Source organism: Cyprinus carpio, chromosome B21 (genome assembly GCF_018340385.1).
Source record: "Cyprinus carpio isolate SPL01 chromosome B21, ASM1834038v1, whole genome shotgun sequence".
In the NCBI taxonomy this organism is placed as follows: domain Eukaryota; kingdom Metazoa; phylum Chordata; class Actinopteri; order Cypriniformes; family Cyprinidae; genus Cyprinus; species Cyprinus carpio.
Window position 1 is genome coordinate 5317061 of NC_056617.1, and position 126864 is coordinate 5443924.

Here is a 126864-nt window from a genome sequence, read left to right on the forward strand (position 1 = left end):
TGGTAAGGAACAATAAAATTAAAACTATTAAAATAATTTTCAATACTGAAATAAAGCTGAAATAGTATATGAGTATTAGATAAAAATGTAAACATAAAAACTAACAACTAACTGAAATTTAAGTTGAAGAACTACAATGACTAAACTGAAATGAAAAATAAATTATAGCAATATTAAAGACTAAAACCCATGAAAATCAAAAAGTGCATAACAATCAGTGTTGGGTGTAAGCGTAACTAGTTACTAAGTAATTAGATACTGTAATTTAATTACATTTCCATTGAAAAAGTAAAGTAAGGGATTACTCTTATGTCTTATTTCTGTAATTAATTTACAGTTACTTCTTATGTAATTGAACTTAATACTGTATATAGACTGTAGAACATTAATATACCATAGAACACAATAGAGGATTTACATCAAAATATCTAACCTTAAAATGCATGCTTTTTATGTACAGTTCACACTTTAAATACTTTAGTGAGTTAATAAGAATATTAGGAAGACTTTAGTGTCCAATTCTCACTATTAATCCTACCCAATTTCTACCCAATACTTAAACTTAGCAACTACTTTACTAAGTATTAATAAGCAGTAATTAGGAGTATATTGAGGCAAAAGTATAGTTAGTTCATAGTTAATAGTTAGTTAATAGTGAGAACTGGACCCTAATCTAAAGTGTGACCAGAAGAATTTATGTAGTTATCTATCATTTATTTGAAAGAATTAAAAGAACCATTTCATGTATATCCTTGTATCTTTTTATATACATAATACTTTTTATGTATAGCTTTTTTAATCTTTATGATGGCAGTGGGTGGGTGTTTTTTGTTCAACATTCCAAAAGATGTCCAATAAAGTGCATCCATCCATAATAAAACGTGCCTCTCACAGCTCCAGGGGGTGAATAAATGCACTCCTGTAGCCTGTTTTGTTTTGCTGTCTCTCCTCCTCGCTTCCGCGTTCGGCACTTCTCACCAGCGCTTGCACTACACATACATCCTACGTCATCCACCTGGAACGGCTTGTACGTACAATAGTTAGCAGAAGTTACAGAAAAGTGTTTATAACGTTTTAAAAATGGATATTTTTCTTACAAAAACATTGTTTCACTACAGGAGGCTTTTATTCACCACCCCCCGAGCCATGTGTGGCACTGGTTATTATGGATGGATGTGCTTTATTGCACTTCTTTTGGACTGTTGAACAAACACACCCACCCATGTCATTACAAAACTTGAAAGAGCCAGGACTTTTTTTTATATAACTTGTACATTAAGTCACTGCACCCTGAATATTACCAGCCTTAAGTATTTTATGATGAGTGTGGTTTTGTATGCATTTGTACAAAATAAATCATACAAAAACATACCCCCTAAAAATATAGCCTAACTGTCAGTGGTTATAGTTATGAATTGCCATGAGATTGTGTTGCATATTACTGTTATGTGTTGACGAAGACTTTATGTTGATGAACAGATTATTGTTGTTTCTGTAGAAAGATGGAGGAGGCGGAACACAGCCAAAATCTGAAATCTGTAATTAACTCAAAAGACCATTAGTGAAAGCTCTCATGATACAATTAGACAAAAATTAAGAGGACACATTTGCAAAAAGGGTTTGATGGGGATTATGTAATATGAAAGGAATTCAGATTCAAGCTTTGAGATATTTATAATGCATAAATACACTTTATGATGCTTGTGAGGGATGATAGATGAAATATTGTACAGCAGTTGGCAATGTTATATGAAACTGACCCCATTAATAGAAACCAACTAACAATATCTACAGTGCTTTATTGTGAAATATACATCACTACAAACAAAATCCATCAATGAAAAACAGATGTAATACACTAACAACCCATAAAAAACAGTCACTCTCACAATATGAATAAAATAAATTTAATAAATAATCAGATTTCTATCTCCCACCAGTGTTATACACTGCAAAAATCAAAATTGAGCACTAAGGCTCACAGTGTGAAGCCTCTCTTTGGTCCGGGGGTAATTGAGAATGAATGGGGGAAAGTCACATGAAAGGAGGCATGCTTCCATTGCAATATGATTGGATATGACTTGTCGTAGTCGGCTGTGATTGATTCATGCAAAAAATCCTGTCTCTTATATTTGTGCACGTGCTGTGTTTGCGAACCAGTCTGAATGAAAAATATAATGGTTTTTAATGGGAAGACCAATAAAGAAATAAACAATTCACACATATATATTAATAGACATATGAATAAACACTGCCATGTATAGAGGATTTATGTATCACAGTTCCTGTGTAAAAGTGTAAAATGGAAATTATGTCTGCATTTTCTCACCCTCTTTTAATTCATCTTTATCTTTCAATGAATCCTGAGAGTTTTCTGTCCCTCCATTAAAAGTCCATGCAACCAAAACTTCGAAGGTCCAAAAAGCTCAAAAAGACATAATAAAACTAATCTGCATGAATTGAGCTGTTTAGTTTGAGTCTTGTAAAGAGGTACATTCGACAACGACTCAATATTTGTGTTCGTAATTCAGGTATGGACTTCAATCGGAGGGACAGAAACATTTCAGGTTACATTATACATTTTTTAATTTGTGTTTCACAAGGAGATTAACCTTTTTTTATCGAAGACTTTTGGGTTTGGAACAAAATGACCACCTCTACCTCTTGACCTTGGAACGAGTTTAACAGGCATCAGCAATGAAGACTTGTCAGCAACTGGCTCATCAATCTGTTCAAAGCTGCTTACAGAGCTCTCTTCAATCAAACAGACCAAAACACCATCAGTGAAAACACGCAAACTACTAAAGGGAATTGGGTCCCATTTGCAAAGAGGCCTTGATTACAATGACAAGCTAAATCATTTTTTGTGAGCACTATTATCAGCCCATCTCTAAGCCATGGCCGTTTTCTCTGAGGCAAAGAGTTCAATGCAAAAAATATTGGATGAGAAACAAATTCATAATACTAAAAATAAAACAACGCAAATATTACAAAATATGACAAAGCGTATAAATCGCTTGTTTTTCTAAAGAAAAAAATTGTCCAACAGCGACACCAGCAGGTAAATTACAGCTGCAGTCCGCGTCTCTCAGGCCTCCGCTGAGTCCACTGTTCACACTGTTCACACTGGAAATCTGATATCGGTCATATTTAAACCAACAATCATTACGTTTATTAAGAATCTACCATGTAAAAAGACATTTTTGATTACCTTAATCCGGCTAAAGTCCTATACTCGAAGTAAACACGAATCGAATTAAGACGTGGAGTATTCCTATTTCTCATTATCAAAGTGCAGTGTAGACATGAACTTTAAACACATTATTACCGTCGTGTAGGACTTTACACTGCATTTTGCGACAGGATACAAACACGGCAGTGGTAAATTATTTGACAGCAAACAGAAGAGCATGGCTCTTACAAATGCTCTCAGGGATATGCGAAGGTTTTCTTTCCATTCAGTATCATCAAATTCTATTAAAACTCCACCAGTCCTTAGGCTACTTCATCCAGTACCTCCGAGTTTGTTGTGGGGGCATGAATGAAATGTTGCCAAATGAAAGGGCAGAGGAGGCCTGTTGCTGGAGAATTCGTATTTACAGTTTTTCAGTTTGCACAGCATGACAAATAAGTAACTGCACTTGAATCTTTCATAAAATTACAAATGAAATACCCAAAATTGTATATACCATAATTAAGATGAACTGTATGTTGATAGCCTACATAAAATTACAGCTATGCAAAAAAATAGGATCTGAGCAAAAATTGGAATTTAGTACTAAGGCTTGCAGTTTGAAGCCTGACTTAACAGACGACATGTACTTTTCCCCACTTTTCTCAGAAACCATTGTTCCTAAAGACATCGATCAAAGTGTAGGGCGAAAAGTATACAGAACATGGTCAGTCTATGTTACAATGCTCTGATAACTGATGAGTTTATTATTAAAAAGAACAGCTGAACATCAGTTCATATAAAATATTGTGTAAATTGTAACTGCCTTTAGTTATGAAAGTGAAAGTGAAAGTGACGTGACATTCAGCCAAGTATGGTGACCCATACTCAGAATTCGTGCTCTGCATTTAACCCATCCGAAGTGCAAACACACAGAGCAGTGAACACACACACACACTGTGAACACACACCCGGAGCAGTGGGCAGCCATTTTTATTCTGCGGCGCCCAGGGAGCAGTTGGGGGTTCGATGCCTTGCTCAAGGGCACCTCAGTCATGGTATTGAAGGTGGAGAGAGAACTGTACATGCACTCCCCCCACCCACAATTCCTGCCGGCCCGAGACTCGAACTCACAACCCTTCGATTGGGAGTCCGACTCTCTAACCATTAGGCCACGACTTATTATTTTGGAATAAATGTAAATGTTTTAAAAACACTAATTGATGAGATTATTACTTGGTTTTTAATAAATAGAATACACTATTAATTACATTTACACTTAGTCATTTATCAGAGGCTTTTATCCAAATCAACTTTTTTTTTTAAATTTATAAATTAATCTTTTTTACAAAATAATCATCATAATTCACACCTGAACACAAGCCTGGCTGTACTCGTAGCTCAGGTTAGAGGATTTTGTTTGACTGTTTGTGTCTGTTGGTGTAGTTGTGCTTTTTGTCTTCCTCCAGCAAATCAGAGTGCTGATCTGCTGTCTGCACTGAGATGAGCCACAGTAGTATAACAGAGGGTCCAGAAAAACACAAACATACAGTCATCAGGTAGTATTTCCCCTCCTCACTGCTGCCTCTGGTGGCTAAATGAACACAGTGGTACAACAAGATGCCATTTGTTGGTGCAAAGCACATTAAAAACTCCATCAGCACAGCTATAACCATAATCACAGCTCTCCTTCGCTTGTCTGAGTATGATGTTGTCAAGTGATCATTCTTGGTAGTGAGCACATATATGATGGTAGAGTAACTCACTAAGGTGATGACCAGAGGCAAGAAGTAGTAGAGGCATGAGAGGATGGAGAACAGGTATGCATACACCTGTGTGTGATACAGCACATCATGGCAGGTGATGCCCACATCCTTTATCTTGAATGTTTGTTTTATAGAGAGAAGTGGCACTGTAACAGCAAGCGCCAGCAGCCAGACCAGCACACACACGTGGCTTTTTCTTGTGCTCCTCCAGGTCAGAGAGGCGATGGGAAACACCACAGCCAGCAGCCTGTCCACACTCATGCACATCATCAGCGGTATGGAGCAGTACATGTAGCAGTAGTAAGCTGCACCGAACACCCAATCTGAAGCGTTCATCTGGTAGTGGATCTTCAGAGGCAGCAGCAGGGTGAAGAGCAAGTCCACACACGCCAGGTGAGACATGTAGATCACAGCTGGTTTCTTCTCTCGAATCATACAGGTGAACGCTATGAAGGCCAAAGTGTTAAGGGGCAAACTAATGAGGATGATGATGATGTAGAAGGAGGGCATGAGCCGTGTGACCAGCAGGCCTCTGAGGAAGAGAACAGCATCTGCTGTGATATATGCATCCTGTGTAGTCTTGTTGCATTCAGTGCTGTTACATGGCTGTCTAAACAGAATAATTTCTTCAATGACTTTGAAAATTATTGAATCTGTAAACAAACATGCAAACATGAATGAATAAATAAAAACAACAACAACAACAACAGTGAAACTTCTCAACACAACCAGACATATATACGTAGGTGGATAGAGGGGTTTTCACACTTGAAATGATTAACTTTTAATCATTCTAAACCCCGGGTAAACGGAATACTGGGTACCTTGCTTCGAGTTTCACACTGCAGTGTACATTCCTAAATCCTGGGTAAAGGTTATTTGCATATTCGTTGGATGAACGAACCTCGCTATCGGTTTACATAATGGCTCTAGCAGTGCGCATTATACTCTAAAGTTTTCCAGAACAGATGTTTTGAACATTAAAAGGTAAGAATGAAGCGCTCTTTACTTGATTTGATGCGTTTTCCACCACTATTTACCATTTTCCCCTCAAATGCTGACACTTCTGTTTATAAAACGCGTGTTTCTGTGACTGCCAGTTATCTAGAAATAAAATTTTAACACAGCATCGTTTCACAACGTACTATTTTGACACCATAGAATCCCTGTTACGTCCTGCTCTGGGCCAAAGTTTCATAACTCTAAGTAAAAACGCTTCAAGGTTACGTATGTAACCCTAGTCTCCCAAGGAAATAAGATGCTACATTGAACGCTTTGGGAGCACCTTCAGCATGACCATGCTCTGAATCACGTGTGTAATCAGTCCAATAGATGGGCAAGATGTCAAGGATGGGGTGACGTTGTGACCAGGAAGCTATAAAAGCATGTACGGTGGAAAGAGTGGCAGCTTCTGGTAGAATGAGGAAAGTGCTAGTAGGGATGCTGGAAGTATTGCAGGAGATGCAACATCTCGTTCCCTCTGGGAACTAGGGTTTCATACATAACCTTGAGGCGTTCACCTTCAGGAACTCGAGCTGTATTGAATGTTTTTTGGGAACAAGAATGCCCACACTGCCAGACTTTTAAGTCCCTGCGCAGTGTGTATGTACAGGGGGTACGGAAAGTATTCAGACCCCGCTTAAATTTTTCACTCTGTTATATTGCAGCCATTTGCTAAAATCATTTAAGTTCATTTTTTTTTCCCTCAATGTTCACACAGCACCCCATGTTGACAGAAAAACACAGAATTGTTGACATTTTTGCAGATTTCTTAAAGAAAAACTGAAATATCACATGGTCCTAAATACCTGGTGGTATTAAACATGATAGCTCCTTTGTTAATCCAAAATGAAAAACGTTCTTAAGAGCATCATTGAAGTCCACCAGATAACAGTTCACAAAAATCACTCACGTAATCCTCTATAGGCCTGTCACCTTGACGAAGACAGAGGAGCCATTCATGGTAGGGTCGTGTATTCTGTAATGAGTCCACTGAAGGCGAGCATAGTGAGAACCCAAGTGCAGCTTTATTTACAGTGATCCAAACATCCAAACAATAAACAACGACTTGACGAGGGATGAACCGACTTGACTAGACATTAACAGATTTGACCAGAACCGGCTTGACATGGCATGAACAGACTAGACTCACCAACAGCAGGTTACAACATCAATACACGACAAGAGACATTGTTGTTGTTATTCATTGGATTTTTACGGCAGTTGGCATCCATAGTGTTGCATTACTGCCATCTGTTGTCTCACTCAAGCTTACTCAATTTTTATTTTTTATTTTTTTTTATTTTATTTAAACTCTTCTTTCCAGTCCAGTTCTCCTTAGAAAATTAAACATATATCTCCGTCCTTGGTCATTATTTCCATATGTTACTATATTTTTAACATTATATTCTAATATACCTATTTCCCGTAGCTGATTCTTGAACTCTAGCCTTTCTAGAAATATTTCTTACATGATATAAAGATGTGATTAACTGTTTCCTCCTCCTGACATTCATCACATAATCCTGTTGGGGTGTTTTCCTATAATATGAAGAGTTTTGTTTTAACTTGCAATGTCCAATCCTCAGTCTGTTTATTATGACTTGTTCCTTCCTATTCCCCCCTTTCTTACTTTCCATACCTATCCTATTTTTGTATCATGTACAGATGTCTCCCCTTTGATTTCATTATCCCACTGCTGCTGCCATTTTTCCATTATCTTTTTCCACACTAAACTCTTCCCTTCTGTTTTTTGATAATTTAATTTTGACATCGATATTTCCTTTTTTTGTTGCCTCTTTTGCCAGTCTGTCTACTCTCTCATTTCCCTGTATGCCCACATGACAAGAGACAATGGCAATGACATGGCTACTTATAACAGACAATAAGGGTCACATGACATGAACAAACCAATGGGAAATAAAACACATGACCAAGACAACCAATCAGAACATGACACAATGAACAAGAGGAACCAATAGCATGAGGACAAGAGGGCAAGGGAAGCATGACACTAACAGCATGAAACAAACTACAAAATAAAAGAGATGAAAACAATGAACAAGAAACAAAACCCAAAACAGACCTTACAGTCCGCTGTGTTCTCAAAACTCTGGCAATTCGATAATACCTAGAATATCAAAATCAACTGCGGGCTGCAGATCCTTTTCCTATTTAGTGCCCAAACTCTGTAATAACCTACCTAACATTGTTCGGGAGGAAGACACAATCTGTCAGTTTAAATCTAGATTAAAGACCCATCTCTTTAACCTGGCTTACACATTACACGCTAACACATTTCCATAATTCAGATCCGTTAAAGGATTGTTAGGCTGCATTAATTAAGACAAATGGAACCGGGAACACTTCCCATAACACCCGATGTACTTGCTAGATCGTTAGAAGAATGACATCTATGCTAATATTAGTCTGTTTCTTCTTTCTTATTCCGAGGTCACCATAGCCACCAGATCCGGTCTCTATCCAGATCAGATGGTCAGACTAAAGAGGCGGGCGGAGTATGGTCTCGACCACGATCTCGACGCCTCGGTGTGGAGATTGGGGAAAAATGGCCAGCCCCGGCATGGATGGAGCAGCTTATCTAATTTGCTCTTTGTTGGTTCAGCCTGCTTCTCGGCTAGCCACTCAAGATTTAATTTGGTTAAGAGTTATCACCTCTACAAGCTCCTCATACTGGGTGGATTGAGGGGACTCATAGACGCCCTCAACATGCTTCCGATCCCTGCGAGGGGGCACTGGATCTGAGAGTCAAAGAGCCCTTCGGGAATGAAGCATCAAAGCAAAGAAAACAATGCAAAGGCTGTGTGTATTCCCACCCAGCCACAAACTGATGTTTACTTTAAGTTCCTGAAAGGAAACCTGGGTTTAAGCGCAGTACATTTGAAGGTCTTTCTAAACTAAGCAATTCATACTACAACAAATATTTAGTTTACAGTAAAAATACTGGTAGCATTCTGTCAGAACCTGTTTTCTGTGTGACTTCTAGAAGTGTTTGCTTCACCTATGATTCGTTATAATGTTTAAAACAGAGACCCAAAATCCTCTAAACACCCAAACACTGGCCAGTCACTTATGTACAATCTGCATATGAGCTCTTCCATTTTGGAATATTTGATTATGAACTGTAGTAATGATCTCACAACACATGATGTTATAAGCTTTTTCTGGAGGTCTGGAAACTTTACCTGGAGGCTTTGGTATGGAATAGTTTATGGATAAGGTTTCAGAATAGTTCCTGAAATATGCTCCAGAATAATCTCCATACAACACCCTATCCAAAAATGAATCATTTTCTGTTGTGTCATAGGTCTCTGTCATAACAGTGAAATTGGGTTCAGAGCAATCTGTAACCAAACAAACAAAACATTTAGTTTTGATGGCTTTAACAGAAAAATAAAGGTATCGGTGATACATTTGCTAAGAAGACTTGAAGAACATGTTTAACACAGGGCCATCTACTGTAAATAGTACTGTTAGCAACATGTCTATTTTAAGTGTATAAATGCAGCATTTTTTATCTGTTTGCATAAATGTAAAAACTTAAGTTTATTGGTGCTGTATTGAGTTAAACATTTAAAAAGTTATATATAATATGAATTCAAGCAAATTAAAAAGCCATGAAAGTCATAGCAATTTGAATTAATTATGCATTTTTTTAATTTGTAGGCATGTTTTTTATTAAGCAAGAGAGTTTTGACTTCCATTAACATCGATCAAATCTAACTCTAAACTTTAAAGTTGTCAAACGTCAGAATCTCTAGATGGACTAACACCCGTGCTGCATCAGTCACCGAGTGCCCAGTCTCTTCTGTGTGGTTATGCCAGGATATGATACAGACAATTTTCAACTCTTTAGTGGAAGTACTGTAGGTGTGTTAGAGATGGCCCAGTGGTCAGAGGAAGTAATTACAATCAAGCTGGTCAGAGGTTCAGTGAATCCCAAAAAGGTGGGTTATTACCATGAGGTGGGGACAAATTCCATGGACACATACTGGACTACAAACAAAAACTGTACATAACAAACTGCAACAATGTGCAAAGGAAGGCTACACCAAATAAATACATTGTTCCAGTTTGCAACAGGGTCTCTCCTTTAATTTTCAACAAACAAGACTGCCTGATAAACTTTATAGCTCCTTATTTATAAGGGCTAGCTCCCCTATCAGACTGTACCATATGAACAAAACAGGGTACATACATACAACACATTATACACAGGAGAAAATAAAATAATAAAACATTACAAATACACAGAAATAACAATCTGCATAAACCCTTGAATACTTAAACACTAGATAAAAAAAATGAAAAAGAAAAAGAAAAGTAAAGAATTGTTCAGCTGTTATTCCCCCTCTCCCCAGACAAAACTATCAATGGTTCAGTCCAATAAGGGCATGCTAATGCTATAAAAACCAGTTTAATCCACGTGGTCTGTTTGATGGTACAGCATGAGACTGGAAGGCCTACAGCCAAACAAAATGTTTGGGGGAGATTCCCACCTAAAATAAAAGGTAAATCTGACTGAAATTAAGCTATATTGTGACATTATTTAAAAAGAACAACTGATTGAACAAAATGTTGGCCAACAAAAAAAAACAACAAATTCTCATACTCATTTGGTACAGGCACAACAATTACACAACACCATGATGATTTAAAAGATGGTAAATGCAGGCATAATCAAATAATGATGTGTGCATGTGTATGAAGTCCAAGTAATCTCTTGTCTGTCCCCAATCTTGCCTTGTGACAAGGTCTTTCAGAAAAAGTTGAGTACCACCCTCAGGAGGTCTAGAATATTCACCATTCCTGTTTAAATGCAGTTTCAAATATGAATCTGTGTGATTTTGATGAATACAAGCAATAAACATTAAATTAACATCAAAATTAAATAGATCATAAGTTACAACTAGCTAGAACTACCTAGCTAGGTTTACTTTTGTGTTAGTTAACAGTTTATCAAAGTTATCTAATAGTTCTTTAAAAAGAAGTAGAACAGTCAGAATTGATCCATAGTGAGCAAAGTATACCAACAGGATTAATTTATTACAGCTTCTGTGCATCATGTTATTCTGTGCATCAGGAAATCTTTACATTGACTCTATTTCAAACAATAATCTGAAAAAATCAAGACTCATTTCTTTGAAAATCATCTGGCCTTCCCTCATTTTACATATAATTGATATGCTATCTTTTCCAGTATTCAGCAAAATTACAAAAAAATGTGAATTACGTTGTGAACTGTTATCAAAGACTCCAGACATTAACAAAACAACCTGCTGAATTCTATGAGTCAAAGAGAGAGTGAAAAATATGTGATGTGACTTTAACAAATGGAGAAATAAAACATCTAAATATTGCAAAAGACGTCTATGACTTGACAACTGTTACATGTCCTTTCTGCTTTTGATCTGATAAACTACAAGGGGTTGGTGCAGCTTTGTGATTATATGCCGCTGCATCTGGAGTTCTGCTATTATTCAATGTTTGAGATGTCTGATTACAGCCTAAAAACCCACCTGGAGGAGGTGAAAGGCAGTCAGGAACTGTAAACAACATAAAACACCATGAGTAAAGTTCTCATACTACTACCAGACAATAACAAAATCAGCTTTAACTCATAAACAGCTACATATGTTGAATGACTTAAGGAATGGTGAAGTTTGGTGTAGCCAAGTCACTGCGGCCTGAATATTACCAACCTGAAAATGTAACTATTTATGAAAGGCGATTTTGAATGAATTTATTCAATATATGAATCAAAATACAAAAACATACAATTATTACAAAAAAGTAAGTATGTACCCCTAAACATAACTGTCAGTGTTATTGCCAATTTGCCATGAGATTGTGTTGCATATTACTCTTATGTGTTGATGAAAATTTCAGATTAATGCTGCTTCTGTAGTAAGATGGAGGAGGCAGAACACAGCCAGAATCTGTAATCAATACACAAGATCATTAGTGTAAGCTATCCTGATTCCATCAGACAATAATTAAGAGAAGGACACATTTGCAAAAAGGCTTTAATGGAGATAATGTAATGTTGAAGGAATTCAATTCAGCTTCAGGACGTTTATGTTACATAAATACACTTTACATGTGCAGAAAAACATGCACACAACCTTCACACACACACACGGATATTCAATCATGCCCATTTTATTTCAAGTTTCATTAGATAAAAATGGTAATCATAAGGGATGCTATGTAAAATATGATCTACAACAAATGGAAATGTTCAAATGAAACCACTGATAGGAACCAACTAACAATACAGTGCTTTATTGTGAAATATACTTTCTTCACTGCAAACAATGATAAACAGATTTCATATACTAACGACCCACCCATAGCTGTGACTCTCTTAATATGAATTAAAATGAATAAACTATCTATTAAATGATTTCTATCACCCATCTATATTATATACAGAATAGTGTTGTGATTGTTAACTAAAACTAACATTAAAACTATTCAAAATCATTTTGATACTGAAATGAAGCAAGAATAAAACAAATCAGAATCAAGTGATAAAATCAAATTAAATAAAAATATAAGATAAATAATGTAAGCTGAACTGGAAAAAAATAAGTAAAACTGAAATAAAAAAAATAAAGATAAATATAAAAATACTATCAATTTCAAACTAATAATAAATGCTATAATAATATATAAATAATACTAAAATAAACATCAGCAAGACATATCCGACACAAGTTTTGGCATTCAAAATTATTAGAATATTTTTACGGCATTGAATGAGGCATGTATGCTCAACTGTAATTAAAAAAACAAGACAGTTTTTAACTGATTACCAATCAGCTGTCAGTTTCTCTGAATTTCACTAAAATGTACTTTAGAACAACCTAAAATGGTAAAATTTCAATAAGCCTGACAGACAGGCAGAGACGCTCAGTGTAGTTCTTGATTTTTAGATTGTGAAAATGTTGAATCACTTGAGCATTCAGCCTTAATCAAATTAAATAATTAAGAGATAAATTATGAATGATGATGGTTGTGTCTTCTGAAAATCATGCACTGTTAAGAACAAGACACACCAGATATCAGAAATCAGATTAATTTACATATCAGAAAAATAAAATAAGATGAAGGTGATCAGTTTGTGGCACTGCTGAGGTGGTATGGAAGCCCAGGTTTCTTTTACAGTGGCCTTCAGCTTATCTGCATTTTTTGGTCTCTGTTTGTCATTTTCCTCTTGAAAGGTCTGGTCTCAGGTCTGGTGAGTTTGCTGGCCAGTCAAGCACACCAACACCATGGTCATTTAACCAACTTTTGTGCTTTTGGCAGTGTGGGCAGGTGCCAAATCCTGCTGGAAAATTTAATCAGCATCTTCAAAAAGCTGGTCAGCAGAAGGAAGCATGAAGTGCTCCAAAATGTCTTAGTAAACGCCACCCAAAATGGCAGCCGCGCCACAGAAGCGTCACCTAGTGGCTGTTACCCAAAAAATCATCAGAGTTTCGCCTCTTGGTCTTCTATACTCTTTGCTCTGGAGAGTGGAGGCGACAGTTTCCGAAGCTTGTTACATTAACTAATAGATGTATTACAATCCACATTACAGTCACTGTTTGATCTGCTGAATTAGTAATTTGGTAGTTTGTATTTGTATTTATATCAGTAATGATTTGCCCCCATTTTGCAAATATATATGTTCAGTTCAGTTATTAAAATATAATAATCTAAGAAAATTTGCACAAATTATTTACATATATTATCCATGTGCACATATCATATCATATTTCATATACAGAGATATTTACACATTTAAGCTGTTGGTTAAAACTGGCAATTTAATATAGTGGAGTGAACCTGTAAAGCAAAAGAGGTTTTATCTTGAATACAGAGATGGAAAAAGACTGATTATATATACAGATAATGTGTCTATATAATGAATTACAGTATCTGCAGCTTAACTTTTTGCCTTCAGAATTACAAAATAGTCAATATCATGATTTTGTTACACACACACACTTAGATTGACTGCTTTTTATATTTGTTGTATTTTAACTGCTGGCTCTTTTCACAAATATATTTAGGTCACAAAATAGAGCCTGAAATGTTTCTTTTTTTTTTATCTTTCTAAAGAAATATTTACTGGTGCTTAATTTTTTGAAAATGCTGATTATAATTAATATTTAAGAAAATATAAAGATAACACCATGGTCTGTTTTATTATCTGTTTTGTACAAATATTTGTGTAATTTTGTAATTGTCTTGCAATCAAAATTGAATGAAAGTGTATCGAGTAAATGTTTCAAAAATAACATTTTTCAAATTTCTTCTATACAATATTCTGTCCTGTTTTAGAAAGATTTACTGCCACGTAACCCTCAATTTTTCAGCCTGGAATCTCACTGCATTCCTTAAAAGTGTGATCTGAACATGGCGATTTAAAATGCTTTCAGTAACATTGTGTTTCTTACACATGCTCAGTCACAAACAGGAAATGGAGTCTCTTGAGCAGTGAAAAGGTCGGGTCAGTCTGACATAGTAGCATGCTGGATTTTTAAAAGTAATAGTCTGGAAGGGATATTCATTCTTTTTTAGCATGAATCAGAATTTGTGGCCAGAAAGAGATAACTTTGAATTAAATCTTCTGTCAGTGGAACAATATAAGTGTACATCAGCGAATTTCATCAGCTCTTTTTCGAAAAAATTCATATCTTAATGTGTGCCTGACGACTCACATAAGAGGATTTTGTCTGACTGTTTGAATTTGATAAGGTGCTTTTTCCCCATCTCCACCAAAATAAAGAGCTGATCTTCTGTCTGCATTGAGACGAGCCGTAATAGTCCAGAAAAGGGTCCAGAAAAACACCTTCGCTCCCCAAACACACAGGTAAGCTGCTTATGATGACTCTCCCTCACCGCTGTTGTATCCAGAAGCTAAAAGAAAACAGTGGTACAACAGTATGGAATTGGTTGGTGCGAAGCACACCACAAACACCCATCAGCACAACGTTAGCCATAATCACAGCTCTCCATCGCTACAAAGTAGACACAGGATGGATGGAGAACTGGTACATGTTCTGCTGATCTGTAGGGTCACTGTAGATCAATGCATCATGGCAAGTGATGCCCACATCCTTAATCTTGAATGTTTGTCTCATTGAGAGAAGTGGCACCATCCAAGCGAGCTCCAGCGGCCAGGCTAATGTTCATATATGTGGCTTTCCTTGAGCTCCTCCAGGTCAAAGAGGCGACAGGAAACACCACAGCCAGCAGCAGGATTGTAGTCTAGCTGCATCTTGCTGCATTAAGATCAGTGATGTTACTGTACATGGATGTGCTCCTTTATTAGATTGGGATGCTTGTTGGCATAACTCTACACAACAGCATCAGTGACACCTCTCATAACAACTCTACACATAAGACTGAGAGGCCTTGATGAAGATGCTTAAGACATTCACACCAAAAATGATAACTATCATTCACACTAACAGACTGTTTATTATAAATGCATGCATCATTTTTGTCTGCTACTTTATCATTTTTGTCATTAAAGGGGTGCTATTATGCTTTTTCACTTTTTCAACTTCAGTTAGTCTGTAATGTTGCTGTTTGAGCATAAAGAAGATCTGCAAAGTTACAAAGCTCAAAGTCCAATTCAAAAGGAGATATTTTATTTAACAGAAATCACTTTTCAAAAACTACAATGAACGACTCGTTTGGACTACAACACATATTTTCCGGGATTTGTGATATCACAAAGATCGACGAATGGGACGAGACCTGGTTGAGCTGCACTAGAGAAGGCAACGAGTGTTATCACTATATCAGAGGCATGCTAGCTTTCCCAAGACAGACGAGCTTAGAGTGGTTACAATCATTTGGGTTTAAATCATGCTCACATTGATTTGATTTTGACTCAATATTTACACTGAAGCTTACATCAGGCAGCTATGGTAAGGAGCATGACATTTCCCGACCAGGTGCCGAGTGCTATCAATCACAACACACACTGGCCCAGCTAACCAGTCACAGCACAGACTGGCCCAGCTAACCAATCACAGCGCATTTCATATTTCAGAAGGTGGGTGTCACAATAAGGGGTTTTGTCTTTGTTCTCTCCGGACTCCATTTCCCATAAACCCCTGCCTAGGAACTCATTAGTGCACCACACATGTTTCCTATCAGGGACACTATAAAGGTTGCACACATCCGCACACACTTTGCTGATTATTGTTTAGCCTCTACCCTGTTCCTCGTCTCAGTGTTTACTTGCCTTGCCTTGCCTTGCCTTGCCTTGCCTTGCCTTGCCTTGTTTTTTGACCTTGGACTGTTTATTGGATTACTCTTTTGTCTTGCCCTGGATTGTACATGTTTGCTGGTGTTTGACTGCCTGTTTTGACCACTCTTGTCATTAAAAGCTGCATTTGAATCCTCAGCTCTGTTGTCACGATGCCTCCCACGTTACAGAGGGACTTCATTTGATACAGGAACTATTCCAGCGGCTCCTGCCAGACTGGGGAGAGAGGTGATGTAATAATGTAAAATATGTGAAAAATAATGTGTATGAGAGCCTGTTCTAGTACACCCCCAAAACAAAATCAAGATCTTGTAAAAGAGCATAATAGGACCCCTTTAAAGCAGGACTCTAACTGGCTGTCAATATTCAATATATCAGCTGGAAGAAATCATTCTGAATGTATTGATATCCTTCCTCTGTGCAGTTATTGGTATAGTGAGAATTTTATTCTCATAGAATTAGAAGTTTTAACTCTTATCGTTATTGTTCTTGGTGTGAACGCGCCTAACTAAAGCCTCAAACACAAGGCCATGAAGTGAGGCAGCCTGCAAGAGAACTGAAGCGAGTAGCCTCGTTGTATTGTGTTGAGAACCCAACTCGACACGTCCGGTATTGCTGTCCACACCGATAGCCGGAATGCGAGAGTATCTATTTTTTTTTAATAAAGGCTAGCTGCGGGAGGGTGGGAAGCCTGAATTCGTGAGTGAGAGAATGTGAAGAGGAAATTTGCTCTTTTGAGTATGTACAGTAGGTCCACTGTCTCAGCGGTAAAACATTCGGGTACATGCTGCACCTGCAGGACATGACTCGCGGAAAGCAAAACTCCATTGGAGTTCAGGCATGGAGTGTGAAAGTGAGCTGTCTTCAGGGGAGTTCTGGCCTAGGCGAGAACTGAACCCCTCCTCTTCCTCTCTGCTGAATCAGGATGGCTTACGAGGCTCAGAGTCCAGCATTACTTGAGGGCAGGGACCTTGACCCTTTGGGAAGGGAAAGTGTTTCGCCATCCGGGGGCACTGCTGAAGCCCGGGCTCGGACTTCTGCTGAGGCTGCACTGGAGCAGTCACGGAAGCGGAGTGCTTGCGATATCTTCTGTGAAACGCTCCGTGAACCCGTCCACAGCGGTGCTGAACAAGTCCTTCGGCGAGACTGTCGAGTAGAGGAAGGCCATTTTCTCAGCGTCCTTGATCTCAGTCAAATTCAGCCAGAGTTGGTGCTCCAACCAGAGCATGTGAGCAGAGCGGTAATTTTTCCTTAAGAGTGCAGAGTACCTTTCTGAAGATTCCGCTCGCTCGATACACTCCGCGCCGCTCGCTCAACCCAGAATGCCCTTTGGTGATTTGCTTGTTCAATATGTAGAATCTGTAGAGATCGAGAATAGTAGAGTGGTTATGGAGTTCAGAATTTATTTATTTTTTTTACAGCCTTATACATAAATGTAAAGTAAAAATCAAAGTTAAGAATGAGCAGCGAGTAGAAAATGAGAGGGAGTGCGGGGAGACTGTTAAAGTTAGTAAAGATTCATAGGCTATTGGAATCTGAAGTAGCACATTGCCAGAAAGCACGAGGATATGCTACGCAAACATGGTGCAGCATAAGGTGAGCTAGTTACATAGCATAATAAATGAATAAACAGGTAGGCTAAGGTTATTTTCGGTTCTACAGAGAGCCTCGATCATGACATGCAGACAAAATCATGGCCACAAATTTAGAATAGGCTAGTTATCTTTTATGCTAGGTCTACCTTATGGCCACAAATTAAGAATATTTTTTTTTCGTTTAGTCTAAATTATGGCCACGAATTAAGTATTCGTTCTCTTGTTTAGGCTTAGCTGCCACAAATTCATTTGTTTGTTAATTCATTTGTTCCCTAGTTTTAGCAGGCCTAAATCATGAAACAAATTATTATATTTCGTAATTACGGTTTTCCCCAATGCGTGTTATGCAACGGGAAGAGACCGTTCGAAAGAGAACTAATATTTTATGTCTTTTAAGAGTTAATTTTCTGTCATTCCAGAATTTGCATGATAATGACAGTGATACAAGATTCAACATGTTAGAGCAACAGGCAGTGACACATCTCAAACATAATGTTTGGAATAATTTATTTATGCAAAGCAATAAAGATCTCTTTGAGTGAAAGTTCAAGTTGAGCTTTATTGTCATTCCGCTACATGTGTGGACATACAGTGAAACAAAATGTCGTGTCTCGCAGGACCATGGTGCTACATAAATAAAGAATATAAACATACAACACTAGACGTAAGAACAATTTTTTAGACCTACATAGCTAACTATCTGAAGCAGTAATCAAACTATACATATACTATAAATAATTCACTATACATACACATAACCTAAGACAGACTATACAAGTACTTTACATAATGACTGTGCATGATATTGCGCAAAAGAGGTATTTAAGGTTAAGAAGCAAGTCCAGTTTTTTCTAGTGAGCGTACGTTTGACAGCAAGATTGTTGGAAGAGCTGGTCTTGTGGGGTTAGCCATTAGCCTAGCTCGTATGCCTCCGCGCTTGCCACCTTTTCATCTTCTCTCACACTGTTTGCGGCAACTCCTTGTGCGGGTAGCAGCAGTAAGCGTGTCCGCAGTCTCAGGGTCAGGCTTCTGCAGGAAAACAAAGGCCTCTTAGCTTTTTAGTAGTCACTGGTGATGGGTGATAGTTACAAGCACTACTGATTTCCAGAAGACGCTACCGATCATTGACATGTTGCAGTGCAGTTTTCCATTGTTTCTGTTGTTTTTCCTCTGGTTTTGAGGACGAGGAGACAAGACTAACTGACATTAAAACACATTTTTTAGGACCTGGAGCAGCCACTGCGTCTGACCGCACTGCCATCTTGGATCAATAAAAGGCCGGAGATCAATTAAATATTATTGCTTTGTTTAACCTATGGAAAAATAACTAATTGTGATTAAACAGTGATCTTCAGCTCCTTTAAAGTGTCATGAAACCCCCTGCTGCAGCAGTGTTTTTTTTTACACCTCCGTTTTGAAAAGGGTTCCAAAAAGATTAAACAGTGATCTTCACTAAAAACTACAGCTGCAGAAAGCTGGATATTTCTTGCAGGTATGTTTGTGATATATGGCTGACTTGTCCAAAGTGTTCTGATGCTCACAGTGTGTGCAAGCCTGGTCCATGCACAGAAGCGTTCCCACAGTCCTAGCATGTACAACACAGCTCCTTGTGCAGACAGGGCACATCCTGAAGAGCTCAATGAGGTTTTCTTCATAAGCAACAAACTCCCTAATTGTATAATGTGGGGTATCAATCACTGTGCTAAAATACAGCAAACACAAAAACATGAAAATGAATTGATGTCTGTGCCAGATGTTTATCGCTAATGATATTAGCAGCAGGCAAATAAAAAAGTACACATACTCAATAACTCGCCTCTCATCATAGATGCTGTGGTTAGTCACTTCTGGATGAAAAGTTGTAAGAATCCACCCGCCAGCCCAAAAAGCGGAATCCAGCAGCCTGGTTGAAGGTTTAATGCATATTCGGTCTTTTACTTGCACTTCTGAATTTATCAGGATTTAGTTTCCATTTTAGTCTAGCTCCATGTTTAATCTGACTCCAATTTCACATGATCATTAAATTTAGGCAATGTTTCTAATTAAAAACGGATCACAAAGATCGATTATGTATCAATTGACTCACTATACTTTCAATTATCCATTCACTGGGGACCTAGTGTCTCTTTTAAGTCTCACGCTAGCTTCACCTGGATCTTACGATCACAAACTTGCCAGTCTGATGTTAGCCAGAGGGTGTAGGTAGACTAATACCTGTATTGCCTGCCGGCTACTGCTTGCTTATGACAAAAAGTGTAGTTCACTTAGTCCTTTCCCATACAACTTGCTAATACCAGTGATAGACAGAAATCAGAAGGTCTCCGATGACATGCCTACTGCTCCTATCATTCTTGAGCCTTGTTTGACCTATCCTGGCCGTAATTCTGCGGTAACAAAAGCCTCCTCACAGTTTACTAGTAATAATGATTTCAGGAGAGTTCAGAATAAATCAAATATAAATTTGTATTACCAGTCATGTAAAATTGTATCATGCCAATTACATAATGAAACAATTAGAAGCCAATTTAGAAAGGATAGTGCAATTGTGAATCACATTGTAACCGCGTGGCAACCCTGCTCCTGCACATAGACACTGTAGCCATATGGGGAACGGCCGAGTGATCTACGCAGGAGACAAACAAATTTAACATAGTCACACATGTAACAGTTATCCTAATTTAAGACACATGGTATAAAATGCATAGCAAAGCACTTAGGTGTTTTAGAGAATAAACTTAACTAGCCAATGTGCACATGTAGTAACACAAACAATTATACAGTGTGCTCTATGGGCACAATGTGTACAACACAATTACATTTTTGAATCTTACCTGACAGCAGAGAGACACACAGCAGCAAGAGTTCTGGTGCAGAGCTCCAGAGGCTCTCACACACTGCATGGGTTTTTTTTGACTACAGATTCCCCCTGTAATGTTTTTGTCACTTCTCTTATATACTCAGACCAGAAACAAAGAAATCTTCAAATCAGTTGTAAAAACAAAAAGACCTTTTGGCTTGTTAAGTTCTCATGGCCCCAGGGTCACACCAGGCTTGGAAGCATTCCCTAAAATGAAACACACACCTTCCTCAGCAGAACACAATTCTACAAAAGCTTTTGATATTTCTCATAATCCAAGTGACTACAGTGAAACTGAGACCCTTTTAGCAATCGCACAGAGACCTTTAAAATGATACCACACATGAAGGGGAAGAAACAACATATTCACAAGATATAACATAACGTGTTCAACATGACGGTACTGCAGCTAACATGGTTTCTATGCTGTTTCATTTGAGTGCATTTTTTATTTATTTATTTTTTTCAATTGTATTTAAATTCAAACCGTTTAAAAAAAATGATAAGACACATATATTTTTACAATACGATAACCATAGACCTGAGCACTGAAAACTACTTAGTAACTTGTTAACATAGACTATGTCTGCTCCAATAAAATCTAACATAACCATCTGAATAGCCTACGCAAAAATAAAGAATATTTAAGCAAACACTTACCAAATCTGTGGATACAGGAATTGGTACAGCTTCTTTCTTTAAAACAGGATGATCTGCAAAACCAGATTCCACTAGTCCCCAATTCACAAAGTTGCAGTTGCAGTCCTGCGTCGCAGGAAAACGCAAACAACACTTTTGTGTTGGCGCACCAAAGAAACAAGCACATTTGACACCAAACCATGTCTCTGAATGACAACAATTAGGGAAGACAGAAGCGATATTTTCTCATGAATAATATTCATGTTATATTGTAACTGTTATAATTTATATGTACTACAGTGCAGTGATTGAATTGAACAACCTCTTTCTCATGAAAAAATGCACAGATTTAAATTGCTCGGAAAAATGCAAAAATAACCAATTTCCACTTATTGATAACATTTATAAGTGCTTTTAGTCTTTTCAGTGATGTGCAGCCAGTACATATCTGTTACCATCTCAAAAAATGTGTTCTGGGGTTTTATGACCCTTTAAAAAAATTATTTGTACAAGAATATACATTTGTATGAAGACATTCATAAAAGAATACATGCTTGGTTGTATGTGTTTTTCACCCAACTTTTAAATATAGTGAAATATATATATATATATATATATATATATATATATATATATATATATATATATATATATATATATATATATATATATATATATATATATATATATATATTGCATTGAAAAAGGGGTACAAAACTGCTTCATTGTTTTGACAGACACTGCAAATCATACAGCAAAGAGTGCTTAGGAACTCATTGCCTTGTGTGGTTTGTCGAATAGCCTATTGCCTTACATGGGTACATGCAACATCTTTTATCTTCTTGAATATTCGCCTAGTTCTTTGGAATTAATACACCATTTCGGAATTAATAAGATAAAACTTCCTGACATTCAAGCATTGTGAAATGTAAAAACAAATAAAACTTCCTGACATTCAAGCACTGTAAAAACAAATAGAACTTCCTGACATTCAAGCATTGTGAACTGTAAAAACAAATAAAACTTCCTGAAATTCAAATTATAGGTACAGTTAAGTTTTAATCTCGCAGTTACACATCAAGAACTAAAATCAAGATTGTTTTAAATCCCATGATGATCAGCTTCTAACTCCAGATTTTTCTTACTGCCAAATCTATAATCAGATAGAAGCAGCTGCACTGTGGAGTGTGATGAGGTACTGTTTAAGATGAGTCAATGGGGCTGATGTCTGAACCAAATACAGTTCCCCTTCAGGAACTCAAGCTGTGTCGAGAAATGCTTTGGGAATGCCCCTGCATGACCGCATTCTGAAACACGTGTAAAATCAGTCCAATGGAGCAGAGACGTCACGAGCGGGGTGACATGAGCAACCAGGAAGTATAAAAGCAGATCGCAAATTAGCTTCTGCTCTTCAGTAGCACTCTGTGTATGTGTCAGTCCTATTTACTGTTGTCTGTCATCCCACAAGCATATTATGTCAAAAGCAAAGTCTAAGTCTATGGCGCGCGAACGGCATTACAGACGGTGTGTTCCTCCCTGCCCACGATATCTGGCAGCGGGGGATACACACTGTGTGTTGTTGTTTAGGAGCGGAGCATGCATGGTCAGCTCTCGAGGGACCTGACTGTCATGACTCCGAGGTGCTCTTGCTGTGTGTGCGTCACTCTCGCCTGGCCAATGGTGGAGCAGTCGTTTGCAAGCTCTCTCCCCATCCTCAGCATTGTCCCTGAAGGCCCCGAAGCTTCCCACCAGGCCCGTTACTGTGCGTTCACACCGCCGGCGTCGAGAGCGTCAAAAATCGCTCTGGCCGCCCTCCTCTCAATGCTGCAGAAAGATTTGTGAGCGCTCTGACGTAGATCGAATGCTTATCGTGTATTTAAAGCGGCCGCAAAGCAAACAAGCTTGTTGATCTTGTGCAGACTAACCACAATGAGAGTAACGTTATAAGTTAGCCTCATTAAATATTGTTGTGGATGAAGTATTAAGATCCTTTACCTAATAATGTATAAAGCACTCTAAAATACTCTGATGCAAGTAAAAGTCCTGCATTGAAAATGTTACTTAAGTACCTAGCTCAAGACCCGATGTTAGGGGTTCCCTGTCGTTGTGTAACGCTAACGACAGATGCCTCTTTCATGGGCTGGGGGGCGGTCATTAGTGGCCGCTCTGCCCAGGGTGTGTTGGAAGGCCATCATCTCACATGGCACATAAACTGCCTGGAGATGCTGGCCGTGTTTCGAGCTCTGAGACTCTTCCTTCCAGACCTGTGGGGACATCATGTGCTTGTCCACACAGACAACACATCGGTGGTCTCCTACATCAGTCGTCAAGGGGGTCTGCATTCGCACCCCTTGTACAAGCTGGCACGCCAGATCCTTCTGTGGGCCCAGGGGAAGCTCCTCTCACTAAGAGCAGTATACATCCCTGGGTATCTCAATCTGGGGGCAAACATCCTGTCGAGGCAGGGGCTGAGCCCCGGGGGATGGAGACTCCACCCCGAGGTGATGGAGCTCCTTTGGAAGGAGTTTGGCCAGGCGGAAATGGATCTATTTGCATCACAGGAAATGACACAGTGTCCGCTCTTGTTCTTCCTCATGCTTCCAGCTACACTTAAGCTGGATGCCATGGTGCAGACATGGCTGAGGCTTCATCTGTATGCTTTTCCCCTGATCGTTCTGCTCCCGGGAGATCTGGAGAGAGTACGCCGGGACGGGGTCTGTCTGCTGCTAGTAGCCCTGTTATGGCCGGCCTGAGTATGGTTCTCAGACCTGGTGTACCTCCTCAATGGCTCTCTGCTGGAGATTCCAATCAGGAGGGACCACCTCTCTCAGGTGGGGGGCACCATTCTTCACCCCGGCCCGGAGTTGTGGGCATGGTCCCTGAGAGGGCATATCTCCTAGCATCTGGTCTCTCAACTGAGGTTGTTGAGACTATACTCCAGTCCAGAGCTCACGCCACTAGGAAAAAGTACGCCTTGAAGTGGAAGCTTTTCATGTCATGGTGTGGACAGCAACTGCAAGACCCAGTCAACTGCCCAAATGGTACAGTTCTGGAGTTTCTGCAGTAGCAATTCTCCACCCTGAAGGTATACGTGGAAACCTTAGCTGCTTACCACACCCTTCTGGGTGGTCAGTCATTGGGAAGACACCCACTTGTCACTCGTTTTCTCCGTGGCACCCTGAGGCTGAGGCCAGTACAGCGCACTAAGGTGCCCTCATGGGACCTGGCTGTGGTTCTGGAGGGCTAATGCAATGCTCCCTTTGAACCCATAGAAAAAGTTCCAGTCAAGTTTCTCACGCTCAAGGCTATCTTTCTCCTCTCTATTTCCTCACTTAAAGGATCGGGAATCTTCAGGCATTTTCTCCAGGCATGGTTAGGGCATTCTTTTACCAGAGGGTCAGGTATGTCCCTAAGGTGTCCACTTCTTTGCCAGTGCCCATAATACTTCAGGCATTCTGTCCTCCTCAGTTCCAGGAAGTAGGCCACGAAAGGTTTAATCTGCTCTGTCCAGTTTGAGCACTGGACACTTACGCACACAGAGCTGCCCAGTGGCGTAAGGCAGATCAGCTGCTTGTTTTCTTTGGGCCGCCAAAGAAAGGATCTCCGGCGACCAAGCAGACTATGATTAGGTGGGTGGTTGAGGCCATCTCACTAGCCTATGAGTCCTCTGGCCTCCCGTCACTTATGGGGGTCAGAGTGCACTCGACCAGGAGTATGCACCTGCATGTGTAGTCTACGAGTTGGTTTAAATAAGCAGCATTTTATTCAAAAATGTTCAAAATGTTCAAATTATAGATACAATTAAGTTTCTCACAGTTAGGCTACACATCAAGAAGACATCAAATTTACCCTCATCCGCCCCTCCCGAACCTATAACAAAAGTGTCCCTCATGGGTCAAAATGACCCGAAGGCTAAAAAAGACAGTATTTTTTTTTTTTTTTTTTTTTTTGGACCAGAAATCTTATTTTGATCCATTTTTATATATTTTTTCTAAATACTTATGTAGGTTTTTCTATTATTTTTTTGGTGATTTTTATTCTGTTTAGCTTTTATTCTTTTCCTCCTCCATTTCTCTCAAATAAGCAAGGAGTAAGCACCTTTGGCGATAGAAATGATTGTAAATGAGCATAAGCCCTGTATGGTCCACCATGCTGGTTTGTTTATATCTAACTACCACAATTCCTTGCACTCAGGCAGTTTGGTGTGACTTGCCTGGAATGCTACTAAGTCGTGAGTCGTGGTTTGAAGTTGTAACTTATGGGCTCAAAAACTTACCTGGAAGGCAGCATTAGTTCACAGCAGTTAATGCACAATTACCATTTTAGATTGACAAACTGTACTGTATAAGATTTCTATTCAAACTGAAAGTATAAATCTTTATTAGCTAAATGACTAAATGTAAATTTAGGCTACCCGCTAATGTTTTCAAAGTACAATGCAAAACTGTGACATTTCATTCACTGAAGCTCTACAATCTGCAGCGCTAAACCCGTAAGAATGCGCGTTTACTTACTTGCTGGCAACACGCCAAAAAAAAAGCTTACTGATTTTAAGTTTGAAAATAATTAAGGTTCAAATTACAGTAAAATAATAATAATAATAAAAATATTAGCATTTAATTTTTAAATTTACTATAAAGTAATTGTATTTGTATTTAACACTCCCTTTTATTTTAAAATAAAACAGTATTATCACACTTTATTATTTAGTTTATATAAAATATAATATAATATAATAAACCAAAGAACCAGGCTGAAAAACTTATGTGCACCCCTGATTATAACCTAAACATATGTATATTCATACAATTTCATAAATATGAAATAAATGTATAATATATTTTAAAAAATTATATAAACTCATTGGTCTCCACAACATCACTCAAATTTAACTGAGTTGTCAAAAAAAACAAAAAAAAACAAAGGAAAAATGACAGTCATATCCCAGCAGAAACATGAAACATATTATAATGGTGTTCTATGGGAGTGTGTGTATCATGCGTGTGTTTGTGCATGTGTGTGTATGTGAGTTTTTTATCCATTAGGAATACTCTGTAGTCTCAGCCCTTCGTTTGGGTATAAATCTGTACTGGATTGTCTCAGATTTTGTATATATATATATATATATATATATATATATATATATATATATATATATATATATATATAAATCAAATGTAATAAAAAACAAGAAATACACATCCTTCACACATGCTTCAGATAATAATTGTTTTTAATCACAAATTGTAACTGCGTGACATATGATATAAGCCAACATTTTCTACTGTCTTGGCAAATAATTTTAGCATAATTGATTTAAGAAGGAATGTATTCATGGATGAACAAAATGAAGAAACATTTCAAATTTGAAGCTTTGGTCTGGTCAGCAAATGCAGCAAATATAAAAGGGTCTCATACAACAGCACATTATTTTGGTATATATTTCTTCTAGTCAATCATACATGGAACTTAACTAAATATGTTTGAAATGAGTGGCTTATACGTGATGTTCAGATCTGAGAATAGTTATTTGTGGAATGAGGAAGTTATGCTTATCTGTATATCAGATAAATATAGTGCAACAGAAAAACATGACTAGGCAAACTTATCTCTGCTGTAAGACAAGATTTTAGCATTTCAGTTTTGTCACTGGGACCTGAGAAAAGTAAGATATACAGTAGGTACTTCAGTGATACAATATGATATAGCGAAGACCATGGCGAGTTGTTACACTTTTTACTCCCATCAAAACTGCATTACAGTTTTGAGACCAGAACTTAAAAGTTTGAGAGAATAGGCTTGTTTGACAACAAGCAAATATACAAGTTCAGTTCAGTTATTAAAATATATTAATCTAAGAAAATGTGCACAAATTATTTACATACAGTATGTCATCCATGTGCACATGTACAGTGTATGTATCACATCATTTTATATGTAGAGATATTTACACATTCAAGCTACACATTCAAGCATTCAATTTAATATAGTGGCGTGAACCTGTAAAGCAAAAGACAGAGATGGAAAAAGTCTGATTATATATACAGATAATGTGTCTATATAATGAATTATAGTGATCACAGTTTAACTTTTTGCCTTCAGAATTACAAAAAAGTCAATATCATGTTTTTGCCTCACCCAGACAGGATTGACTGCTTTTTATATTTGTTGTATTTTAACTGCTGGCTCTTTTCACAAATAGGTCACAAAATACAGCCTGAATTGTTTTTTGAAATATTTCTAAACAAATACTAACTGAAAGTTGGTGCTTAATTTTTTGAAAATGCTGATTGTGCTAATTAATATATCAAAATATAAAGATAACAACATGATCTGTTTTATCATCTGTTTTGTACAAATATTTGTGTAATTTTGTAATTGTCTTGCAATCAAAATCGAATGAAATTTTATCAAGTAAATGTTTCAAAAATAGCAAGTTTCTTCTATACAATATTCTGTACTGTTTTAGAAAGATTTACTGGCACTTAACTGAATTTTTCAACCTGAAATCTCATGACATTCTCTAGAAATGTGATCTGAACACAAACAGGAAATGGAGTCTCTTGAGCAGTGAATAGGTTCAGGGCTCACAAAATCGCTAGCCCGACGTCCCGGGGCTATCAGGGCTACCAAAATGTCCCTTACGAAAAAGAAGTTTATTCAAGTGTGCTATTAGTATACTTCTTTTAAACAAAAAATAGGAAAGTATGCTTTTAGTTTACTTTTTATGAACTTCTCAGAAATGGGCTTTATGTACTTCTCAGAAATATACTTAAAATGACATTTAAGTATACTTGACTTATACTTACAAAAAGTCTAAATATACTTGAACTATACTTAAGTATACTTAATAAAATAAACTTGAAGTATACTACTTTTTGGTAAGGGGTATCACCACTCGGCCGGACGGGCTATCTTAAATACAGATCTCCCGCGGGTCCTTCAAAAAACTCGTAAAGTGAGTAGTATCAAAATTAAGGCCATACAAAGTTTTAAATACGTTAAATGGTATAAGAAATGTCTTAATTTATAATTCTTACAGTTAAGGGACGGAAAGACAAGAGTCGCGATACGGCTGGATTAAACTTTAAAAGGCAATGATGTCATTGAATAAATATGAGCTGCACCCAAGTCAAAACGCTGCACGGATGTCTTTATTTGAATGTAGCCTAACTGAAGGGAACCGACTGTCCTCAGAAACGTGTCGTTGGCATTTTTATTTCATTTCACCTATAATTCCTGATAAAGCAGCATTTATGAGCGCGGAGCTGCTTAGTGTACAGACACTACCGGGGAAACCGCAATATTTCAGCGCTCCTAAAGCGCCACCTCGTAGCAGAGAATACATTTTCATTTCCGACAAGCCTTTCTTGTTGTTTATGGTCAGATCAATGCAAATATCAACTCATTTTTTCACGCAGCAAACACAAAGTAGTTGTAAATGAGAAAGAAGTTAATGTGCCTTCTAAAAATCTAAACAATTAAGACAATAATATTTATACGTTTTAAATTGACAATAATTTATATGCTTGATTTACCCCTTTTCATAAAAATGGTCTAAAGGCTGAAATGCTGTTGTATAAGATTTTTGTTTTTGTGAAAACCTGTATCTGAACTGTAAATCATGAGATTTTATGGCTGAATACTGTATGTTGCCATAGAAATTGTCCAACCCCACTCATAAGGTGTTCATTTTACTTGTGTGGCTCTTAAAATGGGTTATAAATTCCCTTAAATTTATTTTTAAAAATTCTGCAGATACCCTGTAAATAGTGAAATAAAATTTCTTCCTTCATATTTGTTAATTTTTGTGTATTAAAAATATTTTTGATTGACATTTAAACTCCTATCTGATTTTCTATTTTTTTTTTTTTTTTTTTGGGCTAGTTAAATAAATTTTCGGGCTATCAAAATCTCAAGAGTACCTGCCCGAAGGGCTACCAGGGGTTTTGAAAATTTGTGAGCCCTGTGGTTGGGTCAATTTAACCTAGTAGCATGCTGTATTTTTAAAAGTAATAGTCTGGAAGGGATATTCATCCTTCTTTAGCATGAATCAGAATTTGTGGCCAGAAAGAGATAACTTTGAATTAAATCTTCTGTCAGTGGAACAATATAAGAGTACATCAGCAAATTTCATCAGCTCTTTTTCGAAACAATTCAGATCTTAATGTGTGCCTGTCTGTACTCACGACTCACATAAGAGGATTTTGTCTGACTGTTTGAATTTGATAAGGTAGTTTTTCCCTGTCTCCACCAAAATACAGAGCTGATCTTCTGTCTGCATTGAGACGAGCCGTAATAGTACAGAAGAGGGTCCAGAAAAACACTTGCACTCCCCAAACACACAGCCAACAGGTAAGCTGCATATGATGAATCTCCCTCACCGCTGTTGTATCCAGAAACTAAAAGGAAACAGTGGTACAACAGGATGCCATTGGTTGGTGCGAAGCACACAACAAACACCATCAGCACAACGACAGCCATAATCACAGCTCTCCTACGGTTGTCTGAGTGTGATGATGATTTCGCAAATTGAGTAGACTTGGTACGGAGCACATATATGATGGTGGAGTAGCTCACTAAGGTGACAATAAGTGGCACAAAGTAGTAGACACAGGAGAGGATGAAGAACTGGTACATGTACTGCTGATCTGTAGGGTCATTGTGGATCAATGCATCATGGCAAGTGATACCCACATCCTTAATCTTGAATGTTTGTCTCATTGAGAGAAGTGGCACCGTACCAGCGAGCGCCAGCAGCCAGGCTAATGTGCATACACATGTGGCTTTCCTTGAGCTCCTCCAGGTCAAAGAGGCGACGGGAAACACCACGGCCAGCAGCCTGTCCACACTCATGTACATCATCAGCAGTATGGAGCAGTACATGTAGCAGTAGTAAGCTGCACTGACCACACGACACGCCGCCTCACCGAACACCCAATCTGAAGCGTTCAGCTGGTAGTGGATCTTCAGAGGCAGCAGCAGGGTGAAGAGCAGGTCCACACACGCCAGGTGAGACATGTAGATCACAGCTGGTTTCTTCGCTCGAATCCTACAGGTGAACGCTACCAAGGCCAAAGTGTTCAGGGGCAAACTAATGAGGATGATGAAGATGTAGAATGAGGGCATCATGCGTGTGACCAGTGGGCTTTTAAGGAAGTCAACAGCCTCGTCTGAGGTCTTGAGTATTGGGCTAGTCCAGTTGCATCTTGCTGCATTCCGATCAGTGATGTTACATGGACGTGCTCCTTTATTAGATCGGGACACTTGTTGGCGTAACTCTGTAACCCAACATACAAAACACAACAGCATCAATGACACCTCTCATAACAACTCTAGACATATGACTGAGAGGCCTTGATAAAGATGCTTAAGACATTCACACCAAGAATGATAACTATCATTTACACCAACAGACTTTTTTTTTATAAATTCAAGCATCATTTTAATGCTCAAGCTCATTAAAACAGGACTCTTAACTGGCTATCAATATTCGATACAGTCATGGCCAATCGGCACCCTTGGTAAATATGATCAAAGAAGGCTGTGAAAATTAATCTGCATTGTTAATCCTTTTGATCTTTTATTTAAAAAATTCTCAAAAATCGAACCTTTCATTGAATAATAAGAATTTAAAATGGGGGGAAATATCATTATGAAATAAATGTTTTTCTCTAATGAACATTGGCCACAATTAACGGCACCCTTTTATTCAATACTTTTTGAAACCTTTATTGCCAGTTTAACAGCTCTAATTCTTCTCCTATAATGCCTGATGGGGTTAGAGAACACCTGGCAAGAGATCAGAGACCATTCCTTCATCCAGAATCTCTCCAGACCCTTCCAGATTCTCCAGATTCCCAGCTCCATGTTGGTGCTTCTTCTCTTCAGTTCACCACACTCATTTTCAATAGGGTTCAGGTCAGAGGACTGGAATGGCCATAGCAGAAGCTTTTGTGCTCAGTAACCCATTTTTGTGTTGTTTTTGAGGTTTGTGTTTGGATTATTATCCAGTTGGAAGATCCAAACGTGGCCCATTGTCACTTATTGATTTTTTTATCTGTTGGTATTTGCTAGAATCCATGATGCCATGTATCTAAACAAGATGTCCAGGACCTCCAGCAGAAATATAGGCCCACAACATCAAAAATACAGCAGTATATTTCATTGTACACATGGGGTACTTTTTATCTCTGTGTTCACCAAACCCATCTTAAGTGTTTGCTGCTAAAAAGCTAATTTTTTAGATTCATCTGACAATAGAAGCCAGTCCCATTTGAAGTTCCAGTCGTGTCTGATAACTATGCTGTAAAATAAATATGCTGGAGTTTGTTTTTGGATGAGCGAGGAGAATTTTTCTTGAAACCCTCCCAAACAACATGTGGTGATGTAGGTGCTGTTTGACAATTTTTTTTGTTTGTTTATTAGGTTTTCTGACCCCGAGACTATTTTCTGCAATTCTCCAGCTGTGGTCCTTGTAGAGTCTTTAGCCACTCAAACTCCCTTTTCACTGTGCATTAGGACGATATAGACACACATCCTCTTCCAGGCAGTTTCGTAACATTTTCTGTTGATTGGAAATTCTTAATCATAGCCCTGATGGTGGAAATGGGAATTTTCACTGATTTAGCTCTTTTCTTAAAGACACTTCACTAATTTGTGAAGCTTAATAATTTTATTATATGCAGATATGCTTTTGCTGCACATCAGAAATATATTCTTTGGTTTTTCTCATTGTGATGGATGATTAAGGGGATTTGGGCTTTGTTTTCCTTCCTATTTATATTTCTGTGAAACAGGAAGCCATGGCTGGATAATTTCATATTCATAATCACCCTGGAGTGCTTAAAATTGTGAATATGAATGGGAATATATACTTCAGAGATATTTTATTCATAAGAATTTCTAGGGATGCCAATAATTGTGTCCAACTTGTATTTGAGAAAAACATTTATTTCATAATGATATTTATCCCCATTTTAAATTCTTATTATCCAATGAAAGGTTAGATTTTTGTGATTTTGTTAAAAGATCAAAAGGATTAACAATGCAGATTTATTTTCACAGCCTTCTTTGATCATATTTACCAAGGGTGCCAATATTTTTGGCCATGACTGAATACCAGCTGGAAGAAATCATTCTGAAAGTATTGATATCCTTCCTCTGTGCAGTTATTGGGATAGTGTGAATTTTATTCTCATAGAATTAGAATGAGTTTTAACTCTTATTATTATTGTTCTTGGTGTGAACGGGCCTACCTAAAGCCTCAAACACAAGGCCATTTCATTTGTTGTATAATTACTGTTAGCAGTATGTTCGCTGGATATTGTACGTACCTTTACGAGTTTTATTTGGCACTGAAGAGTTGGACAATGTCTCATCCGTACTGTAGTCAATTGGTTCTTCTGTCTGGGCTTCATAGTCATACAGAACAGCAAAACTGCGTCCACTGGGGGCTGTAACCAAACACTAATCCATCAGGGATATTTCTCATAACACTGCCAGATAAGGAAAGGCGAATGCGACACATTTGCCTTGATAAGTCCTTAAGTTACTCTTAGCCAAAGACAAAACATTGGACCATTTTCTTTACAGTAGGAGCTTTAGAAGCAGCATATTGGTGCCTGTGTATTTTACAACTTAAAACTGGATATTTCATTAAGTGCTATCCTGTTATTATGTACCAAAACCTGATTTTTAACCATAAAATGTACTGATAAACACCATACAGAAGGTAAAACCATCAAAGACCACACCATCAGGGTCACAACATACATGACACAAAAATAATGCAATAAACATTAACTAAATAATAGAAAATGTAATACAAAATGCCCTAATGTACATAGTAATATAACCAATTTATATATTTTTTTTGTATATTTTTGGGTCTATGTAGTGGTGATGGTGATATTCATAAATGTAATGTTTAAATATAAATTTATAAATTATTTGTCGGGGTGGGAGGGCATTTCTTCATACTCTGGTCATTACTTCACATCCAGTGTAAGACAGTATTTAGATGATCTCTGTAAACTATACCTTTTCTGGCTTCCTCGTGATGATCTTCTGGATTAATCAGCTGAACAGTTGGCGAATTTTCAGCTAAACTGTCTTCAGCACTAACTGTAATCAAACATACGAAAGAAATACCAGTAAATTCTAACACTGCTAGACAAACAGAAAAACAATCATATCTGACAGCTAAATCGAAGTACTAATACTACTTCGAGCCAAAACAAACACAGGGACATTTCCTCTCTATCAGAGCCTTCGGCAATATATTGTTTTCCCTGCGAATGCTTGTTGGTACCTGTAGCTGTTTCTAGCTAACTTTGCTGGTTATTTTTCATGTTATTTTTTTTTTCTTAATAATTTTCTTAGTTTTATTAATATTCTGAAGTATAGCAGGGACTTTATATATTTATATAGGCTATGTATGTATGAATGTATCTGTCTATCTATCTATCTATCTAAAATTAGACTTGTGATAGAGTGGTAATCTGTCTGAGTGGTTTCCATATCTAGGAAAACACAGGATCGATAATCGATGGATAAAAATTAAAAACATTTATTTCAAACAGAAATAATACTTTTACAGTAGCCTAGGCTATTGCTATTTTTATCACACGTTTAATAATTAAATGCTGCATTGTTGAAGAGAATGACTCTTTTCTTTATATATTATTTGTATTTATTTAGAGAAAGAGAGAGAGCGTAATAATCATGTAGCCTAACAATAATAAAAAGATAAATAGTTTTTTCTTCAGCTCCTTCCTTCAGTCATTCTGAGTTAAGCGCATCATGGAAAAATACCAGTAGCCACATCGCTTTTGAAAATCAATCTTAGTTTCTTCACGAATGAATGAACTTACCGTTAAAGATGGCAGTGCACGTGTGGGCATTCAGAATTAAAAACAGGATCGTTTTGATTTCCATAACAAGGTCTGTTTCTGTTCCTTGTTTCTAAAACAAAACGTTCGAAGTTGAATTTTAGGTCGAAAGAAAAACAAACTCTTCTAACTGAAGAAAGAAGCGGTTGTTTTGAGGATCAAACTGGTGCGTCAAGTATTGAGTCGCTGTGTGAACTGTAACTGCTCTTTCTGCACTGCTCGTGGGTCGTGAGGTGTGGCGCGAGCGAGGATGTGCGTTACAATGTGATGACATCAGAGTCCTTAAAACCCAGACGTTGTGTCTGACTGTCCCACAGCTAGCCTACGTCTGTGTGGTTAATATGCGAAGCAGATAGATAGATAGATAGATAGATAGATAGAGTGGGAGAAATACTTATTTGATCCCCTGCTGATTTTGTAAGTTTGCCCACTTACAAAGAAATTAAGTGTCTGTAATTTTTATTTTAGGTTTATTTTAGCATAAAGAGACAGAATACCAAAAAAAAAAAAAAAAAAAAACCTTATATAAAGGTTAGAAATTGATTTGGATTTCAGTGAGTGAAATAAGTATTTGATCCCCAAGCAAAACATGACATAGTACTTGGTGCAGAAACCCTAGTTGCCAATCACAGAGGTAAGACATTTTTTGTAGTTGGTCACCAGGTTTGCACACATCTCAGGAGGGATTTTGGTCCACTTCTCTTTACAGATCCTCTCTAAATCCTTAAGGTTTCTTGGCTGTCGTTTGGCAACTCAAAGTTTCAGCTCCCTCCACAGATTTTCTATAGGATTGAGGTCTGAAGACTGGCTCGGCCACTCCATGACCTTAACGTGCTTCTTCTTGAGCCACTCCTTTGTTGCCTTGTCTGTATATTTCGGGTCATTGTCATGCTGGAAGACCCATCCATGACCCATTTTCAGTGTTTTGGCTGAGGGAAGGAGGTTCTTTTAGATTTTACAGTACATGGCCCCATTCATTTGCCCCTCATTGCAGTGAAGTTGTCCTATACCCTTAGCAAAAAAGCAGCCCCTAAGCATAATGTTTCCACCTCCGTGCTTGACTGTAGGGATGGTGTTCCTGGGGTTATTTTCAGTATTTCTCTCCCTCCAAACATGGTGAGTTGAGTTAATGCCTAAGAACTCAATTTTTGTCTTATCTGACAACTTTTTCCCAAGCCTTCTCTGAATCATCATATGTTTTTTGGCAAACTTTAAACAGGCCTGTACATATGCCTTCTTGGGCAGGGGGACCTTGCAGGCACTGCAGGATTTGTCCATTGCAGTGTAGTGAGTTACCAATGTTTTGCTTGGTGACTGTGGTCCCAACTGCCTTAAGATCATTAAAGGGGTTATGTGATGCGATTTCAAGTTTTCCTTTCTCTTTGGAGTGTAACAAGCTCTTGGTGCATAAAGAAGATCTGTAAAGTTGCAAAGACTAAAGTCTCAAACCCAAAGAGATATTCTTTATAAAAATTAAGAGTCAACCACACCCCCCTAAAACAGCTTGTTCTACCACACGCCCGCACATGTCTACGTCACTATGTGGGAAGATTTGCATAACGCCGCCCAAATATTCATGCAAAGAAAGAATGTGTAACTTTGATTCTCGCTGTTGCCGCCAGCGCCATGTTGTGGAGACGCTGTTTCGTTGTGAAAGTGAAACTGCTTTGTTTGGCCTTCCAAAAGAGGACGCAACTAGAAATCAGTGGTTAAGTTGTATTTACAACACTGTTCCAGAACAGTTCAACCCAAATATTTAGTGTGGACCACATTTTATGGAGGACTGTTTCCTGATCCTGGGTGAGAAGTCTACAGTGCCAACTGTTCTGACTCACAGTCTGTAAGTACGTTTACATATGCACATTTTGTATGTCTCTCTTATCGCTTCAGACGTTTGTTCTATTCAAACTTAAATGCCCTGCGAAGTGGACATCACAGGATATTCTGCCATGATTCCAGTTCGAAGCAAACATATATTTTCCATTAAAAGAGCAATAAAGTGTGCGAGACATGAATTTATATTGTATTTATTTACAGAGGTTTGTACGTCTCTCTTTGTCCGTGTGTGAAGACGTTGCGCAGCGCAAATCCGTGAATGAATGTTCCAAAGTGAGGTAAACTCCAACAGATTTCCCCTGTTCAGGGAGTAGGGAGCAATGAACACTGTGTAGGGACCATGTCAATGGGAATACAGTTCATGCACGGAGCTCACTTCTAACAAGCTGGTTATCTGAATCAGGTGTGTTAATAGAGAGGTGCAAAATATGCACAGCTGGGGGGCGCAAGGACTGGAATTGAGAACCACTGGTGTAGAGTAGAGCTTGCTGTTTGTCGTTTCTCTGATCACAAATGCAGATATGGTTTTATGTTTACGCGGTGCAATGCAACACAACACGTAAAAACACAGTATAAATCATTATAATCCGTAATTATGTCCCCACTGGGTGCACCAGTGTTCTGACCAGGACACGCATCAAAGTATGACAAGGGGTGTAACATTTCTGTCAGACGCTTGAGGCATTCAGCCAATCACAAAGCACTGGATAGTTGGCCAATCAGAGCACACCTCTCTTTTCAGAATGATAAGCTTTGTAAAAAATGACACGTTTCAGAAAGGCGGGGCATAGAGAAACAATAATGTACAGTATGTGGAAAATAGTGTTTTTTGAACCTTAAACCACATAAACACATTTAATTACACCAAATACACAAAATAATGTTCTTTTTAGCAACATCATATGATCCTTTTAACAAGCTCCTCCCGTGTAGTTCGGGGCTGATCCCTTACCCTACCCTATGAGACAAGATCTTGCACAGAGTTCCAGACCGAGGCTGATTGATGGTTGTTTTGTATTTCTTCCATTTCTGAATAATCGCACCAACAGTTGTGTCCTTCTCACCAAGCTTCTTGCTGATGGCCTTGTAGCCCATTCAAGCCTTGTGCAGACCTACAATTTTGTCTCTGACATCCTTTGACAGATCTTTGGTCTTGCCCATGGTTGTGGGAGAGGTTAGAATGGAAGATACAGATTGTGTGGACAGGTGTCTTATACACCTAATGAGCTGACATTAGGAGTGACTTCTTAAAGTGGCAGGACTAATCTGTGTTCCACATGGGCACATAACCAATCTGTGGAAGACAGAATTATTGCTGGTTGGTAGGGGAACAAATACTTATTTCACTCACTGAAATGCAAATCAATTTCTAACCTTTTTATAATGTGTTTTTTTGTTTGTTTGTTTGTTTGATATTCTGTCTCTATCCATTAAAATAAACCTACCATAAAAATTACAGACCCTTCATTTCTTTGTAAGTGGGCAAACTTACAAAAGCAGCAGGGATCAAATATTTACCCCACTGTAGATGGAATGTTGTTTCTTAATTCATTACATAATTTCCTGACCTGTTCTGCCATTCTGTTTTTAGTTAAGTGGCTACGTTTACATGCACACTTTTTGGTTCAATAGGACTGAATTCATTACGATTGATGAATCTGATTGTAGTTTACATGAAGGCTAAATAAAGTGATCGGGTTGATGTGCGCATTTATATGTCACAAGCTTCAAATCGGAATAGGTTTTTTTTTTTTTTTTTTTTTGACATGCGCACACTTCTCAAATAGTGAAAGTGAAAGTGACATATAGATAATATCAAGTTTCTCACTGTTTGCACATAATAACCACTCTCCTACACGGTTTCTTTATTTGTTTTTAACAGAAGAATTAATATCTACTCATTTATGGATAAATATACATATAAACCGCTGTGTTGTGCTGCTCATATTTATCACGCAAAAAAAAAAAAAAAAACCCACCCAGCGCCAAAAAAGGGTTGCCTGTGGATGAATATTCAAAACAAGGTTGTCCTGCTCCACTTCACAGTTGCCGAGTGAAAGGAGAGTTTTATAATGACAGGACACGCATTTATACAACACTTTATTCAAAAGCAAGAGCCGCTTGTTCTGTGCGTCATACGTTATTACGTTATTTCTGTGTCATTGCACATGCGCAGTTCTTTCAGTTTCGTGGTTCAATCCGATCGAGTGTTTACATGCACGCTCAATCGTATTAGAAGAGGAATAAACCACCCCCTTCAATCCAATCGAAATTGCATTCCGGATCGATTAAGGTGTTCATATGAATGTTTTTCAATCCGACTGAGCCGTCAATCCGATTACAAACTGATTATTTGGGCGCATGTAAATGTGTTGTGTTTAAATCTGATCAAAAATGTATTTTAATGAATTTATGTTTTTGTTTGTGCTGCTCCATGAATACAGAATACCAGAATGTCCTAGAAAAACAGGAGTGCATATTTGCTTATTCTTTTGAGACCAGACCTCCAGACCTCAGACCTCAGACTTCAGACCTCCTATCTGATTAAGATAACAGACACGCACACACATAGCCTACACTCAGTGGCCATTTCCGGTTTATGTATGGAAAAATCAGTACTGGGCAGGAAAAGACATTGTGAATAGGGGAAATAGGGTAGATCAGAATCTAACTTCTGTGCTATTCCAGTCACCTAGCTTTTTTTTTTAAATATTGCTTAATTTCTGACTGTAACCATGTGTACAGACTGAATATTTACAAAATTCATGACTTTGAACAGGTTGCTGAAATGCTGAGAGGTTGGGGTTTTGCATCTGGTGGGTGAACTCAGGTCATTTGGGCTGCTTTTAGACATTGAGATGACTGTCAAATGTGGCTCAATTTACCGAGATTCACCCTTTGTCTCAGCAAATATAATTTTACATGGTTTCTAGCTGTATAACCTGGCTCTTCTTGCAGGGTGTAAATATTTCAAAAATTCAAGTTATATATATACTCTAGACCTCTGATTAAGAAAACAGACACACACAGGCTAAAATGGCCCCATTAACTACAATAGTAAATTAACCATTATATTAGTTTACTTAATTAATGGTTAAATTAACTATTCATTCTGTTTAAAATTGTGTTGCCAGACGAAGCAGAATCCCAGTAAAGGAGATTCATCTGAAAGGTAAACTTGACATAGACAGGCATATGGATATTTACATATTTGATGCGGATATTTTATGGAGCATATTCATAATAGCAACACTGTGAATTCAAATTGAATAGATTTTAATGAATAGAGAAGATGTCTGAAACATACATCCAACAGAGACTGAGATTTTGTCTTGGTTCATGTGCTTGTTTTCTCATAACCTTGAACTGGATAAAAGATAAACACATTTAATCACCATCTGTCCAGAGTGACACTGGTTTTATTTGGAGACTGTATAGTCACATTCCATTCACAGCCCTCAGAATGCAGAATGCTAATAATATAACACACACAGACACACACACACACACTGTGAATTGTGGGGACTTTCCATAGACTTCTGTTACCTTAATACTGACCAAACAATATTTTCTATTCCCTAACCCTAAACCTACCCCTTACAGAAAACCTGTATGCATTGTTACACTTTCATATAAACATAATTTACAATTTTTAATATTTTTTTCCCTCGTAGGGACTGTAGGCCGGTCCCCACAATGTCAAAAAATTCAGGTTTTACTGTCCTTGTGGGAACATTTGGTCACACACACACACACACACACACACACACACACACACACACACATTGGAAATTTAATAGAGTTTTTTGTAGATTTTGTAGAGTTTACAAAGCGTTTTTCCCCATCACACTAGGTTAAACATGCTGAAGTGCAAAATATTATAATCTCTATTCTAATTGTGTTCCAGTAGTAAAATTTAATTTTATTTCATGCTTGATAATCAGATCCGAGGTGTTTTTTGACTGCGATACACAAGAGTGCAGTGTGACTTTACAGCGACAGTATGATGAAAAAAATCCAAAGACAATTGCATTATCATAGAACAAAAAAGATAGTTACATTTATAATCGAGTGTGATTGTTTCTCTGGTTATTCCCTACTTATTGCTTTTCCCTAGATGTGTTAATGTATAAGTAGCCTATGTCGTAAGTAATGAACGATAATTGTAAGTATGTTTGCATTTGGAAACTTGGGGAAGAATAGGTCACATCATGAAATTAAATTAGTAGTAGTTTTAAAACGTTTAAAATAATTAGTGTAAGGCCGCTTCCTGGCCACTAGGTGTCAGTGAGTCCAAACGACTACCACATCGACCAACACAACTTAAAATATTTCTGGGTGCACTTTTTGCACAAGCTCCTGTATTTTTTGCTCAAGCTGGGTGCACAAGGACCTGACTTTTGACTTTAGCTGAGGCTTCTTTAATAAAGGTATTGGCAGACTCCAGTTATCAAATGAATTATGCATCACATTCCATTAGTCATAATGAATTATAGAGCAAGCCATATTCAGTGATTCACTGAGCAATAAAAATGAAACTGGAAGCAGAAACTGGAACATTTAGTGCATTTTTTAGATTTAAAACAATTGATAGGTAAATACATCATATCGTGTAGTAATGGTAGTAATTCATTACATTCATCTGCCTAGATAATGCCAATGAATTATCTTAATGTTTAATCAAGCAAAATATGTAATCAATTGTAATTTCTTTGAATAATTAATCACAATTCAATGTAACTAAATCAATCTATAAATAAATTAATTATTTAACAGCCCTAATTAAAATATTTTTTATTTGATTTACTACTTTTCTAGGAAGAATTCAGCTGCTGTTTGTTTCTTCAGCTAATTCTGATACCAATTTTATTGTAAAATGGCCATATTAATGTGTTATATTTATTTTGTATTACTCTTAAGACATCTATACTCTTACATATACTTTTTTGCAATCCTAATGCCAAAATAGTATATATAACCAAATCGAATCCTAACCTTTTACTCTAACCTGTGTAGATTGGATCTCTTTGTTTTCTGAATATCATTCCGAATCTCTTTGTTGTAAACATGTGATACCAGCACAAGTGACGCACAGATGTACAGGAAGCGCATGCATCCTGACATTTCTAACACATTCAGTGCTTCTGATGTTGCTCAGACATTCAGTCTCCTCAAACACATGGAACTCACAGTAACGATGAAATATAAAGTGACGTGCTTGCATGTGTGTGGGAGAACGTGACCTCACACATGCATGAATATCTAAGGGTTGTGTGTGTTTGATTACTAGCGTAAAGCCAATCGGTGACATTATTTGTGGCTTAATTTATTCACTTTAAAGACATTGTCGTGAGTGCAACTGTCGTTTACTGAGTCCATTTGTATGTTTAATGTGATGGCTTTAAAGAAATAAGCACACAAATGTTTGTCCATGACAATAAACAAGTCTCGGAAGTGTACTGTTTATGTAGTCTTTGAGATGTTTTAATCTCAACAATCTGAAAATGTTATCTTTGCTAAATAGTTTCCCTTTGAAGTCATGCAATTGGCGGTAATTCTCTTCAATCTCTATATTGGCAACAACTGCAATTCAGTGCTGCCCTATAGGCAGAACATTTCGCTGGCAATAATTAGCTGTCAAGGTCAGAGTGTTAAAACCATCCATTAGAAAAGAAGATAGTATTCGCTTACTATTAACCTATCAACCTGCTGGCCAAAGAGATCGGGGCTCAGAGAGCCAATTAGAGTGAGTTTCTGTTCCTTCTGGGCCATTCTTTATGACATCATAATGACCGCTTCCTTTGATCTGCATTCTGCCTGGAATCTTCAATTTCCTAAACTCTTTAGTTCTGAAAACACTTGGGTCATACTGAGGAGACTTTTTTTATAACTTTTTAGATTTTTATAATTTTATTTGAAAAGATTACTGCTGAATTTTCAAGAAATCCTATTTTCACACTGTAACCACAATACTAAAAACAGATACTTTATATATAATATATGAATTTAACTTTTATTAAGCAAGGATGCATTAAATTGATCAAAAGTAACAGTGAAGTGATTTATAATTATTTCATTTCAAATAAATGCTGTTCTTTTGAATTTTATATTCATCAGAAATCCTAAAAAAATATCATAGTTTAGATAAAAATATTAAAGTGTTTTCAACATAAGAGAAGTTTTCAGAAAATCAGCACATTAGAATGATTTCTGAAGGATCACGTAACACTGAAGACTGGAGTAATGTTGCTGAAAATTCAGCTTTGCATCACAGAAATAAATTATATTTTAAAATATATTCAAATAGAAAATAGTTATTTTAAATTGCAATAATATTTCACAATATTGATATTTTTCTGTATTTTTTTCTTTTCTTTAACACAAATCAATGGTGAGCATAATAGACTTTTTTCTTACCAACCCTTACCAACTATTTTTTTTTTTTGCACGTCATGTAACACGCAGATTGCATGATAAACCTTCTATTTGTCTGATGGCCAGTAGGAATGTTTGTGAATCATGTTGGGAAAAAAAAATCATTGTTTTTTTCACTTCTGTTTGGTTCCACTAGTGGCACATAAACAATACACTTCATCTCTAAGTAGAGCTAAATCTCCAATAAGAGCATGTGGACAAGTTAGGAAGAGGAAGGGAGGTATCTGTTCTTGCTAATGATATTAATTATAATGATCTCATTCAATAAACATCTCCCAGTGAGCCTGAGCACATGCACACAACACATGTTTTTGTCTGTCTAGTGGAGTGTGGATTGGAAGATTGGTAAAGAAAGTGTGATGCTCAATAGAAAATTATGTTAAATATTTATGTATATAGAATATGCAACATTCCCGGCACCAAAACCAAAAATAAAACCATGATTGTGTTACCGAGCATGGTTAGTATAAAACGGCACGTTTCAGCAGCGCACCAATGCTGGAAAAGCATGGTCTCTTCTTTAGATTATCAGAGACACTTAGACACAGCAGTTCAGCAGAAATGTGTTTTGACTGCCAAATGTCATCAATGCAGTGTGTAGGTGTGTGTGTGTGTGTGTGTGTGTGTGTGTGTGTGTGTGTGTGTGTGTGTGTGTGTTGTGCAGTTGATCTCTGAGGAATGTCTGTTGACATTAAAGTCTGTTCTGGCCATTTCAGCAATATACAAACTCCAATCTGAAAGCAACTTTATGCTCCTTATCTATCTATCTATCCATCCATCCATCCATCCATCCATCTATATCTACAGATTTAATTCAGGGTTTTCTTACACATCAAGCATGCTTGAGTTTCAGTTTGCCAAAACTGACGTATGTGTTGATTAATGTTTATATGTGATTAAATATGCCTAAATTTAATCTTTTCATCATAGAAAATAAAACAAACGAGCCTAAATGGCTAAATTAATTTGGATTACTCTTATGATCTTTTTGCCAGTGTTGGGAAGGTTACGCTGGAAATGTAATAGATTGGGTCAATGCAAATTCAATCAAGGGAACCTATCAAAAGCATCGCTTTACTTGACAGCCTTTAAATGGCAGGGGGCAACATGCACATCTAAAACAGGCAAAGCAACATATCCTAGCTTTTTAAAGAAAATATTCAGATGTAACACCCTTTGTAACTTTTACATTTTTATAAGTAACTGTAATTTAATTACACATTTTTTTCTCAGTAACTGTAATGGGTTACAGTTACAGTAACTAATTACTCCCCAACACTGCTCTTTGATCTTTTTGAAGCGTCAGTGGAGGGATAGAAATCGCTCCAATTTCATTATTAAAATCTTTACGTGTGTTCCAAAGATGAACACAAGTCGTAGTTTGGAATGCCATGAGGGTGAGTAAATGATGACATAATTTAATTTTTTTTGGGCGCATCTCTTTAAAACTTTGCAAAAGTGAAACATGTCACTTTTAATAGTGTATGTTTTTAAAAGTTTAAAGGATTTGTTCTTTTTTCATTTTTATTATACAGTTGATCCAAATGTTTGCTTTTCTTTTCCTAACAGTCTTGATTCACTTTCCCAATCCACTGTAATGATTTTAATTCGTTGCTGAATGGAAATTAATTTTCCACCTGCAGGAAACATGGTCTGCCATCCAAAAGCATGTCTCAAACACAGCACATCCTAGTGGGCGTAATTGCTATGACAGTTTGCCAGCAGAGCTTGAAACAAACAGCATTTACAGTGTAATGTCATGACAACCATTCCATGATATTGTTTATATTCCATCACTCTTGGGTGCAATTGTTTCCTTCTGAAACATTTTCCACAGCACTGACCACAGATGCGAGTCTGTTTTTCTTTAACCCCTTGTGGCCCTGTCCCAAATGGCACACTTTATGTACACTTGCGGACTTACAGTACATTGGCCACTGTGTATGTGTGTGCATTAAGTCCATGAGACCATAGGGCATCCTATTTGTCATTTTAGCTTTAAGATAGATGCTCACAAGTGCCCCCTTTGCCGCCACTATGTGCCTTCAATGCACACTTTTACCGAGCAGCATTACGTCATAAAAAGAAATGGACTCAGAGAAAGACTGCAAAAAGTTTAGGATGGGATTTGGGACAGGGCCACTGTAAATTTGATCATCATTATTTGAAAGTTTAAACATAAAACATTCATCCTGTGGAAACCATTTTGAAATCAGACATCAATTCAATGGAGTTTGGGTGTCACTCGGTGGTTATTTTTGTTATAGCACCTAAACAAAATTTAACAGGAACTTCAATTTTTTTGTGATATCAACTTAAAATTTGGAGCATAACTTATTTAGACATATGGCCTTGATTTTATAGCAATATTTTGTAAAACACTTACTTTATATAAAATATTAACTTTTTAGTACAGTGCTTACTTAAACTTCTATAACTTTTTAATACTTTAATTTTTTCAAATGCTTTCAATTCAGCAATAATCTAGTGATTGTCCGTATAAGCATTCTTGAATTATAACAATTTAAGTTTGGATGCTTTTCAGTTAAGAGGTTAAATCACTAAGCTCATCCTGAAAAGTGGTTTAAAATCTGATTAGATTTTCTGATTACTGTCGATGATTCTTCAACTCTATTGAGTTGTCTGTACATTCCTCAGTAATCCATGGGTTAAAAGTCTATAGGTTAATGGGACTGACACACATTCTGTCTCCTTCAGTGTTTGTCTCTGGGAGAATAACTCTGACCTTTTTATTCCTTTGAAGAATGGAAAATTTAAGGTGAATTCACTGGAAGAATGAGTGCGAGAGAAACATAGTGGGGGTGGAATGTCAGTTGCATCCCATGAACCGGTTTATGCACAGTTTTTTGGACAGCTAGAGATCAAAAATAGCATTTATTAACAGCATTAATATGTGTTGCTAAGACAAGCATCCCTATTTTTTTTTTTTTTTTTTTTGCTTTTGCACAGAGACACACATGGAATCAAAAATAATGTAGAAATCAGATTTTTTAAACAAACAAAAAAAATGTCCTTTATTAAGCAATGGAATATATTAGTGTTAGCATAAACTGCATAAACCCAACAATATTTAAAATTAACATGATAAAAGCAAAATAGGGAAAACTGGCAATTTTGAAAAAGCATAAACAATAACAGTGTGATTTAATAGTCTAGTAAGTGTACCCACCTTGGTCATTTTATAATTGTTAACTAAAAATAAAACGAATAAAATCTATAATAAAATAAAACTGAAATAAATACAAATGTCTGATGAAAAATTTGAAATATAAATAAAACAGACAGAACAGAATAAAAACAAACTAAAATTAAATTAAAAATGAAAATATGAAAATAAAAGACAAAATGTTGCCTTGGCAGCTTACTGAAATACATAAGTTTAAGTACAATTCCTAAAATGAAAAAAATTATTAAAATGAAAAAATTATAAAAATAAATTAAAGCTAAATAAAACTAAAAACTGAAAATATAAATATAGAAACTAATCCAAAAAATATAAATATTTATATACTTATATGTAACTATAGTACATACTATGATCATTAATGGAACAGATACATATAATTCTTAATGTTTCTTGCACTAAGCACAATCTAATGCAAGTATTCTGTAAAGCAGAGCTCGCGATGACAGGTGTTTTCTGCAGCAGACCCTGAGAAGCATTAAGCAAAAGCACTTAACCTCTGTCTGCCCCGGGAGGACTAACCCTACCGTAAATGCACTGTAAGTCACTTTAGATAAAAGCGTGGCTGTCTTTTGTGGTCTGTACAGTAGTACCCTATCTCTTTCGCACATGAATACACACTTTGATCTTATACTAGGGTTTATGGCCTTGTGGAAAACCAGAAAAGTATTCAAGTAGCAGTTAAAATGTATCTTGCAGCGTGTGTGAGTGAAGCGTATGCCAGACTGATTTGAGTTTGTGCTCAGTTAGCTTGGCAGATGTAGATGCTCATGCTTTCCCAGCATGCTGTCTGTCTGGAGGGCATCAGGTGAATGACCTGTGACTTCAGAATCAGCAGGTCTATGAGTTAATGACCATCATCACCTGATCCTTATTTCTCTTTCACACACACAAAGAAAACGTCTGGTTGTGTGTCTGTAAAAATCTGTCAAATTTACGGTTAAAACAGGCTGTGTTTGCCAGAACCTTACTGTAAAAAAATTAAGTAGCAACATTTTAGGTTTTACGTATTGAACTTGAATCAAATTTCATCACAAGTCGTTTTGCACAAGCTGAGGGAAATATTGATATGTGTAAGGTGCACACAAATACAAAACCATCAGTAAAACATGACACAATTAATGCAATAAACATTCATTCAACAACATAATATACCATAACTAATCTACATAACTGATAAGAAAACACTAAGAAGAAACGTCAATGAATTTCAATTTACAGTTATTCACTGTAGATTATAGAGTCTTTTCACTTCTGAAAACTGTACATTTAACAGTATTTTTATAGAAGAATTACATGAAATTGAAATGAATTACATTAAATGTCGTTATTATAGTTTTTCATCGTATGTATTATGGGAACTTAGTAAAACCAATTAAAAGGTTTGTGTTATTTTACAGTGTTTTACATGTAAAATTATAAAGTTTTCACAACGAGAACGTTCTAAGAACGTTTTGCTAATGTTCTCATTAAGTTATGAAAACGTTATTTATGAATGCTTTCTGTAATGTTCCAAAACTTTTTTCATCTTGGTTGTACAAACATTAAAGGAACATTCCATTATCATTTTGCATGGTAATGTTACTTTTGAATGAAACATCTCTTCCATCTTTATTTGACTCTAGCATTCTCTATTCTAATTCTATTCTTAAAAAATAAATAAATAAAAAAAACCCTGTCCCTTAATGTTTGAATTTACTTTTTTGATCTCACCAAAATGTTAGCCAAAGTTTTGAGAATGATCCTTTTTAGCTGGGTTGTGGATTCCCTATACTATTAATTCCCTGTGTAATATAGGCTGGTTTCAGATTTAACTGATCTGGATGATGCCTAAAAATGCTAATTCTCATTACAGATTAATGATTTCCTGATGATGTGCATCCTTCGTGTAGTAGAGCACTGTATGCAGTATACAGCATATAAAAAATAAATAAAATATTTCTAATTTCTGTATCCTTTAAATCACATCTCCAACACTGTGCATTCTGCAATACCTATATATTTATTGGATGAGATAATTTTTTGCTATTAAAATGAATGTGAGACACATCAGGCAAAAAATACACACTCCGGCTTTCAGAGAAGGAAATCCCCCTCATATGCTCACTGCACTGGAAATCCCCCCATGTGGCCTTTGAACAATGGAGTATCTCACATTTCTTAAATAAAGTGTCTTTATTTTGGCTGGGACATGCATGTACAATTGATTTGGAGAGCAGGAAAATGACAAATCCTTTTAGTGTGACATGATATACGATTACTGCCCTTCCCAAATCACTATGCGGCTCGCTGCTAATTAATTAGTTTTGTTGACAGAAAGGTTTTCCTTGGGGGATTAGCTAATTGATAGATTGATCTAAAACTCTTTCGACTCGCCAATTACTTTACAAACCTCTATACACAAACACATACCTAATGCTCAAACCCCAGCCAAACACACCCATGTCAAAAACAAAAGCCAAGACGGGGCCCAGAATCTGGCATGTGTCTCATGGATGTTTGACTGAGTAAATAGAGCAAAGTGTTTTTGTGGTTATGTGTTTTGACAAATATATCAAGGAAATTTAGACTCAGTTCAGTCCAAACATGCTCAACATTGCTGGCCGATTGATATTCATTTGAAGGAGGGAAATATATATTTTTTAATTGTTTATATATTATTATAATTACATTTTTCTATTTTAATATATTTTAAAATATAATTTATTTCTGTGGTGAAAAACTGAATTTTCAGCATTGTTACTCTTCAGTGTCACATTGCTGATTTTCTGCTCGATATTTATTTTTATTATTTTCAGTGCTGAAAATGGTAGTGTCTCTTTTGCAAAGTCTGTTGCAACATTTAATTTAATGTTCATATCATAGTCTTTGTCTACTGATATTGTTAATTTTGAAAAAAAAAAGAGTTTTACTAATTTTTGAGAATTATATAAATTACATAAAATCATTTATTTTAATTATTTGAAGGAGCTTAGTGCATGGTATATATATATTTATATATATATATATATATTTATATATACATATATATATACAATTATATCAAATACAATTATTGCATGAAATATATATATATATATATATATATATATATATATATATATATATATATATATATATATATATACCATGCACTATATATATATATATATATATATATATATATATATATATATATATATATATATATATATATATATATATATATATATATAATATTTCATGCAATAATTGTATTAAATTGATATAAACTGACACTAAAGACTTTTACATTGTTGCATAAAATATATATTTATATAAAATATATAAAATTCCTAATTATTAACTAATTATAAAAAATCCATGATTTCCACAAAAATATTAAACCAACTGTATTTCTAAGCATATCACTTTTGCAGTTATTGGCTGTTTGTTGCAAAGCCCCACCAATTTGACAGCTTGACCAATCACCAAACAGCAAAGAGAAGCTACATGTATAGGCTTCTAAGAAAAAAAAAAAAAAAAAAAAAAAAAAAACATTGATTTAAAATCCCACAATAACAATCAGATTAATTTCCCCATAACAGCACTTATGATACTCGCTTAAACAAAGACAACTTAATTGCTCCCAATAAACATTGATTTTTGCACCACTGAAATTAATGGAGCAAGCATAGGCATAGGCTCCCATTTAAACTGAACCTGACACCTAAAATGAGTTTGGCACCATCCAGCTCAGAAATACTAATGCTTCAGGATAAGTGCAGAGAAAGGTATGACAATAGCACCGGCTAAACACTTTCTGTATGTGTACTTCAATCTTCAGTTGCGTGCCTGCCTAGTTCTACACGTGTTGTGCAGCTTTATGATGGTATGTTTATGTACACATGTGTGTGTTTCAACCATTGGTCCAGGATTTTAAAAGATCCCTTCATATTAATTAAAAAAATTGTCCATCAAATTTTCAATCAAGTACATTAATTTCCCATAAAGCAGGATGTGATTAAACAGAAAGAGGTTCTTTTTTTGGGTTCTGTATATGTTAAAAGCAGCAGATGGCCTCCAGGCAATGCAGAAGTGCAGTAACAGGAATCATCTGCAGCGGAAATAACTCACTCTCACTCTCATCCGCACACTCCCACTTCTGCGGCTTCTCCTGCGGCCTTTCTGCCTCTCTTTTCAGAGATGATTTGATTATTAATTCACTGTCCAGGGAAATTAAGTGATGTTGCTACAAAATTCAAATTTATAATATTTATCATCAAAATTACAATATAACCTGGCTTGCCATTAGGACACTTCTGTTGTAGCTTTTATCAATGTTTCATCGATTTAATTTACGTAGCTTTGGTGCTATCTTAGAAATATAATTGCAAGTTCATATCCAACTCAAGAAGTCAAACTATTGATAGGAATCATGATTTTTGACATAACTTTACAAAAAAAAAGAGAAAAAAAAGGCCATTCAAATCTTCTGGGAATAACAAATTAAGATCTCTCTAAAAGATACCCTTTTAAAGTCATGCAAAGGATCAAAGTCTTCAAATCTTGATTTACCATCTCACTTTCTGTAACCATAGGTCTTGCTTATAATCAAGTTTGCACATTCCGTTTATAACTCTGTCTTTTTTGTTCTTTGGATGCTGTTTGTGACCTATGACCTAACTCTAATTGATTGAACTAATTATGATTACAGGTGATGCAGTTTATGGAGAAGCATTTAAAAAAAAAACAGTTTGTATCTCTTTGGTGAAGGAATGTGTGAGAGAAATTATGTTGAATAAATGATTGCAATTACTGAGAATTTTTAGTTTTAAAATGTATGAAGACAAGATTTTAATTAAATTAAATTTCATTTTAAAATGTAAGAAAGACTGTTTGCATTGTTCTTATGCAAGATTTGTGGCTCCAACGAAACTGTTCGGAGCAGATCTGTGTTCTTGGCTCCCATTTACTCTTGTATTTTAATTAATACAACATTTACACAGATTTCACCACTAACTTATTTAAAGAGATAGTTCACCCAAAAATGGGTGACAGTTCTGTCATTAATTACTAACCCCCATGTCTTTCCAAACCTGCGAGATTAAGGTTGAACCAGTGATGTCACATGGACTATTTTAACAATGCCCTTGAAAGTGGTAGGTAAGGTAGTTGCGTTGCTGTTTATGCAGGGTCAGAAAGCAGACTGCCATATTAACTCGTGGGAACATGATAATATGTTGTTTTGTCAAGGTAACAACATCCTTATGTCGTGGCTTTGAGTTGCTATGTTGAGAAAACATGTTTTTCTCATGGCCATGAGTTTAATGCGTAAACAAACATGTATGACCATAGTAACCTGGGATTATCAGAGATGGATTAACTAATATTTTATTTGCATTAAGAAATTATTATATTAATTAGGCCTATTTTTTTAGCGGTATATCTCTTTAATGCTATTTAAAGCAGGAAATTAACATTAATGCATGTCAAATGCAATAAGATACACCACAACTTATTAAATGTCTCAAGTATTCACCCAGGCAGTGTAGAAAGACGGTAATTTTAAATTAAATTTAAATTTATGCATTTAGCAGACGCTTTTATCCAAAGCGACTTACAGTGCATTCAGGCTATCAATTTTTACCTATCATGTGTTCCCGGGGAATCGACCCCCAACCTTGCGCTTGTTAACGCAATGCTGTACCACTTGAGCTACAGGAGCACTAAATAAATGCACGTTAATAAAACCACTTTAAACAATACGACATGTGATGTTACATTTACTTCAGCAAAGTCTTTCAATGCCCATAGATAATTCATCTAGAAAAAGGAGCTCTTCAGAGAATAGCTAAAATGATAAATATACTGTTAAATATGCATATTCATGCTTTTTAAAAACTAGATGTAGTTATAGAATCAACCAGCAGGGGCTAATTATGGGCTTATGCTAAACAGCAAAACCTTGAGCCCTTTGTTGCTATGCAGGGCTGCCAGCTGAGGAGTGTTTCTATTGTGTTTACAGGGTGCAACCTCTGTCTCTGGGGACAACAGCTGGCACACAGGAGGGAAAATGCCCAGTGTCCAGACACACACACACACACACACACACACACACACACACACACACACAATTTATCTTGCTTAGTGAACATTTTGATTTTGATTAATGATATAAAGTGTAATTTTATGTAAGTTATTACTCATATTTTTTGGTGTCAGCTACATAAAGCAAAGCCAATGTGCATGTATAGTGTGCATTTTACATGTTTGTGCATTTGGCAATCCCTCCAAAAGCCTGTGTTGAGTTTGAGGGGGAGATACAGAATGATGTGTGGCGCTTAAAAGAGGGCATGCATTGATCTACTACAGCGTAAAGAGCTCTTTGTTCCCGCTAACAAAGAGCAGAGCGTGACATGAGCTAATTAATCACATAGCCTTTAACAAGCCACGGCCTGAGCAAGATTGAAGGAGTGAGATAATGAATGAGAAATGAAGGACATGGGAATGTGATGGAGAGATAAAAGGAAAGTCAGTGAGGGGGAAAGGGATACAAAAGGAAAGTTTACATAGACACAACAGTAAAGAAAGTGACAGTACTAGCTGCATGTTGCCCAGGGCACCCAGTAAACATTATACAAACAGTTAATAAAACCCATTAAACAGATGATAAACAGTTAATGAACAGCACATTAATTGGTGAAGACAAAGACTTTATTTGTTTTTTATTTTTTGGCTCTCTTTGTGTGTGTACATATATTTGTGTGCAGTTTCAAGCCGGCTGGCACAAGTTGTAAATGGATGTTTCAGTTGTTTTCAATGCAGAAACAAGCTGAAATTTCTATAACATTGTTTTATTTTTTTGCAAAAGAATTGTGCAAGCTTTGAAATGGGTTATATCTATCTATCTATCATCATGTCCATACTACAAATCTTTTGGGATGAAATACAGCCTGAAGATTAATACTAAAGGATAGGGTAAATCAGGCCATTTAACATATAACTGCACTTCATATAATTAACAGCTTTGCCTATATAATCTATATTTCCTCCATAGTCATATTTGTCCAGGCTCATTAATGGTTTGGCTCTTTCTGCAGAGTAATGTGAGGTTAGTTCTGATTTGAATTAGTGCTGGACCGCCAAGTTTAACATTTGTCTGTTTCTGATCTGACCTGAGGTTATGGAGTTTGGTTTTAATTGTAATTCCTTGCTACAGATTTTACAGTGAGGTCCTGCATTCCACAACAAACCTGGACCAGAAAAATATAAACAAACAGCCACTCACATCCCATCCCTCACTGCACTGGATCTGGGGATTTCATGGATGAGCTCAAAAGGAGCAGCCAGACATACACTGTGCCATCATACACTGGTGTGGTTCCTTCATCAGCTAATGGATGGCCGGGTGGAGGTGCTGACTGTGAGGAATGATGATAATGCAGCAGAACTGTACTGGTTGGTGTGGCAATGTAACAGGTTAACTGTCTCATTTTATGACTCTGCACTGAGTAAAAATGTAATATACTAAATGGATGCCAGTTTCCCTAGAGGTCTGGAAAGGTGGCATGTCACTGACAGAAGGGAGGGGCTAATATTCATTTTCAATAAAGAGGCAGAGCCAAGACTACTAGGTATATTTGCTAATCATTTTGAACAGTATTCAAAATCTTTTTAATAATACAGTATATACTTATTTTATATACTGTACTTAGGCCTATTTTTAAATAAAAATATATTTAAGTAAAAAGAATGTATTTTATGTATGTATGTATTTATTTAAGTGTGTCAGTGCTATCTTAAGAATGAAAATTGGTTTCATTTGAGAAACTTATTTTTTTATTTACTTTTATTATTTTGTATTATTTATTTATGTATTTATTTATTCATTCATTCATTTATTTATTCAATTATTTTTTGTGGTTAAAGTACAAACGTTTTTTGGGGCCATCTTTTCACAATTAAAAGTGACTTCCAGAAGGTCAGAGCAAAGTATTGTTATTTCGCAAGCAAACACAGTTAATCGCTGTTGCGCTCATATGGAGAGAATAACATCTCAGTCCTCAGAGGCCATTTATCTGCGAGCCAATCTGATTAATAAAACAAAGAAAGCTCTGATGTACATCAATAATGATGAACACTGACTGAAAATCTTACACACATGCACACAATCCGCTCTCTCTCTCTCTCTCTCTCTCTCTCTCTCTCTCTCAATCTGAATCTGTTATCTGCTTCCTACCACAGATCTGAGCCATCCATCCTTCCATGTGCAAAAATTCATTTAATTGATTTCCTGTTAAAGGGGTCATGATGCTTTTTAAAAGATCATTATGTTGTGTGTTTGGAGTAACAGAGCATGTTGACATGCTTTCATATTCAAAGACACATTATTTTTCAAATAATGTACATTATTGTAGATCCTCTATGCCCCGCCTCTCTCAAACAAAGTCCCTCCTTCTGACAAGCGCATCTGCTCTGATTGGCCAACTGACCCAGTGCATTGTGATTGGCCGAACACCGCAAGTACTCGTCAGAAATGTAACGCCCCTTTCCATAATCACGAGCTTCATCTTTCAAAATAAATGTAAAGACAGTTAATAATGTCCTTAGTTTTACCATCAGTTCAAGCCCGAAAGGGGAACAGAAGCTCGTATGTATTTGCAGTACACAAGCCACGGATGGTTAATACAGCTGACTCCACTTTGTGACCCTCTCCCTCTCTCGCTCTCTCACACACACACACATACACATGCTCACGCATGCAGTGCACACACACACACACACACACACACACACACATGCACAATGCGCAAAACTCTGCATTTGAACAGCAAATACTTAAACTAATAACGAAACATACTTACAGTAGCTTATTCAGAAGTGCTAGATTGTTGTAGCAAAGTCAGAATTACCTCCTAGGTTCACGAAACGTTCGTTCACGGTGCATTGCTGTTCTGTTGTAAGTAATCTTAAAGATTCCTAAATGGATCTACTTTCGGAAGGCCAAATAAAGTGCTTTTGCTTTCGCCTAGATACACACAGCATCTCCCTGACATGGCTGCTTCAACACTAACTGCGGTTACTGAAACCACGCCTTCTTTCTTTGTTTGAACATTTGGGCGGCATTACGCAAATATTTCCACATAGTGACGTAGAGATGTGGGGGCGTGTTTGAAAGAGGCGTTTTAGGGGGGCGTGGCAGAGTCTTAACTTTGATAAAGAATATCTCTTTGGTTTTGAGACTTTAGTCTTTGCAACTTTACAGATCTTCTTTATGAACCAAGAGCTTGCAACACTCCAAAGAGAAATGAAAAATTGAAATCGCATCATATGACCCCTTTAAGAAACCATCAAACCATGTATTTCAAGACACCAAGCCCACTGAGAATTAAGTTGGGGTGGGAGATTTAAAAAAAAATGGCACAGAGACCTTAAAGTATTCAAATAACATATTTTGCATTGCAGTGGTGGTGTTTAACATGTTGTTCCTTGCAAAACTGTCTTCTCGTTGACTTTAGTTGCTCAGCACACGTCCAAATGTCCAAGTCTCCCTGAGACAGTAGTGACCCGAAACAATGACATATCAGGGAGAGATATCATCTCCACTCACTGTCTGCAGCATGTGTGTGTTTTGCATTCATCTGTGTGTGAGAGAGGTTTGTCCATGTGCAGATCTTTCCTCGCCTCCAGCTCCAGTTGGATAATGAAAGACTCCGTTGTTTTGTTTCTGAGTCTCTCTTATCTGCTGTGTTTGAGCTACGATACACACAGATTTTTGCAGAAAAGTATTTGCTGTTGACTGAATAGCCAAGGTCAGCTGAGAGCTGAAAAACCTTCAGATACCTCTTAAAATATTCACACATTCTCTCCCACTGGAGACTTGAGTACTGAGAGAAAACTACTAATTTTTTGTTAGTTTTTTTTTTTTTTTTGTCCTCATTTAAGCACAGTCATTGTTATTTCATGGATATCCTGCTATTTTTCAGACTTCTCTCCTGGGACAAGTCCAAATACAATCTTCCACTGCCATGCTTAAAAACACTATTCAAAGATCATGGCCTCCTTAAGTTTCTTAATTTAGTGCTGATATTCATAATTTGCTCCAGAGACAAAGAGAACGTGAGAAAGATGAGAGTCACTTTCACATTCCCATGAAGGCAAAGAAATGTCCTGGAAATTTGAATTGTTTACTTATTTTGATGATTCTCCCATTTAAGGGCATCCATGAAGAATTGTTGTTATCCTGACATCAAGATCAGTTCCAAACTAAAGCCCCTCATTTCCTTGTGTTTGGTTTGGATTGTGCACATTAAAACAGGAGGATGTTTTCACTCCGAATGAGGAATTCTCTTTAAGATAAATCTGACAGCATCTTCTGCACTAAATATACTGTATGTATGTATATATACTGTATATATGTATATTCTGGGTTTTTTCGCAGAGGGTTTATGATGCCACATTCATTTGTATGGCGCAATTTCCGATCTGGCAGGCCAGACACCTGAATCAGCTGTATAAAATGCCAAAAAAGCATTACTCTGCTGAGGGTTTGAGTTTATGCCTAGTTATTTAAATAAATGAAAAATAATTTAATAGTTTTAGTTACCAATAACAACACCAGACTTAAAATGAAAGTGGATGTACCTTCAGTCTTAGTTGAGGATGAACCATGAACAAGAATCACAAATTTTATTTATCAGTCGTGCCCTTGACCGCAGCACTTAACTTCAGGAAGCCCTAGAGGGATTGTTGCTTTTGGCCATTAAATTATAACATATGACACTTTGATGTCTGTATGTAGAAGCACAGTTGGAGGACTATAGCTAACTAACCCCTGCTACCCCAAGCCAAATACCACAGGATGAGATGCTAGATAATGAGAGTGAGTTCTCTCTGTTCCACCTAATCTGGGGCTCAGTTTTAATCCCTAAACCCTCTGAGGCCTTAACAAATGCACAAACACATATGTGGCTGAATGTATGTGTCAGCAGAACATTTAGGTCTGGTAGACCACTGTAGACCAACGAAAAACCAGTTATCATGTTCCTTAATCTGGTTGGACCTGGTTTTTCCAGCACTGTGGGCAACATATTAGCTGGAAACAGTGTTATTTTAGTATACTAATACAAAGTTATAGACTAACATAGTTGCTGGTCTTATTTTAAATTAGATTTTATTTTTTGCCTGTTTTATTTATTCTGTTTTGAATTGTTTGTCATTTTGTTTTGTGTTGTCATTTTTATTAAATATTGTTTTAATTAGGCTAAGTTTTAGTTTTTATTTATTTATTTATCTTGGCTTTTAATTTTTAATTTTACTTCAGTTAATGCCTATTTTATTTCAAGTAATGCAAATGTTTTTTTTGTTTTTTTTAATGATAATAACACTGCCTAAAAGCATCTGTAATGTTACCATGTGTGAATTATTAACAGCAATTGTTAAAACATTCTCACATTATCTTGTTTCTGAGAAACTAGTGTCTTCCCTCTCCTCCTCAAACTAGCTGTATAGCTCCAGGCAAAACCATAAAGTGCTTTCAGGCAAGTCTCTCATCCACTGCCTGATTCTCTCCATTGGAAGTTTGATTAATTGTAGATTACAGATTTTACAGTTTCGTTCTCCATAACATCACTCCTCAGTTATTAAAACGAACTCCTCTTGTGTTCCGCAGAGTTAATCGAAATGATTTACAGACGCGACTACTGCCAAACACTACAGAACTGCCCATGAGAGAGAGACAACCACTCAAAAACAACAAAACACACTAACTGACCAATTATCCACTGACAAGAACACTAACCATTGCAACAAAGCCCCACAAAACACACCCTTTGAATTCAGTCCTATAGATCCTCACAGCAATATATAACAGTGAACAGGCTCAGGAAATGACTGATATAACAGCACTGATCTGTAGAATCACAATGATTATCTGTGTTTGCTTTACTGTGATCTCTTGTATATATACAGATTACCTGTAATAGTGTGATGTCCACAGTATATTGGTGCTTGGGTTCCCAGCGTGAACTGCGGCATGAATAAAATCAAGCAGTAATTTTCTTGTTTATTAAAAATTTGTTAAATATTAAGTAAAAAAATATATATACATATAATTGCATTTTGACCAGTTATTTTCTGTAAACACTACTACACCGGGGAGAAAATTAAGCAAATTAGATCCAAGTTTGCAGTCAAAGAAAACACTAATTATCACAATGAAGAACCATTTACACTGTACAGTATGTGACACTCTTCATTGCTGGCCTCAGTAAAATTCTGAAAGCTAATGCAATATTTTGTAACAGGTTATTGTTAAATATCATAATTTTAAATCGACATGAGACAAAAGTTATAGAAACAGAGCGGGGCTTGATTTTATCCATTGATTATTGATTGGATTGTGAAAATAATAATATTAATAATAAAATACGTATTTGCATGAATTATGTGAATGGCCACTGTCAGAATGGCACGTCGTTCCTTTTTTTCTTTTTTATTAGGGTTTTTTCTTTTTATTTTATTTAATTTTTAGTTGTAGTAATTTTAGTACTTCAACTGAAACTCATTTTATTTCAGCCAATTGGCAAGGCAAGTTTTTAAGCAGATGTTTTTCATCTAATATTTATGATTCATGAAAAGGAAATTGCAACTGACTTTACTGCTGTAATGTGACATAATTCAGAGTGAAAAAACTATCAAACGAGGAAAAAAAAAACCTGATTGAGACTTGTTTTCATCTATAGGTTGTTGACTGGATTGTGAAAATGAAGAACTAGTTACATTTTGATTAAAGATTGCAAAGTCAAAAACAAATATAAAAATGCATGGATGAAGCATTCACAGTAAGACCAGTGACATGTATTAAGAGAATAAATAGGGTCAATTATGATTTCATGACCTCCGTGGCTTTCTTAAACAAAACCCACACGATACCACAAACCAGAAACTACTCCCACTTCCATCCCAGCAGTCTTTTTAATCTGTTTAGAAGTATATTTCACAATACCAAATGCACATTTAACAAAATCCAATTAGAGTTTATTAAAATCAGATATGCTGCATTAAAGAAATCTCTTCCTCTTGGGAAGATTGTTTCTAAAACTCAGTCAAAACAAAATAAAAAATATTCTGCTATTTACAGAGGGCACAAGGATGACAAACTGCTTTAAATCAACATTCTAAATATAATACGACATATATATCCATATCCATGTGTCACACAGACCTTCCTCGCATGACCTGTCTGTTATAAACATTCTATACATAACCCTGCCCAGTCATTAAAGAGACTCCCAAACATAATCATACGCTCTCATTAGCACACAAAGCATTCTTTCTCCATTATGATGTCATGCTTCACCAGTCTGCTGAGGCTATATGGGCCAAAACACTGGAAGACAATTTTCTGGCACATTCTTGATGTGAAAACATATAACAATTTTCCTTCAGAATGCTTATGTTTATAAAATATCATTACAGGTACATGAAACACGAAGGTTACGTTATGCTGTTGGTGTGGTTGGCATGACAAGCTTTTATTTGTGTTAAAGAAGAGCAAGTCAAGGAACTCTTTAAACTTAATGATTTACACAAGTCCTAACCAGGAGCGATGCGTAATACATTTGTCACCAGAAGGATGCCATGGTAGGCGTCCGCTGCTTGAAATCCTTTTCTTAATATATGTTTTTGTCTAATTTACCTGTTAAAATATCTATCCTTTAAACAAGATCAATTCATTTGAGAAGCAAAATACATTTATTTTAAATATTTTATATATAAAATGTATTTTTAAGCTTTTGTAACACTTAAAACAGGTAAAAATATAAGACAAAATACACTTGTATTGAAATTCTAATCCATAAAAAAAGTTTAATGCAGTGATGCTTCTCAAGTAAAGTTATGTTTTAAGATTTTTAGATATTTTTTACTACATAAAAACAATAATTAAAAAATGTATTACATTGTTTTGTTTAATTTTTAAATTTTATTCATTATTATTGATTATTTTTCTTTATTAATTTAATTTAAATGTAATTATTATTATTTAAATTTTTATTATTATCATTATTATTACATACAATTATTTTTATAGTTTGATGTTGCTTTATTGCAGCATGCCTGGTTTGGACAGTTTAAATTATGTAAACATTTGTAAGGGCTTTTTTATAGAGATTAAAATTAACTCAAAGTTAGAAGCTGTAATTGGCCCTTCGCAGGGAGTTTGATTGACAGGTGATCTGTCCAATCATAATGCCGAATCTCCCATTTTTGTCCGACAAGCAAACCAGACAGGAGAGTAGATTAACGTCAGTGGACTTGAACTTGAAAATGGTTTGCATTCTTTCCGCGGTTGAAACAAGATTCCTTCTGATGTTCTTTCATGTTTATTTCATGCTATAACTAGTAAGAGGAAGAGGCGATCGGTTCATGTGCAACTTGAACTAAGGCGCTGCATGATGTGTGGCGTGAGAGCGCCATGGTTTCTCGGACGTAGTAACAGCATCGGGTCTTTGCAAAGGGTCAATTGTGAACACTTTAGAACCTTTCACATGAATTGTATTAGAACTTAATTGGACGTCAGGACAAGTGTTATATGCAAATACAAAACACTATCCTGTCCTGTTTTAAGTAGCAAAAAAGAAGGAACGTTATACAAATTGTCCAATAATCATGCTTAAAAATGTCAGCGGCATATGGAAAGAAAGATGTAATTGTATGCTAATTCAAAATGGTCAAAGGTGATATGGGTCAACCTGTGCACAACACGAAGCTGGAAGTAGCTTCGCTCCACAGAGTTTAATGCAATTTTGACGTGAATCATGTGAGAGGGCCTTTAGATTTCATTCGACGGGATTCTAGATCTAGTTAATTCTAGCGCAGCGTTTATGTAATCCCTTTGTTCTTATATAATCTCTAACAAATGTCTATTAAAATTCATGAGGAGATGATGAACCGTTTCAAGAGAGCATTTGTCAGTGGAACCAATGAGGCAGTTACAATCGGGAAGTGGCTTTTGCTTTGAGTAAATAAGATTAATACAGTCCGATTTCATTTCTTTTCTTGCTCTACAAAGTTGATGCTGTAGGTGAGCTGGTGTCCATTGTCCCAGGCGTACAGAACCTTCTCTTTTGGGTTGTAATCGACTTGTGTGGTGAACCCGTATTCGTTAATGAATGGTAAACGCGGTGACGCCTCGGCCCCCGTGAGCGTGTCGTATGCATATGAAACCTCCCCTTCCCGCTGATTGTAAATGTCCACCGCGTACAGGACGCCACATATTATGAAGCAGTTCCCGAATGAATTTCTTCGCAGTCTTGTCCTCCACGTGGACTCCTTTTTGACAGACAGGTCATTGGGATCTAGTTTACTGACTACAATGAACTCGGCCTGTCCGTAGTCATCGTCAGCAGACGGGTAAATGACCCAAAGTCCGTTCTCGTCCACGGCGAAGTCAATATCAGAGTGGCCTTTCCACTTCCAAGGTGTGGTGTCTTCATAGACAACGTCGTGGAGCTGAGCCCAGGCGGCTACAAACCGTTGCCTGAGGTCGTATTTGATGATGTTCTTTGTGAAGGCACGGTTATAGTAAAACCCTCCTCTGTACACAACATGACCGGTTCCGATCCAGTTATAAGGCAGCTTGTACAGGTTACTCCAACGGCCTGCCAGGAAAAGAGAGAGGAGTGGATAAAATGTGCACAATAACAAACTTTCCATTTTCTATTGTGTAGGGACTTATAAAGCACAGCTCATGCATAACAAGTCATGTTCAAACCAAGCAGTTTTCTATTGGATACAGTCCATGTCACTCAACTTTAAACCATTGTGAAATCTGCATGGGCAAATGTTTCAGCCTCAAGCAAAACTCCCAGCTGCATAGATTCCTATTGAAAAAACTGGATTTTGCATGCCAAAATTCGCAAAACAACAGTAAATGTGACCTCACCCTAACATTAATCCACAAAACAGAGGAATTTTAAATGTAAAAAGTAGATTTTTAATGCAACATAAATCAAAAAATAAAATCTTTATTGTAATATTGTACTTATTCTATCTATCTATCTATCTATCTATCTATCTATCTATCTATCTATCTATCTATCTATCTATCTCTCTCTCTCTCTCTCTATCTCTCTATCTATCTCTCTCTCTCTCTCTCTCTATATATATATATATATATATATATATACACACAGTATATAGCTGTATATAGCTGTTTTTCCAGATATACAAATAAGCATTTTTTCCCTATGATAATCTTGCCTGTCTTGCCAAGCGAGCCATAACTGCCACTGTTGCCCCCGAAAAAAATTCAGTGTTTGACTCTGTTTTAACAGGAAATATTTTTAGAAGTATATTAATACCAGTCTAAACAGGCACACAAACACACACTAAAATCAACTGTAACATCTTCCAAACTCTTTCTCTTGTTCCAGGGCCAGACTCACACACAGACATATTCACTGAGCAGCACACACTCTCAAGCACAGACACTGACACCATTCACACTTACAGTTATTCAGAAATCCTAACCTTATCCAAAGAAAATCCCTATCATTGTTTCCTAAAAAAAATATGAAGACCTTTTCATTCGAAACACTCAGTGTCCTCTGTGAATTGATCTGAGTCACACAAAAGCTATTACCTCAGTCGTCTTTCATATTGTCTCTAGACAGCTGCATTCAATTAGTAATAACAGATTTAAGTATGCATTATTTTACAAACCCTGTTTAAAGTTGTCCAAGTTCCGGAACTCCACAAGGTTGTTGCCGTAGTAATAGTTGGTGACGTAGATTTTGGAGTCCTTGGCGGTGGGATCCTTCATCCATGCGCCCTCATTCCTACCGTAACTGTGCTGTTTGACCGGCTGATCAACGGAGGCCAGCGTCCCTTCACAGCTGTGCTCTTTAACTGCCAAAAAAACATCAACAACTGTACCAGGATGCAACCACATCGATTGGATAAAGAATTTTAATTTGCTATTTTTTATTCAAAGTTTAGTTTTAGTTACATTTACTTTGCATTGTTTCATTTCAAGTTTACATTGTTTTTAAACCAATATTTTTTGGTCTTGGTTTTAGTTTAAGGTAATGTTTGTAGTGCTACTTTTTTATTAAATGTCTTTCACTGTAAATATACAATCCAATCTCACAGGAAAACGTAACTATTTTAGAAGTTGTTAATTCCATACGAATGTTTTAGACAATTAAAAGTCAGAGAATGGACTTTGGGTCATTAAAAAATAAAAATAAGCGTGAAGGTTATGCGTAACCAGGAATGAGATCCTACAAATTCAACCGAATTAGCCATCAATTTAACAAAAAAATTAATATTTACGAATTGTCATAAGATTGTGTTGAAATCTGTGTACCTGCGATGTATGAGTTGTTGCTGGTGTTGTCCAGCACTAGTGCAATGGTTGGAGCCGGTCGCTCCTCTCTGTATATTGTTCTGCTAGATGTTGTCGTCCTCTGGGTTGTTGTTGTTGTAGTTGTTGTTGTGGGAGGAGTGGTTGTTGTTATTGTCATGGGTACAGTTGCCGGGGTTGTCTCTGTTGCTAAGGTGTCTGGAAATATGGTACTTTCCTCTTCCTCTACCTCTACCTCAAGCAACGTGTCCGTTCCATCAGGTCTCTCTCACGTGAAACATAAAAACAGAGAGAATTAAACACACTTAAATTAAACACTGAAAACGGAAACTGAGCAGCAAACAGTTTCAACACTGATAATAATAAGAAATGTTTCTTGAGCAGCAAATCATCATATTAGAATAATTTCTGAAGGATCATGTGACACTGAAGACTGGAGTAATGACGCTGAAAATTCTGCATTGCATCACAAAAATAAATTGCATATACTCAAATAGAAAACCGTTATTTTAAATTGTAAAAATATTTTAGAATATTTTTGTTTTTTTACTGTATTTTTTCATCAAATAAATGCAGCCTTGGTGTGCTTAAGAGACTTCTTACAAAAAATCGTAATTATTCCAAACTTTTGACCGGTATTGCATATGACTTGAAAAATTCTGAAATAATAGACAAGAGCCTATTTATTTCCTACACCTGCTCTGTGTGGGTACAGTCACTGGAAACACTGTAATGCCAATAAAACTTGTTGACATGTCAAAGTTTATGTTTTAAATCCATTTCTACACCAATTACTCAACACTTCCAGGACAAGATGGCATCTTAAAACAAAGCATTTATAAGTTGACTTTCGAGTGAGTATTTTGCCAAACTGCTCTCCACAACAGTATGAACACAACTGGTTTCTCATGTTTAGCATATAACACGCTCAATCTCAGCAGGGTTTGTCATATTTACTGTGGTAGTGCACCTGCTGGGGTGGCACGGGGTTGTGGGAAAGCTATATTTACGAGAGACTGGATTTGATTACTGTACATTAGATCACAGGGTGGGACGACAAAAATAAATTGCATTTAATAATAAAAGTAATTTATGTTTATTAGAACGTATTTACTTGACTTACACTCAGTCCACCGGCTTTTGTATTGGCTTTGCATTCCTGTCAGGACAGATCATACTGAATCTCCATCACAGCTCTGTTATACATTATCTTAAACCAGTCAAACAAATCCAGCCCAATAGCCAAGACACGCTAACAAAGTTAAATAGACCTTAGTCTGAGGAGATGTCATAGTCAATTTGACATGAACAAAGACAAGGCTTCTGAGGTACAGTTTGTTTTAAGTGACGAAACGCTAAAAAAAGTTCACAATTTTAGCTGACAGTAAACATTGAGTGGATATAAAGCATAGGTTATGAAAATTAGAAGTGACCTAAGATCTAAATACAGATAGAGATCCATTTAGCAAATTTAATGCATTCCCTGGGAATCAAAACCATTACATTGGCATTGCTACACACATACCAATGTTTGTCCATATCCAATATTTCGAAAAAGTGCCAAAGAACATTAAATATTAAAGAAATGATAATGATTAAAAAAGGAAGTGTTATTTACACACTTGTTGACATTCGTAAGCCAAATAAAAACTTACACTGTACTGTGTTAAAGTACATTCAGTTTGGAAAGTCAGGATTTACAACTTGGAATAAAACAACCAATTTAACCCACAATGGATTTTTAAATTGCTTTAGACACTGATTCAAATAACTGGTTTTGTTTTGTTTTGTTTTGTTTGTTTTTTTCTTGAAATTTTGTAACTTTTTCTCATTTATGGTCATGAATGTGCATGGAAAGTTTCAACACATAGATGTGTTTTGGAAAGGATGTACAAATTTGGTAACATCAGTTCTGTTGGGGTCAGATTGACTCACCGTTGGTTTCCATTCAATTCATCAAAAACAGCAGGTCCAGTAAAAAACATAAAACCTTTATTGTAGCTTGTTAAAGGCTTAAACATGAAACACATAAGAACTTATAAAATGTAAGACTCAGAATTCACTCAAAATCACCCAAAGAGAATTTTTTGCTTTTACGTGACTCTGGCATGTTTTTCATACTGTTAAATTGTCATATTGTTGAATTGCATGGAAACAAATGCGGGTCTGTTTGACCCACAACACAAAAGCTGTGCTCTGATTTTCAACATCATGCAAATAAAATGCATTATCACTTGACTAAATCACATGACAATTAAACATTTTAAGCAAACATTTGCAGAGAACTGCATTAAAACTGTATGTGATCCTATTTTGATAATCATATACAAATCAAAGGTGTCTTTACACAGCGTCTCTAGGACTCTAACCACTGTTGTTAATTTTACATTTTGTCCACAAATATCTTTTTATACTGTTAAATATCCAACATCCAACTTTAAATGTTATGCAGAATAAAACCTACAGATTTGAAGATTGGCATAGTGGCATATTACTTACAACATCTCAAGATTTTTAAAACTCAACCTTATTTTTGGTTTTTATCTGCAAACCAAAACTGCAATGTGAGACATTTCCAAAGTGCTAGTGTACAAACTAATCTAAGGGCCATTCGTTTACAGTAATTTATGCTTTAATCAAATTCCCTGTGATTGTATCTAACGTGCACCAAAATAGTCAGGACCCAATTTGGGAAGCAGCGATTAGGTTACGCCTATGGATAACACAAGATTAGATCAGACCGCATTACATGTCACTATAGATGCCATTGATTGGGCTGCTTTCAGAACCATTATTGTATAATTCAAAGAAAAAAATCAGTGCTGCCGCAATCACAAACGGCGGTAACCATGGAGTCCGTCGGGCAAGAGGAACCCATCTAGGACTCAAAGAGGAAGTGAGGCCGCCTGCCCAAAATGAATAGAAACACTGTTGAATTGGAGACATTTGGCTGGTTTTTGTAGAAACCCTACAGCTGATATGAATGTCATTCATGCATCAGAAACTGAAGCTAATTCATCAGTGCATGTTGGCTGTCATTTCAGACTCTAAAGTCACTCTCTGGCTGGCGTCCTACACTAGTATCCTGTTAATGTGAGTGCTGGATCATCAAGTCCCAAGATCCTGAGTTCCAGTTTTACTGTGAGATGTTCATTATGTGAGACTTCAGTGTGTGTGTATTCGGCTATAGTTTAGGGCCAAAAATATCCCAAAAGAGACAGATATCCAACAAAACCTCCCTTTGAGGACATTCAAGGACTTCCTCAATTGGGAAACTGAATCAAAATAACTTAATTTGAAACAGTAGATGCAGTTGTTTTTGTGATCAGGTCAAGTTTTATTTTAGGGTTAGAATTAGTACTGGTAATATTTATAATTATTAATATTTTATAATTTTATAAAATCAACACAATCAAGGGTATTGAATAGCAAAGTGTATATGTGTGTGTAATGTGTAATTTAATTTTTCATCAGCTCATCTTGCAGATTTGCGTCTGCCAGATGATTTGTGTCTGTGTTGTTGTGGGTATTATGAAAGCTTATGGAACTATGGAAGCTTATTTCCATCTTGGAATAAAAATTCTCACAATTGCGAGGTAATAGCTCACAATTCTGACATTTTACTGAGAATTATGAGTTTATATCTTGCAACTGTAAGAGTTTACATCTTGCAATAATTTTTCCTTAACATCTCATAATTTACGTTTCTTTCTCTGAATTCTAACTTTACATCTCACAATTCTGTTTTTCTTTTATTTCCTCCACAGAATAAAACAAAATTAAGAACATAATAGTGGCTTTTTATCTCATAATTCAGACTTTTCTTCTCAGAATTGCAGGTTTATGTCTTATACTTCTTTATAGTCATATATAAATTAAAAAAAAAAATGAATTGTGAGATATAAACTATATAAATTCCAAGAAAAAAAATGTCTGAATTGTTAGACAAAAAGTTATTCTGTTGTGGAAATAAGCTTCAATATGATACAGACAGTTTATTTCATAATTTATTCTGCTCTGAACTATATACTTACATTTGATTACAAATGGGCAGGTTTGTGTGTGTGTGTGTGTGTGTGTGTGTGTGTGCGCGCGCACAAGACCCCATATTAATAATTTTATGCCAGACCAGATCCTTGTCATACTACCAGAAAACTGTTTTGTATTTTCAACAGATGAAGTGGTTTATCTGTCTGTTAGTTTATTGTCTATTAGTTTATTGACTGTGTGGATATGAATGTGTGCACATGTGTTTTGGGTTATGAGAGTGTGTCTGTGCTAATATCGAATTAAGTGTGTGTCTGGACTGGCGTGGATACAAGCAGCTGTGCTTCTATGGGGAACACAAAGGAAACAAGTTTGTCTTCACAAGAATGTGTGTTTCTGGGTGTGTGACATATCTAAACTTTTGTGGGCAAAACTGGTGAACATCTGTCCCCACAATCTGACTAAATCTTGTAGTACCTCAAAGAATTTTAATGTATTTAATAAATGCCAAGTACTCTGGGGTTCCGTTTGTATACCGTATATAGAAAAGAATTGGCTGTGTCTTACCTCTTTGGTTGCCTGTCTCATCAGTTTTGGTGGCTTTGTAGTATGTGATTCCTCGGATAAGCCCTGGCTGGTTCTGTGATGATTTGGTTTTACTGGGCAGTTCAGTTTGCTCTGGTTTACCAGCTTTGTTTGGTTTTGCGGTCTCTTTCTTAGGCTTGGCTGGCTTTTCCTTCACTGGCTTTGGTGGAGGTTTCCCTTTTTCTGGTTTCTTTGCTGGAAACTTTGAAGCATCTTTGATATTTGTCCCCAGTGTGTCCTACAAACATAACACATGTCTAGCTCAACAGATGTTAGAGATCTAATCCTGAAAACTCCATAAACACTTGCATATACTGTATGTAATCAAATACGGAGTGTCCATTTTCAAGTGCAAATAGCGCACCTATTTATACTAACTCCGCCCACCAATGAGTGATTAGGGTACTCAACACTACAAAATATGGCCATCAAACCTCAGCTCCAGTTAAATCGCGTAACATAGTATTTTTGAAGTAATCGACTCGTGATCAAATCCGCCTTTTGCCGAACTTTTTTTTTTCTCATTTTTTTAAATCTCATAACACATTGAAATATATTTATAAATTAAATTTATTTTCAATAAAAATGAAGGGTAGGTGTAGGGAGGGCTTTATGGTCCCAACAAGGTGGCATGCATTTAATAATTTAAATTAACATTATCATTTACACTCAGTATGTTATTATTGCATACTGTACTACAATAATTATGTGCAAATTATTGCCTCTATTCACAATAAGTTGTATAAATAGCAGAAAATCCTACTTTTTTAACGTAGTATAAATAGAATCCATAGCTATTTGCTCTTAGTGTAAATAGCAAATAACTAAAAAATACTGCTATTTTCTCTTAGTGTAAATAGAATCCATTGCCATTTGCACTTAGTGTAAATTGCATCTATCATTAAGAAAATATGCTATTTTCACTTAGTGTAAATAGTATTTAAAGGGATACTCCACCCCAAAATGGGTAATCACTTACCCCCATGTTGTTCCAAACCCGTAAAAGCTCTGTTCCGTCTTCGGAACACAATTTAAAATATTTTGGATGAAAACCTGGATGCTTGAGACTGTCCCATAGACTGCCAAGTACATAACAGTGTCAAGGTCCAGAAAAGGTATGAAAGTCATCGTCAGAATACAGTCCTTATTTTTGTTTTCTTTGCTTACAAAAACTGTTCCCGTCGCTTCATATAACCCAGATTGCACGTCTGATCAAAGACGGAGTATTCTGACGATGACTTGCATACCTTTTATGGACCTTGACACTGTTATTTATTTGGCAGTCTATGGGACAGTCTCAAGCCTCCAGGTTTTCATCCAAAATATCTTAAATTGTGTTCCGAACAGAGCTTTTGAGGGTTTGGAACGACATGGGGGTAAGTGATTAATGACCAAATTTTTCATTTTGGGATGGAGTATCCCTTTAATTACACTTTGTGCAAATAGTCACTGACAATTATATAAGTATGTCTCATATTACAAATGCACACAGTATGCATATTTTCTATATACTGTACTACCAGAGCACATTCTACAGTGAATGTACATTCGACTCTTACCTGAGCTTTGCTTTTAGGGCCCGAGGCGGTGGAGTCTTTCTGCAGCAGCTGAAGGCCCAGATTGGACAGCTCTTTCTTTATGCTCATCATGATGTCAGAATGGTTCTCGTACTGCCGTAGTTGATTGGTCAGAGTCGCCACACTGTCTCTTACAAAGTCATTCTCCCGAGAAAGGTTCATCTTTATCATCTGGGTGAGATACACAGCTTTAAATCACACAACTGCCCTAAATATATTTGCACAAACAAATGCAGCCGCATATAAATATATTTGTATAAATAAATGCATCTGCATAAAACTTAAATGCTCATCTTTCAATTAAACTTTTTACTCAAATTATTATGCTGATAATACAAAGTAATACTCTACCATTCAAAAGTTTGGGGTCATTGAGTCATTTTTTTTTATCTTATTCTCACCAAGGCTGCATTTATTTGATCAAAAATACAGTAAAAACAGTAATACTGTGAAAATGCTTTGCAATTTAAAGTAACTGTTTTCTATTATAATATGTCCTAAAATGTCATTTATTCTTGTGATGCAAAGCTGAATTTTCAGCATCATTTCTCCAGTCTTCAGTGTCACATGATCCTTCAGAAATCATTCTATTATGCTGATTCGCTGCTCAAAAACATTTCTTATTATTATTAGTGTAGAAAACAGTTTTGCTGCTTAATATTTTTAAGGAAATATTTAATAAGGATTTTATACAAATGATGATAATATGATTGTTTCAGGATTCTTAAAGAATCCTGTTGGAAAGAACAGCATTTATTTGAAATAACTTCTTTTGTTACATTATAAATGTCTTTACTTTCTTTACTTTTACTATTTAATCCCTTCTTTCTGAATAAAACTATTAATTTATTTCATAAACAAAATTATCTTACTAATCCCAGAAATGCAAAACAAGCTTTTTCACAAGTGGTCTCAGACTATATAACTAAGGTATTTGATAATGACCCACATTGTACATGCAGTAAATCTTTCGCGGTGCAGATTTCTTGCCCAGCTTTGCCCGATAATGAGCAAAATTTAATTGGAAATAAAAACAGAGTGCATAAGTGTGACTATTACATGACTGTGGTTTTGTCCTTCGGACATTTCCTCTCTCTGTCCTGCTCTTTCTTACACACACATTATTTTCCCATCCCTCAAGCCAAAGCAGAGCGGTATAACGGATAATAACTTTAGTCAGAGCATTGTGGGTAGCTACAGAATGTCCTGAGTCCAGTTAAATCTAGCCACGGCTCATTAATGTTCACATGTGTATGTTCACACGCACTCAGTAACACAATCACACTCACCTCCTCTAGGTTATTCATTTGAGACACCACCTTATTGATGTACGAGTGAACTTTGAGAAGGTCCATACTGAAGAGAGTACCTTCCAGAAGGTCCACCATGGACTGCAGCTGCACACAAAGAAACAGACTTTCAAACATGGAAACGTAGTTTTGGAGGTTAACAAAACAGCATGGGTTTCATGAATCTGCAGTAATGTTTGCAGTCTGTCATGTCAATGATTGATAATAGTGATTAATATATTCCTGCTTTGGTCAACCAGATTTACCAGAACAATGCTTGTCCACCAGCTTAAAAATAAAGGTTCTTTATTGGCATTGATGGTTCCATGAAGAACCTTTAACATCCAAGGAAACTTTTCATTCCAAAAAGGTTATTTTTAGTGGAAAAAGGTGGAAAGATGTCCTTCATTATAAGAAAAAAACTATTCCTTTAGGAACAGTTCCCTGAAAGGTTCTTCTGTGGCATCGCTGTGAAACCCCCCTTTAAAAACCTTCCCAGCTAACAAAATATGTTCAATGAATGTTTGGCACATGTTAACATTGCTAAAGTTATTTCTGAATGTTCTCTGAATGTTCAAAATGTTTTAAAACCTTTTTCTTGGTTATATATGAACATTAAGTAAACATTCCATTTTATCATTTTGCAAACATTAAGGGAATGTTACTTTTGAATGTTCTCTCAACATTCTAAAACAAGAAGTTACATTTAAAAACCATTAGTCAAACGTTTCAGGAAGAAAAGTTCCATTAATGATTTATAAATAACTTTTAACAAAAATTCTATCATTATTACTGGAAGAACATTGGTTTATGACTTTAAGAGAACCTTGGCAGAACTTTAGTCAAAGTTCTGAGAATGTTCTCTGTTAGCTGGGTTTATTTTAAGTGAGTGTAGACCAGGAAAAAAAACCTAGTTTGGATTTAAACTGGGTTTTAAACAGGAAAAAGATAAACAGGAGAGCGATTTCCTCATATGCTTATTATTGACGTGTGTTGTATGTTTTTTGTTGGTGTAATGGTTTGGATGTTTTGGTTGTTTAAGGGTTTGTGTTGATTCAACAGATATGAAGAAACTGCAGCAAGGTCAAAACAGAGCCACATGTTTGGAGCTAAACAGCACAAGATCAGCAAATGTTTGAGGTGCAAATATATTAAAACCATTGTGTTTAAATACTGCCTAAAGGTTGCTGAATGATTTTAGGCCTTTAGCAGAACCAAATCTGGCAGGATTGTCATGTGGCTCTGTGTGTGTGTGTATGTGGAGATATGGACTGGAATGCTCAGACAGATGGACAAAAAAAGAAAAAAGACGGAAAGAGTGAACCAGACTGGAATGGTGCAGAGGAAAGAGGACAGGTGCTATAAAAACACACTTGCGCACATGTGTGCCGCATACATGTATTTTGCTGTCCAACATTCTCTAGTGAATAAGTGTGCTGTTAACCTCAAAAAGAGCACTTCCTTTCCTGCTTCTCTTCAAGTTATGTCACAGTTGTGCATCAGTAGCATTTCAGTAATGTCCAAACACATTACCCAGGTAATAAAATACATTCTAAGAATGTTTTAATTATATTAGCTGGGTGCTTTGAAAGTACATAGTGATTTTTGCTAAAGTTCACATTAAGTTATGAAAACTTTGCTGAATGTACAAAACTTTTTCTTTTTTTTTCTTGGTTATATGAACATTAAGGGAACATTCCATTTTATTATTTTGGGAATGTTACTTTTGAATGTTCTCTGGATGTTCTGAAAATGCAGTAAAGGGACAGATGAATGTCCAACTAAATTATATTTCATATGTTTTAGAAAAAAACATTCCAACGATTTAGGTTTCTAAAGACTAAAGCTAACTTTGAAAGAATGTTAAAGATTGTTCAAATGCAATGCAAACATGTACAAAAACAGGTGTAAGTTATACAGCAGAGCATCATTAATGCAGAATTTGATTAATAGACCAATAAAGTTGTAATTTTTAGCCTGCATCTGTGAAATTTAAATTAAGAAATGGCAAATGAAAGGCCATCAATACAAAACATTTACCATGGTTTTACTAAAACTTACTGTAGTAACTATAATTTTGTCTTATTGTTCAGTAAAATATTTGAACATAAAATGAAATGCATTTACTCAGCAAAATTGCTTAAGATAAAACATGGTTTTTAGAAAACATATCTAATATATATATATCTTCTTAACACCATTTTCAAATGACTGATGTTTATTCTTTAAACAAGAACAAACTATTTGCCTGTAGGGCATGAAAGAACCTAGACTATGGTTATCATGCACGAACTGTTGTACATTTTAATAACAATCATGTTTCAAAAGTAAAAAGTGAACATGGCCTACCTTGAGCAGTTCTGGCGCCTGTTTCTTGAGTTTTTCCATTTTCCATTCATTCTCGCAGGGATTAAGAGAGGAGGGCGGAGCCGTGCAGGAACATTTACAGTCGGCTCCGGAACTCACCGTCTCCACCGTGTAAAAATCCTCCACACGCACACTTCCTGTCCGCAAGCGAGCGCATGCGTCCCGGGTCAAAGGCCGCATGATGCACTTACAGCGACAGTCGGATCCCTCTGATGTCATACGGACTTGTTCCTCCCCAAAGATCTGAAAGGGAAATGGATAGAAAGCAAAGGAAATTACATCATGACCTACTTCGGTGTCATTTCCGTCAAAACTTTACACACTTTAGTTCTCTGTAGAGACATGCAACATTAAAATGTCCTTATTCTTATACAGGTCAGTCTCAATTTAACATGAGATTTGAGCTTATTGATCATTGCTTTTAACTGCTGTCTTCCTGACATCAGATATGAAAGTTTGAGGGTCAAGAGGTCATCAGTGCCACACAAGAATTCAGCCACATGTGCCACAGTGACCTACGACCTCTCCTCCTTCCCAGCTCCACGTGTCCATCATTACTCAATTACTAAAATGTCATTAGTGTCAAGTCATATGGTGAATTTAACCATTTAAAACCCAAATCCTAAAACACAGAATCTTTTCTCAACCTTTCAGCTTCAACAGGCCAGCCCAAAATCAACTAGTCTGTGTTAACAAGAGTAAATCAGTCACATGAGCTGTAGAATACACCATCTTTAAGGTAACAGAGTTACCGTTCATCTGTCGTCTAGGCCATTATTGTCAAAGGACAGAGTGGAAAACAAGCAGATGGTTTCAACAGAGTGACCTTTGACCAGCTGGATCATACAGAATGTGTCATAATTCAGATCGGTTTAGATAATGTGCAAGTTTAAAAGCACTTGGTCAAATTCTTGCAGGTATGTGTGTGTGCGTGTGTGTGTGTGTGTAAGAAGGATTAACATCTTGGCTTACTTATATCCTCTTCAGCAATTCAGAGATCTTCTCAAAAAACAAATGGAAACCCATACATCTTCACACCCTGCCAGCTTTGGTAATTTAAAGCGTGAGAAAGATCTTATTGCTTGATCTGCAGATCTGATAATGTGTTTATGAAGGGCATGTGGGTGATTTATGAGCTAACTAGCTGTTCGAACATGTTTTTCATTCTATTGCCCCACACTTCTATGCATGTTTGCATCTTTCTGAGGGATCAGTTTATTGACATACATGCCGATTTATTTAGAATATAATCAGCCAATGTAATGTCACCATGGATGTTCCGTCACCCTTTCCCAGCTATTATCTGGCATGTTTAGGGTAGCAACCGAAGTCCAAACAAACAGAGGGCAAGTGTCAGCTGTGTTGTGCTAAAACAAGCGAATCCACTCTGATTCCCTCAGCAGGGATGCATTTCTTCCACTTAGATGCTGGCAGCATGACAAATACCTGAGAATTTTTTGCTATGTTGAGATAAAACTACTGGATATTGTAGTATTATTGTTATTTTCACTATATAAACATTCCGACGGCACAATTAAAGTAGCATAGCAGTCTAAATCCACTATATTTAAAGTCTAGATGAAGTCATACAGCTTTGTGTGATGAACAAATTCAATTAAAGTTATTATTGACTGAAAACAATGAAAACAGTAATGTTGTAAAAATAAAAAATTCTTTAAAGAATAGAAAGTTCAAAAGAACAGCATTTACTTTAAATAGATATCATTTGCGACATTAAATGTCTTTACTGTCACTTTTGATCAATTTTATGCATCCTTTCATGAATAATAAAAATATTAATATCTATTAAAAAAAACTCTTACTGACTCCAAACTTCTGTCTATTCTGTCCATGCTGAATTATTAGTTCCATCTCTCTTTTTTTGCCCCATATCAGCTGTGACAGTGACCACAAGGACTAACCGCCCTTCACAGGTGCAGAATGATGATCGACACTGACCAGCGGACCAGACGTTCTGTGCTTCATCTATATAAACGCACAAACTCTGATTCACAGCAGCTGATATACAACTGTGAGAACTCTGAAATGTAAACTTCACGAGGTGAGGACAGATAAAAGTGGAAGGACATGAGTCCTCCTTCTTATAGGTCAAATCCTCTGTAATCCCATGCAAGGAACCGGACTGGCTTTTTGGACATCCACTTTCTACTGAACTAACTAGTAATTTAGCTATATACAGTATCAATCTTTGATGTACTGCCAGGAATTAAGATAAAAACAGAAGCATGAGAATTTTTCTCCCAAGACCTCCACCATCCATCACTAGTTCATACAGTCTTTCTCCTCTCGTTCCTTCCCCTCCTCTATTACCCCTTGAGACTTCTTAAATTGGACTGACCCTCTTTTAAGTGCAATTTGTTAAAGAAATAGTTAATCCAAAAATCCAAAAAAAAAAAACTGGAACAGATTTGGAGCAATTTAGCATCACATCACTTGCTCACTAATGGATCCTCTGCAGTGAATGTGTGCCGTCAGAATGAAAGTCCAAATAGCTGATAAAAACACCATAATAATACACACCACTCCAGTCCATTAATTTATGAAAAGTTGCAGTTTTCTAAGAAATAAATCCATCAAAGTGTTTTTTAACTTCCCACTAAAATATGAGTCCTTTATCCATAATACAGCTTTCTCCCGTGTCTCGTCTGAAGCAGGGGAGAAATATGCTCAGCTCAAGCACTGTTTACAAGTGAAAACAGTCCAAAACACCCTAATATAGATTTGTTTCTTCCAAACACAGATTTTCACTTCATAAAACATTAATTGATGGACTGGAGTTGTGTGGATAACCTGTGGATTAATGTGATGTTTTTATCAGCTGTTTGGACTCTCATTCTGACGGCACCCATTCACTGCAGAGGATCCACTGGTGAGCAACTGATATAATGCTACATTTTCCAAATCTGAAGAAGAGACAAACTCATCTACATCTTTGATGGCCTGAAGGTGAAAAAATTTCCAGCAAAAATTTTGTGTGAACTGTTCCTTTAAGGAATACACAAATATTACTATTGCTTACAATTAAGTTATGAGCCATATCTAGAGACCAGAATGTATCAGACTTGACCAGTCAGCAACCACCTACAACACTGTGCTGAACAAAACTCACAACATCCTAGTAACCATATAACAATGCCCTAGCAACACCCTAGTATCAGGGCATTGGGCGAACCATCATTCTCTCAGCCCAAGTGACTTCCACGCTCACACATCAGCCTTTAATCTGTCCGCCACAGCTGGAGGGCTTAAAGAAAAGCTTCCAATGATTTGGTAAACACTTCTTGTTATGTGCATTGTGAACAATTGGGGTGAAAATCCTTGAGGATGTCACCAAAAAATAAATCTGAAGTGGAGATCATAATGGAAGGATACTGTAAATCTTCATGATGGATTAGAAAGCTGCTGTCTTGCAGCTTGCCGGGAATTTTTTTTTTTCTCCCAGATGTCTCGCACTCTGTCTCTACTGTACGTTACTCAGATGCATGATTATGCAAAGCTCTGCTCCTGAAGATCTACCTTCATGGGTTTATCTGAAAATGACAGGCGCCCTTAGGAAATAAATATAGAGCATTTGTGCTAGACAGCAATGAGATGAAATAAAGAACAAATAGAGAATTTTCATTTTAAGATCTTTCTCCTGAGAAAAAAAAAAAAAATCTCCTAAAGAGTTGGAGAAAGGTGCACTCAGATTTGTAAAAGACACCAATATCTGTAATGAAAGTGAGAGATCTCAGTATGAACTCTTACGTTTTTTCATCAAATTATTTTAAGTGCAAAATATACACTTTTTAATGGTGCTATAAAATAATAGGGGTTTCAGAAGAAACATCTGACACATAGCTGATACTAAAATAAAACAAAGGATAAAAATTTGAGCAAATATTAGCTTTTTTGGCAATATTGGAAGCTGCTTAAATCAGAGCTATTTTTTTCCAATTTAAACAAACATTTTCTAAACCAGGCAGATCACAAGTGTATTATTAAAATAGCTTGATGCCTCATTTTAGAGGGGCTATCTTACTATTTTAAGGCAAAAGACAACAGTATTTGTAATACAGCTATCAGTATTGTAGAAAACTCTTCATGCAATAATCAAAAGACACTTGATGCACTACATGGGGTTGAAACCTCTGGAAAACCTTTAGGCAACATTTGAATGTCCTATTTTGTACTTAAGGAACTTAATATGAATATATTTTGTTGTACTCCAAAACCTTTCCGTTTTATTGGTCCACTGGAGAAACCAATGGCAGTCTAGCAAAAGTATTGCAATCTGATATCTATGGAAGTTGCTGAGAGATGTGCCATTTTTGAAAAGCGTCTTGTGTGGTGTTCTTTTCATTTTAACATTAAGACTAATGAGCTATGAAAGCGAGAAATCTCTGAGCAAGCGAATCTTCTTCAGTGCAGGTGTATTAGATTATAGTTAGAACAGTACAGCGCAAGCTTCAGAAGCAGGACTGAGCACCTGTTATTTTAGACAGTATGATGGTATTCACTCACGAGACACGAACCCGAGACCTCTGAACTCGTGCCAGAGGTGCGTTGCGCGCAGTGTGTGTGCCTGCTGAAGAGTTTAATCCAAACACTTTCAAAGCGCCCACCCTTGCGAATAATCATTTCAACTATAAAAACTTTTAAAAACAAGCCTTTCCATAGAACCTTCAAATCATCGTGCAGCGAGTCACATTTGAAGGAAAGTGTTTTTTTTTTTTTTTTTTTTTTTTTTTTTTTTTTTTTAAAATTAATTTTTTAATTAATATGTGTTTATTAAATCACGTTCTATGTTTTAATAGTTCATGCATAAAATAACGAAACGATTACCATGATTACAGTAGTGATGTTTGGTAATAAAATGAGCGAAGGAAATATTTGGTTTTGCATAATTAGTTCTGCAATAACATACTGAATATGTGCAAATTAATGCAAAACACATTCTCAAACTTTGTCTCTTTCATACCTTGCTCTGAGATGATACATGACTGGACATCATAAGCAAACACGCCACGAGCTCCACTATCCTCCACATCTCTCCGGTCTGTGAAGCTCCTCTGTGTGAATGTGCGCTGATGCGACTGCAGACTATAAAACCAACATCATCATCATCATCACCTCTCTCTCTCTCTCTCTCTCTCTCTCTCTCTCTCTCTCTCACACACACACACACACTCTCTCTCTCTACCTTTTAACGCAACGCCTCCATCTACTGGACGAGCAAATCCCTAAAAAAATGCTAGCATACGTAAAAATTTATATGGTTTTAGTTGTGGTAAATTATATTTAAAAAAAAAAAAATCCGATATTCTTCCAAATATTTTGTTAAAAAATAATTTAAAAATAAACAAAATTAATTTAAAAAAAATCTATTCTCAAGTAATACTACTCACTATGACAAAACAAAACTTTATTATTTATTAGTGGCATAAATGACGTAGTGGAAATTATGACACAACTGCGGAACAAACGTGATTTTAGAAACTGATATAGCCTAAATTATTTTCACACATTAATTATAGAACTATACATTTATTATCAGGGGCGGTTCTAAGAACCCAGGTGGAAAAAGAGGTGCTCTATTTTCACGCACTAATTTTGTACTTAATATAACAAAATTAATAAACTTAAGGCCATCTAAGTGTACTCAACTATGCTATTTTGGGACTCCATCGATATTAACTAAAATGTGCTATTCTATTTCTGTATTTAATTTTTTTTTTTAATTTAGTAACCACTTGAGTGTACTAGTGTATGAAAGATGGGTTCAAGTGTACTACAAGTGGGAACAGAGATAGAGTGTTATATACTCATGTTCATGGTGGTTTCATGGATGCATCATATTTATGGTGGTCATAATCCATCATATTCTTGGTGGTTTAATTTACAGAGGGGAATGCCCAAGTATAAGCTACTACCTACTGACCTTAATGTATATCAGTCACTCCTCTCTCCCTTCTCTGCTTATGTCTCCACTGCTGAAAGGACATACTATCCTAATAAAATTAACAATTCGTCTAACTCTCACATGCTCTTTAAAACATTTTCCTCCCTCCTTTGTCCTCCCCCTCCTTCATCAACTCCAACAGCTAACGACTTTGCCTCATTTTTCATTAATAAAATTGAAAACATCAGTGCACAGTTTTCCACACCACAATCTGTCAAGCACATCTTACCAGCAAACATACACCCATTTACATCCTTCTCTTCACTCTCTGAGACAGAAGTCTCCAAACTCATCCTTTCTAATCATCCTTCTACTTGTCCGCTTGATCCTATTCCATTTCATCTCCTTCAAGCCATTTCTCCTGCAGTTGTACCTGCACTCACTCACATCATTAACACATCCCTTCATGCTGGTGTTTTTCCCTCAACATTTAGACAGGCTCATATAACTCCAGTTCTTAAGAAACCCACCCTCAACCCATCTCTTTTAGAGAACTACAGACCAGTTTCCCTTCTCCCTTTCATTGTAAAAATACTTGAACGAGCTGTGCTCAACCAAGTCTCTACCTTTCTCAGACAGAACAACCTCCTCAACAGCAACCAGTCTGGTTTCAGAAGTGGACATTCAACCGAGACTGCCTTGCTCTCAGTTGCTGAAGCTCTAAGACTGGCAAGAGCGGATTCCAAATCTTCAATACTGCTCTTGCTGTATTTGTCCACTGCTTTTGACATGGTTAACCACTAGATCCTTCTGTCAAACCTTTTGGAAAAAAGGCATTTCAGGAACCTCACTCCAGTGGTTTGAGTCTTACCTCTCAGATAGGTCCTTCAAGGTATCTTGGAGAGGTGAGGTGAGGTGTCATAGTCGCAACATCTAATTACTGGGGTTCCTATGACACTCAACTCTACCTCTCATTCCATCCTGATGATCTGATGGTAGCTGCTCGCATCTCAGCTTGTCTAACAGACATTTCTTGCTGGATGAAGGACCATCACCTTCAACTCAACCTTGCCAAGACTGCTTGTGGTTCCAGCAAACCCATCGTTTCATCACAGTTTCACCATCCAGTTAGGCACATCAACCATAACTCCTTCAAAAACAGCTAGAAACCTTGGAGTTGCGATTGATGATCAGCTGACTTTCTCAGACCACATTGCTAAAACTGCCCGATACTGCAGATTTACTTTATTCAACATCAAGAAGATCAGGCCCTTTCTTTCAGAACATGCTTCACAACTCCTTGTTCAAGCTCTTGTTCTGTCCAGGTTGGACTATTGCAATGCTCTCTTGGCAGGTCTTCCAGCCAGTTCTTTCAAACCTTTACAATTAATCCAGAATGCGGCAGCAAGATTAATTTTTAATGAGCCGAAAATAATGCATGTTACACCACTGTTTATCAATTTGCACTGGCTACCAATAGCTGCTCACATAAAATTCGAGGCATTGATATTTGCCTACAAAACCACCACTGGCTCTGCACCCCTTTACCTAAATTCATTACTTCAGACTTATGTGCCCTAGAAGCTTGTGTTCTGCAAGTGAACGTCGCTTGATTGTGCCATCCCTAAGAGGCACAAAATCACTTTCACAGACTTTTAAATTAAATGTTCCCTCCAGGTGGAATGAGCTGCTCAACTCAATAAAACACATCTCTTCCATATTTATTTGACCCTCCAACTCTAGCAATCTCTATTCTAATTCTGTTCTTTAAAAAAGAATTAATTGCATTTACTAACTGCTTGTTTTCTTAAAAAAACGAACACTGCTTCTCTATGCTTTTTCTATTCTATCTATTCCTTTTCTTTTTATTTATATACAGTTAACAAAAGCAAAAAATGCTTCTAATACTAGTTTGCTCTATTCTTTTTCTATTCTGTTTTTTTATTTATTATTTTTATTTATTATATAGTTAAAAAACTTGCTACGTGTACTGCGTTAAGCTAACTGAGACTTGTTATAGCACTTATATATCATTGCTCTTTTGTTGATTTTGATTGCTTCCATTGTGCTCATTTGTAAGTCGGTTTGGATAAAAGCGTCTGTGAAAAGACTAAATTTAAATGTATGTGTAAATAAGCCTAATTAACCATGCAGGGTTCTATACACTCATTTTTATTTCATTTTATTTCTATTTTTTAGCACTTGTACATGCATTTGCACTGCACTTACAAAACAAAAATTTGACTTGAAATCAGATTGAATTCACCTTTTATTTTATCAACGTGGAACTTTCCGATTTTTATTCTTTTATATTTAGCCTACTGGTTCTTGACGTCAGACATTCCACAGTAGAAAAAACTCAGTGACAGGTGCATTGAAGTAAATGACCGGAGGGAGGCAGCAGAGGACAATTAAATTGTTGAATGACAGCGTACAACGCGGGTCTATGTGATTCTGTGATTCTGTTATAAAGTTTATAGTTAGTGTTTAAAAGTCTATCTATCTATCCATCCATCTATCTGATGAACTCTAAATCCCAGAGGGCGTCGCAGGGGCGTGTCGTCACGTGACCCGAGCAAGGTGTTTTCACCCTAATACGAGCGCTTGACATGAACGCGCTTATAGTGGAGTTCAGAGTGCAGGCGGACCGAGGAGAGACAAGCTCTGTTCATCTACAGGAGGATGGAGGTGGAGAACAGACCCAACGGATTTGACTTCTCCAAACGGGACAAATTACTGAGCGCCGGTGAGTTTCTGATTTCCGTGCACAGTTATTCAGTCTCAGATGAAAATTGAGTTACAGTTCTGTATCTTGTATTACGCATGAGGACATAATTCAGGCAAAGTGTATTGTTTTGCTTTCTTGTTTCTCAAATGATCCTTCCCAGGTTTGTTTTAAATAATGTAACTTAGCCTACTTTTAGAGCTTTCTCAATGGAACTTTGTGCAATGTTATTGCAATTTGTAATGTGATACCCGTGTGTGGAGTAAATGTGTGTGTAATGTGATGAATGGACGTATAGAGCTGGAGTTTGGGGACAGTGAGGTCTTTTAAAGCGCTGCTGAGGAATGTTTTTTATATGCACGTCCGCGAGGAATCGTAAAAGATGAACTTTTGAACTTGAGAGAATCACCCTCGAGCGCCACAAAAACACGTCGATGACAACAAACAAGCAGCTGTAGCATTTTTAATCAGTGAAGATAAATCAATAGAGAAAAAAGTAACAACTTATATGTACAAGAATATATATTTATTAATTAATTTACACTAGTTTGTTTAGAATATTAATAATTATAATATATTAAATATAAACTTTTTTTTTTTAACTGGAAAAAAATAGAAGTTGAATATCTTTGCTCTGTTTCATACTAAAGCCCATGTATGTTATTATGGGATGTGATGGTCCTAAGATCGTTCACTCCTAAATGTTCTTTATTTTCATCTATGATTTTTACCTTTAACATCCATGGAGCTCTTTGCATCTGTAAAATGTTCTTTATAGTGAAAACAGGTTAAAATGTTCTTCACACTAATAAAATGGTTCTTTTTAAGAGCTGTTCACTGAAAGGTTCTTTTTGGAACAAAACTGGTTCTTCTATATCATCACTGTGGAAACCTCCTTATGGAACCTTTTTTTAGGGGTACTGGAATAATATTGCAATTTACAATATAAAGATGTCACTGCGTATTCAGGATTGGCATCCTGGATTGACAGGATTTTGCAAATGTGATCATTTATGTGACTCAGTAAAAATAATGTGATATTAGCACAGAAAGTGTATCAACCTTCCTACTATGTAATTAATCAGTAGTTTCTGCTCCGGTAGACCGGGCTCATGTCTTGACCCTCTGGATAGAGGTGTATCAGATGGACGAGTAATAAGAGAATGATTTACCATTGCTGTCTGAAGTGAATGAATGATTATTGTTGGCGTAAATTATTCATGAATAATGTTACACTATTTATGGTGTAATAGCTATTATACTTAGTTTTATTTTTTTGCAACATGAAAATGTGAATCTGTTCAAGAAGTATTTTTAAAATTTAGATGTTAAAACATGAAGTACATGAAGGAAACGCACATACACTCTAAGATGACCAGCTTGTTTTTTAGCGCACACAAAGGTTGCCAGGACTTCCAAATTTTACAGCTGTGTTTCCAGCATCTGTTTGGCACATATGTGCACACACACATTCAGCAACTGTGGACAACACAAACACACACAAACACAACATGATGCCTTTCATTTTTACAGAACCTGAAACTCAATAATTCAACAGTTACATTAAGTCCAGCTGATGAGTGTTGCTATAGAAACACTGGATTGGTCACTGCACATACCAGAATACAACTGTATAGTCAACAGCCTTGACCTTTCACTTCTGAGTGACCTTTCTCCTCTCACTGACCTCACAGAGTGGAAAAACGAGAGAAGAAGGAGATGCCAATGTGTATTGCTTTATATGCATTTTATATACATAATCACTTTTTTTTTTAGTTATTTATATAAATTAGACTTTAAGTGTGAAGCTAAAAAAAAGGGTTAAATTTCCTCTGCTACTAATAATACAATTACTGTAGGTGAAAGGTTTGTTTGTGTGTGTGTGTGTGCGTGTGTGTGTGTGTGTGTGTGTGTGTGTGTGTGTGTGTGTGTGTGTGTGTGTGTGTGTGATTTGAGATTTTATCTTTAAGGTTGGCAGCCCTTCCCCCACAAATAAACAAACACCCGTCATAAACACATAAAAGATAAACTTCCTGTCCTCCAACCTCACAGGGATAATAAACCCCGCCCCTGGCCATTCCATGACCCCTTGTTTTGACCCTCTTGTTGCCATAGAAACCTTGATGGACATGTTGAACAGGTAGATTCATTCTGCTCCATGAGAGGTTTTGTTTTCCATTAATTTTGCTGTGTAACCTGCATTTTTAAAGCATTGCATTTTGAAAGTAGTCCAGGGAAGAATGAACATTCTTTGAAATCTTAAGTCATTCCGAACCTGTATGACTTTCTTTCTTCCAACATTCTTCAATTTTGTGTTCAGCATAGGAAATTAAGTCATACATGTTTGGAACGACATGAGACTGAGTAAATGATGACAGAAATTTCATTTTTGGCTGGATTTTACCTTTTCTGATATCTTTTAGCTTTAATTTTTATAGATAACATAGTGAACATCTTTAAAAAATGCATGCCAGCTTAACATTTTCTCTTATTTTCTTATATTTTAACCAAATCTCATTTTGAATCAATTCTGAAACAACATAAAAATAAAGCAATAAAATGCTTCCATGCAGAAATTAAATATGATTCTATTGTAAAAGCAACTAGTTTTTTTTATATAAAAGAAAATACAAGTACAGTAGTTGATTCTATGCAATAGCATGCAAATAGTTCATAATAAATAGATGCAAAAATAGATGTATAAAGTTAATAATACATGTAATATGTGACATGGTCTTTTCTGAGTGCAGAAATCTTGGCTGTTTTTTACCCATTTATTGCTGAAAAATATGTGTCACATTAAGTTATTAGGTTGTTTATGTTAAAACAAGACATTTTATATGTGATTAAAACGCTCTTAAAAAATATAATGTTTTAATAGGAAATTCTTATAGTTTTCTACTTCAAAATTTCTCATTGGAATCAGTGTGTTACTTGCTGTTTCTCTAATTATTTGTGATATTTACTAGCAGTTACTGAGTGAAAATTGTTTCCTAGCTTTTTTCAAGTAAATCTTAATTCACATTCTTCAGTGTACATAAATCTTACATTTAGGCTTGCATTTGTGTAGAGTGTAGATGACATGTGTGAATATTAAATTAACACATTTAAACATTTTGTAATACATAAGCTATTATACTTTGTATTACACTATTACACATACTGTAGTGCGCGCACGCACACACACACACACACACACACACATTGTGATGAGCAGAGGTTCAGGGGGTCGGCTGGGATCTCATGTCCTTGGATCTGAATGATGAAGCTATTGAAAATAAATGGATATTCAGGTTACATATCACTACTACATCTGTACAGCTCCCCTCCCGATCCCTCTTTCCTTCCATCAGCCAAGTGGAACAGAAGACATCTGGGCAGCCTCATCCCTCTCTTCTGCAGGCGGGGGGTGGGGCGTTTGTATGTGTGAGTGTGCTTTTGTATGCATTTGTTCCTATACCTGTGAGTATGAATGCCATGTGACTGTGAGTGTGTTTGTCCTATGTGAATGCTGTTTTTTAGCTTTCAACCTATTCCATTGCTTCTCATGGACTCCAATTAATGATTGATATATTGATACATTTATATATTAATAATAAAGCATTTCATTTCCCCTAATTAAATTGTAATTTTCATACTATTTTTTTATTGTTAATATCAGTATTTTTATAAAAAATATTCATTTGCTATCATTGACATTTAAATGGCATATAAAATATGTTTATTAATATTAATATAAATATAGTTAACATTATAAAACATTGTATTTTTCTGTTATTAAATTGATATTTAATTTGTATATAAATATCCATTTTTAAAATATTGATATTGATAGGTTTATTTCCATTTGATGTAATTAAATTGACATTTAAATTGTACATAAAATACACATTTATTAATATTAATATATTTTTCATAAAAACATTTCCATTTGCTATCATTAAATTGTCATGTAAATTGTATATAAAATGTACATTTATTAATATTAGTATTAATTTTTTTTATAAAAACATTTCCATTTGATTTAAGTAAATAGTTATTTAAATTGTATATAAAATGCACATTTAGTGTTATTTCAATGTATTTAATTTTTTAAAACATTTTCATTTACTATCATTAAATTATTATTTACATTTTGTATACAATACATTTATTGAGCTTAATGTCAATATGTATTTATTATTTATAGAAAACATTTGTTTGCCATCATTATATTAATATCACTAAATTATGGCATTTTATAAATATTTTCAGTGACCGCAAAGTATTTGCAAACTTTAAAGGCACAAAATGCTTGAATTTCATTGCTTTAGACTGAAAATATCATGCAAAGTAGCATTTATTTTGACAAAACCTTTTCCTTTTGAATAAAAAACATTTCACAAAAAGTTTACAAAACAATAGATATACTGATATTTATATTGTAATTTATCAATTCTGGTTGTCCAAACTTAAGTGCAACATGTGAACGCCACTTGGTTTGATATTTTTGCTATTAAATGGAATGATATTCAAACATTTTAATGTCAAAACACCGTAAGTGTCCAAAACCTTTTTAGAGCTTTTTTTTTTTTTTTTTTTTTTTTTATTTCTCTCTCTCTCTCTCTCTCTCTGTATATATATATATATATATATAACTGAAAAACACAGTTTGGTGAAACAATAATGACAAGCAGTATATTGAGCAGAACCAACCCTAGGTATTTTAACCTGTTTAACATTGTCCAAAAGTTAAATACTTGAGTGGTCAGAGGAGTGGGATGGAGTTAGAAAATGTGTGTGGCACAGAAGGCAGACGGCGAGTATTCACTACTGTAGCTCAATCCCAACGGCCTACAGCATTCTCAGATATTAGATTATCTTCAAGGAGTCTGCGGTTGGTGGAGTACGTGTGTGTTCTGCTCCACCATATGCTGTGGATTGCTGGAGTGTGTGTGTGGAGCCTTGCGTGAGGCAGATCAAAAATCCACAGCTGTCAGTGAGCCGAAGAGATCACACTCATACACACACACACGTGGCACTTTCTGAAGAGGTCGCTGGGGTCACGTCCTGAGGGACAGAAGTGAGAGGACTGGGCAGATGGGTGTGTGTGTGTATGTATGAGAGGAAGATAGATAGAGAAAGTGATGTTTTAAGAGAGAGAAGAGGCTTTGTTTTAAAGCGCTCTTGATGTTCTGTGTGGTTCGATGAACTGCTGCAATGTTTAAGTGTGTCCATTATAAGAACATTTAAATGTTCCTTTTAGCTTGAAATAGATGATGATAATGGCTGAAATGGCTGCAAACATATTTGTTGAAGGAATTTAAGGTGATGGTTCACCCACAAATTAAAAATGTAAAAATTTACTCATCCTTGTGTCACTCAAAACTGTTAAATCTACTTATAATTTAACTCAATTTACCCTTCAGAAAAACAACTACAATTAAGGTATTTAAGTATAAATAATTTAGCAGAAATTATTCGGCCTCAACGACAGTTATAGTATTAAACGAATAAAAAATAAATAAATAAAAAAAAACTTGTTAACAAAAACTAAAACTATTTAAAACATTTCGTTAATTATAATAAAGCCGAAATAAAGTTAAATATGTAAACTTGTTAAAACTGAAAAATATGTAAACTTAAAACAACCCTTAGAAAATTAAGTTAAATTACTAAAATAACTATAACTGAAAAAATAAAGCTAAATAAAAAACTTAAAAAAGCAAAGGCTAATAAAAATAACTAAATTATTAAAATTAAAAAAGAATACTGAACATATAGAAATAAAATCCAATTCCAAAATGAAATATTATTTTGATATATAAATGATACTAAAGTAAAACAACAAATAAACTTAGAAAAAGTACTAATTTATATAAGTCAAAGCCCACAATGACTAGCATTTAGCTAATGATTTCACTTTAAAAAAGATGCAAACATTATCTGAAAATAAATAAATAAATAAATAAATAAACTGGTTAATATCTTTGATTTTTTTTTAGTTTAATTACAGGAACTGTCTGAACAAAATGATTCACTAAAGTGAATTTTTTGTAGTTTAAAAATCTGCAGGCCCAATAGATGTGGAAATAAAAATATATAGAGAGATATATAGAGACTAGTTGTTGATAAGGATAAAAATCTCATTAACGGTTTGCAAAAGGACAATTTTATACATTCTTATTTTTCTGTCTTTTAGAAAAAGTTTGAATTTCTGTTGTATAAATACCAACCTCCTACTGTCCCCTCATGTTCTCTCACTCTTTCTCTCATCTGCAGGTTTTTATGAAGAGAACTCCCTTCAGGACGACACAGGTGAGGAAACTGTGCATGATCTTCCTGCTGACACCTACATGCTATATTGGCTCATTTCTGTGCTTTGTGTCTCAAACATTTTTTAAATCATGCAGAATAGTGAACATTATATTGTGTGGGGGTTTTTAACATTGTGTTTTTATTTTATTCATATTTTTTAGAAAAGGGTTGAGAATTTGAGTTTATTGTGACATTCTGGAATGAAACCCTAATGTAGAGGGAATTAAAAAATAGCATCCAGAGTAAAATGAGACTGCAGTACTCAGCCTCACCAGTAGAAGATGTCAAAGAGCTCTTTTTTTCCCTCATTCTCCAAAGCTCTGGTGAAAGTGCACCTTTCAGGGGTCAGAATAAGTTCAGGAGCTTCTGATCTTATGTTGCCAACAAATCCTTCTGTGATACATGCATGCATGCTGTTGTAAAGCTGTACAAGTCAGGGTCGAACATTGTTAGAGAAAGCACTTGATTTATGCGAGAAACCAATGTAGCCCAGTGGTAAACTTGGGTATATAGTGTAATTGGAACAGGGTGGGTTATGATTAATCTCTCTTACTCTCAAAAACGAGTCATATGACTATTAAAAAAGTAAACGTTTATTTACTTTAAATAATAATAGGGGACATCTGACTTCTAAATAAGGAAAATATCAGTTCATTTTACATAATAAAAGGAATAAATATTTGGTAATATTTATTTCATGACAGTATTAAAACTGAAGTTTAAAGTTTATATTATTTAGCTGAATAATAGTTTCCAAGGGTTTTATGCAGTTAGCCTTTTATTATTTATATTTTACTGTTTTTATGTACTTTTTTATTGGTCAATTGGGTATTCATGCTGTATAGTCAATAGTGTTTGGCTGCAAGGTATGAAAGAGGACGTATATACAACGTGACCTGGGGAGAGACGTGAGAAAAAGTGCTGGAAGTTTTTTTCTCTTCGTGCTGGACTGGGGTGGAGCGCAGGAACGCTGGCACGTTTGAGAAAAAAGAGAACGCTAGAAAGTGCGAGCAAAGCCGATTAAACGGAGCGGAAAAGCTCAGAGAAGAGGACCACGGACTCGGGATGGTTTGTGAGCCGCGAGGGACTGAGTGAGAAAACGAAGCCGGAGACCCGTCTGACGGAGCGGGAGAGAAGGAGCGGAAGCCGTGTAAACGGACGGTACCGAGATAGTTAGCCACGGTGGGCGTTATGCTGGGCGAGACTGTCGTTTAATCGCACCAGCACCTGATCATCCGGACCAAAGTCTTTCCACGCTCTCACATTTTTTGCAAGTGTCCGTAATTCAGCGCACTCAATGTTTCGTTCAGCGCACGCACATCATGTTTTGCAAGACCAAACAGGCCTGCAACGTTTTTTTTTTTCTTCGTTCAAAATGTTATACCGTGAGTAAATTTGGAACATGTGTGAATGTGTGTGTGAAGGGGCCCACCACTGCATTTGCTAAGACTTGTTTCAGGACACTCGGCGCATTTTGTTTATTGTAAAGTTCTCTGTGTATTCCTCGATTGTTTAAAGAAAGAGCTAAGGGAGGGGGACTTTTGAACCACTTATTCTGGTGTAACAAGTGTGATTGAAAAACTATTGGGGTTTCAAGCTAAAATTTAAAGTGGTTATTATTTAAGTGTTTTGGAATCTTTTGGTTATTTATTTTAGTATATTCGTAAATATTGAATTTTGGGGAAAGCTTTTATATTCTATTTTTGCCAAATTCTTTTATTCAATTAAACAAGGGCGTTACCCTATTTTTGCTAGACTAAAAACATCTCTGGGTCTCATTATTTCTAAATATTTTAATTGTGTCAAAAGGTTTTATATAACTCATTAGGTGCACCTTAGTGGTATCCACCTGAACTACAACCGAACCCAAGCAACCCCCATTCTCACGTAAGTAACTCACAGAGTGGTTGTACGGTGCTACATAAATAAAATGGAGGCACTGAACCTGGGATACATTTAGTTCATAATTAGTTTTAGCAGCTCTAACTTTAGTTGTTTGACCCAGAGATTTAAAATAGTTTGTTTAAAAAGTAGGCCTAGTTTAGAAACAAAACAGTAGTTAACCCTACATGTAAAATCACATTAAAGATTACCTATGTGTGAAAACTCTAAACTGCCCAGATTAGAGTTTTACTAAGCATCCTAAATCAACGAAAACACAGATTAAGCTTTATCTGTGTTAAAAATACAACCAAAACCTACCAAATTTAGTTTCTGACAAGTGATCACTGTACGCGCACACAACCGTGGGATGGCTCAGTTTGAAGAACTGGTGTGTTGGAGAACGGCATAGACCCGGTGAAAGCCTTGTTGGTTAAAGATGTAACCTCCGGAAAACTGAAGTTGGGGTTCATTGAAGAAACGCTGCAGACTGTCAAAGCACTTGGGAGAGTCAAGGTGAGAGGAAGAATGTATGACCCTCAGTCTCAAAGTTTTAACCGTGCTATGTGAGTGCAGGGAGAAGGTGAATACAAAGGCCATTCCTCTTGATGTTGTTCCTGAGGGGTTTGCTATGACCTGGACGAAATCTTTGGACCTTCTGAGCGGGAGGAAGAACCCCAAGCTCAGGCAGCCGGTGATGGTCACAATGGTGCCACTGCCAGATTCCAGTTTTTTCTCCCCATTTTCAACCATCCACTCCTGAAGCTATCATTCGAGCAGTTGGTTATGTCCTGCAAATGAACAAGTAAGCACACACATGGTGACAACAATCATCTTTTCAGAAGACTGCGCACTTTCTCAGGGTCATGCCCACACACCCCAGGAGAAGAACAGTTGGAAAAACGGGGTGAACAAGCCAGACTTATGATTGAAGATATGATCGCCCTGAAAGAGAAAAGAAAATGGAATAATGGGAAAGTGTAGAAGGGTCCTGCACTCGAAATCCTCCAAGCTGTGCGTCGGTTCAACAACCCATCTGCATCCTCTATGGACTACATTGACATTCTCGAGACCACTTTTTGCAAAACCCCGAGAGCGGTGAAGAACTTTACTTTGCCTTCAGAAATGTTGTGTCAACACTCTAAACGAGAAACTCTCTGAGTTCCTGCATGAGACGCCTTGAGAGAGTCCTAAATAAAGTTTGTCCAAAAGGGTGGACTCCAGTCATCGGCGGCAGACACAGGCACGTCTTGACCAACTCATTAAAGGGCCATCAGGTCTGACATTATGATACTAAATCTCAGATTAAGAGGACCGCAGAGACAGTCCATCCCACTTTTCTCTCGAGCTGCTGAATGAGGATACGCCTGGAGGAGGAGCATGAAGTTTCACGTCGGCAGATCCTCCATCCACCCAAAGCCGTCTACGCCAAAAGTGATACTGTGACCTCTGACATAGAGTTAAAAGAATTTGAAAGCCGAAATACACCAACGTCACTCCGAGCACAATTATGTGAACTCTCTGCCCCACCCGCCATGTCAAGTCACCCTTTCGACGAGCACACTGTTTTTTCCGGTCACTCGACGTCAGAGAACCCAGAAGAAAAGAACGTTCAAGCTTTAAAGAAAGAAGTTGTCAACACTCCGAAAGCAAGTCTCTGTCATGTCAGTCAAGCCGAAGTATAGTTTCTGCTACTGAGCCCTGCCACAGAGACCAGTCACGATCCTGGCAGCCAAGACCTTCTAAGCCAGAGACCCAATTGATTTTTTTTTGCTATCGCTGCGTGAAGACGGCATTTGGCCAACAAGTGTGCTTCTCCCGAAAACTATCATAAAGTTATTCAGAAATGCTGCAAGCTCAAAGAAAAGTCCCAAGCAGAAACCGCAAATCTGATAACGAAGCAAGAAACCAAGACCAAAATGCAGTGTCCAAGAGAAGCTCCGGTAAATGCACAGACATCACAGTTTGCCCGAGGGGACTCGTGGGACCGCCCTCCACTGCTCAGGTTAGGATCAAGGCAACCCCTGCACTGCGCTGATGGACAGTGGATCTCAAGTTACCATCTCTCTTCGACAGCTGGTATGCCAAACACCTGTCACACATCCAGTTTAAACTCGGTGACCGGTCTAGCCATATGTGGGCCTAAGTGAGTCAGAGAGCAGTTACCCGATGAAAGTTTCCTACAAGATTGAGTTGGAGCTGCCACAAAACTGATAAAGTCCAACAAAGGTTCAAGTCTGTTCCTGTTCTGGTCCTGGTGTGCCGGAGCCACGTTGCTCCGCGACGATACCTGTCCTGATCGGCACAAACGTCAGGGGGGTCTAGGCCTTTCAAGTCCCAGCCTAAAAAGAAAGAAGACCTGGAGAATGTCAACTCGGTCAAAATCCAAGTTCAAGAGAAAAAAAACATTTACCCGGTTTATGTAGGGATGTCCATAAAAGGCAACAAAGACGTGCCTGTGGCTGAAAAGTAAAGTGGTCTGGGCCTGGTCCTCTCAGCATCCCTCCTGGCACTGAATACGTTGCTATCTGCAAAGTTAAAGAGAAACAAGACATCGGAGACAGCATACTCATCATTGAATGAGCCCACTCACCTGCTCTTCCTCCAAGTGTACTTGTCCAGCCGACTGTGTTGTTTTCCAAGATGCTAGATCCTAAACAACTTCCTGGTGCTCCTGCGTAATGAGTCTCTAAAGCAAACTGCCATTCCAACGGGCACCGTGATCGCTCACCTTCACATCGCTGACGTTGTGACAGATTGTACCAAACCCTAAAGCCGAATCCGTTCCAGCTATGGATCCTTCTCTGTTTGACTTCAGTGAGTCACCCATCAGCAAAGAGTGGAAAGAAAGGCTGAGTAAAAAGCTTGCCAAACATTCCCATGTGTTCTCTATAGAAGAGTGGGATGTTGGTTTGGGCTAAATGGGGGTAGAACATCACATCCGTTTGAATGATAACACTCCCTTCAGAGAGAGATCTCGACGTATTGCCCCTGCTGATTTGGATGATCTTCGGCGTCACCTGCAAGGTTTGTTGGCGGCTGGGATCATAAAAGAATCGAGAAGTCCATATGCTTCACCGATTGTCCTTGCACGTAAAAAGAATGGTCAACTTCGTATGTGCATCGACTACCGCACCCTGAACCGGAGAAACTATCCCAGATCAGTACACTGTACCACGTATTGACGATGCTCTCTCGATTGCTTGTCCGGCAGTAAGTGGTTTTCAGTGCTGGATCTGCGCAGTGGCTACTATCAAATCCCAATGGCTGATGAGGACAAAGAGGGGAAAACTGCTTTTATCTGTCCTCTGGGATTTTTCCAATTTGAGCGGATGCCGCAGGGGATCACAGGGGCCCCTGCAACATTTTCAACGACTCATGGAGAAGGCAGTTGGTGACATGCACATGCTTGAAGTCATAGTCTATCTTGATGACCTCATTGTTTTCGGCAAGACTCTGGGGGAGCATGAGCAAAGGACTCCTCAAAGTCATCACTCGTCTCGAAGAAGCTGGACTTAAGTTGTCCCTCGACAAGTGCCAGTTCTGTCGCTCACAAGTCACCTATGTCGGGCACATCGTCTCTGAGCACGGTATTGCCACAGACCCAGACAAAGTGGAAGCAGTGACGCGGTGGAAGCAGCCCACCGACCTTCCTTCTCTGCAGTCATTCCTGGGGTTCTGCGGCTACTACCGCAGGTTTATAAAAAATTACTCCATCATCGTCCGAACCACTTACAGAGCTGTGCAAAGGGTATCCTCCGACCCAAAAGAAGCGAAAGCCTACCTCTTCATCAGACAAGACCTACTACAAAGTCAGTGAGCCTTTCGGTGACCGGTGGGACCAGTCATGTTCAGAGGCATTCCAAATGATCATCCACTGCCTCACAAGCGCACCTGTGCTGGCATTCTCCGACCCCACCAAGCCTTACATACTTCACATTGATGCCAGTTTTCATGGGCTTGGCGCTGTCCTCAACCAAGAGTACCCTGAGGGCTTGAGACCTGTTGCTTTTCGCAAGCCGCAAGCTGAGTGCCTCTGAAAAGAACTATCCAGTGCACCAGCTCGAGTTTTTGGCACTTAAGTGGGCAGTGGTGGACAAGTTCCATGACTACTTGTATGGCGCACAGTTTACCGTGAGAACTGATAACAACCCCCTAACTTATATCCTCACGACTGCCAAACTCAACGCGACAGGTCACCGCTGGCTCTCAGCACTCGCCACATACAATTTCACACTGCAGTACAGGCCTGGCAGCAGCAACATCGATGCCGATGCCCCTGTCACGCAACCCTCTACCAACCACAGAAGAAGTCTGGCAAACCATACCGACTGAAAGTGTTCAAGCTCTGTGTAAACAGATCAAGTGCCGTGAAAACTCCGACAGAGCCCATAACTATTGCTGAGTCACTCGGAGTTTCACCTGATGGTATACCAGAGTGTTTCGCCTCCCCAGTTCGGTTGGATCTCGGTTCTCTGAGTCAGCTCAGTCACAAAGACCTGGTCACCGCTCAAGATGTTGACTCTACTATCGCTCCAGTCAAACAGTCACTTCGTGGTGGTCTATCATTCACCAGCCCCGACAATCCAACTTCTGTCCTGTTGCACAAAGAAGCAAGCAAGCTGGTCATCCAAAACAATCTGCTCTACAGAAAGGTTGAGAAAAAATGGATCTGAGGTAAAGCAGCTGGTACTGCCCAGAGAGTATGTCCCGATGGTCCTGAAATCCCTGCATGATGAGTCCGGTCACTTGGGCATGGACAAGACCATCGAACTTATCAGAAATCGGTTCTATTGGCCCAAAATGGGAGTTGAGGTTGAGCAGTACATCAAGAATTGCGGCAGATGCATCACTCGCAAAGCCCTTCCTCAGAGAGCTGCTCCTTTAAAACAGATCACCAGCCAAGGCCCTCTAGACCTTGTCTGTATAGATTTTCTGTCACTTGAGCCCGACTCCCAAGGTTTCGCCAATATCCTTGTAGTGACAGACCACTTTACTCGATACGCCCAAGCTTTTTCCAGCCAAAGACCAGAAGGCGGCCACCGTTGCTAAGATACTGTGTGAGCGCTACTTTGTACACTACGGACTCCCTGCCCGCATACATTCGGATCAAGGCCGCGATTTTGAAAGCAAAACTGATCCAAGACCTTCTGATGATGTTGGGTATTCGTAAGTCAAGAACAACGCCTTACCACCCTCAGGGAGATCCGCAACCCGAAAGATTCAACCCGTACGCTCTTGTCAATGCTTGGCACACTGGATCCAAAGCAAAAAAACAAAAATGGAGTCAAAAGATCAGTCAGTTGGTCCACGCCTACAACTGTTCTCAAAACGATGCAACTGGTTATTCGCCTTACCTGCTTATGTTCGGCAGAGAAGCTCGCTTACCGGTAGACATCTGCTTTGGCGTGACTGAGGATGACCAAAAGACAAAGTCCTGGCATCAGTATGTTGTTAAGCTCAAGAAAGATCTCCAACGAGCCTACAGTCTTGCAACAGAATCATCAGACAAGAACCACCAAAGAAACAAAAAAGCACACGACAGGCACGTCAAAGAACAAGTCCTTGACAAAGGTGACAGGGTGCTGCTGAGAAACTTTGGGGTCACAGGCAAGCAAAAATTGAAATGCAAAGTGGCGATCCTCACCATATATTGTTATGGAGAAGCTACCCAACTTACCTGTCACACAAGATCAAGCCAGAGAGAGGCATGGGAGCAGAAAAGACTATTCATCGCAATCACTTGTTACCCATTGGTTATCTTGTGAGAATCCCTGTTGACGAAAGGGAAGTGGGGCCACAACAAAGACTTGTGACTAGAGCATTTCAGCAAAAGACAAAAGAACTGGTACAGACAAACAACCACGATGAAGACGTGTCCTCAGAATTAGAGTACGACGAAGTATACCCGCAAAGCCCCGTTGAGTTAGACTGGGATAAGTTGCTTACATGTCCAGAACTGTCCACAAAGCAATCCAAGCCAACCGTCATCGAGCCTGAGAGACAAGCTCAAGACCCGGCTGAGATAGAGCCAGTGGTCAGTGATCTTCCAAACCTGCCTCTCAACGCTGATCCAGAAATCAACGTTCTAGAAGAGGGAGCAGCCGTCAACCCCTATCCGGACACTCAAGCTGGGATTGAACAAGTTGAGCGTCCCAAAAGAGTCACCCGTCCAGTGGTCAAGCTGAGCTACGATGAACTTGGCAAGCCCAGTGATTCCCCTGTGACAGTCCTAAGCCATGGAGTGTTGGTGGGAAGTGGACTCTACGGAGACTCCAGAAGCAGTCAATGTCAAACTCTCTGGTGCCACCACATGGCGTTGTGTTTTCACTTGTTCTAATCTGGCCTCTACCCTTGACTTTAAGACTATTAGAGTCCTCTAAGGTTTATTTTGATGAGGGCATCAAAACTGTCTAGAAGGGGGAGGGTGTAGCCCAGTGGTAAACTTGGGTATATAGTGTAATTGGAACAGGGTGGGTTATGATTAATCTCTCTTACTCTCAAAAACGAGTCATATGACTATTAAAAAAAGTAAACGTTTATTTACTTTAAATAAATAATAGGGGACCATCTGACTTCTAAATAAGGAAATATCAGTTCATTTTACATAATTAAAAGGAAATAAATATTTGGTAATTTTATTTCATGACAGTAATTAAAACTGAAGTTTAAAGTTTATATTATTTAGCTGAATAATATTTCCAAAGGTTTTATGCAGTTAGCCTTTTATTATTTTATTTTTACTGTTTTTATGTTACTATTTTTATTGGTCAATTTGGGTATTCATGCTGTATAGTCAATAGTGTTTGGCTGCAGGTATGAAAGAGACGTATATACACGTGACCTGGGGAGAGACGTGAGAAAGTGCTGGAAGTTTTTTTTCTCTTCGTGCTGGACTGGGGTGGAGCGCGGAACGCTGGCACGTTGAGAAGAAAAAAGAACGCTAGAAAGTGCGAGCAAAGCCGATTAAACGGAGCGGAAAGCTCAGAGAAGAGGACCACGGACTCGGGATGTTTTGTGAGCCGCGAGACTGAGTGAGAAACGAAGCCGGAGACCCATCTGACGGAGCGGGAGAGAAGGAGCGGAAGCCGTGAACGGAGGTAGCCGAGATAGTTAGCCACGGTGGGCGTATGCTGGGCGGAACTGTCGTTTAATCGCACCGCACCTGATCATCCGGACCAAAGTCTTTCCACGCTCTCAATTTTTTGCAAGTGTCCGTTCAGCGCACTCAATGTTCGTTCAGCGCACTCAATGTTTTTGCAAGACCAAAACAGGCCTGCAACGTTTTTTTCTTCGTTCAAAATGTTACCCGTGAGTAAATTGGAACATGTGTGAATGTGTGTGTGAATGGGCCCACCACTGCATTTGCTAAGACTTGTTTCAGGACACTCGGCGCATTTTGTTTATTGTAAAGTTCTCTGTGTATTTCTCGATTGTTAAGAAAGAGCTAAGGGAGGGGGACTTTTGAACCACTTATTCTGGTGTAACAAGTGTGATTGAAACTATTGGGGTTTCAAGCTAAATTTTAAAGTGGTTATTATTTAAGTGTTTGGGGAATCTTTTGGTTATTTATTTTAGTATATTCGTAAATATTGAATTTTGGGGAAAGCTTTTATATTCTATTTGCCAAATTCTTTTATTCAATTAAACAAGGGCGTTACCCTATTTTTGCTAGACTAAAAAACATCTCTGGGTCTCATTATTTCTAAATATTTTATTGTCAAAAGGTTTTATAACTCATTAGGTGCACCTTAGTGGTATCCACCTGAACTACACCGAACCCAAGCACCCCCATTCTCACGTAAGTAACTCACAGAGTGGTTGTACGGGTGCTACACCAATTAAGCCATAAAGTGACAGAAGAGCGTTCCAGAAGTCTGCGCGCACACACACACACACACACACACACACACACACACACACACACACACACACACACACACACACACACACACACACACACACCCACACAGGTGACATCATCTTCACTCTCTGTGGCAGTGGAGTCAAAGTTAGATCAATCAGGCACAATATGCAAACAAGCAGGGATTCTAGGCATCTGATTGGCTAAAAGTATTTTGGTGGTTTGGGTTATTTTTTTCTTTTTTTTTTTTTTTTTTTTTTTTTACAGTACTATAATACTTAAAGGAATAGTTCACAGAAAAATGAAAAAATGCTTAAATTTACTCATCCTCAGGCCACCCTAGATGAGTTTGTTTCTTCATCAGAACAGATTTGGAGAAATTTGCTTACCAGTGGATCCTATGCAGTGAATGGGTGCCGTCAGAATGAGAGTCCAAACAGTTGATAAAAACATCACAATATTCCACAAGTAATCCCCACTCCAGCTTCCTCCAGTGAAAAAGTCACATCAAAGTCAACAAGCATATTTGTTTAGAACTGTTTTTGCTTGTAAACCGTTCTTGATTCATGCAAATTTCTCTCCTGAGAAGTTTTCTTCAAATTTTTCTTCACTAGAGAAAGCAACATTCTGGATAGTGGACTCGTTTTAGATGAAAGCAATGGTTTGAATTTGAAAATGTCTTAATGTTGGATTTGTTTCTTACAAACGTGCATCTTTTCACTTCACAAGATGTTAATTGATGTACCGGAGTCACGTGGATTACTTGTGGATTATTGTGATGTTTTCATCAGCTGTTTTGACTCTCATTCTGACGGCACCCATTCACTGCAGAGGATCCATTGGTGAGCAAATGATGTAATGCTGAATTTCTACAAATCTGTTCAGATGAAGAAACAAACTCATCTACATCTTGGATCAACATTCTAGTCAAGTAACATTTATTTATATAGCGTTTTATACAATACGGAATGTTTCAAAAACATTTCGTTTTTATTCAGTATTTTCAGTGCAGTTAAATCAATAATAATACTGAACCCCTAGAGAGCCTTTGAATAAAAACCAAAAGTGCAGCATTGCTTACCTTAAACCTTTTACACCTTCTTGTGCTTGTTGAGTGAAGGTTTGAAAGGTTTATGCCATTTTCTCAGCTAATTTGACATCTGTATGTCAGTGTTTTGTCTGCAAAGTTCAGTTTTTGTTTTAGGTCTGAAGGACACAAATGTAGTGTCTGAAATGTCTTACCAGACGATGTTCCAGTGTTCCTACTGCAGTTTGCACTCATTGGTCAGTGAGTCACTCACATGTTAAACCCAACGACATCAATGAATGTATATCGCAGCTGTAATAACAAGGAAATTGCGGTCGGTTTGCTGGGAGAGAGTTGACGTGTAGTATATGGTAATTTCAGGGCACAGCCAACGGTCGATGGTTTCTTATGCATCCAAACTCACCGACAGCGTTGAATGTTCCCAGAATGCACCAGGTGTGTCTTTGTATGTCCCAAACTCAGTGTTAAATATGTTAAATCTTATCTAGATTCGCTGTTTGATTAAACACATATCCGGCTGTGTTAGATTGCACTGGGAGATTGTGTAATTATATGCAGATTTTTTTTTAGCATATAATTATTATTGTGGTTGTAATCATCTGCTATTGTATGATGTTCTTTAGTGGTATTCATTTGAATAAAAAATGGGAAAGCGTACAGAGTCATACATCATAAAGCGCTCTGATTTTTGTTAGCTTGGAAGAGACACAACATATATTTTTTTTTAAATTATTATTATTATTATTTATTTATTCTTCTTTTTTATTTTTTTGCTTGAGAATCTTCTAATGTACACTAACCTACCAAAAAATAAATATAAATATAAATATAAAGGTTTTATGGTTTTAGTATGTCATTTGTTTCTGTACAAATATTCTTTAAAATAAATTATATTATTTGAAATAACTTGGTACATGAATAAAGTAATCAGTACCATTGTATTTATTAAAATACGGTGGTATTACCATGTTTTTAATATGTACCATGATATTCTTTGTAGTGCTCTTTAAATAACACAGTGCACGATAACCATTTAGTACTATTGTATGTATAAAAAGTACCATGGTATTAGTATGTTTTTAAATTTATGTACCATGGTATATATCAAAATATAATGGTATTACCATGAGTTTTCATAAGTATCATGAGTGTCCTACAAATACCATGGTATTACTATTTACTTTGATTATGTACCATGGTATTTATTGAAATACCAAGCTAAAACCTTTGTACATGATTATATACCAAACAGTACCATAAATCAAAATACTGTGGTATTACAGTGTTTTTTATGTTTTCATATATATGATAATCATTCAGTACCATGGTATATACTAAGGTGCCATTATAGTTCTTGATACTGTACAGACACTGATTTCTTGTACTAAAATAATTAGATTCTAATTAGCATTGCAGTCATTTACATATGCAAAATGTATTTAGTAGAACTGGGTCAGTGTCACAATGCATTAAGCTGAACCAACTGAATCAGACAAAAGAGCGACTGAACTTACAAAGAGATGGAGATAGCTTCAAATACATCAGAAGAGGAAGCATAAGACAGTCTTACCTTGACATAATTACCTTAACTTGCCTCATGTTGACACTAATCAGATAAACGAGACTAGCTGCTTGTCGTTTAAAGAGTTAAATGATAATTCTCTCGCATGAAGAAACTGCCATGGTAAACAAACATGCACATTCACTGCTGGATGAGTCAGAGCTAACATCCTCACTGTGAGTGCATTCTGTTTGAGATGAACTATATATGACCCAAATGATGTGCCGCTATGAATTTGGCCATGTGCATTGAGTGCTGGCTTCTGATTGGCTGAGATTCCTGATGCTGTGAATCGGAGCTCTCCGATTGGCTGAGGCTGGGTTCATTTGCACAGATAGAGAGACAGACAAAAAAAGACAAACAGAAAGAGAGAGATGTTGGAGGCGGGAGACTCTTGGGAATAATTGAAGAAAGATATAGTGATCAAAGCGAATAGAGAAGATGTTGTAGATGGATACATTTCGCCATCGGGCAGTTAGCGTACGCTTAAATCATGCGGTTTGATATGCTCTGCCTTCAACTGGGAGTAAAAACACACGTGTCTAATACCTGCAAAACATTTTTGTGTGTTTGTGAGGTTTTGTTGCATGGAAATGTTTGCCCCTAATCGTTCTGGACACCCTAGGGGCCTAACCCTATGGCCACTCTCTCGCTCAACATGTGTTAACTAGGTCAACGCGCATACATAGGATCATATGAAGTAACCAGGCATATCTAAAATCTAGACTGGGGCTCACAGACCAGTGATCTAGATGCTGGATCAGGTCACACCGGGTTCTTCTGCAGGTTTAAATCCTTTATTCCTATCTATCAGAAGAAAGAGGTTACACTGTGTGAAAATGAAATTTACAGCAACATTATTGTGTAGTGTATATACCCTTATGAAGAAGTACACTTCAACATACTTTGTTGTACTTTGAGTACTTCTAATGAAAATTACTTAAAAAAAATATTCTTAAGTGCAAACCCAAAAATGAAAATTCTGCCATCATTTATTCACCCTCATGTTGTTCCAAAACCCTATGAGTTTCTTTCTTCTGTTAAACGCAAAAAAAGATATTTTGAAGAATGTTGGTAAACAAACAGTTGATGGTAGCCATTGACTTCCATGATATGGAATGAAAAATACTATGGAAGTTTATGGGGACCAGAGATGGTTTGGTAACCACCATTCTTCAAAATATCTTCATTTGTGTTCAGCAGAAGATTTAATGTTATATTTAATGTTAATGTTATATTTACAGACATAATTGCATGCTATTTACAATTTAAAAATTTAGACCTATGATAGTATGTATAAAATGTACAATAGTTTATACATTTTATATTAAATATGTATTTATTAAATGTATATTAAATGCTGTTAGTTAAAATTTTTAACCCACTTAAGGACTTGCACATCCTTAAATATAATTTCACAATTGAAAAAGTTGTCTTTGAAATAAAGTGTACTGCCGAACATACTGACAATCATTTATGGTACACAAAAATATACTTTAATGCAATTTCTATTGAAACTTGTATGTCATGTATTTATTTGTAATTATGAAGTTGCAATTTAAAACCTTAGCTATATAAAATATAATGAATATTATTTAAATGTCAAATGACTACAGTTGAAATTAAAATAATTCATTTTAGTAATTAATTAGTAAATTTAGCAATTAAAAGTAATATCAATTATTTTCAAAAATGTACATGTGCTTTAATTTCATATGTGTAGTTTCATCAGCACATCAAAATAAGTGTAGCACAACAAAAGATTTAAAACAATGTTTTACAATAAAACATAATTTGACACTTAAAGTGCACTTTTTAAAAGTGTACTTAAGTGTGTTAAAACATAGTCATGGGAGTTTATTTGCTTAAGTACGCTTAACTTCACTTAAGTACACTTAAGTGGCCTTTTATTTAATTAATATTGTATTACAAGTAAACTACAAGTGCACATTTAATACAATTAAGCACACTTTTTTTTTTACAAGTGTAAATATGGTCCATTCAATGTTGGTTGTGTTTTAGCTGGGATTAGTTTATCACTAGTATCACTATAATTTTAGCATGTGCAATGGTTTGCTTGTTATTTAGTCAACCTGCCAGTTCCAGCCAATTGATAGAAACCAATACAAACAAATGTCTATTTTTAACCCTCCACTTCATCATCTTCAGTTATTTCAGTCTTCATACTTAATGGCTGAGGTTAAAATCATGATGTTCTGGTCAATTTCCTCTAAAGCCATTACTTTCTGTTTTCACTGGTTTGGTAATTTGTGAGTGATTTAAAAAGATAGTAAGAAGACACAGAAGGCTTGTGATTTCCATTGCTTTTGAATGTAGGAGGCAGTAATGCACACTGACAGATCTAGAACAGCATGAACGGGGGATAGAGAGACGTGGAGTGAGAATGACAGAGGGATGCAGGGAAATCAAGGGATATGTTGCTCCTGCTGTTTCCTTTAGTGCTGTGAAGTGAACTAGATGGGCCGGCATCATCATTACACACTGACTGTGAAATGCCTGTTCCTTCTGATCAGCAGAATCACAGGCCTGTTCAGAGAGGAGTAGTAGCTTACTCAATACTATATGCAGTATGCACTGTGCACGCTTTGTTTAAACTACATGTGAATGCATTATGCAGTCATACACTGCTTTGCTGGTGCATGTCCTCATGAGCACATGCACTCTTATGCTCACAAAGGTTGCATTTATTTGATAAAACTGTAATATCATTCAATATTATTAAAATTTAAAAGAACTGTTTTTTATTTGAATATATTTACTTTTTTATTTGTATATAATGTAAATATATAATTTTGAATATATATATATATATATATATATATATATATATATATATATATATATATACACACACAAAATAATTAATATATAATTTATTCTTGTGATGCGAAGCTGAATTTTCAGCATCATTACTCCAGTCTTCAATGTCACGTGATCCTTCAGAAATCATTCTAATATGCTGATTTGCTCAAGTAACATTTTTTATTATTATTAATGTTGAAAATGGTTGTGCTGATTCATATTTCTGAGTATTTTTTTCAGAATTCTTTGATGAATATAAAGTTCAAAAGAACAGCATTTATTTGAAATAACATTATAAATGTCTTCACTGCCACTTCTGATCAATTTAATGCATCCTTGCTGAAAAAAAGGTGTTCATTTAATTTACTGTAGGTTTTTTATTTTCACGGGTCCAAATGCATGCAAAATTAAAATAACACTGAAACAAAATTGATTTAAATTTACATAGCAAATACTGATTTTACTTTGACTATGTAGAATTGTAAGGTTAATTTCATTTTATTTACATTTAACTGTTTTTTAAAGTTTAAATATGTGCATATATTTATAGCCCACTGACTGTTCAACGAATATGTTTTTTATTTGCTGATGCTGATATGTATATCAGAATTCTAACCCTGTTTATTTTAAAATTCTTTAATTTAATTTCAGTTTCTTAAAATCAAACTTTAAACCAATTAAGGATGACCATAAACTGCAGTGGTCCAACTGCTGGTCCATAACATTCTTTGAAAAACAAAACTGATTGGAATTTGTATACTATATACTGATTTTAGTGTGCAAACTTGTCAGAATCTGAACAGACCTGTGACCAATTTCTGGGTTGTGAACTTACGACCAACCACTTTTTAAAGAGTGGTCTGTTTATTCCTCATTCTGTCTCTGTCAGAATGTGATGAAATGTTTTGTGGCATGATGATGATGATGCCAGTTTTTTAGCCTGTGGGTGTTTTTTTTTTTTTGTTGTTGTTGTTTTTAATCCTATTATTGCCTTTATTTTTACATTGGATGCATTAGATGGATTGAGAGAGAGTGGATGTGTGTGTGTGTGTTTTCATGTATGTCACCCTGTTCAATTTTAAAAATGTGTGTTCCATAGTTCCTGTTTGCTGTAAAGTTTGACCTGTGTTTGACCCAATCCACACAATACTGTGCCCTTACAACACACAGCCTTCTTGAGGGTTGTAAAATGGCTGTAGAGTTCAGGGTTAGGTTGAGTGCTTTCCGTACTGTTTATGACACTCAAGCTTTTAGAAGACCTTTCCATAACCCTGCCGCTCATCTACTCCCCCTACAGTTCACCAGCACTTCTGAACAACCAACATATCTGTCAAGATTAGCCGATTCATTTCTGTGAATCAGTTCATTTGGGTGCTTAAAACTATCGTGGATTCATTTAGAGAATCATTGCAAAGTCCCTGTGTGGATGGGATTGCACATATTCCTGGAAATTTTGACTACTGTTTGTATGAATATCAGTTCAACTGTGGGGCCATGTAATATTGTTTATTACTCTTCTGTGTTTCCCATCCCCCTTTCTGCCAGCTCCGTGTCTCTTTGGTTTGTAGTGAAATCTGGGTCACGCCGCATGATGCTGTAAGTCATCTCAAACGCACAGTGAGACTGCAGAAGATTCCTGGCGTTTGCGTATGTCACTGTAGTCGTGTAATTCTGCTGTCTGTTGCGCTGAGATTTAGATAAGAACTTTATTTAACTTTATAAGTTTGTGATTCCAATGATTTCAGCAGCTCAGTAAACTCAGATTAACCTACTATCAGTTGTCACAGAGATAGCTGTGTGTCATTATTGTCTTCCTGTTCTTAAAATTAACAGAAAAGGTTATTTATTTTGTCAGATTATATTTGCGAATATATTTATATCTCATTGACTGATGCTTAGTGCTTAGTTTTTTTAGAACTGATATGTATATCAGAAAAATCTTTTTCATGTATTAAAATATTGTAATTATTTTTTTACATGTTATTAATATATTTATTTAAATTATGTATTCAAATAACAAAATAATACATTTTATTACTTTTAATATATTTTACATTTTCTCTTTCTAAAATATAATTTTATTTTTATTTTAATAATATTAAAAAAGCATATGTGACCCTGGACCACAAAACCAGTCATACTGGAATATTTACAAGATATTTTGTAAATTTCCTACCGGAAATATATCAAAACAACATTTTTGATATGCATTGCTAAGATATTTATTTGGACAACTTTTAAGGAGATTTTCTCAATATTATGATTTTTTTCATTTTATTTTATTTTATTTTTTGCACCCTCAGATTCCAGATTTTCAAATTGTTGTATCTCTGCGATATTGTCCTATCCTAACAAACCATGCATCAATGGAATGCTTATTTATCAATGGAAAGCTTATTGTAAGTGATGTGTAAATTTCATTTTATTTTATTTTTAATGTATTACAATATCATGAAATAATGTATTTTAATGTATTTTTCGTATTCGTTTATATATTTAATGTGTTTTTTCATTTCTTTTTACATTTTAAGATTTTTATATAATTTAATATAACTATTTTATTTTAATAATGCATTAAAAACATTAAATACATAGTATAACTGTCATGTATTTTATGTTTAGATTTTCTGAATTCAATTTGATTTATAATAATGTATTAAATAACATTAAGTAATTAATTTTTTTAATTAATTTTTTTTTACTATATACTGTTTTATTTTATTATTTGTATTACATTTTAAGATTGTATTTTATTTTATTAATGATTTTTATTTATTTATACAATTAACATTCAAGTATTTCTTTCTTTCATTAATTACATTTTTAGATTATAATTAAGGTATTATTTAGTAGATTATCTACTAAATCTGGTCACCAATGGTCAGCAAAACTTAAAGGGTTAGTTCACCCAAATATTAAAATTATGTCATTAATGACTCACCCTCATGTCGTTCCAAACCCGTAAGACCTCCGTTCATCTTCGGAACACAGTTTAAGATATTTTAGATTTAGTCCGAGAGCTTTCAGTCCCTCCATTGAGAATGTATGTACGGTATACTGTCCACGTCCAAAAGGGTAATAAATACATCTTCAAAGTAGTCCATGTGACATCAGAGGGTCCGTTAGAATTTTTTGAAGCATCGAAAATACATTTTGGTCCAAAAATATCAAAAACTACGACTTTATTCAGCATTGACTTCTCTCCCGGGTCTGTTATGAGCGCGTTCACCTCTCTTCCGGTTCGCGAACGAATCACTCGATGTAACCGGATCTTCTTGAACCAGTTCACCAAATCGAACTGAATCGTTTGAAACGGTTCGCGTCAACAATAAGCATTAATCCACAAATGACTTAAGCTGTTAACTTTTTTAACATGGCTGACACTCCCTCTGAGTTCAAATAAACCAATATCCCGGAGTAATTCATTTACTCAAACAGTACACTGACTGAACCGAGCCAGATAACGAACGAAACATTGACTCGTTCTCGAGTCAAGAACCGGTTGCATCGGTTTTCGGATCACCGGTAGTGATGGGAAGTTCTGTTCTTCTCCGCGAACCGGTTCTTTCGGACAGTTTGGTTCAATAAAACCGGTTGCCGAAAACGGTTCACCAGTTCTTTTGCGCTCGACGTAATGACTTCATTGGCGATGATTGCCCTTGATTCAAGCCTTCGGTTTACCCGCGCTCATAACATTAGCACAGAATCGGTTCAGAATCAATCACCAAAAGAACCAGTTCAGTTCAGACGCGCTGTGTGTCAGTCTGAATCACGCATGCGCAGTATCATCAGCTCCTCGGTTCTCGAATCGGACGTGTCCGACAGAAACGGTTCTTGACTCGAGAACGAGTCAATGTTTCGTTCGTTATCTGGCTCGGTTCAGTCAGTGTACTGTTTGAGTAAATGAATTACTCCGGGATATTGGTTTATTTGAACTCAGAGGGAGTGTCAGCCATGTTAAAAAAGTTAACAGCTTAAGTCATTTGTGGATTAATGCTTATTGTTGACGCGAACCGTTTCAAACGATTCAGTTCGATTTGGTGAACTGGTTCAAGAAGATCCGGTTACATCGAGTGATTCGTTCGCGAACCGGATGTGAGGTGAACGCGCTCATAACAGACCCGGGAGAGAAGTCAATGCTGAATAAAGTAGTAGTTTTTGATATTCTTGGACCAAAATGTATTTTCGATGCTTCAAAAAATTCTAACGGACCCTCTGATGTCACATGGACTACTTTGAAGATGTTTTTTATTACCTTTCTGGACGTGGACAGTATACCGTACATACATTCTCAATGGAGGGACAGAAAGCTCTCTGACTAAATCTAAAATATCTTATACTGTGTTCCGAAGATGAACGGAGGTCTTACGGGTTTGGAACGACATGAGGGTGAGTCATTAATGACATAATTTTAATATTTGGGTGAACTAACCCTTTAACACATACACATTTACCTATCTAAATAAAGACATAGCATACCATTGATTTGTATTGCTTTTGTACAAAGCTGATACTTATTACTATGGACTTTAATGATAATTTGTCCCAAATACTTAAGAAATGTAAACTTCAGTAGGCAAAACGAGGCCTCACTCTTTCATTTGCGTGTAATTAAATGTCTTTCTCTGTAGAGGACGGTGGTGAGCGTTGGTGTCTGATCTGTGGTGACCGGGCGTCCGGGCTGCACTATGGCATCATTTCCTGTGAGGGCTGTAAGGGCTTCTTCAAACGCAGTATCTGCAACAAGCGCATCTACCGCTGCAACAGAGACAAGAACTGCCAGATGTCCCGCAAACAACGCAACCGCTGTCAGTACTGCAGACTGCAGAAATGCCTTCAGATGGGAATGAACCGCAAGGGTGAGCCAAGCCAAACACAGCCACACACACACACACACACACACACACACACACACACACACACACACACACACACACACACACACACACACACACACACACAGTTGATGATAATTCAAACCAGCATAATTGGTCCTGAGTAAATCCAACATGTTTACATACAGACCTGTGCTTCAGAAATGCAGTGACAAACCTGTTTAAATGGTTATTATTATTTATTATTCAAATGAAAATTGGAATCAAAATAAAACATTTATTAACTAAAATATAAGTTATGAATTAATAACATATGAATATTAAAATAATTTATATAATATAATAATGTAATATATTTCAAATTCTGATTTATTATAAAAATTGTATAATTTATATATAAATGAAAATGTTATTTTGTTAAAATCCTCATTATCATTGTCTAAAAGAAAATAAAAATAACCATGATTTATTTTTAGTTTAAGTTTTTGATGCTAAAAATATTATAATACTTTAAAACTTAATCAGTTAAAACATTCTTTTATCTTTTTCTTTGGCCTTATCTTTTTCTTAACTTTACCTGTGTTATTTTTCTTTTCCTTTCTCCTTTTTTTTTAACACACATCCATTCAGAATTACAATTTCACCCTAATTATGTAGCACATGTCTTTTGTATAAACACAAAAATAAAATGTTCAAGGATTATGCACTTTTTAATATTTTATTTACCTCTAAACTCGATCCCTCTCTTCTGCCCTTTGATGTCGTTTCATTAGAAGCAGATATCTGATTTTTCCATTATGTAAATGAAGAGATATAGATCAGGGCCTACAGATTCATGCCTGCAGAAAAATACACAGAAATCAGATAGAAGATCTGGGTTGCATCGCTGATAACAGATTTCTTGATCTACAGCATGATGTCCCTCTCAGTCTGTTTCTTCGGGCTAAACTATCTCACACACATAAACATTAAATAATTGACAATTTCTACACTTTAGCCTATAGCAAACACTGTTGATGTACTTGCCTGCAGTCTGCACCAGAGGGAGCTGTTGGTCTTTATTGCTCTATCAGACACCAACTTCCTCTTCCTTCCCTCTGGAAATATTTGATTTGCAATACTTGCAACCTGCTGTTATACTGTATAATGCATTGCATGTAGGTATATTAATGTGGTTAATTTTTTTTAAATTAGTTTTTAGTAAATATATATAATTGGCAATCCCATTGAGAAATCAGTCAAGAAAGAGACATTAAAAATCTTGGTTAATTAATCAGATTGAACATACAATGAGTGAATTGCATTGTTGGATCTAATATTTATGCTGTGCTCTCTTGTATTGTGCACATTTTGGCAAATAATAACAAATCATCGAGGTTTTTAGTACAAAAACGCTATGCACATTAAATACTGTAGAAAGAGTATTTGTAGTATGGAAGTATGCAGTTCACAACGTAACATTTTTTATCTCTCTTTCAGCAATCCGAGAGGACGGGATGCCAGGAGGGAGGAATAAAATGATTGGACCTGTACAGGTAAGACAATTTTGTGTTGTTGTTGTTTTTTTTCATAGCTATAGTTTGTGGAGAAATTAGTCCCCAGAAGTGAAAATCTAAATCTGACAAAACCTCCTTTATGGAGTGTCCATATTCAATTTGTATGCTTTAAAATAGTCTTTTTTTAAATTATATAGATTATCTATCTATCTATCTATCTATCTATCTATATACTGTGTGTGTGTGTGTGTGTGTGTGTGTGTGTATATATATATATATATATATGTATATATAGAATATTTTATTCAGCAAAGGTCAGACTAAATTGATCAAAAGTGACAGTAACAACATTTTTAATTTTACAAAAGATTTCTATTTCAAATAAATTCAGTTGTTTCATTTTCTATTCATCAAAAATCTTTTAAAAGTTGCACAATTCTTTTCAACATTGATAATAATCAGAAATGTTTCTGGAGCATTAAATCAGCATATTAGAATGATTTCTGAAGGATCATGTGACACTGAAGACTGGAGTAATGATGCTGAAAATCCAGCTTTACATCACAGAAATAAATTACATTTTAAGGTATTTTCAAATGGAAACATGTCTTTTAATTTGTAATAATATTTCACAGCATTGCTGTATTTTAAAATAAATTTCTTTTTGATCAAATAAAAGCAGCCTCATTGAGCATAAGAGATTTTTTTTTTTTTACATTTCAAAAATCCTACATACCCCAAACCTGTTTTGTATAGATTGAATTGATTCAATCGTTCATTCTTCTCCACACAGTCTCAGCACATTCCCACAGAATTGAACCTGAAGTGCTTCTCGCTCGCGTCTCATTTATGAGTTTCCTTCGAGAGCTGAGGGAGATTGTGAAGGCCACAAATTAAGGAGATCAATTGTTCTTTGATATAAACAGAAACCCTCTCCTTCTCTCTCCCTTTCTCTCTTTCTTAAAAGCATGTACATACAGTAGCAAATAATATCCAGACACCTCTGTTGCTATTGATTTTGTCTATTATTGACGGACTTAAAACATCCAAAATAATTTGTACGAGTACATGAGTTCTTCATGTTCAATTTCAGCTTTATTCACAATGAACCGCTCCACTATTGACCAGTCTCCATCCTTTATTTCCCACTGACGTTCTGCTTGCTGTCTATGGCTTGCATTCATCGTTGATTTTCTCTATTTCTCTTTGAGTAGATCTCTCTGGAGGAGATCGAACGAATCATGTCTGGCCAGGAGTTTAAAGAAGGAGCTGAACTATCAGATTCGTGGAGACACGGCTACAGTAACCACAGTTCACCTGGCAACAGTATCTCAGAGGGCGGTCAGACCTTATCTTTTTCCACGCTGTCAACCAGGTGTGACCCGAATGAGATGTTCAGTGCGTTTACACACGGACGGGCTGACCTGCGTCTGTCCTTTTCATGTGCAGGGACAAATGGTTTTGATTAAATTGAATTAGGAGATGTTTGTGTTGTGGAACGAACCACGTACTACAAACACGAGCAAAAAGTGGAAACAAGATAAAGAAACGCTCAAAATTGATGCTTTTAATATTTTTTAATTCGTTGATTTATTGTGCATGTTATTGTAAATACAATGTTTTTTTTCATAAAAAAATCATATTTGTGTTGTGGAATGACCACATGCTATAACAAACATTAGCAAAGAGTTGAAACAAAATAAAGACATGCTCAGAATTGATGCTATTAATATTTTTTTATTAATTGATTTGTTGTGCATGTCATTGCAAAGACCATTAAAAAAAAAAAGTCATATTTGGGTTGTGGAACAAACAACATGCTATAACAAACATGAACAAAGAGTTGAAACAAGATAAAGAAATGATAAAAATTGATTCTACAGTATTCATTTTTTTTTATTAATTGATTTATTGTGCATGTCATTGTAAAGACACAAATGTTTTTTTTTTCATAACCTTTCAAAAAAAGGTAATATTTGTGTTCATGCTATAACCTCATGCTATAACAAACGTGGCCAAAAAAGTGGAAAAGGGATAAAGAAACGCTCAAAACTGATGCTATTATTTTACCTTTTTATATATATATATATATATTGTAATGTATTGTGCATGTTATTCCAAAGACAGAATGTTTTTTTTGTATTTCATAATCTTTCATAAAAATTTAATAAATGCAGTATCATATACTACAACCACAGAAGCAGAGTCGAAACAACAAAGAAACACTCCAAATTTCATCTATCTTAATTCACTTTCACAAAGAAAAAAAAAGGTTTCAAAATCAATGTTATTATTATTAAGTTATTATTGTTAACTAAAAAAAAAGTAGCTTTAAATAAAGGTTGACTGAAATAAAATCTTTTTTTTTTTATCTAATTGCCAAGGCAACATTTCCCATTTTTGTTTAGTTTAAGTTGAAGTTCTAAATTAACTAAATAAACAACTAATAATTAAATAAACAAAAAATAATAAATATATTTTTGAAAACCTAATAAATATTATATAGACATATTAAAATAAAATAAAATAAAAATAGTAAAAAGACACAATAAAGTTACTAAACTTAAATAAAATGTAATATTAAAGAGAAAATAAAAATATTAATAAGGACTGCTACTAAAATGATACTGTTGTAAAAGCTATTTCATGTTGATTTGTGGCTTTTATATCAAATTCTGTTTTATATACTACGATTGCTTTGCATATATGGCATGTATGATGTATAATTTCCTTTCTGGTTCTTTCTTTGCAGCCGTTCTGTGGATGTGAGCACATGCTCTGTGTCCTGTAGAGATCAGTGCAGCAGTCCTCAGCTAACACACTCTTTCCTGTTGTGTAAATATCCTGTACCACCCTCTACTGGCCGCACACTGAAGACGCAGTCACACACACTGACAGCCCAGCTGCTGGCTGCTGAAGACCTCACACCTCTCGCTACACCCATGATCATAGAAGAGGGGTAAGATACACACAGAATTAAATATCAAACATGACTTTTGTGTTGCATTTGACTTTTTCTAAGGGGACATATCTAAGTCTGGACAATATATTGCATATTTACAATACATTTGTGGTGATTTTTGTTAAAAGAAGCAATATTGTGGGGATTTACACACTTACTTGACCATTAAGTGTCCAAAAATCTGTGTTAGTTGTAGGTTTAATGGTCAAGACCTGAAAAACTCTGGCATCATCTTTATCTAAATGTAACATGGGAGCTTTTCGTGAAAATTAAACTGACCTTGAGCTAAATGCTGATATGTTTTTATTTATTTTTTTTAATGGGTGATATGACTTCTTTAGTAAAAGCTTACCAGAAAAGATTTTAAAATGTTTATCATTTAAATATATTTTGGGTTTGCTTGGTCTTTGTAACTTTTTTGTATAACTAAGTTTTTGCCATGAAGATGTCTTAGATGCAGACATGGTGATAAAAAATAAATAACTACTACTACTAATGGATGATACGAAGAGTGAAATTGAAAATAAAAGCAATGTTTTGAATATTGGAAGCACATTGGTTGCCTAATGTGTAGGAAAATAGCAATAAATAAATTTTCTGAGGTTTTTTTTTTTCTTATTTTATTTTTACTTGCAATTTTAAGGGTTAATAGAATAATTTATTTTAATGCTTGGTAAGTTTGATTTATTTCTGTGAATCATGTTTTAATTAATTGTTCAAAACACAAATGCATTTATTTATGTTTAAATATTCCCAGAAGCTTATGGATGGCTTTTTATATTTAAAAATATTTTAGCAAAAATATGTACAATACTGTTAAAAAGTAGTGTTTATATTTTTAGTCTGACATTTAATGCTGTTGAAAAAAGTCACTTGTATTTATCATGGCTGCATTTGTTACAGAAAAAAACAGTAATGTCGGAAATATTAGTTACTGTTTTCTAATAAACTGTATTTTAAAATGCATTTATTCCGGTGATGGTAAAGCTGAACTTTCATCAGTCATTACTCCAGTCTTCAGTGTCACATGATCCCTCAGAATCTTTATAATATGTTGATTTGCTGCTCACTACACATTTATTATTTAACATTTTAATTTTATAAAACTTTGTGATATTTAAAGGGATACTCCACCCCAAAATGAAAATTTTGTCATTAATCATTTACCCCCATGTTGTTCCAAACCCGTAAAAGCTCTGTTCGTCTTCGGAACACATTTTATGATATTTTGGATGAAAACCTGGAGGCTTGAGACTGTCCCATAGACTGCCAAGTAAATAACAGTGCCAAGGTCCATAAAAGATATGAAAGTCATCGTCAGAATACTCCATCTGCCATCAGACGTGCAATCTGGGTTATATGAAGCGACAGGAACACTTTTTGTAAGCAAAGAAAACAAAAGTAACGACTTTATTCAACAATTCCTTTGTCAACAGTCTCCTCTGTGTCTCTCCATATCACCGTATGCTGCGTATGCTCTTCTATATCATCCGTGCCACAAGGATGCGCTGTTTTCTTTCAAACCTTGACACTGTTATTTACTTGGCAGTCAATGGGACAGTCACAGGCCTCCAGGTTTTCATCCAAAATATCTTAAATTGTGTTCCGAAGTTGAACGGAGCTTTTACGGGTTTGGAATGACATGGGGGTGAGTGATTAATGACAAAATGTTCATTTTGGGGTGGAGTATCCCTTTAATAACAAATAATTTTTCTATCTATAATCTTGCTATATTGCCCATCCCTAAATATATTCGTCAAATAGTTTTTTTTATTGCTCTTTACTGTCAAAACCAGCCTGTTTAATTCGAAGATTCTCGCTTTCTGTCATTTTTTCAGGTATAACGTGACTCAGTCGGAGCTGTTGGCTCTGCTGTGCCGTATAGCTGATGAGCTGTTATTTAGACAGATTGTCTGGCTGAAGCGTTTACCTTTCTACAGTGATCTGTCCATCAAAGACTGCACTCGTTTACTGGGGGCTTCCTGGCATCAGCTCATCCTGCTCTCCTCGCTCACAGTACACAGCGGACAGATACTGGGAGAACTGGCCAACATCACACACCAGTACACACCGTCCAGCCTGACACTGCAGGGGTATGAACGATAATGATCAGTAATGCACAGTAACTCCACCCACCATGAAATCTCATTGGTCCAAAATATTTATGAATGTATACATGTGTGTATGCAGGTTTGGTGAGGATGCTATGGAGGTCATGGAGAGTTTAAATTTTCTCTTCCGTAAGTTTCAGCAACTAAATATCAGCAATGAGGAGTACAGCTGCTTAAAGACCATCACCCTGCTCAATCAAGGTAACACACACAGACACTAACTGAGATCTTTGGGGCCTTAGCAGATGTGTGTAATTTGAGTGTGTGTGTGTGTGTTGCAGATATGACAGGTTTGTGCAACACATCCACGCTGGAACAGATAAGTGAACGTTACTGGTCCGTGTGTCGTGACCTGACAGAACGATTCCACCCTCGCCGACCCAAACGCTTCTCTGAAATCATCACCTGCCTTTCTGAAATACGCCACATTTCAGGTGTGTATCTGTGTAATACTGGATGGAGATTACGGGAGAGAGTGAATGAACCCAAAAAGATGAATTTTTCTTAAATTGTTCAAAATAGAAATTATAAAATGTAATAGAGTAGTATATAAATAGAAATAAATACTTTTATTCAGCAAGGATGCATTAAATTGATCAGAAGTGACATTTATAATGTTTTTTTTTTTTAAATAAAATGTTTAATAAAAAGATTACTTAAAAAATAAATCACAGTTTTGCACAACTTTTCAACCTTGATAATAAAAGAAATGTTTCATGAGCAGCAAATCAGCATATTAGAATGATTTCTGAAGGATCATGTGATGCTGAAGACTGGAGTGAAGATGCTGAAAATGCAGCTTTGTAGTACAGAAATAAATTACAATTAAAAGTATATTCAAATAGAAAACTGTTACTTTAAACTGTATTTTACTGTTTAAAGTAACAGTTTTTACTGTATTTCTACTTCAGTAAATGCAGCCTTGGTGAGCATAAGAGCAAATTTTTGAACAGTGGTGTGTTTTAAAGCAACAGTTCACTCAACTCAACCCCATTTTGTTCCAAATTTATTTGCACACAAATAAAGATGTTCACTGCATAATTCCAGCATTTAGCAGAAAACCTAAAAACATTTTAGCCTCACATTAGGTTCATTGCAACACAGTATTTCAGACCTGGTGTGAAGTATTTCATAGAGATGCATTATTGTCTTTTAAAATCTCGTTGCGCATATATTTGATGATTCTGTTTGGATATGCGACAGTTAGCCAATCAAAATGTACCTCTGCTAATGACCTCATTGTTGGTTACAGGTAAGATGATGGCCGTTCCACTGGAGCAGCTCCCTCTGCTGTTTAAGGCGGTACTGTACTCCTGCACAACCAATCAAAACCCCTGGCTAACCAGCAGCTCCACCTCCAAGACATAAGCCACGCCTCCAACTAGCTATTTTTCTTTTTTCCGCCCAATGTATTTATTACATGACAAAGTTGAATGTAAAACTCTCGACAGATTTGTATGTGAATTCGAAGTAGCGATCTACCAAATTAGATTTCAAGATGCCTGCAAAGGAACATGACGTTTGAAGGAAAAAACTCTTTGACCATTGTGTTAATGATCAAAATGAAAAGAAAATCCAGAAATGAGCACACTGCAATCCATTGTTGAATTATGCAGCGTCTAGCTATGATATGAAATGTCCTTGTGTTGCAGGATGTCACTGATAAAATATGCCTGATAAAATAGTGAAGATGCCAAGGTGCTGAATTTCATTCAAAAAACAATGTCTCTTATTGAGATGATAGCTACATTTGAGCTATAGGGATTTAAATAGTCAAAATGATCATCTGCAGCTCACAAGTTTGAGTACCAAAGCTGAGTGTGCCACAGTATACGTGCTGTTGACCATAATTTTTTCAGGATGGAGACTTCCGGTAACATTTGAGCCAGTCGCCGGAGTAATGAAATGCAATAAGCACACTCTTCATCCCAGGTGTGTGTGTGTGTTACATGTGTGATTTCCTCTCACATGTGTCTTCAAGGAAGTGTGAATGTTCGAACAGGGTTTATGTGTTTGTATTTTGCCGTAGTTGTAGATTTGTTGGAAATGTTATTCCTCCTTTTAATGTTTTGTTCATTTTTACTCCTGTTTTTGAACATGTTATTATGTGTTTGAGCTGTTACCAGAGGAGCCATTTCTCAGGAAGGTTGATTTACCTGATGAGGGTTGAGTTTGATGGAGCATTCCAAATATTACTAAACATTGGAAGAATTTCATGTGGTTTTAACCTTCCATTCTTTCTTTGAAAGTTTACATATCTGTTTGTGCCTCAGCGCAGACAATGAGAGGGTAAAATATAGCGGTGTGCTTGCAGATTGCATGCGAGGGTCGCTCTGAAGAAGGGGGGTAATCATTTTCTTTGTGCACGCCATGATTCTCTCTGTTTTGTTACCGTCTGAGACCTTGAAGTGCCTGTGTAGTTGATGACATAAAGACCGGGCGGCAAGAAGACTGTGTCGCTCAGCTGTTTGTCTTTCTTGATATTCATTGTTCATCGTGGTATTTTTCTTCTCTGCATTTGAATGTTTACAGTTTATACTTATTTTCGTTTCATAAAGAAGGCCTGATAAACATGTCTCTGTGTGTTGATTTATCATCAGTGTCTCTGTTTGATCTTCTCTATGGTGCTCTAATTTCTTGTGTTTCTGGTTCTGTGGCCTTGCAGATCTAAAGTAGCATGCTTAATGACTGTTTTTAGTCAATATGTATTCGGTTTAAGGCCATCTTTGTGCTAAACGTTGACAAATTTCACTAGTCGATACACACAACACATTATAACAGGTCAAAATTATTGATGACTCATCCTGCACTACACAGATATTTGTCCAATCAAATGGTCTCTAAAACAAGAATGCCCCTCCCCCAAAACCACCTCCAGTCAAACTTTGTGAACATACTAATACAGGATTGGTCAGTAACATTTTTATGTTAGTAAAGGATCAAGTGCTTTGATAAGTCATCTGCTGGCTTGCAGCTAGTATCCTTATGTCCTATATACTGTGTTAGTGAATATATACATGAAGGAACCACAGCCTGTATTTTTGTACAGTCAGTAAAACTCAATCAAAACAGACAAACTCAGCATCTCCACTGCTATATCCATCACAATGCTTTATGAGACAGTTCTTGCACACATTAAAGTCACTCACTTTGCCTTTTATTTAAAAAAAAAAAAAAGTGTGCCAACATAAAACACCATTGCATTACGGGTGTCCCAGCTCAAGGATCTTTCCAGATCCCACCATCTCTCTCATTTTCACTTCGCTTCCTGTCTGCTCTACACTGTCATATCATAATAAAAGGCAAAACACCAAAAATAATTCTTAAAAAGTATATTTGTGATTCACCTCATAGCTGGTTGGTTTGGTTTATGGCTTATAACTGGGGAAAAAAAACACTTCCAGAGCCAAGGCCGCTGAAAATGTCAGCAGGCAATTGCACTCTATCAGCATCATCAAGAAGTGAAGTTATATTTGCACATAGTAAGGGAATAGTAGTGACTAAATACCCTGATGGATAGAGATCCAGTCAATAAAAGTGGATGAAGTAACTTTGCTCTCTGATACCACTAATTTCCTTAGAACTATATGGGTCTGATTTATCTGACCCCTTATATTATCTTCATGAACTGAGAATAAAGCCTAAGAAAAATTACAGGAAGACTGGCCATTGCAGAGAGAGAAAAACTTTATTAATATAAATTGTGTAAATCTCAGATGTCAAAACTTGCAGAGTTGCCATTAAATGCTGAATATAGAAGCCTGTCTTTGTTTCTTTTTGACTTGTGAGCAGAATTTTTGAGTGTCCACTTGAACTAATTTAGATGCCCATGACCTTGTTCACTTTTCATTCAGTTTTCTTTCCTCTCTCTCTCTCCTTTTCTCCATTACAATCTGTTATGATTGAGTATTTTGGCAAAAACAAACAATACAACATATTTAGCAAACTTAGAGAGTCAGATATCCTGAATCATCATACTGTATAATAGACTCCTGTGTGAGTTCTAAGTGAAGATCCTGTTTCCTGTGTCAGGCTCCGCCCCTTCCTATGGGAGGGCAAAACTCTCCTTCCTATTTCTCTCACTCCATTCTTGTAACTTAACTTCCCATTTCTCTTACTCCATTCTGAACTTAATTTATTTCCTACATGATCTCATAGGACATTTTGGTGACTGATTCTCTCTGTAAAAACTTGCTTTTACCAACTAGCCTACATGAAGTTTCATATCTTAAAAATATACGAAATTGATTAAGTCCCTGTAATTTTGCACTGTTTGCATTAAACATTATAATACATAAAGTAGGCGTGTTATGCTGAAGTATATTATTTGTAAATACAGTATGTTTAATTATCCCTCATAGCTCAACAGACCAGTAGCTAACTAAATTACATTTTCAAAGGACAAACATTCTTACATTGGCCAAATTTGTATGTGTATATAGGTTATAGTTTCTTTTTTACCCCAAGGTTATGTTAAAACGTTCAGCTTTAGATGGCGTATCAAATCTATAGTTATCTAGCCAAGAGTGAGTGCTTTTGTTGTTGTCAATTGTTTGATTACGGTTTTCTAATGAATGAAAATGCAGAGCTTCTTCTAGTAGCTATATCAAATATAAACGTTTATATGTTTTTGAAAATACTTTACCAACTAATTGTTTCCTCAGCCAGCCAGTGTTCATTTCTTGCAACTTATTTCAAATCTAATATTTTATGATGTGATTCTGTTACATGCATAGATAGAGTTTCGGTGGCAAAATATGATGTTGCTGACTGCCACAAAAATAATATTTATTCCTACAGTTGGCCAACATCTATATAGCCTAGCTACCTTGTTAGAATAAATAATTCTTCCTCTAATTATTAACAACAACAAAACTATTTATGGAACATTAATGAACATGATATTGCCTTTGCAGCTAATTTTGTGGCAATAGATTATTCTGTCTGTGAGTTACACTGATTTTTACTACATATAAGGCTTTTATTTAACACAGTAAAAATCACTGTAACACATGGCCTCTTATGGCTTATTGTTTTAGTCTACTGAACAGGGAACCAGAACAGCTCATTAGCTAATTCTAAACATCTCTCTTTCATAAATAACACATTTTTGTCATCTGTGTTAAACACACATATGCAGTCTCACAGGTTCACTCTGACATGAGTAATTTTATCTGAGCTGAACATTCGAAATACTCCCGATGGCTCAGATAAGAAACTAAAACACACAGAGACCTTCACACACTATACACACATGCACACGTGGCTGTTTTAATAAGGCCCCCAGTCAGAGTTAGTTATATGGTTTGCTGTGTTTTTTTTGTTTTTTTTTTGTACGTGAATTAGAGCGTTTGAAATAATCTGTGTAACATGCTCAAGGTTTCGAGGGTCTCAGGGTGAAGCATTTTTACGTCATTGCAGCACAGAGCTCAGGGCCGATGCCAATGCCCAATGCCACACTCACAAACAGAATAAGAATAAGATAAGAATATCTATCTATCTATCCATCTATCCATCTATCTATCTATCTATCTGTATGTCTGTCTGTCTATCTATCTATCTATCTATCTATCTATCTATCTATCTATCTATCTATCTATCTATCTATCTATCTATCTGTCTATCTGTCTATCCGTCTATCTGTATGTCTGTCTATCTATCTATCTATCTATCTATCTATCTATCTATCTATCTATCTATCTATCTATCTATCTATCTATCTATCTATCTATCTATCTATCTATCTATCTATCGATGTATCTATCGATCTATCTAATCTTCTACAAATGATGTGGAAATCTCTAAATGCGCTGTCTTTATTCGAGTCAAAAATGTTATTTATTGTGTGTGAATCAACCTGACTAGGTTACATAAACAAAACTAATACATTTATAAGGGTCAGATCGAATATTCAGTTTTCACTCTGTGTATTACTAAACAAACAGCATTCTTTCAATATAGAACGTAACTTCATTCTTTCAATTTATGACGCATACATGATGGATAGGCACAATCAAGCTGTTCTAGACCTACATACTTAACACACTTGACATGTGTAAGTGTGTGTATTTGAGAAACAATCTTCAGAAGTGTGGTGTAGAGAAAGTGTGTGTGGGTGAAGGACAGATAAGAGGAGAGACCACCATGTTCACACACACACACACACACACATGTGCGTGTGTTAATTTTCTTACACTTCAACACACAAGCACACTACAGCAACAGTGTTTAGTATATAAACAAGTATATACAAGGTTAGGAATAATAATTTTTATACAAGCTGTCAATTAACTAATCTCACTTTTAATGTAGTGCACTTAAGATGTAAAGTGTGGCCAGTATGAAAGCATTTTTTTTCTTAATTATCATTCCTATTCTTTTTTCCCCTTCTTCAATTCATCTTTTATCCCAGATTATAATTTTATTCAACATAAATTGAATAATAGTCATGTTGGTGGAAAGGCCACGAAGGTCAAAGACTACAAAGACTCTTTTCAATCTCTTCTTTTCTCCCCTTTCTCTTTTAAAAATAAATTCAGGTGCAATGCTGAGGTCTTATGCGAGCTCGAGATGACAACTCCATTGGACGTTCGGGGTTTTGACCTTGCCAGAGTCCTTTTGTGGAACCGCACAAAATCTCTTTTTGTCATTTAAGCTGTTGTTTAATTTTTCTGGGACAATATTTTGATGGACAGATCGTAGATAAAAATATCTGAGACAGACATTCATCATGTCAGTGAATAGGAACCATGTGTGGTACAATAAGGAAAGTACAATAATAACCATTCTTTCAAGCCTTTTGTTAATATTTTCTTAGATTTAGTCTTTAGGTGCTGTAGTTGGTGGTGTGTATTAAATTGATATTTATATGTAATAATAAATGGCTAATATGATAATATGTATAGTTTTATATTATGATAGATAGATAGATAGATAGATAGATAGATAGATAGATAGATAGATAGATAGATAGATAGATAGATAGATAGATAGATAGATAGATAGATAGATAGATAGATAGATAGATAGATATTCTTATGCACTAAACACTATAGTAAATTAAATTATGACAAAGCAAAGCATTTTTTGGTTCTATGATATCAAATATTTTGGTGTGGCTAATATTTATATATTAATAATAATGTGCAAAACACAATAATGTAGAATTATAATGATTTTATCATATAGCATATATATATAATATATATATATATATATATATATATATATATATATATATATATATATATATATGTATATATGTATGTATGTATATAATTTTATATATTAGTTAAGAATAAAATAAATATTTAATACCTTTTTTGCTATTCTTTAATTAATTTATTAATTATTTATTTAGAATGTGTTATTATTTCATTTTTACACCACCTTCAGCGGGTTTAGGGATGATTTTTATTTATGCTGGGTTATTTTTTCCATGTTTTGGGAGGGGAATATATTTTGGCTGACGAAAGGAAGTCAAGAACAGGGAAACGAAGCTTAAGAATTTCAGGCCTAATTGAAACAATTAGCCTTGCTGTCAGATTCATATCATTATTTCTATCAAACGCAGACATATGACCTATGTGTTAGTTCGAATATTGTTCTGGCACTCACCCTCTGATCTGTGCTACTCAAATGTTTTCCAGAAGGGTATTAATTAATATGCTAATGAGAAATTTAAGCGTGCCCGTCAGCTATTGTAATTATTGTGAGCAAACACATGTTCCACGTGCCTCTGAGAGCGCGAGCGCACGCGAGAGGTCTCCAGCACCTCCGCACATTGTCTTTCACCTTCTTTATTGATTAAGTAGCACAATGACTGATGGGAAATGCGCCATATGGAGACACTCTTGTGCACGAGTCACAGAATGACAAATTATTTTGTGCGTGTGTGCGGCTAGAAATCCAATACCGATTGCTTCATTAAAAGAAATTAAAGAGTTATTAATTTATGCTGTTAATGGCTGCGCAGAACGAATTGATGCAGTGTGAAAACATGTTAATTTACGGCTGTGTGTGTGTGTGTGTGTTTGTGTGTGTGTGTGTGTGTGTGTGTGTGTGTGTGTGTGTGTGTAGGCCACGTCATTCAAGGGACACTTTGACTGTCATATTAAAAAGCAACTTTCTCTTTTGATAATTAATAAATAGGCTATGATTGAATTCTGAGCTTTGGTTTTTCTGACACCATCGCTAATAATTTCATTTTGTATTAAACAAAATCCTCTTCCACAGATTAAATCGAAAAATATTTCACTTGTGAATCAGTTTATGAAAAGGTACATTCTTGCTCACAATAATTCATTGATAATTTACAGTCTTTTAAATTATATTTCGGCTAGTTTTCTAATATTTTGTTTTTATGTTATTCTTGTAACTATCTGCTATAGCTCAAAGAAGGAAACATTTATCTTATTAGTCGAGTGTGTTTGTGATGAAGATGATGGTGTTGGAAGACAATCGTCAGTTGTTGGACCAATCAGATTTCAGTGGGAGAAAAAGTATGTAAAGTAGTAGTTTATTTTTTTATTTTTTTTATTTAGTCTATAAATTACGCGTTTTATAATAATGAATTAAATTAAGGTTACATTAAGATGTGAAATTGATATTTGTGCAAATATTGTTAATTTTTATTCCTCACTCAGAAAAAAAATGTACAAAATCTGTCACTGGGGCAGTAAGCCTACCTTTTTAAAAGGTACAGTTTTGTACCTTTTTCAGGTGCGTATTAGTAGCCTACATTAAAAGGCCATATTTGTATCTAAAGTGTAAATATTAGTACATAATTAGCAACTTGCAACTAGAAAATGTACCGGCTAAGTTACCGCTTTTGTGCCTTTTTTCTTAAAATAAAAATCAGCTATCTGCATATTACCAAAAATAAATAAATAAATAAAAAATAGGTCGGTCGATTTGAAAGCAAAGCTGTATATATTTTTAAACATAAAATGATTCAGAGTTTATTCGAAGCAATTGTTTGGAAACTGTTGTCTCCTCCCCATGCTCAGTACCTGTTGCAGATAGGCGCTCCTTCCTGTCGCTCATTGACAGTTTTGTATGTGCGTGTGTGTGTGTGGATATGAGGGCATGTCTACTGTGTGAACGCACGAGGCCAAACACTAAAGAGCTGCTGCCCTCGCGGTGTCCTCGCACACATCACGCGGGTTTTAACCGGGAAACACTCGCGCACTGAACCGGCAGGATCGCGCAGTGTCGCGGCTCTGGTGATTAAATTCCTCGCGCAGAGATCAGCAGCACTGAAGCACCGCAGAGGAGCAGAGTCACTGACAGGTAACAGTTGCCTTTCACGTCAACATCACATGCTTTCGTTTCAGTCGTTCGGACCTATCTGCATTTCAACCATAGAATGATTATTATATTAATAAACTTATAATTTTATACCTCATGTTCATGACAAATAGCTGTGATATATTGATAGGCCCATTTAACAAAATAATACAAATAAATGACAACGCTGTAATATTTTCAGGTTTACTTAATGTAAGGTGATTTTATAAACATTTATTGTGAAAAAAAGTATTGTTAAAACTCACAATAAATTGCAATTCTTAAATATAACTACAATGTTTTTTTTTTTTCTAAATCTTTAAATGCACTTAGATTTGTCAATGGCAGGAATGTAAATAGCTACTTACTTTTTGATAGACTATACACTGAAAAAAAATTGGTGTAGAAAATTTTTCACTCAGAAATTGATAGTTAATTTCACAAATAAATAGAAAACGGCACGTAATAACGATGAATTTAACGCGAAATTCTGAAGCAGAAAGAATAGTCAGTATTTTCTTGTAAAACACTTTGTTGTATTTACAGCTTCTAAAAATAATATTTACAGTGTATATCGGTGATTAATTGAATGTGATCATTTAAAGGCCTTAATTAGTTTTTAAATCATGTTAAGGTCAAAATAAAGGTTGCATTTATGCGTCACCAAGGGTTTTAGGCTACTATTTGGTGGATCAATATATTAAAAAAAAAAAAAAACTTTTTATTTTTATTATTATTATTTCTAGAAACCCTTCAATGTTATAGTGCTTTTGAAACAACCAAGGAAATCATAGATAATAGCAAGAGGCATGTAGAACGTTTTCGACTGTTTGCTGAACCACTGAAGAAGCGCTGTTTTAGGTGTGTGTTCATATGCTTGTGCGCAGGCGCTCGGCGGGGCGGAATGGACTTCAGTTATGAGACGGACCTGGAAGAGTTGTGTCCGGTGTGTGGGGATAAAGTTTCTGGCTATCACTATGGTTTATTAACCTGCGAGAGCTGCAAGGTATTAAATCAGACGGTTTAAATATACCCTACTGTAAAATGTTTTCAGTAACCTAAAATCTGTCTGATGTTATGATCTAAATCAACAGGTTTTAAGTATAAGTATCTTTTTTTAATCTAAATGTTGAATACATTTATCCTGAATAATTTAATAGGACTATGACTGAATCAGCCTGGCCACCTTAGCAGAGTTTTAATGGTCAGATCAAGTACTATAGTTGACAAATGCACATCATATAAAGGGTTAGACATTTTTGTCGATATATTAGATTTTAAATAAATAATATTTCGATGTTACAGTCACTTAGAACAAATCACGTAGCCTGTTTATTCATTTTAAAGTCACTTCGACCATTTATCTATAGATACATTATTCTATAGAATTTATTCTGTATAATTGTAAATATTTATTATATTCTTTTCTTCTTTCTTGTCGAATGGCAACATTTTTTCCTCCCTTCATTTTAAAGGGTTTCTTTAAGAGGACCGTACAGAATAACAAACGGTACACATGTGCAGAGAGCCAGGACTGTAAGATCGATAAAACCCAGAGGAAACGGTGTCCGTTCTGCCGCTTCCAGAAATGTCTGAACGTCGGGATGCGGCTGGAAGGTGAGCGAAATATGCTTAATCTCAAATTTAATCTCAAATTCAGTTCGGTATAGACAACTGCATAAATCTGAAATTTATTGGAGATCAAATAATAATAAATTATTTAAATGATTAGGCTACAATTGAAAATATTTTCTTATAAAAATCATATCTTTCAATTTTAGAACTGTTTGTGTTTTATTATATAGATTAATTTCTCGTACATTTTTCGTTATCTTATCATTTACTTTTAAAATCTGCATGTATATGGATTAATTCAATCTTGTGACAGGATCTGTGTATATTTTGAAAAATTGGCTAAAAAACGATTAAATCATATTCCATAAGGCAGGTCTATTTAAAAAAAAACGATTAAGAATTTAAATTGCATTGCAGCCAGTTGATTAGTTCCACGTGTAGATGTAGAATTAGAGAAAAAATAAACAGTGAAGAAAAAAAATCGCCGTTCTTGTTGCAAGGTCGCTATTATCTGCAGGCACCTTTGCCTTACCGGCTGCGCGCGCTTTGCTTCTGGATCAAGGTTAAGTATTCATTTAAGCACAGCTCTATTTTTAATCAGGCAGGCTATAGAGGTATTTTTAAAGTTCGTGAGTTAACCGAAGGACGAATTTTAGAGAAACGGACAAGAAGCAACATATAACTGCTTGTAGAACACAATTCTTTTCTTCTAAAAATGAACATTCCAATTAGAACCAAAAATGGTTCTGCTACATACATTAGAAGAACCTTAAGTTCCACAAATATCTTCATATTAATTTAATTTTAGAAAAAAAAACTATGTAGTTACTTCAACCCAGACTGATCTGAAGAATACTTTTTAATTATTTGACTGTAATTTTATATTACTGTATATAATATAAATATAATATAATACTTTTCATAACACATTTTATAATGCTTTTAAATGAATATAAAATACAGAAAGTAGCATACAGTTTTTTATTTTTATGACTTTTTATTTAGATAAAAAGTTATAAAATACTTTTGTATAATACTGTTAAATATTCATATTAATATAAAATGTATTGTAATATGGTTTTGTTTGTGCTCACAGCTGTCCGTGCTGATAGGATGCGAGGAGGGCGCAATAAATTTGGCCCCATGTACAAACGAGACCGGGCGTTAAAGCAGCAGAAGAAAGCTCTAATCCGGGCGAGTGGCTTAAAGATGGAAGCCACGCCCCCTTTGATGTCATCCCCTCAGTCTGACTACAGCTTCAGCACTGCTCTGTCCACCCCGGCTCCAAAAAACACCCACCCAAACGTCGGCGCCTCGGTTGCAAATAAAGATTACGTAAGCATCGTTTACCTCGGTGGCTCCTTGAGATTTATAAGTCAACATCTAAGCATACAGTTCTCTGAGTTTACAGTACCCGGCGTATCCCACCCTGCCCAGCCGTGCCATCAAATCTGAGTACCCCGACCACTACACAAGCTCAGAGCATTACACCAGCGCCAGCTCCCCAGAATCTGTTCCAGGCTACACGTACGTCGACCAGACACAAGTGTCGACCAGCCCGCCGCTCGCCCCGCCGGGCTTAACAGTACCGCCGCTGGTTCTGGAGTTTGTTCGCTGTGAGCAAGATGAGCTGCAGGTGCAAAGCAAGATAAGCGCTCACCTGGCCCACCTGCA

At 36.3% G+C, this 126864-nt stretch overlaps 3 protein-coding genes and 2 pseudogenes across 3 annotated transcripts; 2 read left to right on the top strand and 3 right to left on the bottom strand.

The window, feature by feature from the left end:
* Nucleotides 1–4538: 4538 nt before the first annotated feature.
* On the bottom strand, nucleotides 4539–5619 carry LOC109082203 (annotated as a pseudogene).
* Nucleotides 5620–28082: 22463 nt separating this feature from the next.
* On the bottom strand, nucleotides 28083–34447 carry LOC109096538 (proteinase-activated receptor 1-like). The gene is made up of 4 exons (XM_019110136.2): nucleotides 34195–34447; nucleotides 33362–33445; nucleotides 32656–32775; nucleotides 28083–30600 (listed from the first exon to the last, which is right to left on the bottom strand). The coding sequence occupies exons 1-4, from the start codon at nucleotides 34256–34258 to the stop codon at nucleotides 29477–29479; spliced, it is 1392 nt and encodes a 463-aa protein (XP_018965681.1). The 5' UTR covers nucleotides 34259–34447; the 3' UTR covers nucleotides 28083–29476.
* A 24158-nt stretch (nucleotides 34448–58605) lies between these two features.
* On the bottom strand, nucleotides 58606–77952 carry LOC109045486 (olfactomedin-like protein 2A). Its single transcript, XM_042747727.1, has 8 exons — nucleotides 77804–77952; nucleotides 72805–73065; nucleotides 70456–70563; nucleotides 69149–69337; nucleotides 67572–67827; nucleotides 63021–63284; nucleotides 62375–62560; nucleotides 58606–61311 (listed from the first exon to the last, which is right to left on the bottom strand). The coding sequence occupies exons 1-8, from the start codon at nucleotides 77870–77872 to the stop codon at nucleotides 60698–60700; spliced, it is 1947 nt and encodes a 648-aa protein (XP_042603661.1). The 5' UTR covers nucleotides 77873–77952; the 3' UTR covers nucleotides 58606–60697.
* Nucleotides 77953–81359: 3407 nt separating this feature from the next.
* Nucleotides 81360–117416, top strand: LOC109062687 (nuclear receptor subfamily 6 group A member 1-B). Its single transcript, XM_042748180.1, has 10 exons — nucleotides 81360–81470; nucleotides 87711–87746; nucleotides 107555–107782; nucleotides 109238–109293; nucleotides 110469–110629; nucleotides 112007–112213; nucleotides 114055–114309; nucleotides 114407–114528; nucleotides 114609–114761; nucleotides 115580–117416. Exons 1-10 carry the CDS (start codon nucleotides 81407–81409, stop codon nucleotides 115693–115695), a joined length of 1398 nt encoding a protein of 465 aa, XP_042604114.1. The 5' UTR covers nucleotides 81360–81406; the 3' UTR covers nucleotides 115696–117416.
* A 5940-nt stretch (nucleotides 117417–123356) lies between these two features.
* LOC109077110 overlaps nucleotides 123357–126864 on the top strand; it is a 17788-nt pseudogene continuing 14280 nt past the window's right edge.

Coding starts and splice junctions, on each gene's coding strand:
- LOC109096538 (XM_019110136.2), bottom strand. CDS start 34,258: ATGGAAATCAAAACGATCCTGTTTTTAATTCTGAATGCCCACACGTGC. Junction 32,776..33,361: donor TCACGAGGAAGCCAGAAAAG/GTATAGTTTACA, acceptor GTTTGGTTACAG/CCCCCAGTGGACGCAGTTTT. Junction 30,601..32,655: donor GCCAAATAAAACTCGTAAAG/GTACGTACAATA, acceptor GTTGGGTTACAG/AGTTACGCCAACAAGTGTCC.
- LOC109045486 (XM_042747727.1), bottom strand. CDS start 77,872: ATGTGGAGGATAGTGGAGCTCGTGGCGTGTTTGCTTATGATGTCCAGT. Junction 70,564..72,804: donor AGGCGCCAGAACTGCTCAAG/GTAGGCCATGTT, acceptor CTTTGTGTGCAG/CTGCAGTCCATGGTGGACCT. Junction 69,338..70,455: donor AAATGAATAACCTAGAGGAG/GTGAGTGTGATT, acceptor TATCTCACCCAG/ATGATAAAGATGAACCTTTC.
- LOC109062687 (XM_042748180.1), top strand. CDS start 81,407: ATGGAGGTGGAGAACAGACCCAACGGATTTGACTTCTCCAAACGGGAC. Junction 109,294..110,468: donor AAATGATTGGACCTGTACAG/GTAAGACAATTT, acceptor CTCTTTGAGTAG/ATCTCTCTGGAGGAGATCGA. Junction 112,214..114,054: donor CCCATGATCATAGAAGAGGG/GTAAGATACACA, acceptor TCATTTTTTCAG/GTATAACGTGACTCAGTCGG.